Source organism: Solanum dulcamara, chromosome 5 (genome assembly GCF_947179165.1).
Source record: "Solanum dulcamara chromosome 5, daSolDulc1.2, whole genome shotgun sequence".
NCBI lineage: Eukaryota > Viridiplantae > Streptophyta > Magnoliopsida > Solanales > Solanaceae > Solanum > Solanum dulcamara.
In genome coordinates this window covers 53,493,179-53,637,357 of record NC_077241.1, presented here as the reverse complement: position 1 = coordinate 53,637,357, position 144,179 = coordinate 53,493,179, and the positions used below count along the sequence as shown (strand labels likewise).

General features: G+C 37.0%; 1 pseudogene; it reads left to right on the top strand.

The window, feature by feature from the left end:
• The first annotated feature begins 139,144 nt into the window (after nucleotides 1-139,144).
• Nucleotides 139,145-140,129, top strand: LOC129890603 (ATP-dependent Clp protease proteolytic subunit-related protein 2, chloroplastic-like; annotated as a pseudogene).
• The last annotated feature ends 4,050 nt before the right edge of the window (nucleotides 140,130-144,179 follow it).

Genomic DNA, 144,179 nt, shown 5'->3' with positions numbered 1-144,179 from the left:
GTGGGACCCATATTTTGTCAAGACGACCTTGGATGAAAATTTTGATTATGCCATTGAATTCGAAATGTCAAATTTGATGGCATAGCATAGTCCATTTGTGTGCATGGGATTCCAAATTATTCTTGAGCACCCTCTCGATAAATTAGGACTTTTCCAAAATATGTGTTGCAGCAAACATCTTGTGCATGACTTTGCAATCACGAGGCCCCTGACTGCGATTGCAAAGAGGTTCCTATGGGGGTGGACTAATTGGTCATCGCGATCACGAGTCTTGACCACCAAAATCGCGATGGTCATTAAGTTACAAGACAAACGTGAGCTATCCCAAACCGCATATTCATTTCTTCGATTTTGGGAGCTATAAAGTTATGAATTGAGTGATTCCAAGTGCATTGGGTTTGCTTTGATTGTGGGTACGTCTTGTAATGTTCTTATAAGCATGGAGATTTTTGGTTTAAGGTAATTTCCTTACCAAAGGGATGCCAAACCTTAGTTTGAGCTTTCGTGGTGATTTATTATATTGGGTTGTTTTCTCCCATTTTGAGCAATGATTGGAGCCCCATTTTGGGGTACAATCTCAGTAACATATATAGAACATTTTACATAGTCATTTTTGAGATTTCCATTATGGGTCCCATAATCCCATTTTAGACTCTAATTTAGGTTAGTCTTTGAAAAATATGATTTTAGTATCAATTGTTCGTATTGATGAGGTGATCAATATTTTGATAGCTTTGAGATATTTGGAGTCGTGTTTAGAGCAAAAAGCTATCAGAAAAGGGAATTGGAACACGCCTGTTCGGCTTCGATGTAGGCTATTGTGTACTTTCTTTTGATTGAGTTTCATAAGGTATTGTTTAGTATAAATAGCTTATAGTTTGGATTGTATGTGATGGGTTAAGCTCAATCCCCAGTTTCTTGCTTCTTTGTCCCAATATGAGCCTTAGGACATGTTGCCTTTATAACACCCCCAGTCTAATTGGTAAGATTAATGATTATGTCTTAGTTTGGACTTGGTTAGCCCATTTTAGGTGTCTTGTTCGACATTTATGATGATTGGCGGAGTTGCGCCTTAGGATTGATTTTGGGATGAAACTTAGTTGATGTAAGCTTTGTTAGACAAAAGTTATGAGAGTTAGTGTCCTTCACTATTATAGCACCTATCTTGAAGCCTTGGTATAGAGATTTCTACCTGCTTATGCTTGTAAATTGTTGTTGGATCCCATTTCTAGATTTAGAGCTAGAATCCCTTATGCTTTCTAATCGTTGTTTGGCGGGGCTATCTGTAGTTACGAATCTCGAGGTGATATTTCCCAGGTGGATCTAGAGGTATTGATTGTATAGATGAGCACCTGTGTCCTCATTTTCCTCCTCCTTGTTACCTAGTTAGGGTTGAGTTCCCTTTTGGGCTGTGTGATTGAGTTAGAGGAGTAGATTTGAGCTTTAGGCCTTGATTAAAGGTCGGTTGTATTTGTGAGCCCTGTTTGCATGCTCTATAGGGTAATATGCTTGTAGAGTCATTATTGTATGTGATTGTGCATATTGTTTGGGTGCTGGTGATGGCATGCATTACATTGAATCATTGTTTTCTCCCGGATGTAGTAGACCCCAGTGCATATATTGTTCTTGGCATTGATTTGAGAAAGCTAGATTGTAACCCAAACTATTTTATATTGATTTTTGAATGGAGGTTGTACTACCTTTATTACTACTATTTTCAGTGGACTGGAGGCATCGAGGATGCTCTCATTTTATGATACTAACCCGGTGGTAGATATTTTCGACCCTTTCTATACTAATTTGACCTTTTATCTCCATTCACCGCGTTGGAGCAGATCTTGAAGATCGGATATACATATTGATATAAGATGTGGATTAGGACCAGACAGGTATATATGGTTATTCTCGATCCCCTCATGGCGATCCTATAGAGGCACATAGGGCCTACATCCTGCCGGGACTGGAAGTAGGTGTATATATCTTGGTATGAGGCACTTGGTACAGATGGTACTACTGGTTTTACTGCATTACTCTCATTCATATATGCATTACCTATCACCTACATAGTTTATTGTACTTGTCGGTGGTATGGGATGTCGTGCAGGTTTTCCTAATTGTGAGTGAACTTCCTAGGCACATAGAGGCTCATGAGGTATTGTCTTACTATTTGTAAACTAGTGGCGGTAAAAATGGTGGTCTCTTGTTTGAAGGTAGTTACTGCCCTTTTTCTTATTTATCTATCCTTTGTACCAGGATCTAGTGATATGGTCCTTTCGTCCTTTATGTGATATTTATGTTTAGTTCAGGTAGTAGGTTGTCACTTAGTTTTCCTCCTTTATAATGGGTTGTCGTGTTTAGGTCTTCGGCTAGCGCCACCAGGTATTTCCTCGATTTCCTTATTTGTTTCATATCTTCTCTGTCTCTCTCTTATATCAATGTTTCTTATTGTAGGTTTCTGTATTATTTTTGTTAGTTACTTGTAATATATATTCCTTGCTTATATGCTATTTATACTTTCTTTATCTTTGGAGATCAATCAGCCGATGCCTACTGAATGCTACTTATTGGTACTCATACTACACTTTTGTACCCTGTAGATCATAGTACGGGTTTTCATTACTGATTTTGATATCGTGATGAGCAGCACTTGGATTTTGGAGACATGGGTGAGCTCTTGACGTTCAGAGTTGTCTATCTCCCTCTATTAATAATAATAATAATAACAATAATAACATGATCTAGTCATTATTATTATTATCCGGTTCTTTCCTTATGCTTGTGATGATCGGTTGCCTATGTCTTCGGACTGTAGTGTTAGGCTTATCTACTGGTGGGTTAATAGTAGATGTCATCATGAATTGAGAAATTGGGTCGTGACATTATGAGGTTCTTCTTTTAGTTCATACAATGACTTAACAAGTCGACACACCTTCTTTTCATTTTCAAGAATCATGAACCCTTTCAATTTTTTCATGTAGATTTCTTTTTCCATGTCTCTATTTAAGAAGGCTTGTTTGGCATTCATTTGATGGATCTCAAAGATCATACACGAAGGCTAACGTTATTAACACTCAAATCAATTTGATTCTTGTTACGAGTTAGTACGTATCAAAGTAATCAAGACCCTCACGTTGTCTAAATACTTGAATGACAAATCTCTCTTTATATTTATCAATAGCGCCATCATTTTTCATTTTTATTTGGAAAATCCATTTGAAACCTAATGGTTTATTTTTAGGAAGAAGATCAATCAGTTCTCATGTATAATTATTCATTACAGATTCAATCTCACTTTTGTCTGCCTCGTTTTAATATTGTGCTTATGAAACCATCACAACTTCTCTGTAAGCTTGAGGTTCACTTTCTAATAAAAATGTAGAGGTCCTTTGACATTTCCTTTGTTAGACTATTCAGATTTTCTTTTGTACGGATATATAGTTTTGAAGATTTTATCATTATCTGATTCAATTACCATATTAATATGAATGTCAGAATTTTCTGATTTATGAACCTCAAATCAATAAGCTTTACTATTCGTAGCATATCGTATGAACAAAAAATAAATCATTTTTATTCTATTTGTATCCTTTAGATTTAGTAACTTGCATCTTAGCCAAACACCCCCATACTTTCAAGAATTCAATGTTAGCTTTCTTCCTTTCCATTTTTCATATGGAATAGATTGTGTCTTACTATGAGAAACTCGATTGAGTATTTGGCTAGCCGTAAGGATAGCTTCTCCCCCACAAGTTCTAGGGTAAATCAAAACTTATCAACAAGGATTTTACATCTCCTTCAGTGTTCTAATTTTTCTCTCCGCAATTCCATTATAATGTGGCGAGTAAAGGTTGTTGTTTGATGAATAATTTGATATTTCGAATATATTTCTTCAAAATGTAATTACCTCAAGGTCATTTTCTTGCTTTTATTTATTTTTATCATTTTCCCCCTTTCTATAGCTCTTGTGCAGTGTTGGTGATGTGTTTGGATGGGTGGCACACTTCCTGAGGTAGTCAAGAGAGAATTGGGTGAGTTTTTCTTTTGGAAGCTTATAAGTTTAAAGAGTTAATTTTGGTCAACATCAACAAAATATGATTTTGTATGAGAATTCTGTCAGCACCATCAGCTGTGGAGGTCCATTTTAGGCTAGAGGCATGGTTGATTTTGGTCCCACGGCCTTCGGCGTGATTTTGAGTCATTCGATGAAATATTTGTGAAGTTTTAGAAAATATTTGACTTCAGTCGACATTCTTAGTAAATATTCTCGGATGAAAATTTTTTTTAGACCGTAGCTCTGAAATATCGAGCTTGGTCTAGAACAACCTTTGATTTAGATCCTGAGGTGATCATGATAATTCTGTGGAATTAGAAATTTTATTATTGTGTTTCCTTTGTAAGTACTGACTTGAGTCAACATTCTATCAAGACGATCATTTTTGTTGTTTCTTCAATTTTGTTGAGTCAGAAATATAAATTTTGGTGGGGTAAAATAATTTTTTATGTTCAAGGGGTTTTGAACGAATTTCGAGTCCTCATAGGGGCATTTATTTCAACTACAAAGTGAGTTGATACAGCCTTTACTGGTGCATCAAGGTTTGTCTCTGCGTTTACAGGCCTTTGACCGCGTTCGCGGAGGTCTGGGCATTTGACCATCGCGTTCATGGGCTGGTCTCTATGTCGCAGAGGGGCAGTTGACCTGACCTTTGCATTCGCAGACCAATGGACACATTCGTGGATGGTTAGTTGACTTGAATTCCGCATTAGCTGACCAGGTCCCACTTTCGCGGAGTTCATAATGATGGGTAACTATAAATTAAATCAAACCCATTTTCAACTTCTATTTTCTTGACACCAACTCTTCTCAAGGCGAATTTTATCTCGATTCTTAAAGGTGTTTAGTGTGGAATATCTGAGAATTGTTGGTTGAGTGTATGGGTGCATTTTGTGGGTCATTAATCTTCCATTAAACTTGTAACTTCCATCAATATTTCCTCTTAATCTCCTTTTTTGATCACTCTCAAGCACAAATTGGTGAGGGATGTTTTAGGCTCAATTACTGCTCGGATTGTGCCAATTTTGGGGCATAAGTTCCTAGACCTAGTTTGAACCTTGTGACAAAGTCAATTTTGTAATTTTGTGCATGGGTCCCACTGTCCTATTTTGAACCAATTTTGGGGCCCGAGTTCTTTTATTCCAATGTGGGTATCATTTCTCTTTTTTTGATGTTCTCATTGCTAATTTGATGGCATGACACCATTTGGAAGATTGTCAAGAAGGAAAAGCTTTGGAATAGGGGTTTAGGTGCATTTTTAGCCTTAGGTTTCACGAACCAAACTATGGCCAAGCTGAGACATCTCGATCGGGAGGCAAAGGACCCTAACCAAGCCATATTAGCATTCATAAAGTAAAGAACATGATAATATGATATAAGCGGAAGTGATAACTCAATGGGGATGGGACTAAGGGATAACAACTCAAAAGATGTCCAATCTGAACTATATCACATCGTTTCTAAACATGCCTCTAGTCTAGTCTTTGATGGGGGCTTAGGACAAGCTTCTAGATCGCCCTAAAAATAGAAAAATCAAGCAAAGAACAAGAATAAAATTTATTTCCTCGATAGAATGGGGACTCACCAACTCCTTGAGAATCTAGGGCAATTCTAGCCACGTATAAGATGGTCGTGAGTGTCGTTCATCCCTATATTATAAGAAAATGTAGGCAAAATATGTGTTAGTACGTTTGAATGTTCTAAGTATGTGAGGTATGCATGAACAAGTAAAGGAACATAATCAATATGCCATAAGATGCATGACCAATCATAATGAACATGAGTAAGGCTCAAAATATTTGAAAACATATAAAACTCATGGTCAATGCATATCATAAAACTTCACCATGAACTCATAACTTGACATTTTACTTGTGTGGGATAAGTCCTTAATAGACATCTAAAACCATGCGAACTATAACATGGAATTTGATGGAACCCTCATCGAGAAAAGGGAGACTACCTTGCGGGGGTATACTCCGTCATGGTACTCATCTTAACTCAACTCAACTGTGCTATATGTGGATCCATTAGCTAGGCCATGAAGGAAATCTATGCAGGCAATGTGTTTTAAGACTTTGGGTTGCTACTAGGAATCCCTTGGGTAACTAACTGCATTACAGGACCGAAATCCACCTAGAAGCCCTCTCGGTGCTCAGTCAATATCCCAGTGAAAAAATCATAAAAACATGATCATAACATAAAAGGGAAAGCTAGTAACTGCCTTTCAATCCATTTTATAGAACATTAGGAATAGCTCATTACTTTAGTGATTCATAAGAATTCATAACTTTGGTGAGAATTGTACTTATCACCATCTTTAACATGATTGTGTAAGAATTGTACTTATCCACCATAATAACTTTATTTTATCATAACTTTGATCATCATCATAACTTCATCATTAACATCATTATCTCAACTTTAAATCATAGAAACTTTTATTGAAAATCATTAAACTTTTGATCAACTCATAAAATTATGTTTAACTTTCATAATCATAACTTGAAAGTAGCTTTATGCATGGGCATTCATAATTCAACTTAAAATCATTCAATGCATATGAAAATATGCATATAATGATCATTGACAACATCTAAAAATTGAATCAAATCAACCTATGCTATTATTCAAAACTAGGGTTCATAATCAATTAAAATTGAATGAAAACTTGAGAAAACATTGGGACTCCGTGGGTGAAAGGGACCCATGGATCAATCTCTACATACCTTGATTGAATTTACTAAGAATTAAAGAAGAAACCTTGTATAAATCTTAAAACCCTAGGTTAAAGATTTGAGAAGAATCCTTGAGAGATTTTGAGTTCTTGCCTTAGGAAATTTAGAAGAATGAATTTAGAATGAGGGAATTTTAAAGAATTGGGTAGATATAGGGTTGAACTTGGCCATAATTGTGTCTAGGTTCATTGAACCAAACTTGGGAAATGAATAATTACTCTTCATCAAACTTTGGATTTTTGGACCTACAAGACCCCTTTTACGGTTTGTAGAAGAAATGATGAGTCGTCGAGATGACTCATTTTGCAGGTTTTCTGAATGGGCTTAAAAATTAAGCCACTGAAGTTTTAGAACGAATCATTATCACGACACGTCACCTTGCCTACGGGTCATAGACTTGGTCCGTGTTGCAGGTCCCAAAACCTACAACTTTGAGAGCCTCTGATCTTTGATTATGACTGGGTATTATGAGTCATAGACACTCCTACGGCTCGTCCTATTGAGTCGTAGGTGTCATATAAGGTTTGTTCTGGATGAAACCTTGGGTCTCATTCTACTACTCACTCTTATGAGTCGTAGAAGGCTCTATGAGTTATACAGTGACTCGTGAAGATAAGTCAATTCCAAATTTTGAGAATTTTTTCCTTGGTTCCAACTTTCTGACTTTTGGAGTCTTACAGTATCTCCCCCTTGGGAATATTCGTTCTTGAATAAGATTAAATTATCATAGAAAGGATACGAAAAGAGGACTAGCAACCCAACATGAACATAATGACACCTTAGAATGCATGGAACATGAAAACTTCTAATTAACATAAAATCATGACTTTAAAATCAAATTTCATCATCATGCATGCATATGAATGACATAGGAGGAGCCGAATACGTAAGAGTTCAATTAAATTTGAATAAGAATAACTTACTACATTAGGCTTGAGTAGAAGGAAAAAGGTACGTGTATCTTTTCATCATATCCACCTTTGCTTCCCAAGTAGCACTTTCTACTTATTGGTTCCTCCATAACACTTTGACGGACACAACTTCTTTGTTCCTTAACTTCTTAACTTCCCGGTCTAATATCTCTACCGAAACCTATTCATAAGTCAAATTCTCTCCAATACTTACATCTTCCAATGGCACAATGGAAATTGGATCAACCACAAACTTTCTCAACATAGATACATGAAACACCGGGTGAACCATAGCTAACTCAAGTGGCAAATCTAACTAATAATCCACCTTTCCAACACGTCTCAATATCTTTTAAGGTCGAACATATCTAGGACTTAGTTTCCCTTTCTTAGAAAAAATGCATTACACCCTTCATGGGTGAAACCTTCAAATAGACCCAGTCATCCACCTCAAATTCCAGGTCTCTTTTCCTAACATTGGAATAAGACTTTTGATGACTTTGAGCTGTCTTCAATCTCTTCCGTGTGACTCTTACCTTCTCTATAACATCTATCACCAAATCTAGATCAATCACAGCCATCTCACCTACTTCAAACCATCCCATCGAGGATCTACATCTTTTCCCATATAATGCTTTGAAATTAGCCATTTGGATGGTAGAGTGATAACTATTATTATAGGAAAATTTGATCAATGGCAAATGTTCATCCTAACCTCCCTGAAAGTCAATAATACATGCCCTCAACATATCCTCTAAGGTTTGGATCATTCTTTCGGCTTGACCATCAGTTTGAGGATGGAAATCGGTACTTAACCTTTGTACCAAGACCCTTTTGGAACAATTCCAAAAGAGTGAAGTGAATTTAGTATCTCAATCCGATATAATGGACAAGGGAACACCATGGTGTCTTACCAACACATGAACATGCAACTTAGCATAGTCTTTGGTACCATAAGAAGTCTTAACTGGTAGAAAATGAGCCGATTTAGTCATTCGATCCAAAACAACCCAAATGGAATCATATTGTTTCTTAGTATGAGGTAAACCGACTACAAAATCCATATTCACATCTTCCCACTTCCAAGTAGGAATTTTAATGTCTTGGGCTAGACCTCACGGTCTTTAATGCTCAATTTTAACTTGTTGGCAATTTGGACACTTAAGTATAAATTCCGCTATGTCCTACTTTATGCCACTTCACCAATACACTTCCCTAAAATTATGATACATCTTGGTGGAACCCGGATGAATCGAATATTGGGAACTATAGGCCTCATTCAATATCAACTCTCTCAACCCACCAACATCAGATATACACAATTGACCTTGATAACAAAGCACACCATCTTCTTTTTTGGAGAAAGGCTGAATGTATTTTTAGGCAACCAACTTCTTCAAAAGGCTTAATGGCTTTTTAGGCAAATACCTTCTTCAACTCAACTACCACCAGATCATGGTCTTGTTTGGCCTTAACATCTGTCACAAGAGACGATTCTAAACCATTATGTACAAGCATACCCCTATCATTGGAATCAATCAAATGCAACCTAAACATTCCAATCTATGAACATCTTTGATCAACTCTTTCTTACCTTCTTTAACATGTGCAACACTATCCATAGATATCTGACTAAGGGCATCGACAACTACATTGGCTTTGCTCGGATGGTATAACACACTCATATTATAGTCATTCAACAATTCAAGCCATCTCCTTTGTCGAAGGTTCCAGTCCTTTTGGTTAAACACATATTGTTAACTCATATGGTTGGTGAATACATCCATATGGATACTATACAAATAGTGTCTCCAAATTTTTAAATCAAACACAACCGCCGCTTGTTCTAGATTATGGGTTGGATAATTTTGCTCATGCACCTTAAGTTACCTAGAAGCATAGGCTATCACCGTACCATGTCGCATCAATACACAACCAAGGCCAACTCTTGAAGCATCACAATATACCACAAAACCATCAGACCCTTTCAGTAGAGTTAAAATAGGAGTGATAGTGAGATGATCTTTCAACTATTGAAAACTATTTTCACAAGCTTCTGACCATGGAAACTTTACCTTCTTTTGAGTCAACTTGGTCAAAGGTGATGAGATCAATAAAAATTCTTCCACAAATCTCCTATAGTACCCAGATAGGCCCAAAAAACTTCTAATATTCGAAGGAGATAATGGTCTAAGCCAATTCTTAACTGCCTCAATTTTCTTAGAATCAACCATAATTCCTTCACCAGACACATTGTGACCAAGAAAAGCCACCTCCCTCAACCAAAACTCACACTTGTTGAACTTGGAAAATAGTTACTTATCTCTTAGAGTTTGCAACACAATCCTCAAGTGATTATAATGCTCCTCCTTATTCCTATAGTAAAGCAAAATGTCATCAATGAATACAATCACAAACATGTCTAGATATTGCTTGAACACCCTATTTATTAAGTCCATGAAAGACACAGGGGTATTGTTCAAACCAAATGACATACTAGGAACTCATAATGGCAATACCTTATCCGGAATGTCATTTTGGGAATGTCACACTCCCTCACCCTCAATTGGTGATAATGGGAATGAAGATCAATCATACAGAAGTAGCTTTCCCCTTGCAATTGATCAAACAAATGATCTATCCTGAGAAATTAACACTTATTCTTAATGGTTACTTTGTTCAATTACTGGCAGTAAATGCACATACATAGTGAACCATTCTTTTTTCTAACAAACAAAACCCCATGGGGATATACTCGGTCTAATAAAACCTTTGTCTAACAAGTCTTTCAATTGGTCCTTCAACTCATTTACCTCCATCGGAGCCATCCGGTAAGGATAAATAGAAATAGGTTGGGTATCCAAAAAAAGGTCTATGCCAAAGTCAATTTCCCTTTTGGGAGGAATACCGAATAAATCATCGGGAAATACATCAAAAAACTCATTAATAATTGGGACTGACTTTAAGATAGGGGCTTCAGAATTATCATCCCTAACCCTCACAAGATGGTAAATACAACCCTTGGAAATCATTTTTTGTGCTTTAAGGCATGAAATGAATTGATAGTTAAACACATAATTACTACCCTTCTATTCTAGGATTGACTCATTTGAGAATTGGAATTTAACCACATGGTTTCTACCATCAATAGAAGCATAACATGCATATAGCCAATCCATACAAAGGATAGCATCAAAATTGGTCATCTCAAGCTCAACTAGATCACATAGGTTAACTTTATGGAAAACCAAAATTGGACAACTTCTATAGACTCTTTTAGCCACAACCGACTCACCTATGATAGTATAAATGGAGAAAGTCTCTAATGATGTTTCAGGGCTAACATTAAATCTCATGGCCATATAATGGGAAACAAAAGACAAATTTGCACACGGATCAAGTAAGGGATATACATCATAGTGAAAGACCCATAAAATATTAGTAACAACATCGTGAGTTTCCTCTACCTCTTGCCTACCATAGACAGCATAAAACCTATTGTTGCATTGACCACTCTTTTGTTGCGCCAGAACACCTTGAGAAACTTGGCCTCCATGAGCAACTTGGCCTTGAGGACGACCATCTTTAACCTTGGAATCCTTAGCATAGCACACATTCAACCCAGCTAAACACTCACCCTTGTGGTTCTTACCATACTTCTTGCATACAAGAGTAACTTGGCCAATAGGAGCACCACCTTGCGGCTTAATATTGGGCACCCTATCCTTGTCGAACCTTAGAGTGGTGGCATTAGAAGACCCTTGGTCAGAGTACTTTTGGCAAAAATGAGGACGTCCACCACCTCTAGACTTGTCATGAGAAAAATCACCACCATCAGTCTTTGGCCTCTTGGACTCCCTATTCTTTTGCCTTAGCTTTTCACCCTCTATTTTCTCTGAATAGGTCATGAGTCTAGATATGTCCATATTCCGAATCAAATAGCCATTTTGCACTCCTTTGAGACCATATTTGACATGTTTGACACAAACTTTCTTATATGAGCTCTTGATTCGGCAACCATGAATGAAGCATATTTTGACAATTGAGTAAACTTGAGGGCATACTCCCTTACACTCATACCACCTTGCTTAAGGTTGATGAACTCTTTCACTTTGGCCTTCCTCATCTCTAATGGGAAAAAACGATCAACAAACACCCCCTTGAACTCATCCCAAGTCATGGGATCCGCCTCTCTAGGCCTCTCACTTTTTCATTGATCATAAAAAATATGAGCATTACCCTATAATTAATACGTGGCTAACTCTGTCCTCTCAACCCAGCTAATCTCCATGATCTCCACAATCTTATGGGTTCCATCAACAAACTCTTGTGGATCCTTATAAACTTTAGAACCCCACAACTCTAGAGGATTCATCCACATAAAATCACGAACTCTAGTGGCCACTGTACCAATATTCGAGTTCACAGGAGCAACCACTTCATGGTTAACTTGAGCTGTAACGCCTTGAGCAAGTATTTGGAAAGCTGCTTGAAACTCAGCATTAGAAACTTGATTATTCAAAGGGTCATTCAGAGATTGTTGCTCCTCTTCAACCACATTCTTTCTAGTAGGGTATATTCATTAAGGCATATTTTGAAAAATTTCAAAGAACAAGTATTATAGGGAAAAACTTAAATAATCTACCATATGACAGAGATCATGAAAGAAGTGAAACTATCACGACCCGAACTAGGTTCAAGCCGCGATATAGCGATCGGGATACAAGGGACCCCAACCATAAGCCATCTTAGCATGGATCGTATACATAAGGTAAAAAACGTAAAAATGATAACCGGAAGTAATCAACTCAAAGGGGATGGGACTAAGGGATATAATCATCCAATCAACGTCCGCATGGACTACATCATAATACCATCTAAACATACCTCTATTCTAGTATTTTACGGGGGCTTAGGACAACTTCCTAGCACACCCTAACAATAGAAGAAAGTCAAAATAATGGTAACATGAATAAAAGTCTTGTTCTTAATTGAATGAGGACTTGCCAACTTCTTTAGGATCTATGGAAATCTCTAGCGACAAATAGGATGGTTGTGAGTGTCGTTCATACTTATATTATGAGAAAATTTAGGCAAAATATGCATTAGTTCATTTGAATATACTAAGTATGTGAGGTATGTATGAACAAGTAAAAGAACGTAATCAATATTCTATAAGAAGAATGACCAATCATAATAAGTATGAGTAAAGCTTTAAAAAGTATTTAATAATATGGGTAACTCATGGTCAATGCATATCATAAAACTTAATCATAAAACTCATAAGTTGACATTTAAATTGCATGGGATAAGACCTTTAACCGACATCTAAGACCATGTGAGCTATTACATAGAATTCGATGGCTGCTGCATCTAGATAGGCCAATAACTCCTGCATTGAGACAGGGGAGGCTACCTTGCCAGGGCATAATCCATAAGTAAGTCATCTCAAATTAACTCAACTCAACTCAACTATGCTATATGTGAATCCCCTAGCTAGGACATGAAGGCAACCTACATGGGCAACGTAGTTTGAGACTTTAGTTTACTACTAGAATTTACTTGGATAACTAACTGCATTATCAGACCGAACCCTACCTAGAAGCCCTCACGGTGCTTATTCAATATCTTAATAGAAATTCATTAAAAACATGATCATAACATAATAGGGTAATATAGTAACTGCCTATCAATCCATCTTTAAAAACATATTAGGAATAACTCATTAACTTAGTGATACATAAGAATCCATAACTTCGATGAGAATTGTCCTTATCACCATCTTATAACATCTTTGATATTAAATTTGATCATCATAATAAATTCATCTTTCAAAATCAGAGTCTCATCTTTAACTCATAAAACTTTCATTGAAAATTCATTTAACTCATGATCAACTCACAAATTCATTGTTAACTCATAATTATAGCTTGAGAATAGCTTTATGCATGGGCATTCATTATTCAACTTAAAATCATGCAATTTATATGAGAACATGCATATAATGAGCATTGATAACATCTAAACAAAATTAAATCAGGCCAACGTAATTCATCAAAACTAGGGTTCATAATCAATTGAAAATTAAAGGAAAATGTGAGAAATCTTTAGGACTTCATGGGTAAAAAGGCCCATGAATCAATCTCCACATACCTTGCTTGAATTCACTAATAATTGAAGAAGAAACCTTGAGAGATTTTGTTCTTGCCTTAGAATTTTTTGGGAGAATGTATTGAATTGGAGGGCAATTTGAAGAATTTAGTATTTATAGACTTTGGACTTAGCCATAAAAGTGTCTACGTTCCTTGAAAAGAATTTGGGAAAAGACACAAGTGCCCTTCATTAAACTTTGAATTTTGACCCTATGGATCACCTTCTATGGGTCATCTAAGGGATGATGAGTTGTCAAGACAACTCGTCTTGCAGTTTGAGAAAAGTACCCAAATATCCAGTCTCTGAAGTTTCGGAATAGGTGGTGTCTATGACCCGTCAACATGGAAATTAGAAGTTCTTTGAGCTCATCCCACAGGTCCTAAAAATCTGCAGTTGGAGGGTCTCTAAAGTTTTGTCATGAGTCATTGTTAGGACCTATAACAACATCTATGACCTGTCCTGATAAGCCATAGACTTGGCCTTGAGGGATCTTTGAACAAGGCCTCTGAAGTCTAGTTTATGAGAGATTCCTATGACCATCAACATTTCGATAAATCATCCTCTTGAGTCGTAGAACCCCTTCTGAGGGAAAAATCTCATTTTGCTCAAGGGGTCACTCTATGACTCAACTTTATGAGCCGTATACGGCTCAACTTTATGAGCCATAGAAAGCTCTTTGAGCCGTAGAATGACTCGTTCACATGGTTCATTTATACATTTTAAGAGTTTTCTCCTTGGTTTCAACTTTTCTACTTATGGGGTCTTACAATGTCTCCTCCTTGGAAACATTCCTCCTCAAATGAGATTAACTTATAATAGGAAGGACACAGAAAGAGGACTAGCAACCCAACATGAATAGGATGACATTTTAAAATGCATGGAACATAAAAACTTCAACTTAACATGAAATCATACCTTTAAATTCAACCTTTTCATGAACATGCATGCATATGAATGACATAGGAGGAACTGAATACGTTAGAGTTCAATTAACTTGAATAAGAACAACTTACTACTTTAGGCTGGAGTAAAGAGAAAGAGGTATGTGTATCATTTCATCATATCCGTCTCCGCCTCTTAAGTAGAACTTTCTACTCGTTGATTCCTCCATAATACTTTGATGGATACAACTTCTTTGTTCCTTAACTTCTTAACTTGACGGTCTAAGATTTCCACTGGAACCTCTTCATAAGTCAAATTCTCCTCAACACTTACATCCTTCAATGGCACAATGACGGTTAGATCACCTATGAACTTTCTCAACAAAGACACATGAAACACCGACCAAACCATAGCTTACTCAAGTGGAAAGTTTAACTCATAATCCACCTTGCAAATACGTCTCAATATCTTATAAGCTTCAACATATCTAGGACTCAATTTCCCTTTCTTTCCAAAATGCATTACACCTTTCATGGGTGATACCTTCACATAGACCCAATCATCCACCTCAACTTCAAGCTCTCTTTTCCTAACATCGGAATAGGACTTTTGATGACTTTGAGATATATTCAACCTCTCCCATATGAGTCTTATCTTTTCCATAGCATCCATTACCAAATCTGGACCAATCAAGGCCCTGACCTACTTCAAACTATCTCTCCGGGGATCTGCATCTCCTCCCATACAATGCTTCAAAAAGAGCCATTTGGATACTAGAGTGATAACTATTATTATAGAAAAACTCAATTAATGGCAAATTTTCATCCCAACTTCCCTTAAAGTCAATAGCAAAAACTTTTAACATATCCTATAAAGTTTGATCGTTCTTTCGGTTTGACCATCGATTTGAGAATAAAAAGTAGTACTTAACATAACCTTTGTACTGAGGACATTTTGAAATGACCTCTAAAAGTGTGAAGTGAATTATGTACCTTGATCCGATATAATGGACAAGGGAACACCATGAGGTCTTACCAATTCACAAACATACAACTTAGCATAATCTTCGGTACCATAGAAGTTCTTAACCGATAGAAAATGAACTGACTTAGTCATCCGATCTACAACAACCCAAATGGAATGATGTTGCTTCTTAGTATGAGGCAAACCCATTACAAAGTCCATATTTACATCCTCCCACTTCCAAGTAGGAATTTTAATGTCTTGGGCTAGACCTCACGATATTTGATGCTCAATTTTAACTTGTTGGCAATCTGAACATTTACCTACAAACTCCTCTATGTCCTTCTTCATGCCATTCCACCAATACACTTCCCTCAAATCACGATACATCTTGGTGGAACCCAGATGAATCTAATATTGGAAACTATTGGCCTCATTCAACATCAACAGTCTCAGCCCATCAATATTAGGTACACACAAATGACCTTGGTAACGCAACACACCATCACCCCCTAAGGAGAAAGCCTTAGTGGCCTTTTCAGCAACCGAATTCTTCAACTCATACAACATCGGATCATGGTCTTGTTTGGTATTAACATCTACTACAAGAGATGATTTTACATCATTATGAACAAGAATACCTCTATCATCGGAGTTAACCAACTGCACACCTAAACGTGCCAATCTATGAACGTCTTTGATCAAATCTTTCTTACCTTTGTCAACATGTGCAACACTACTCATGGTCAATCTACTTAGTGCATCGACACCAATATTAGCTTTTCTTGGATAGTATAACACACTCATGTCATACTCCTTCAATAATTCAAGCTATCTTTTTTGTCGAAGGTTCAAATCTTTTTGCTTAAACACATATTGTAAACTCTTATGGTCGGTGAACACATCCACATGTAGTGTCTCCAAATTTTCAATGTAAACACAACCACCGCTAGCTCAAGATCATGGGTTGGATAATTTTGTTCATCTACCTTAAGTGGCCTAGAAGCATAGGCTATTACCTTACCATGTTGCATCAATACACACCCAAGACCAACCCTTGAAGCTTCACAATATACCACAAAACCATCAAACTCTTTTGGCAAGGTCAAGATAGAAGCGGTAGTAAGGCGATCCTTCAACTCTTGGAAACTCTTTTAACATGCTTTCGACCATTGAAACTTCACCTTATTTTGAGTCAACTTGGTCCAAGGTGACGAGATTGATGAAAAACTTTCCATAAATATCCTATAGTATCCGGCTAGGCCCAAAAAACTCTTAATATCCGAGGGAGATAATGGTCTAGGAAATTCTTAACCGCTTTGGTTTTCTTAGGGTCAACCATAATCCCTTCATCGGACAAAATGTGACCAAGTAAATTCACCTTTCTTAATCAAAACTCATATTTGTTGAACTTTGCAAATAGTTATTTGTCTCTTAGAGTTTGCAACACAATCCTCAAGTAATTCTCATGCTCTTCCTTACTTCGAGAGTATAAAATATCGTCAATGAATACAATCACAAACATGTCTAAATATTGCTTGAACCTATCTATTAAGTCTATGAAAACCACAGGAGCATTGGTTAGACCAAATGACATGACTATAAACTCATAATGGTCATACCTAGTCTGATATGCCATTTTGGAAATATCACACTCTCTCACCCTCAATTGGTGATAATCGAAATGATGATCAATCTTAGAGAAGTAACTTTCCCCTTAAAATTGATCAAATAAATCATCTATCCTCGGAATTGGGTATTTATTCTTGATGGTTACTTTGTTTAATTATTGGTAATTAATATACAAACGTAGTAAACCATCCTTATTTCAAACAAACAATACAGGAGCACTCCATGGAGATATACTTGGCCTAATGAAACCCTTATCTAACAAGTCTTTTAACTGATACTTCAACTCCTTTACCTCCATCAGAGCCATCCGATATGGAGAAATAGAAATAGGTTGGGTATCCAAAAAAAGGTCTATGCCAAAGTCAATTTCCCTTTTGGGATGAATACCGAATAAATCATCGAGAAATACATCAAAAAACTCATTAATAATTGGGACTGACTTTAAGATAGGGGCTTCAAAATTATCATCCCTAACCCTCACAAGATGGTAAATACAACCCTTGGAAATCATTTTCCGGGCTTTAAGGCATGAAATGAATTCACCTTTAGACAAAGAATTATTACCCTTCCATTCTAGGCAGGCTCATTTGGGAATTTGAACTTACCAACTCAAGTTCTACAATCAATAGAAGAATAAAATGCATATAGACAATCCATACCAAGGATAAGATCAAAATCAATCATCTCAAGCTCAATTACATCACATAGAGTAACTTTATGGATGACCATAACCAGACAACTTCTATAAACCCTTTTAGCCACAAATGACTCACCTATGGGAGTATAAATGGAGAAAGGCTCTAATAATTCTTTGGGACTAACATCAAATATCATGGACACATAAGGGTAAATAAAAGATAAGTTTGCATCCAGATCAAGCAAAGCATAAACATCATAGTGAAAGACCTGTAACATACCGGTAACATCGGGAGTCTCTTCCACCTCTTGCCTACCATGGAGGGAATAAAACCTATTATTGCGTTGACCACCCTTTGGTTGCACTTGGCCACCTTGAGCAATTGGCCTTGAGGACGAACATCTTTGACCTTGAATTTCTTGGCATGATGACCTAGCTTAACATACCAGTAGCACACATATAAACCGGCTAGACATTCACCATTGTGGTTCCTACCACATTTATTGCATGCGGGAGTAACTTGACCAATAGGAGAATCTCCTTCAAGATTAGGGCTGGGCACTATCCTTGTCAAATCTTGGAGTAGTGGCATTAGAAGGCCCTTGGTCAGAGTACCTTTGGCAAAAATAAAGATGTCTACCACTTCCAGACTTAGCATGAGAGAATTAACTAGCATCGGTCCTTGGCCTCTTAGACTCCATATTCTTCATCTTTAATTTATCACCCTCTACTTGCTCCATATAGGGAAATAGTCTAGATATATCCATCTCCTAAATCAACATAGCCATCTTGCACTTTGTTGTGACCATATCCGACACACCCAATATGAACTTGCTCATAAGAGTTCTTGACTCGGCAATAATGAAAGGAGAAAATTTTGATAATTGAGTAAACTTGAGGGCATACTACCTCACACTCATACCACCTTCCTTAAGGTTTATGAACTCATGCACTTTGGCCTCCCTCAACTCCAATGGGAAAAAGCGATTAAGAAATACCTCCTTGAACTCATCCTAAGTCATCGACTCTACCTTTCTAGCCCTCTCCCTTTTCCATTGACCAAACCAAATTTGAGTATTACCCCTCAATTGGAATGTATCCAACTCCACCCTCTTATTCGGGCCAACCCCCATGATCTCAACAATTTCATGGATGCCATCAACAAACTCTTGTGGATCCTCATCAGCTTTAGAACCCTAAAACTCTGAAGGATTCATCCTCATGAAATAAATGAACTCTTTTCACCACCGTACCCACATTTGGGTTCATGAGAGCCACTACTTTATGGTTAACTTGAGCTATAATGGATTGGGCAATTACTAGAAAAGCCGCTTGGAACTCCGTATTGGAAACTTGATCATTCATAGAATTATTCGGAGCTTATTTCTCCTCTTCAACCATGCACTTCTAGTAGGGTATCTTTGTGGAGGCATATTCTAAAAATTGCAAAGAACAAGCATTAGATGGAAAGACTCAACCACTCTATCACACGACATAGATCATGAAAAGAGTGAAACCTTTCCTAAGATGTTTTGTAGCTCCTCATTCATAGATGTGGAGCATTTCACACCAATGAATAAGACTCTAATTAATATGGCATGTTAGACTCCCTAGGACTCTTTTAACCTTGTGATATAATACCAACTTTGTCATGATCCAAACTAGGTCCAAGCTGCAATACAGCGATCGAAATGCGAGGGACCCCAACTATAAACCATTTTATCATACATCGCATACATAAGGTAAAAAATGTAAAAATGATAAGCGAAAGTAATAAACTCAAAGGGGATGGTACTAAGGGATAGAGTTAACCAATCAAGGTCCACATGGACTACATCGCAATACCATCTAAACAAACCTCTAGTCTAGTCTTTGATGGGGGATTAGGACAAGATCCTATATCATCCTAATAATAGAAGAAAGTCAAGGTACTGGTAACATGAATAAAAGTCTTATCATTGATAAAATAAGGACTCACCAACTTCTTGAGGATCTAGGGCAATCTCTACCCATGAATAGGATGGTCGTGAGTGTCGTCCATCCCTACATTATGAGACAATGTAGGAAAAATATGCATTAGTACATTTGAATGTACTAAGTATGTGAGGTATGCATGAACAAGTAAAAAAAAGTAATCCATATGCCATAAGATGCATGACCAATCATAATGAGTATGAGTAAAGCTTTAAAAAATACATTTAATAACATATAAAACTCATGGTCAATCCATATCATAAGACTTTATCGTAAAATTCATAACTTGACATTTAAGTTGCGTGGGATAATACCTTTAACCAATATCTAAGACCATGCGAGCTGTTACATAAAATTCAATGACTCCTGCATTGAGATAGGCTGGTGGCTCCTGCATCGAGATAGGGGAGGCTACCTTGCCAGGGCTTACTCCATAAGTAGCTAATTTGAACTCAACTCAACTCAACTATGCTAGATGTGGATCTACTAGTTAGGCCATGAAGGAAACCTATGCGGGCAACATAGTTTGGGACTTTAGGTTGCTACGAGGATTTCTTTTGGTAACTAACTACATTGTCGGACCTAACCCTACCTAGAATCCCTGTCGGTGCTTAGTCAATATCCCAATGGAAACTCATTAAAAATGATAATAAAACAATAGGGAAAGATAGTAACTGCCTATCAATCCATCTTTAAAAACATATTAGGAATTGTTCATTAACTTAGTGATTCATAAGAATTCATAATTTCAGTGAGAATTGTCCTTATCACCATCTTATAACATCATTGATCTTAACTTTGATCATCATAGTAACAACATATTTCAAAATCATAATCTCATTTTAATTTTATAAAACTTTCATTGAAAATTCATTTAACTCATGATCAACTCGCAAAATCATCTTCAACTCATAATCATACCTTGAGAATAGATGTATGCATGGAAATTCACAATTCAACTTAAAATCATATAATTCATATGAGAACATGCATATAATAATCATTGATAATATCTAAAACTAGAATTAAATCAACCCAATGCAATTCATCAAAACTAGAGTTCGTAATCAATTAAAAATTGAAGGAAAACTTGAAAACTCTTTGGGACTACATGGGTAAAAGAGCCCATGAATAAATCCCCATATACATTGCTTGAATTCACTAAGAATTGAAGAAGAAACCTTGGATTAATATGGAAACCCTTGCTTGAGCTTGAGGAAGGAACCTTGAGAGACTTTGTTCTTGCCTTCAAAATTTTAGGAGAATGAATTGAATACGAGGTGAATTTAAAGAATTTAGTAATTATAGACTTTGAACTTAGCCATAAAAGTGTCTATTTTCATTAAACTGAACTTAGGAAAAGACACAATTTCCCTTCATTAAACTTTGAATTTTGATTCTAGATATCACCGCTGGAAAACCCATTTTTCTGTAGGCATTCATCGGGCCGTCTAAGGGATGATGAGTTGTCAAGATGACTCATCTTGCAGGTCTGAGAAAAGTATCCAAAAATCAAGTCTTTGAAGTTTGGGAATGGTTCGTGTCTACGACCAATCAACATAGAAATGAGCCATTATTTTGGCTCATCTTGCAGGTCCCAAAAACCTACAATTGGAGGGTTTTTGAAGATTTGTCACGAGTTGTTGTTACGACCTATAACAAATTCTATGACCCATCTTGACAAGCTAGCCTTGAGGGATCTTTGAACAAGACCTTTGAGGTCTGGTTTATGAAAGGTTGCTACGACTCGTCAACATGATGACGACTTGTACTCTTGAGTTGTAGAACCTCTTCTGAAGGCAAGGGATTAATCCACGACTCAAATTTATGACCCAAAGTAAGCTATACAAGCTGTAAGTGACTTGTTCATATGGGTTAGTTAAATATTTCGAGAGGTTTCTCCTTGGTTTCTCCTTTTCAACTTACGGGGTCTTACAAAAACTTTTCCTAAGATGTTTTGTAGCTCCTATTCATGGATGTGGCATTCTTCACACTAATAAATAGGACTCTACTTGACGCGGCATGTTAGACTCCCTAGAATATTCTAAACCTTATGTACTGATACTAAGTTTATCACAACCCGAACTAGGGCCAACCCGCGACACTGCAATTGGGATGCGAGGCATCCCAATAAGCCAACTTAGCATTCATTGCATTCAAAAGGTAAAGAACATGATAATAAGATATAAGCGGAAGTGAGAACTAAATTGTGATAGCACTAAGGGATAACAACTCAATAGATGTCTATTCCGTACTATGTCATATCGCAAACATACCTCTAGTATAGTCTTTTAAGGAGGCTTAGGACAAGCTCCTATCTCACCCTAATAATAGAAGAAAGTCAAGTAAATAAGAAGAATAAAAGTCATGTCCTTGATAGAATAAGGATTCACTAACTCCTTGAGGATCTAGGGTAACTCTATCCATGAATAAGATGGTTGTGAGTGTCATCCATCCCTACATTATGAGACAATGTAGGCAAAATATGCATTAGTACATTTGAATGTACTATGTATTCGAGGTATGTATGAACAAGTAAAAGAACGTAATCAATATTCCATAAGATGCATGACCAATCATAATGAATATGAGTAAGGCTCAAAACATTTGAAAGCATATAAAACTTATGGTCAATGCATATCATAAAACCTCATCATGAAATCATAACTTGACATTTAAGTTGTTTGGAATAAGACCCTTATCCGACTTTGAAGACCATGTGAGCTACAATATGGAATTTAATGGAACCCTCACTGAGAAATGGGAGGCTACCTTGTTAGCATATACTCCTTCATGGTACTTATATCAACTCAACTCAATTGTGCTATATGTGGATCTACTAGGTAGGCCATAAAGACAATTTATGCGGGCAATGTAGTTTGGGACTTTAGGTTGCTACTAGGATTCCCTTGGGTAACTAACTGCAGTACCGGACTGAACCCCACCTAGAATCCCTCTCGGTGCTTCGTCAATATCCAAACAAAAAACTCATAAAAATATGATCATATCATAATAGGGAAAGATAGTAACTGCCTATCAATCCATATTATAAAATATTAGGAATAGCTCATTAACTTAGTGATTCATAAGAATCCATAACTTCGGAGAGAATTGTACGTATCACCATCTTTAACATGATTATGTGAGAATTATATGTATCACACCATAATAAATTTCTTTGATCATAACTTTGATGATTATCATAACTTCATCATTAAAATCATTATCTCAACTTTAAATCATAGAAACTTTAATTGAAAATCATTAAATTTATGATCAACTCATAAAATCATCTTTAACTTTCATAATCATAACTTGAAAGTAGATTTATGCATTGGCATTCATAATTCAACTTACAATCATGCAATTCGTATGAAAACATGCATATAATGATCATCGATAACATCTAAACATGAAATTAAATTAGCCTGGTGCAATTTATCAAAAATAGTGTTCATAATCAATTGAAATTAAATGACAACTCGAGAAAACCTTGGGACTCCATTGGTGAAAGACACCCATGGATCAATCCCCACATACCTTGATTGAATTTATTAATAATTGAAGAAAAAATCTTGTAAAAATCTTAAAACCCTAGCTTGAAGCTTTGAGAAGAATCCTTGAGAGATTTTGAGTTCTTGCCTTAGAGAATTTAGAAGAATGAATTTAGAATGGGAGAATTTCAAAGAATTGGGTAGATATAGGGTTGAACTTGGCCATAATTGTGTATAGGTTCATTGAACTAAACTTGAGTAATGACATAAGTATCCCTTATTAAACTTTGGATTTTTGGACCTACGAGACCCCTTCTACGAGTCGTAGAAGAAACGACGAGTCATCAAGATGACTCGTCTTGGAGGTCTGAGGAATGGACTTAAAAATTGTGCCTCTGAAGTTTTGGAATAAGTTGTTATTATGCCACATCAACTAACCTATGGGTCATAGACTTGATCCATCCTGTAGGTCTCAAAACCTACAACTTTGAGAGGCTCTGATCTTTGGTTACGATTGGGTATTATATGTCGTAGACACTCCTATGGCTTGTCCTATTGAGTCATAGGATTTCATCTAAGGTTTGTTCTGGATGAACCCTTGGTACTCATTCTACGACTCACTCTTATGAGTCGTAGAAGGCTCTATGAGTCGTAGAGTGATTCGTGAGTCATTTCAAAATTTTGAGAATTTTCTCCTTGGTTCTAACTTTTCGACTTTTAGAGTCTTATATTAGGTAGGTTACAATTTTACCTTTTTAGACTTGGCTTGGTTAGCTTATATATACTGAGAAATATTGATCGTTAGGTAGGGTTTAGGATGATGTTTTAGGGTTGTATGATCTATGAACTATATTTTGGCATTTTTTGGGTAATTAGACTAGTACTTTAGCTATGAAGACTTATCTTAGGGTGATCCTTAGACTTGATTGACGTTATAGGATCCTTAGAATGCTCCTAGGTGGCTTAAAACTTAGAGTTATGCATGTTGGTTTTGTTTGGTATGAATGTGTGTATTTTTGGTTACATTCGAGCTTTTATTGCTTTATTCTCATATGTTTCTGGGACTGAGGCCTTGGAGTCAGACTAGTTGGAGTTCTAGGTTAGTACGGATATACTTTGACAGGTGTCTAGCCAATTATTTATATCGTGTGATTGATTTTTGAGAATGGGTTGGCAGTAATTGGGTTGCATTCATGCGCATGACATCTACACTTGGCATGTTTATATTTTGGAATGAGTGTAAAGATGTTTTGAGATACTTATAGGATTTTTATTATGATTAGCACTGATTTGAGCTCTAAAGGAGCGGGTTTTGATTTTTACTTGAGAGAAACTGGATCTTTAAGAGAAATATTCCATTTTGAGGTTTCTTATCTATTAAAAAGAATAAGTACTTGGAACTTGTTCCTTTCACATTCGAGGCTTGAATTTTAGAGGCACATAATTAAATTTATGAGATTTTTAGGATAAACAAAGGTTTTACTCTTGTTGATATGCTCAAGCAAAGTTTTCAAGAGGCTCAAAGAATTATTTCTAGTTTATTTTCTTTTTTCTAAGCTCGAGGAATATTTTAGCTAGCCCACAGATTGAATTTTTGAGCTAAATATCCTATATTTCACCTATTACTGATGTCGAGGAACATTCTGCCCGGCTTGAGGGACTCTTCCAGGCTTTTACTTTTATGCATAGGCCACACTTGCATTAGATCATCTTGTTTTATCTGTTTGTTGGTGATTGTCTTTTTTTTTGGATGTTTAATGCTTATTATTATTATTGTCGCTAACCATCTCTAGCGACACGTATATTGTCTTTTGGCTATAAAATTATTGTTTTAGGCCTATCATGCTCCTTTATATAGATATATAATATTTCTGAGCTCGGTTGGCCTATGATACCTACTGGGTACACCATGTGTTTGTACTTATACTGTACTTCTGCATCTTTTTTTGATGCAACTCCTAATATAAGCCACCCTTACTGAGCATCGGATCTTCGGAGGCTATCATAGACTTGAATCATGGTGATCACCTGGCGTCTAGAGACTTGCTACTTTCCCTCTTTTTGTATTGACTTCTATTTTGTATTTTGATTATTCGGTTCTATAATATTTAGTCTTTTCCGTACTTAGATTCTCTTCAATCAATGACACAAAGTTCGGGGTTGGATTCTCTTGTATAATTATTTCTTTGTCAATCACTTTTGGGCCTATTTTATATATTTTATATTGTATTGCATATCTATATTATGAGCCTTATTCTATATCTCTGATTCTGCTTTTGATTATCTATTTCTACTTATTTGTTATCTATCGCTTTGGGTTTAGGCTTGTCTACTAAGGGGTTTATAGTAAGAGTCATCATAATCTGATTTTAGGTTATGGTCGTATGAGAGCTTTATGTTCGCCGGTCTTATCAGTACGCGAACAAGTTCCTATTAGAGTCTCGCGGATTGGTTCAATAATGTATGTATCCTATATTTGAGAGGCTATATGACATTCTTAGGAATACTTCACTTGTATTGTCCTTTATCATGTGCTCTTGACTTTAGAAACTTCTGAGTTTCATTTGTTTCATTCCTTCTTAGATGTCTAAGATGAGATCTTCCATGGGTGGGTGAGAGCCTTATGCACCTGCAAATAGAGCCCTAACTAGGGATACACCAGGTGCAGGTACCATTACCGTAGCCCATTATCGAGGTTGAGTATGATCATCCTTAGCCGGATGGTGTTAGGGTCTACTCCGCATGTGCTAGGATTTGTCTCCATGCTAGTTCTATAGGACACTCTAGTTAGGATCCTCATTTTCATAGAGGGTATGTCCAAGGCAGAGACCTTGTCTCATACTTCATCTACCTCTTAAGTTAAAGATAAGGCGCAGACTTCAGCCTAGACAGGGGCATAAGGTATACATATAATAGATGCGCAACTTGCTATTATGACCCTTCTTTTAGTGATTCAGCTGGTTTCGACAATTGCTTTGCCTATGGAAGTTAGGTCGCTCATGTCTTCTGGGGAGAAAAAGATGTTGGGATAATTCATCAAGTTGGTCCTCCTAGGTTCTCAGGTGCAGTAGGATAGGATGCCCATTAGTTTCTTATTAGTTTCCAGGAGAGGTTGCATAACCTCAGGTTAGTTGAGTTGCATGGGGTCGATTACACTATTTTCCTGATGGATAGGATAGTAAAGCAATGGTGGAGGTCTTATTTTGAGTGTACATTAGAGAGGTTGCAAGATGAGATCACAGGTTTGTTGTAGGAATTGATGTCAGTTTCAGAGTATGAGACGCAGTTCCATGAGATAGATAGACATATAAAAATGATCATGCCGACAGAGCATGAGCGGGTGCATAGATTTGACAGGGGGTCAGAATCAAACTTAGATTAGCTATAGAGTAGATGGTAGCATGAGGGTGTTCATACCTTTAGATAGTAGACCATGCAGGCACTATGGAGGGGATACGTCGTGAGGCCTATAGAGGCAGCGACAAGAGACCCCATCGTCAGGGTGGTGTCACTCCCCTAGCCTTCACCTTAGACGTAGTTGGCACATAGAAACTATTGCTGGTCCTAAGAGAACTACTTGTCCTAACTAACTCACTCCGCGGAAGGCTTAACTCAATATAAAAGTAACATCAAGAGGGCATTTTTAAAAAAAGTCTCATCAATCTTTAAACAATAACTTAAAGTAATCATATAAAAATGTAAGTCTATATCATAACTCAATAATGAAAGTCATATTTTCAAGAACAGACTATGAAAGACTCAACATGACTCCACTCTACTCAGTCTATGAAGCCTCTACTAACTACTAAGAAGGTGTCGAGACAAGCCCACAGATACCTCAAAGAAATAATGAACCAATATAAAGCTGATCACGAAGGAGCTCCTCTGAATACAAAGATGTCTCACTAAACTGTACAAGATAGATCCTCAACGGTGTGCCTGTTGATGATCTCTAACACCTTTTTCTCCATCATAAAATAAAACAGGTCGAATGAAGTTAGTACATAGAATCTACAAGTATGTAAAATGGCAAAAGGAAACTTACATCAGGATACTCAACTCAAGAACTCAACTCAATAAAGAATGCAATAAAATAAGACAGTTATTTAAAATGATATGCAATAATAAATGTAAATCAAAATATTAAAATAAAATGCTTTACCACTTAGGGAGATTCTCTAACCGACAACCATCACTTATGCGTTAGTGATGATATAACGAAGCATTGTCATTTCCCCACTCGTCCAATACATTTCCAGGGTAAGGGACATCACATCATCTCTAGATCCATATAAAATTCCTCTTTTGGTATTATGAGGAGTGACTCGAATGAATGACACGATCCTATCCTATGCTAGCTACGTAGTTTATAGAGATTGAGTTATTTAAGCTCTTGCCTAAGTCGGTGCTTAGTACTACACCCAAAACATTATTATGCTCATATATTACAAGTGAGTGAAATACTCAAAGTAAATCTCATCTAGTCTCATTGGACTTTTATATCAATTTACATCAATTCTTCTTAACTCATATCTTCTCTTAAAGGAAGGTAACATTTCATCTCAATAAATGTATTTAAAAGTGTAAATTCACTTCTCAAAATATGAAATTCAAATGTATTAAAACTCATGCTTAAAAATAGACATCAAATTAAAAGTGTAAATTCACTTCTCAAAATATGAAATTCAAATGTATTAAAACTCATGCTTAAAAATAGACATCAAAGACTCCTTCAACTCAACATCATGCTCAACTAATCGTTTATTTAATATGAAAAAATAATCAATGTTTTTTTAACATCAACAATGCATAAAATACTTTAATGCAAAAACTCAACTACGGTTTATGTGAATGAAAAAAATGAACAAATATCTCAAGGATTCAACTTATTAAAATCATCAACATATAATTATATATATACAATAATTCAGTAGAATTTATATAGACAACTCAAGAATTAAATTTAATGAAGTTGGAACTTTAACTAATAACTAGATTTTGACTTTATGAACATACAGGACGCGAGGATGAACTTAGTCCAACGTTATGACAACCTCACATACATGGAATGATGATTATCTAATCAAAAATCAAAGACTTCGTTTGAAACTCTTGAACCTTAGCTACTCTTTTTCTCCCCAATCCTTGCACTGAAAAGATCTAAGTTCTTATGAGAGGGAAAACCCCTTTGGGTACTGATAAGAGACTGAATTTAGTCCTAAAATAGGTTAGGTTAAGTTTGGGAATGGTGGGGAAAGGATCAGAATACCCCTTATGTAAATATACTGGACCGTCTATGGGAACCTTAACTCCTACCGACCATAGGGTCCTGCTCGTAAGAACTGGGGTCCAATTTTAGTCTTACTAGAAATTGGCATATTGGGTCTACGACAAACTCCTACGAGTCATAGACCATATACGAGTCTTCCTACTAGTTCATAGGATGAGTACTAAAACTCCCCTGAAGGTGGTTCTATGAGCCGATTCCTATGGCTCGTGTATCCTCCTACGGGTGGTTAATGTGGGTCATAGGAGTAGTCCTTGACCACTGATTTTGGCTAAATGTCAAAGGGTCGTATTATCATCTTCTATGGACCGTACACTACTCCATAGGTCATCCTTGAAAAATCCTAAGGGCCCTTTAGAGGGTAGGTTTTACATACCATTTTCTAGTTTGTAGGCCTATCTACGTCTCATCAAAAGACTCATAGGAAGATTCTCTAGTCCATGAATTTTGATAAGTATTGGGGTAGGCTATGAATGACAACCTATGACCCGTAGGTACTCCTACAAACCATAGGTGCCACTCGTGGGCACTGGGCAGTCTATTTCACTTACCTTTTCTCAGGTTTCCTCTTGGTTCTTAGAGTTGGTCTAGGCTAGAACAGTCCGAGGTGCTATAATATCTCCCCCTTGGTATATTTTTTCCTCGAATGAAGACCATGCTAAGAATTTAATTCAAGGTATGAATACAATGCAATAAATGAAAACATCAACATCAAGAACAACTCACTCAAATACTCAAAATCAAGAAGGCACAACTCAGGAGAGGAATATGAGTATTACCTTCAATATCGACACTAGGTGGAATGAGTAGATGCGGGTAATTGGATTTCATATCCTCCTTAGCTTCCCATGTAGCCTCCCAATGAATTGATTTTGCCATAAAACATTAACTGAAGTGACTTCTTTGGTTCTCAATTTACGAACTTGACAATCAAGAATTTGGATCAAAACCTTCTCATAGGACAATATATCTTTCACTCCAATGTTTTATTTAGGAATAATGAGTGAACGATCTCCCAAGCATTTCTTAAGCATGGAGTTATGGAACACCAGATGAACGACATCTGACTCTAGTAGAAGCTCTAATTCATAGGCAACATTGCCAACTCTCTTCATAGTATGGTAAGGACCAATGTAATGCGGGCTCAACTTTCTTTTACACCCAAACCTCATAACACCTAGCGTGGGCGAAACTTTCAACTACACCCAATCGTTCACCTCAAACTCTAATTTTTTTCTACTAACATCAGTGTAGGATTGACAACTTTCCACAATCTTTAGCCTTTCTTGAATGATCTTGACCTTCTCCATATATTGATGAACTAAGTATTTCCCTATGAACTCATCTTCACCAACTTCAAACCAACCAATTGGTGATCTACATCTCCTCCAAAAAGAGCCTCCTACGGAGTCATCTAAATAATTAAATTGAAGCTATTATTGTAAGTAAACTCAATACGCAGTGATGATCATCCTAATTAACTTCAAAGCCAATGAAACAACCCCTCAACATATCCTCAAGAGTTTAAATTGTATGCTCTGCCTGACTATCAGTCTGTAGATGGAAAGCGGTGCTAAGATTCACCTTTGAACCCAAACCTCTCCCCCTTTTGCAGAAGCCATTACTTTTTTCTTATGAAAATCCTCTTTCAATTGAAGGAGAGTAGGATCTTGATCCTAATTTTACTTTACCTAAACAAATAATGAAGACTCCAACCCATTTTTGACCGATAACACCTCCTTCATCAGAATCCACAAGAAGGATTCTGAAACTTGCAAGCCTATGCAGTTCTCTGACAAATTCTTTCTTCTTTTCTTCAACATGAGTGGTGCTCAACATGGACAACATGCTAAGAGAATCAGTCACAACATTAGCTTTACTTGGATGGTAGAGAATACTTATGTCATAGTCTTTGAGTAACTCAAGCTATCTCCTCTACCTCAGGTTTACCTATTTTGACTAAATACATATTGCAGGTTCTTGTGATCAGTGAACACATCAATATTGACACTATGAAGATAATGATGTAAAATCATGAGAGCAAATACTACCATCAATAACTCTAGATCATGAGCCAGATAATTCCTATCATGGACCTTAAGAAGTCTAGAAGCATAAGTTATGACTTTGACTTTCTCCATTAGAGCACAACCCAATCCAACTCTGGACGCATCACAATATATGATGAAGCCATTTGTTCCCTTGGGTAGGGACAAAATTGGAGTTGTAGTCAATATTGTTTTCAACTCTTGAAAACTATTCTCACAAGTATAAGACCATGGAAACTTAGTATTCTTCCAATTCAACTTGGTCAATGGCAATGATATGGATGATAATACTTCAAAAAACCTCCTATAATAGACAACCAAACCTAGAAAACTTGTTATATTTGTCGGGGATGTGAATCTGGGCTAGTTCTTAACAGTTTCAATCTTCTGTGAATCAACTAAAATACCATCACTGAAAATAATATAGACTAGGAATATCACAGAGGCAAGCCAAAACTCACACTTAAAAACATAGCATACCACTCCTTTTCCTTAAGAGTTTGTAAAACAATTCTGAGATGGTTGGCATGCTCCTCTTTGTTCCTCAAATAGATTTGAATATGATCGATAAACACAATAAAAAACATGTCTAAGAGAACACTCTATTCATGAGGTCTATAAATGCTGCAGAAGCATTAGTCAAATTGAAGGACATAACTAGGAACTCAAAGTGACTATATCTGGTTCTGAAAGCTGTCTTTGGAATGTCACATTCTCTCACTTTTGGCCGATGATATCCTAATTTGAGGGATATCTTAGAGAAACATGTGGCACTTTAAAGTTGGTATAATAAGTCATCGATTCTTAGAAGAGGGTACTTGTTCTTTATGGTAACCTTGTTCAACTGACAGTAATCGATGCACATTCTCATGGAACCATCTTTCCTAAACACGAATAGGATAGTAGAACCCCAAGGTGAGATACTTGGCCTAATGAACCCCTTATTTAGAAGGTCCTTCAACCACTCTTTCAACTCTTTTAACTCTTTAGGAGGCCACAGAGGTAAGCCAGAACCCACACTTTGAAAATATGTCATACAATACCTTTTCCATAAGAGTTTAAGAACAATTTTGAGATGGTTGGCATGTTTCTCCTCATTCCTCAAATAGATTTGAATGTCATCGATAAATATAATAACAAACATGTGTAATTATTGCTTGACCACTCTATTCATTAGGTCCATAAATGCTGCAGGAGCATTAGTCAAATTGAAGGACACAACTAGGAAGTCATAGTGACCATATCTGGTTCTGAAGGCTATTTTTAGAATGTCATATTCTCTCACTTTCAACTAATGATAGCCTAATTTGAGGTCTATCTTAGAGAAATAGGTGGCACCCTGAAGTTGGTCAAATAATTCATCGATTCTCAAATGAGGGTACTTGTTCTTTATTATAACCTTATTCAAATGATGGTAATCGATGAAAATTCTAAAGGAACTATCTTTCTTATGCTCAAATAGGACATGATCATACCAAGGTGAGACAATCAGCCTAATTAACCGCTTATCTAGAAGGTCATTTAGCTGCTCCTTCAACTCTTTTAACTCTGTGGGAACCATTCTATATGGAAAAATAGAAATAGATTGATTATCAGGAAGAACATCTATTCTGAAGTCTATCTCTCTATCGGGAGAGACTCAAGGAAAATTCTCAAGAAAGACTTTTGGAAACTCATTAATGACTGAAACTGACTAAAGGGATGGTGTCACCATACTATTATCTCTAACTCGAATATTATGGTAGATACACCCCTTGGAAACTAACTTCTTGGCCTTAAGGTATGAAATGAATTGACCCTTTGGCAAAGCTAGACTACCCTTCTACTCTATAACTGTCTTATTGGGAAATTGAAACTTGACTACTCGGGTTCTACAATCAACTGAGGCATAACAAGCATAAAGCCAGTCCCTGCCAATAATGATATCGAAGTCAACCATATCCAACTCAACTGAGTTTGCACAAGTATCTTTATTATAGACAAAACCTATACAATCGTTATAGACTTTCTTTAGCTAGAATAGACTCATCGTTAGGAGTAAAAACATTGAAAGGTTCTAAGTTCATTTAGGAAGAATTCTGAACTTAACGGCTACATAAGAAGTCATAAAATACAAGGTAGAACCTGGATCAAGTAAAGCATAAACATCATTAGAAAAGACTCAAAGCATACCAGTAACAACATCTGGTGAGTTCTCCTGATCATGGAAATTAGGCATAGAATATAGATAGTTTGAACCTCTTCCTATCCCCATAATAGCACCTCTTTGATTACCTCTCTTTAGCGGTGCTGCCGAAGAAGATTGGGCTCTATTTCCCCATCACTCTGTCCATTGGACATTCTCTATGGAAGTGACCTATCTGGCCACACTTATAACAACCATTGGTGCCTATACGACACTCTCCTAGATGTAGATTTCAACACTTACCATAAGGCCGTGTTTGCATAGGACCTTAGGCCACACATCCTTGTGACTTAAAACCCTATTCTCTAAAATGCTAATTATTTTGTGACCTCTAATAATTCCTAGTGTTGGGAGAAGGTGCACCTGCTATAGATTGTGCATAACCAGAAGGCCTCTTCTGAAAGAAGGAAAGATTTTCATTACTACCTATCTGATTGGTACTTTCTATACCTGTAGAGTTAGCTTTCTTACTTTTGTACTTCTCTCTATCATTCTTCTTGTTGTCTTCAACTTATTGGGCATACACCATGAGTCTGGAGGTGTCGATATCTAAGATCAATAAATTTACCCTGACGCTTCTTCTTCACATGTCTGGCTAAACCTGAAACAAACTTCCTCATCTTGGCACTCACATCGGGGACCATTTTAGGAGCATACATAGATAGATAAATAAACTTGAGGCTATATTCTTTGGAAGTCATCCCCTACTTTTTAAAATTCACAAACTCTTATACCTTGGCCTCCCTCAGCTTTTTCGAAAAGAATAAGTCTAAGAATGCACTCTCGAACTTACCCTAGACTACACTAACTTCCTCTCATTGGTTATACCAGACATTAGAATCTTTAAGATAATAAGAGATAAGTTCAACTCCTTCTATTTTTGTGGAAAGCATATCTTCCAAGATCTTCCACATATTATGGATGAAGTTTTAAAGGTCTTGCTCAACTTTGGACCCAGTAAAGACTAATTAATTCATTCTCAGAAAATCCTAAATTCTTTTTGTCGCAGTTGACTTTTGAGAACTAGAGCTCGGGACTAGGGTATTCTATCAACTGGTCTGCGCAACCATCAATAAGGTGAGCATAGAAATAGCTCCCCAAATTTAGCCTCAAAAGTCATTATAGGCTAAGTAGTCTGTGGAACTTCTTGAGTCTTATTATCAACCTCATTATCATTCTCATCATCTTGAGCTTGGTTCTAGGTCTATATTCTAGAAAGTTGCAGAATATCTTTCTTAATAATATTCCACTGACTCAATGTTCTTTATGAAGACATGATCTAAAATTATGAAACACAAGAATCAGAAGAAGATTTCATGGAGTTAAGTTCTATAGTATGGAATGGCATGTGTACGAGCCCCTTCATAAGGTCTATAGGAACTCCTATGGATCTTAGGGTCCTCCTCGTAGGAAAAAGGGTGCAATTTTGGACTTATTTGAAATTGGCAAATTATGTCTATGACAAACTCCTACGGATTATAGACCATTGTACGAGTCATCCTACTAGTTTGTAGGATTAGTGCTGAAACTCCCCTAAAGGTGGGTTCTATGAGCTGATTCTTAGGGCTCGTTCATCCTTCTACGGGTCATCAATATGGGTTGTAAGAGTGGTCCTTGACCACTAGATTTTGGCTAAGTGTCAAGGGGTCCTATGATCATTTTGTATATATGATAGACCACTCGATAGGTCATCCTGCTAACTCATGAGAATAGTCCTAAGGGCCTTTTAAAGTATGAGGTTTATGGATAATTTCCTATGGTTCGTAGGACTATCTATGGATCATGAAAAGGCTTATAGAAAGGGTTTCTAGTTCATGAATTTTGATAAGTGTTGGTGTGTCCTATAAATGGCCACCTATGACCTCTAGGTACTCCTACAAACTGTAAGTGCTACTCTTGGACATTGAGCAATCTACTTCACTTACCTTTACTCAAGTTTTCTCTTTCTTATCAGACTTGGTCAAGGCTAGAACAAAATAGGGTATTACATATGGTTTTAATAGGTCTTAGTCCCATGGTAGAGGTTTCCCTATGGATATATCCATAATAGTTTCAGCCTTGTAGGCTAGTTCAGAAAGTTATTTAGCTTACAAATGGTAGTATGGCGGGTGCTAGTGGTCAGGGTAGCTATATTTCAGGTTAGACGTCACAAAGGTCCACCTTTTGGGTATTTAGGCTATGATGGCTAGTCAAATTTAGTCCAGCTGTCTCAGAGGGGTATTTTTGGTGGGCTGTGTTATGAGTGTGATCTGCTAGGCCACTTTTCTTAAGATTGTCCCATAAGCATTCACCACAAATGATAGGGTTAGCAGGTTTAGGCCCCTAATGGCTCTAGTATAGTCAACTAGAGGGGGTGCATAGGGTAACATGAGTGGTCCCTAGGGTACTTGAGATGGTCCTTAGTCAAGCAAGTCGAGAGGTCGAGGTAGATACAGTGATATATATGCTTTTTGGGTAGGGTAGAGATGGAGTCTTAAGATGCTATCATTAAATGTATGATCTCTATTTTACATCAGTCTACATATTATTTGTCTGATCTGGGGTATACTTACTCTTATGTGTCTGCTTATGATGCCACACAATTGGATGTGTTATGTTAGCCTTTGACTGTGCCTATGAGTGTAAATACCCCCATAGGCCATTCTTTAGTAGTGGATCGAGTGTATCAATTCTTTATGGTATCCATCTTGAGGTATAACACTATGACAAACTTGATTATATAAGATACGATATAGTTTGATTTGATACCAGGCATGAATTGGATATTTCCCCATCTAGCGGTCTTGGATTACCTTTTCAAGACTGTTACTTTGTGCATGCTTGGTATCCCTATGATTGTGTGGATGGGTACCGATAGCCATATGGTGAGGGGTGTAATTTTATTTCTAAGGGCATGATGGTTGGTAGGAAAGGGGTGTCTATCATAACTTGCTTATGTTTGTTATACTAATGCCGACACTCCTTCTATAGAGTCAGTTTTGATGGTTTAAGAGTTTGTTGATGTGGTTCCTACCAATCTACCTGGTCTTCCTCATGATCGTGATATTAGTTTAGCATTGTTGTTAAGCTGGGCACGCAACTAGTTTCTATCCCACCCTATTGGATAACTTTAATTGAGTTGGGACCTCTTGGGTAAAGGCTTCATTAGGCCCAGTGTCTCTTTGTAGGTTCCTCCTATCTTATTCATGTGTCTTTGTAGGGTGCTCCTGTCCTGGTCATAGAGAAGAAGGATGATACCTGTCATATGTGTATTGACTATAGAAAGCTGAACAATATGATCATCAAGAACATGTATCCTATGTCGCATATTGATGATTTGTTTCACCAATCTCAAGGTGCAGCGGTGTTCTCTAAGACGTGATATTGGGCTACCCTAGCTGAGAATTAGGGTGGAAGATATTCTAAAGACTATTTTTGGAGTCGATATGATCACTATAAGTTAATAGTCATGTCTTTGGGTTGAAAAATACCCCAACAACATTCATGGAGTTGATGAATAATGTGTTCATTGATACATCCTAATGTACTCTGGGAATAGGGAGCAGATTGTGGTGGCTCCAATAAATATTGCAAAACTTTGTGATTGGGCTAGGCCTACTTCTCCTATTGAGGTTTATAGTTTTGTCGGATTAAAAGGTGTCACGACTAAACCCCGTAGGCCATGACTATGGTCTGACTTGGGCCCCTATATACCTTACTATTAGTTATAAGAGCTATATATAAGAACCCCTAGTGGGTGATAACAGTTTCATATACGTGTAGCCTCTTTCATGTACATCATCTCATGGAAGGGCACGCAAGCCGATAAGGCTGCCATAATATAATAACGTTTACATCACGTCGTATGGGCATAACTAAAACAACTCATAAACAACCCACATACATATGTCTAAAGACCTCTAAAAATAGTAACAACAATATTTGGTGGGACAGGGCCCCCGCCGTACCCCTAGAATAATAAATATATACATAGGAGGACCAGTACCCAAAATCTAGTCTTTGGAACAGTGGATCACTTCCAACATAGCTGAGAGGAAATCCTAAGCTTGCGGATCTCCGAAATGAACATCTGTACTTGTGGGCATGAAACGCAGCCCCCCAGAGAATGGGGGGTGAGTAAGATATTGTACTTAGTATATAAAGCACAACATAACATAACTTAGATAACAACTGAAATAGGGATGCAGGAAATAAATATAACATTTAACAACTCACTGCACCTACATCTTAGGACATGTAGTCATATACATTCTCATACATTGTACCCGGCCCTCTAGTGAACTTGGTGTCATAATCATTTCATCTTCTTATCAAGTCATCATATCAATATATATATTACTTCATCATATCATCGTATACGGCATCATTTCATCATATACGGTATACTCTTATCGTATATGTCATCATATTACCTCCGACTCATTATGGGGCTCGTGGTCATAAATATATCACTATATTTTCATATGCATGCCTACATAAGGTATCCGACCCTGTAGTGAGGGACCCATTGAAGGGAGTGGTGTACGTTATAGCATAGCATCATCATATATACATACCATACCCGGCTCTCTAGGGAGGGACTCAGTATTCCTTCTTTATTTCTCCATACATACCATCACACACATACCATCATATTACAACATATACCATCATATTACAGCCAGCCCCAAACTCGATAAATAATCATATCATCATAACATATTACCGTGCCTCACGTACGGAATCGTCTCCTCATATATGGAACTATACGTACTCGACCCGGGACTCGATGAAAGAAGTAGTAAAGTAGTGCCAGATATAATATCTGGCCCATCGTGGGAGGCGGATAAACAAGTGTTACAGCATGCACGAGTAGAGTAGTGAGAAGCTATATGCAACTAAGTTACCCTCTGAGACTCAATGAAACAGTCAAGTGAACCATCACCTGAAGACTAGGGAAGTAATTATTCGAAGTGCCCTTTAGATGTCATTAAGGGCTACATTATTTGGGGCCTCAGGAATCACAGACATGCATCAAGACAATACCACATAGCTCATACAAACAAACACACAACTTATGGATTCAGAAACATTTATCACTGTAGAGCCTTTAAGAAGAGGAGCTGGTACCTCTACTTACTATTCACTATATAGAAGGCTCGAGAATAGTAGTTTAGCTACTTTCAGACTTTTAATGTTCAGAAGTGACTAAAAGTCACAATTTATACTCAGAGCTCATAATTGGAATTACCTCTAAACCCATACCATATATCATTTCACTTACAATTAATCTATTCCAAAGGAAAGAAAAGATAGGCTTTACATGTACTACTTTTCATCACATAGAAGACTTAAAGGCAACAACTCAGCTATTGCAGGAGTTCTAACATCATGAAATGGACAAGACTTATGAATCATACTTAGAGTTTTATGAGTGGAATTATCCACATATTTCATTTACATATCAATCGTAACTTACATCTAAGACATGCCAAAGAAAACAAGGGATAGCCTTACATACCTTTTATCAATTGCTTTTAACCCGACTTGTCTCGTCGTCCTCTAGACCTATTTAACATGAAGGTAATACTAATATGAATAACCTTTAAATTTATATCTTCTAAATCCACAACTAAGCACCCATAGAAATTAATTCCTTATTCGTCTTTCTTGACTAGTCTCGACTAGTCTATTAGTTAGTTAGAAGTTAACGGAATTCGGGCAGCATCTCCTCTATAACTTTCCCTATCCAAACTTCCCATTACTTTTTCAATTAGTAAATACAACCAACAACAACAAACAACAGCCAATACCTAATTATACCACCTCAACATCACACCAAACAAGTCCCAAACAGCCCGCTCAAAACTACGACTCCAAAATACGGTTTTAAATATTTATTTTATAAAATCTTAACCACACAAAATGGGGTATCATGTGGCTGCAACCAGAAGCACTTATACCCATATTTAGACATATTTCCAGCCCTGAAACACCACAAAACAATTCCCAATATGACACTACAATAACAACGACACTAGTTATATTTTAAGCCACTAGAATACGTCAAAATAGTCCCTACACGACCTGCAACGTCCTTCAGCTGTAACATCCATATTTTCACATCTCCAACTCATGTTTACACACCCATAACATGCTTAAACACTTGAAAAAAATGTGGGAGGAGATAATCAAACCTTACCGTGCTGAAAATTTCCCATGAAAGCTCCTTAATGCACTGAAAATTAATGGGCTGTTCGTCTCCCTATCTTGCTTCCCCAAAAATTCAATTTACGCGATTAAACACCATTATGTAAACATAGGATACCTTAAATAATTAAATCACAGAATGAAATTGGAGGGCTTACCTTGTTCTTGTGGCTACCGTGACTCTCTCTTCTCTCCCTCAAGTTTTCTCTCAACTTTTCCAAGTCTAAAGTGTTGAAAATGAAAGCTTAGTCATAAGATTAAGTATATATATCCTTTCTTTGGGTGTGAAATATGGCATCCCCCTAGGGTTGACATGTGGCAACCTCCTAGGGCACCACCTCAACCATGCAACCAGTCCAAAGCTGCCATGTGGTAGCATGGGGTCCACTCCAAGTAGGTGTGTCACCTACTTAGTCCAAGTGGGTGCATCACCTACTTGTTTCTGAGTAGGTGCTACACCTCCTTCCGCCTCTTCCGTGGGTTTATAATCTCATCTTACTTTAAGAACCTATATATTCTTTGTTACTTAAGCTCGACGTATACTCAAGTAGCTTAATTACGTAGGACATCCAAGTTGGTAGCTTACACAAGTAGATCGAGTCCTATGACCCATTACTCATTCTCCTTTCCTTAGAGTTATTTGATAGCGTTGTAGCTAATCCGAGTCACGTGGCAACTTTTAAGAAGTTTAATAAGGCTTTCCGGAGTACAAACGTACAGGGTATAACATCCTTTCCCCCTTTAGAAAATTCATCCTCGAATGTTAACTAAGCTCATTAGGTTGCACGAGGACCTTAGAAATTCTCCATAATGATTATCATCCATAGACCTTTTATTCATCAATTCAACTAACCCAGGAGTTTAGACTTCCTGTAGACATAGGGAGCACGTACAAATATTTCTTTTCCATCTCTTCTTAGGCCTCCCAGGTCAACCCTTCATTATTCTTATTTTGTCACAAGACTTTGACGGAAGCCACGTCCTTAGTTCGCAACCTTCTAATCTGTCGATCCATGATGGTGATATGTTGCTTCTTATAGGATAACTCCTTGTTACGTGGATCTCCTCTATAGGAACTATTCTAGAAGGGTCACTTATACCTTTGCGACACCTTTACACATGAGGGACTAGGTGTACCACTCCCAAATCCGATAGTAGGTTCAACTCATAGGCAACTCTGCCTATCCTACGAATGACCAGATAAGGGCCAATGCACCTCAGCCTAAGTTTCTCTTTTTTATCGAGTCTCATTACATCTTTCACTGGTGATGCTTTCAAGAATATCCAATCCTTAACTTCAAACCTTAAATATCGATGTCGATTATCTTCGTATGACTTCTATCGACTCCAAAATCTACTGAGGCATGTCTGGTCCTGTCCATTAGTCTGGGGTGAAATGCTGTATCAAAATTCACCTATATTCCCAATCCCTTTTGGAATAATCTCTAGAAGTTAGCCGTAAATTGAACTTCCCTATCTGAGATAATAAATGTGGGGATTTTGTGAAATCCTACTACTTCTCTGATATATATAGTCTCGTATCATCCCTAGTTGAATATATAGTCTTAACTGGAAGGAAATGGGTTGCTTTAGTCAGCCTATCCACCATAACACCTATAACTCATACTTCCGTAGAATATGAGGTAAGCTTGTACTACAATCCATATTAATTAATTTCCATATCCAAGTCGGGATTTTCATCTCCTATAATAGGCTACTAGGCTTCTGATACCCAATTTTGTTTAAGCTATCATACAATTTCTCTTATCCCAACATATAGTACTCTAGGCATATTCTACTATGCCTTTACTCAAATTTTCTTTCTAATTCTCTTACCCCACATCATATTGCAATTACTGACTTCTTATTATTTTATCAAGTAGTCACTTGATCTCATCTTTAGCATACTAATATTTGTAGGTTGCAGAACTATTCTTGTACAATTTGTACCAAGTGCATTCCATTCTAATCATAGTCTTTCTTCCTCTTATCTTATTCTGCTTTACACATTTCATTGTACCTCCACGCACTCGCAGTCTAGTTTGTCATACTTGCTTTCGCTTTTCTTACTTACCCTTAAGTTTTCTCCTATTCTACTATAGAAGAGATTTTTCATCCTTTCTTTTTTGTTACTTATACATCACAATATTAGTAGCCAGTAACTCTGTTAGCCACATCTTAACCTTTAGTCCAGTATATCCTGGTTATCCCTTACAATGTATTTAAGTTCTCATTATGATTCTTTTGTCGTATTCCTCATTTATATGTACCCATTCTATGATGTCATATTGTTCAAGGTCTTTTCTAATAGTTCTCCACATGATCTCAGATATCATGACTCCTATCCGCTCGTTGATGTCTTTTAGATCTTGCTAACTCATTCCAGCATGAGATCTTACTTGAAATTTAAGTGTTCACCTTAACACGTTGTAATATCGATTGGTTTTATCTCACGCTTGTATGTCTCATATCCACTTCTTCTTTTTATGGTGTATCCATGTCATTGTCTGTTTATTTTCAACTTTTCAAATGTATATGAGTTTTTTCTAACATATTTGGCATACTACACCATATCCATGTCTTTCTTTATATCCCCTGTACTTTAGGTTACTCATGTACGCAAGCTTAACACAATCGTGAGGTGCTCAGAATTCTAGATATATAGTACATAATCTAGTCTAATTATTGGTACTCGAGTCATGTAGAAATTTATTCAAACCCACATTCCACTCATCCCAATCAGTGATTAGCCAGTGCTTCTAATTGTTTCAAATTTTCCATTCGGGAGCACTTATACTCTGAGGAAATGTGTCTCAAGCTTTGGTATAATATTATCTTAATCCCAAGGGATACCACTTATTCTTCTAATAACTTCGCAATGCAGTGGTAGGTTTGCAAATTTACCTTCCCTATCCTTGAAGGATCTCATTATTCTCCAAGGTGAAGTCACATATATACAATACTTCTTTATGCCTCATGAGCTTTCACCCTTGTCATGTACCCGATGCTTACTTTCTTAACATTGTGTCAAATTCACTTTAATAGCGGTCTTGTCTTCTTACCTTTTTTTCATACTATACCTTCAGTTTGTAGCTGTCTGTTTCCCTCTGTTTCCAATACTCATACTTAAGTAATTATGTCTATCTTGAGTGCTTCCTTCAGTAGTCCCTTCATTTCTCATTTTTTTAAAACATCTTCTGTTTACCTCTACTTGTTCTTAGCATACCAGTCATTTCTGGCATTCATCCTGTCTTGTTGCTCACATTTACTTTCGTTACCACTTGACCTTTGATTCTGAACCTTCCCTATAACTCTATGTAAGTCTTCTTATTCATTCTCTATTTGCTTTTCTGTTTTCCACAAACCACGTCATATTATTTAGTTATTTCCTTACTAGGATTTACTTATTCTCATAACGATCTTCATTACATTCACATGATATCCTGTTCACATTCAATCTTATAGTATAACACTACTTAACCATCTTCACAGTTCTTACTATAGGTTAATTATACTCGGCGAGGTAAACACACTTAACCTTTGTCTAAATCCTCCCTTAGTCTCACCGGTCTTTTCCAAAAAAAATTCCACGCTAATATTGACCTCCTCGTTACTATTACCATCACTTCACTAATTAACTTATTTCTCGAGGTCATCTATACTATAGTTTAGTCAAATCTCATTGTTATTATGGACAAGGCATACTACAACCATGTATCTTATTCTCATTTTATTTCTATGAAAATTTGGGCATAGTTTCCTCTATATTTCTTACTATCTCAACACTTGTCTCAACACCTGCACGCAGAAAATATCGACAATGCCTCACAGGGCCAACACATATATTCATATCATATCATATCGCAGTCACACAGGGCTTTTAATATCAGCAATATGAAAATGGACTTACCTCGTATGTCCCCTTGAACTACACCTGCTGCACTGCCCTATCTACTTTTTCTTTCAATCTTCAACTTTTAATGTCTATCATATTTCAATACCTTACCTGCATGCTTTGTAACTTCCAATATCATCAATCACTTTCTTCAGTCGGTGTTGTCCCTCTACTGAAATCATAGGTTAGCATGAGAAATTCCATTCCCTATAACTCGGCTCTATCGCACGATCTTAGATATGAAAGAAAGGTAACATCCTAAATATCCTGTAGCCTCCTATTTATTGATGTGATACACAACACACAGATAAACAAGACTCTACTAGACATGGTCTGTAGACATTCTAAGGACGAACTTTTCTGATACCACTTCTGTCATGACCCAACTCTGTAGGCCACAACTGGGGTCCGACCTGGGCCCCCATATACCTCACTATCAGTTATAAGAGCTATATATAAAAACCTCTAGTGGGTGATAACAGTTTCATATATGTGTAGCCTCTTTCATGTACATCATCTCATAGAAGGGCACGCAAGACGATAAGACTACCACAACATAATAATGTTTACATCATGTCGCAAGGGCATAACTAAAACAACTTATAAACAACCCACATACATATGTCTATAGACCTTTAAGAATAGTAACAACAACATATAGCAGGATAGGGCCCCTGCCGTACCCCTGGACAACCAAATTTATACATAGGAGGACCAGTACCCAAAAGCTAGGCTCCAGAATAGTGGAGCACTTTCAACATAGCTGAGAGGAAATCCTAAGCTGGCAGATCTCCAAAATAAACATCTGTACCCGCGGACATAAAATATAGCCCCCTGGAGAATGGAGGGTCAGTATGATATATGTACTGAGTATATAAAGCACAACATAACATAACTGAGATAACAACTGAAATAGGGATGCATGAAATAAATATAATATTCAACAACTCACTGCACCAACATCTTAGGATATGTAGTTATATATATTCTCATACACTGTACCCGACCTTCTAGTGAACTCGGTGTTATAATCATTTCATCATCTTAACATGTCATCACATCATCATACATAGTACTTCATCATATCATTATTTACAGTATCATTTCATCGTATACGGTATAATCTTATCGTATATGTTATCATATTACCTCTGGTTCATTAAGGCCTTGCTGATTTAGCTCTAATTCTGAATCTTTCTATTGAGGGCTATGGGCTTATAGTCTACTGTGATGATTTTGATATTGGCGTTTTTGTGTGTTGATACAATAAGGCATAGTTTTTGCATATACTTCTAGGGAGTTAAAGATTCATGAGAAGAACTACCCCACACATGACATGGAGTTGGTGGTGTAGATATTAAGTTGAAAATTTAGAGGCACTACTCATATGGAGTTCATTGTTAGGTGTTCACCAATCACCGTAGTCTTCAGTACATTTTTAGTCAAAAGGACCTTAATATAAGATATCATATATAGGTGGATGGAGTTACTGAAGGACTATGATGTGATGATCCTTATCACCCTAGCAAGGTAAGTCTGGTAGAATATGCTTTGAGATGAAATGTGATGAGTATGGGGAGTTTTGCTTTCTTTGCCATGGAGGAGCGACCTTTGGCTTTGTATATTCAGTTCTTGGCTAACCGAATGGTCTGACTTGATATTTTTTCCTGATAGGGTTCTTGCTTATGTGGAGGATAGGTCTTTTTTTGATGGAGTAGATTCGGTCATAACAATTTAACGACTTGAGGTTGAGGATGATTTGAGATAAAATTCTTAGAAGTGAGGCTAAGAGGGCGACATGAGATCCAAAGGATATTTTAAGTATTGAGGGTGATATCTGTGTTCCTAGAGTTAGCGATTTGGTTTGGTTGATTCTGGAGGAGTTCCATTTTTCTAGATACTCTACTCATCCCGATACAGTAAATATATATCATTATCTAAGGTACAACTACTAATAGTGGGGGTTAGAGGGACATTACAACTTTTGTGGCTAGCTGCTTAAACTGTTGGTAAGTGAGTACAATCACCAGAGGCTAGGTGGTTTGACTGAACGACTACACATTCTATAGTGGAAGTGTTAGCAGATAACTATGGACTTTGTGATAGACTTCCCAAATACCTTTTAGTGGTTTGATGATAATTCGGTCATCGTGTATTAATTGACCAAGTCTGCTCACTTTTTGCCAATTCAGTCTTCCTATAGTTCAGAGAGGTTAGCTCCAATCTAAATTCAATAGATTGCCTATTTGCATTGGGTGACAAGTTCTATCATCTCAAATCATGGTACTCAGTTTACTTCATATTTCTAGAGGTCTATTCAGCGAGATGTGCGCATTAGAGTTTAGCTCAACATAACTTTCCATCCATAGAGTGATGATTAGTTTGAAAGGACTATTCAGGTCTTGGATGATATTCTTTAGGCTTGTGTTACTAATTTTGAATGTTAGTGGGACCATTTCTTGGCCTTGATTGAGTTTTTATATAATATGATATACCATTTAGGTATTTAGATAATTCTATTCAAGGCATTATATGGTAGGAGGTGTCGATCTCCAGTAGGATATTTTAATACTTTTAAGATTAGGTCATAGGGAACTGATATGTTGCATGATTCTATGATTATTGCTCATCTAATCTTGGAGTAAATCCACACTGCCCAGAGTAGGCAAAAGAGCTATGCTTATCAGAGGGTGCGATCTTAAGAGTTCATGGTTGACGACCGTGTATTCTTGTGAGTGTTACCCATGAAGGGCGTGATAAGGTTCTAGAGGAAGGGAAAGCTCAAACCTAGGTTCATTGCCTCTTTAGTGATTTTGAGGCATATTATAGAGGTAGATATGAGTTAGCCTTACCTCTGCTCTTTTAGGACTTCACCCTATTTTGTATGTCTCTATGTTGAGAAGGTATTATCCAGAAAAGTCACATGCTTCAATGGGATTCAGTTTAGCTTGATGAGTCATTTGAGGAGGGGCCTATGACTATCCTAGAGAGGAAGGTTAGGAAATGGAAGTCTAAGGAGATCTTATTAGTGAAGGTTCAGTGGAGTCATGTCTACTTGAAGAGGCTACTTAAAAGAACAAGCTTGAAATCGGGACCCGATATCCTCACCTTTTTGAGCCTTCAAGTACTTTCTTTTCCTTGACTTTTGAGGACAAAAGTCTTTTTAGTTGTTGATGTTGTAATGAGCCTCGTGGTCATTTTCTTTTTTTTATGTGATTTTTACCATTTCCCCTTCCCATAGATCTTGTGCAGTGTTTGTGTTGTGTTGGGATGGGTGCCATGCTTCTTAAGTATCTCTTTTGGAAGCTTTTAAGTTGAAAGAGTTGCCTTTTGTCGACATCTTGAGAATATGAAGTTGTATGAGATTTCTGTCAGTTCTATCAGCTCTGGAAGGTCCATTTTGGGGTAGTGACATGGTTGGTTAAGGTCCCAAGTCCTTCGTTGTGAGTTTGAGCCATTGGGCAAGATATTTGTGAAGTTTTGGCAAATGTTTGACTTTGGTGAACATTTTTTGGAAATATGTTGGGATAAGAATTCCATCAGTATAATGAGCTCTAGAATTCCTAGTTTGGTTTAGAGTTCCTTTGGTTTGAATCTCGAGGTGATCAGGATGATTTTTTGGCGTTTGGTATTTTTTTATTGTATTGCCTTCATGTAAGACCCCAGAAGTTGGAAGGTTGAAAAACAGAGTGAAAATGGGATATTTAAGAAAAATGGCACTAGATTGACCTTCACGAGGCCCTTCACAGGCCATACAACTCTCCACAACCTGTGGAAAGGGGTTGTGGAAGTCACCTGGAAAGAGTGTCTTAAGGGTAGCAGGTTAACGGACCCTTCTACGGATCACGGCTTGTGAAGGTGTCTCAAGGAAGAGACTAGAAAAATAGAAAAATTGGATCGAAGACCATGAAGGGGTCTATGACCCGTACACCAGTTCATGGATTATAGGATAGCTCATGGAACCTCAACCCTCAAGAGTCTTGAATGAGTCGACTTCTCAAAACCTTCTACGACCTATAAAGGTGACCCCGACCCATAGACACTACCGTATAAAGGATTAATTTAGTGAATTGGGTGGAGAACTTTTCATGAGGGTCTTTATGGCATATCATACTTTATACAGACCTTGACCCTAAACTTCCCTTTTGCCCAAAACTCGACCCCAGTTTCTATGGACGACTCCATGTTCCATGGAGCTTTTTACGGACCGTGAAGTGTGGCCGTCCAAGGTACTTTACCCAATTTTATTAAGGGAACTTTGGTCTTTCTCTATTATTGTAGTAATGTATTTTGACATTTTTAGGGATGAATTCCTATCCTATAACTAATTCCTAACACTCCTAAACCCTCAATCATCAAAATTACAAGATCAAACCTCTTAAGTTTCTCCCAATTCTCTCTTAGGCAAGAACTAGGGCTAGACCTCCAAGCTTCCATTGAAATTGATCAATTCAAGCTTTCTAAAGTCCAGGTATTAGGGAATTCATCCATGGATCGTCCTTTCATCTATGGAGTCCCTAATATTTGTCAATTGTCTTTTTTCAGAATTCCATCTAAATCTTAGTTTTGACTCAATTGCTTATGTGTCAACTCAATTATGATTTATTTCAATTACGATGGTTCATTCCTTCATTCTTTCAATTCAGTTTCACATTTTCAATGTATTTTTCAATGACCCATGCATTATGATATCAATTTCAAGCATGAACTATGGATTTATGATCATGAAGTTTATGAATATTCAAGTATGGGTTATGAGAGTTTTGTATTATGATTCAAATACGTTTTCAAGTATAAAATCATGAATTGTGAAAGGATTTCTCCGATTATGCAAGCTATGATGATTTGGATTCTTAGAAAGGTAAATATCCATAAATTCAAGTTATGATTATGATTTTCGTGGAGCTAATCTTATGTTAAATTTTCATGATATTGGATAGGTTGATTTACCTTTCCAAATGTCTATGTTTTATATATTTTATTGGGATTAACTTAGCACCAAAAAAACTTTATGGTGGGGATTCACGAGGGAACCTTAGTAGCAACTATTAGTTCCAAAACTACAACCATTAGTGCCACCATAGGTTTGCCTTTATGGCTTAGCTAGTGGATACACATATAGCTCATGTTTATGTTTATGATATAGAGTCTACCTTGGCAAGTTGCCTTTCTCTTCTCGGTGTGGAGTTACAGAGAATTCTATGTTATAGCTCACATGGTCTTACTTGTCACTTAAGGTTAATATCCCACATATGGATATTGTATGTTCTATAAGCTGTAAGACCTCAAAAGTTGAAAAGATGAAATGAGGGAAAATGCAAGGAAAATTTGGACCGTCTTCAATACCATGACTCAACCTACGAGTCATAGGTACTCCTAACAGTCGTAGAAGAGACTCTTCGATGTTATATTGAAGAAGGAAGAGGGGTTAAGTCTGGGGGGGGGGAAGTCTACAAATCAAGTTGACAAATTGTAGACTAGTTGACAACTCGTAATATTGAGTCATAGAGGAATTTTAGAGACTCAGGAAATCTTAGGTTTCGTAGGGTTCAGAGGTTGCAGGAAAAATGGGATTTACGATTCATAGATCTAATGAAGATTAGTAATCATAACTCGTAGGTGAAGATTTGAGACTCAAAATTCCAGGATTTTCATAGACCCTGCAAGACGAATTGGGTCTACAATTTGTAAGACTTTTGATGAATCATAAGAACGAGTCGTAGGGTTGATTCAGAGGCTCAATTTTTAGGATGTTTTTAAAATCAACAGGATGAGTCAAGTCTATGATTCATAGACCTTATTATGACTCGTAGAAGTCAGATCGTGGAGTCTTCCAATTGAATTAAGAGGTGTATTATCGAATTTTGCCAATATCGGATCAATGTATCTTGACACTTTATAGCAGCGTTTAGAACCTATAACTAGCCTACCCTTTAAAATCCCCTTCTATTCTAAATAATTTAATAAAATTCTCCTAAGGCAATCAAGGTTTCCTCTCAATTAGCAGACCAAACACTAGGCTTCACAACCTTAGATCCCATCAATGATTAACACAATTGTTTGGAATGCTAGAGGTATCAATACCAAAGGAGTCATAGACAGACTAAAGTCACTCAAACATATCCATCAAACGTCCATCATTTCCATCCTAGAACCTTTTTCCAACAATGCTCATCTCCTAACCTTTAGAATTAACCTTCGTATGGATAAGTCCGTTTGCAATCCTAATGGCAAGATTTGGATCTTCTGGACTCAAGATGTTGATTGTAAAGTTATTAATGTTGACGACCAACAGATCACTTGCGAGATAAAACACGTAGAGCATCAAAATGCATTTCTCACAACTTTTGTTTATGGAAAATGCAAAGATACTCTTAGAAGACCGCTTTGGGATAGGCTCCTGCACCACGCTTCCACTAACCTTCCTTGGTGCATAGTTGGGGACTTCAATGTCATCACCTCCATTACTGAGAAACTAGGTGGAATCCCTTACAACATGCAAAAAAGCTTCGATTTTATAAGCGTTATTGAAGCATGTGGCCTAACGGATTTGGGGTATCATGGCTCAGACTACACTTGGTGTAATCAACGAGATATGCATAAAAGAATATGGAAGAGACTCGATAGAGCTATGGTGTCCGATAATTGGTTAGCCGTTATGCCTCACACTTCAATCACCTATCTTCCCTCTACTGGTTCTGACTATAACCCTTTACTAATAGAGATGAATGCTAGGCAGGATTCCGCTATTAAATATTTTAAATTCTTGAATTATTGGGTGGATAACCCTACTTTTCTCGAAATTGTAGAGTCCTGTTGGGACAGACCCCTGACTGGGAATCCAATGTGGTCCTTCCACCAAAAAATGAAAAGGCTTTTCTCCACCCTTAGCAAATGGTCGCGAGTGGAATTTGGCGATATTTTTGCCAAGGTTAAGGAATATGAAGAATTGGTGAAAAGTGCCGAAGAAAATATGATAGTGTCCAATAATGAAGAGAACAGGATGCAATTGCATGCTCTCAACGCCGAATACATCAGATTTCTTAAAATTGATGAGAACATTCTCAAACAAAAAACTCAACTACATTGGTTCGAGGATGGAGATGCTAACACCAGGTATTTCCATGCTTTAATCCATGGTAGGAGAAGGAGATTGTTCATTCACAAGGTTACCAACGAAGAAGGGGATTGGATTCAAGGCGACGAACACATTGCTAGAGCAGCATGCGATCATTTTCAGAAAATATTCACAAGTGATGAATCTCGGATTCCGGAGAATATCTTGAATTACATTTCTAGAATGATCACAGATGCTCAGAATGAAAGCCTTCAAGCCACGCCTACCATTGAAGAGTTGAAATAGGTAGTCTTCTCCATGAATCCTAACTCTGCACCTGGTACGGAAGGTATGAATGGAAAATTCTTCCAAGCTTGCTGGGAGATTATTTCGGAGGACCTACTAGTAGTGGTTACTTCTTTCTTCGGAGGGTATGTTATGCCTAAGTTCTTTTCTCATGCTTGTTTGGTCTTGCTCCCAAAGGTAGATCACCCCAACACACTCTCTGACTATAGACCCATTAGTCTCAGTAACTTCACCAATAAGATCATATCAAAACTCATTTGCCTCAGGCTTGCTCCGATTCTCCCCGGTCTTATTTCTCTCAATCATTCCGGGTTTGTAAAAGGAAGAAGCATCTTCGAAAATATCATGCTAGCACAGGAGATTATCCACGATATCCGAAAGCCTGTTATTGGCGAAAACATGGTTATCAAGTTAGACATGGCCAAAGCATATGATAGAGTTTCTTGGTCCTATACTTGTCTAGTACTGAGAAGGATGGGCTTCGGTGAGACCTTTATTGATATGATTTGGTGAATCATGTCTAACAATTGGTACTCCATTATCGTTAATAGGTCTAGACATGGTTTTTTCCACTCCACCAGAGGGCTCAAACAGGGTGATCCTCTTTCTCCCGCCTTATTCATTTTGGGAGTGGAGGTGCTGTCCAGAATGTTGAATAGTCTTCATAATTACCACTTCTACCGTGGTTTTCATATGGAGAAAAGAGGCCCACAGATTAATCATTTGAGTTTTGCGGATGATGTTATCATCTTTTCCTCCGGAAGGAAGGAAATTCTCCAGATTATCATGAAGACCTTGACTCTGTATGAAAAGACATCAGGGCAGCTTATAAACAAGAATAAGAGCCACTTCATGATCCATCCCAATGCACTCCAAGACAATGTGGAAACGGTGAAACAGGTTACGGGTTTCACTCAGAAGCATAGTCCCATCACCTACTTAGGATGCCCTCTGTACATTGGCAGGCAGAGAATCATGTACTACACGGATATGGTCTCTAAGGTTGTCAACAGAATTAGAGGGTGGCACTCCAAAATCCTCAGCTACGGCGGTAGAGCTACACTCGTGAAATACGTACTTCAGTCGCTCCCCATTCACCTTCTTTCGGCCATTACTCCTCCCCATACTACTCTCAAACAGATTGAGAGAGTCACCGCTGATTTTTTCTAGGGGTGGAAGGATAACAAGAAAAAATACCATTGGGCTTCATGGAAGAAACTTTGTTACCCTTATGACGAAGGAGGTATTGGGTTGAGGAGAACTACAGATATGTGCAAATCTCTCCAGTTAAAGTAATGGTGGATATTTAGGGCTAAACCAACATTGTGGGGTGATTTCCTTAGAGCCAAATACTGTCAAAGAGCGAATCCCATCATCAAAAAATTCCATACTAGCCAGTCGCTTGTGTGGAAACACATGATGGACAACAAACACATTGCCGAACCTCACATTCAATGGAGGCTTCACTCGGGTTTGTGCTGTTTTTGGTGGGACGATTGGCTAGGTATCGGACCCTTAGCCAACTATAGGCAGGAGTTGGGAAGAGTAAACAATGCGAGGGTGGCTTATTTTCATATAGATGGCCAATGGAACATCAATATGCTAAATCAGTTGGCACCAGCGCAGCTCATTCCTCTCATTACTTCTTCCACACTTCAGCTATAAGGAAACACACCAGATCAGGCCATTTGGAAGCTGAATACCAATGGGAACTTCACATGTTCCTCGGCATGGTAGCTTGTGAGGGAACACCAGACCAAGACACTTTCCGACCATTACACTTGGCACAAAAATATCCCTTTTAAATGCTCCTTTTTGTTGTGGAGGGCTTTTAGAGGCAAGCTGCCAATAAAGGAAAAGATCACTGCATTTGGCTATGTTTCCACACCAAGCTATTGCTGCCACAGTCCAGGTCCGGACACCATAGAGCACATTTTCAGCACTGGCCATTTCGCTAAGAATATTTGGCACTACTTCTCAAATTCCCTAGGCATAAGCCATGAAGCCACACCCCTCAAACCTCTTGTTATGAGCTGGTGGCTTCGCAAGTACCGCACAGAAGCTCACAAACTTATCCTCCATTCCACCCCAATATTTATATGTTGGAATTTGTGGAAAAATAGGTGCGCGAGCAAATACAAGGGGAAGAGTTCTAGCTTGGCGAGAGTGAAATTTGCAGTTTTCAAGGACATCTCAAATCTTCTTAGAGTCGCATACCCCTATATCCATTGGCCCTCGAACTGGATCCACACCATCTCTTGCATAGATAAGTGTACTCATAAGATGAAGATCACCCAAGTCTCGTGGATTAAGCCATAACTTAGTTTCGTCAAGCTGAACACTGACGGTAGCGCATTGGGTAATCTGGGGGCAATTGGGGGGGTGGCATCTTAAGAGATCACATGGGTAAATTCATTTTCGCCTATGCCATACCATTAGGGGAGGGAACCAATAATCAAGCTGAACTACAGGCGGCAATTTATGGGCTTAAATGGTGCATTCAACAGGGTTTTCAGCACGTTATCCTAGAAGTTGACTCAGAGTTGCTCACTAAATGGATCAATCATCAGACTAAACCTCCGTGGAGCCTTCACCAGGTAACTCAGGACCTTGTTGGTATTTCCAAATTATTTGTTCGCTTTTCTTGCAGGCATGTATATAGGGAGGCAAACTTCACTGCGGATGCTCTCTCCAAGAACAGTCACACTCTTACCACTCCAGGCCACTACACCACCCTTCAGCAGCTACCTCGTGGTACTCGAGATTACTACATGCTAGATAGAATTGGCCTGCCCAGCTTCAGACGGAGGAAGACCAAACAGATTAAAAAGCCTCCATGATCTACTATTTTGTGTTGCATCCTTAGATTGAGCACCCAATTGCAGTGTTTGTGACTTTCCATGTTATATCTTAGCCATGTTATTTGATGTTCATCGTCTACGCTAATTTTGTTGTATATATAACATTTATGAGGATTCATCCCCAGTTTTATTTAGATTTTTCCTTTATTTTATGTAAAGGAAGAGTCTCCCTTATTTATGCTTTCCTAGTTTCTTTGTATCGAGAGGAGTCATTTCCTTTAGGTGCATAGTTTCTAGGTTTTCTTTTCATGTGCTTGTATCGGGGATGAGCTGGCTGCCCTTAGTAGGATGGTCGGCTTATGAACCACCATAGGATTGGAGGTTAGGTTTATGTCCCCCTCCGTGTATTTTTCTGTTTTTATGTATAATACAGCTTGGGGGTGAGCGACTCAACCCCTGGCCGCGCACGAGAGGTGGGAGCCTCGTGTAAGGTCTATTCCCTTAAAAAAAAAGGTGCTCTCCTACAATTCAAGTTAGGGTTTCAAGAACACACGTCTCTTCTTTCAAATTCAAAGCTAGATTCATCCAAGGTATGTGCAATTTTATCTATAGGTTCCTTTCACCCACAGAGTCCCAAGGTTTTTCTCGAAAAATCTCTTTAATTTCAATTACATTCTAACCCTAGATTGATATTAGTATATTGGGTTATTTCAATTATGTTTTTACTTATCTTTAATGATTATTATAAGCATGATTCTATTTTCATTGCATAATTTCAAGTTGTTTTACAAGTGCCTATGCATAATGCTAGTTTCAATGATGATTTCTATGAATCATGACCATGAATTTCTATGATTTTTAGAGAAAGCTTTTTAGGAAAGAAGTTGAGGCTTATGAATAATTAATGAAAGTTAGAATGATAATTCATAAAGGTATTATGGTGTGTAAGGAAAATTCTCACACAATCATGTTAAGAGATATTAAAGTCAATTCTCACCAAAGTTTATAAATTCTTATGAATCACAAGATAATTCTCACCAAAGTTTATGGAATCTGATGAATCACAAAGTTAATTAGCTACTATTATTACTATTTTCTTGATGATGCTTGATAATGTATTAATGAATTCCATTAGGATATTGACTGAGCACCGAGAGGACTTTTAAATGGGACTCAATTCAGTAAACAAAGGTTTTATATTCAAGGGAATCCTAGTAGCAACCTAAATTCCCAAACTATGTTTCCCCCGTAGGTTGCGTTTATGGCTTAGCTAGTGAATCCACATATAACTCATGATGTTAAGATGTTCTCATTAAGTCTACCTTGGAAAGTAGTCACTCTCTTCTTGATGTGGCAGTTACATCAGATTCCATGTTATAGCTTGCATGGTCCTAGATGTCGATTAAAGGTCTTATCCCACATAAGTTATATGGAAAGATGTAAGTTTTACTATGAAGTTTTATGATGCATTTAACACAAGTTTTTATGTGATTTCAAATGCTTTTTAAGTCTTACCTATGTTCATCTCATTGGTCATACATCTTATGCCATATTGATTATGCTCTATTTTTTGTTCATACATATCTCACATACTTAGTACCTTCTATGTACTAATGTATCCTACATTATCTCATAATGTTGGGATGAACGATCCTCACGCTCCTCATATTCTTGGCCAGAGTTTTATAGTATGCTAGAGTGTTGGTGAGTCCTCATTCATTAAGGACATGCCTTTCCTTTTATGTTGCTACTTTGATTACTCTCATGTTAGGTTGAGCTAGGAGCTTGTCCAATGCTCCTTTCTAGTTATAGAGGTATGTTAAGACATTGAAGTTGATGTTGTCCGCTTTGGAAATATGTTGTGAGTTCCTTCTATTCTTTGACTTTCATGGTTATGAGTTGATATTCTGCTCGATTCATTAGGTTTATTTGACCTTATAAATGCAATGTATGCTAAGAGGCTTTGTTGGAGATCCTTCAGGTTTTTGACTGTCGTGTCACTCGTAGGGGCTAGCTTGGGGTGGACAAACTTGGTATTAGAGCACAAAGCTTAGGAGTCTCCTATGGAGTCTAACATGCAGTGTTAGTTAAAGTCTTTTTCATCTGTGTGAAGCATGCCACATTTATGAATAGGAGGATATGAGACTTCTTAGGAAATCTCACTTGTTTCATGATCTATGTCATGCGATAGAGTGGTACTCTAAGTATTTCCCTTCTTACGAATGTTCTTTGAGATTTTCAGAAAAACCTTCACGAAGAGATCCCATACGAAGGAATGTTGAAGAGGAGCAACAAGCTCAAAATAATCCCTTGAATGAAAAAGTCTCACATGCCGAGTTCTGAGCATCTTTCCAATTACTTGATCAAGTCGTGATGGCAGAAGTCAATCGTGAGGTGGTTTCTCGTGAACCCCCTAAATATGGTAACGACGGCAATGAGGGTTTGTGACTTTATAGGGATGAATCCTTCAGACTTTTAGGATTCCAAGGTGGAAGAGGATCCACAAGAATATTTTGAGAGTATTTATAAGATTGTGGAGATAATGGGGTTTATACCGGTTGAGAAGGTGAAGATGGCTACTTACCAATTAAAGGTCATTGCTAGAATATGGTTTGATCAATAGAAGAGTGAGAGGATGAGAGAGGTGGATCCCGTGACTTGGGAAGAAATCAAAAGAGTGTTTCTTGATCGCCTTTTATCATTGGAGTTGAGGGAGGTCAAGATACAAGAGCTCATCGACCTTAAGTAAGGAAATATGTGTGTGAGGGAGTATTCCATCAAGTTCACTCAATTGTCAAAGTATGCACCATTTATTATTTCTGACCCGAAAGCTTGTATGAGCAAGTTTGTTTCGGGTGTGTCAGATTTGGTGTCTAGGAGTGCAAGATGGTTATGTTTATTATGGAAATGGATATCTCTATAATCGTGACCTATGTGGAGAAAATATAGGATGGGAAGCTAAGGAAAAGTCTAGAGAGTTCAAGAAAGCATGGACCAATAGTGGTGATTCCTCTCATGCTAGATCCAAAAATGATGGGCATTCTTAATTTCACCAAAGGTACCCAGTCAAGATTTTGAAAATGCTCCTACTCAGAGGTTTAACAAATATAGGGTTCTAAACTCTAAGCCCCAAGGAGGAGTCACAAATGGCCAAGTTATACCCACATGCAAGAAGTGTGTAGAGACTTACAAAGAGAGTGTTTAACAAGATTCAATGTGTTCTATAGGTGTGGCAAGTTAGGTGTAACACCTCAAATGTTGAAAAGTTTAATAAGAGAAATTTTTTAAGAGAAATGGACTTTCCCAATACCTATGAGTTGACCTACGATACATAGGAACTCCTACAAGTCATAGGAGTGACTCGTAGGGTTGACCCTGAGGGTTTGAAAATTTGTTAATTATGGAAGTGGGTTTATGAGTCAAGGTTATGACACGTAGGGCAGATGATGACTCATAAATTGAGCCTTGGATGGGACTTCTGATTTTGTAAAACTGACAATCCTCAGTACTTTTGTTGCGACTCAATAGGAGCAGTCGTAGGAATATTGACGAATCATAGAATGGACACGTATGATTGGGTCATGAGTTATGATTTTTGACTAAGTGAAGGGGGAAGTTGACGAGTTGTTTGTAAGACTCGTACGAGCATTAATGACTCATAAAGATTAGTAGTAAAAGACAAAGGTGATATCTAGTAGTTGTTGTTTCATGTGCTTGGGTTTAACAAATTGGGTCTACGACCCATAGAGGAAATGATGACTTGTATAGGACATTAGTAGGGCCATAATGGGTTATTATTAATTATGAATAGGTGTTAAGGTCAATTGTTTAGTGTGGAAAAAGATTTAGAGATGTTTTAAGGTCATAAAAATCCTCTAGTACAAAGCAGAGTTAAAAGCTTCCTTACAGATTGAGTTTCGATAAAAGATTTTACTTGGGTCAATTTCAAACTATCGTATCTCCGAGTTTATAAAGAATTAGGTAGCCCATCAGCATCAAGTTAAAAGTCTTGGAGTCCTCTTTCCAAAACCACCAAGTTTTATTCATTTTGAGTTAGGAATAAAAGGTTATGATTGTTTTACTAGAGGCTACCAGATCATAAAAATATTACAACTCAACACTACGACTAGTAGAGTTTTCTACGAGTCATAGAAGTTAAATTCTAAGAAAAATCCTACACGTCTTTTAGGTTTAGTTTAGTCCTTTACCAATCCTTTTAAACCTATTTTAAGTTCATTTTGAGTGTTTGAATGAATATATCATTCCTCTATTTTTCTCTTATAAGACTCAATTGAACGATCAACTAGGGTTTCCAATTCTCCCATCAATTTTCAAGCTTCAATCAATGAATCCACCCAAGGTATGTGAGAATCGATCCATGGGTTCCTTTCACCCATTGACTCCCAAGGTTTTCCTCAAAATATCTCTTCAATTTCAATTGTTCTCCAGTCCTAGATTGATGATATTGCGTTGGGCTATTTCAATTAAGTTTTGACTTGACTGCATTGATTATTATAAGCAGAATACTACCTTAATTGCATAATTTCAAGTTGTTATATAAGTACCCATGCATAATGCTATTTTAAATGGTAATTTTCATAAACTATGCTTAGTTTTAAATGGATTTTTCAATCAAAGATTTTATAAATGATGTTGAGACTTATGAAAGATTGGTAAAGCTTATAAATAATGATTTCAATGATTTTCTATGAATTTTCTAAATTGATCTTTAAGGTTATGATATGGATTATCGGTACACTCAATATTGCTTCAAATTGATGTCATCTTCATGAAATATGTGTGGGTTGATATAAAGTATATGGTCATGCATGCTTTACCCAAATTTATAATTATATGCTATGATCTCGAATTTGATGTTATATCCAACGAAAGCTTTATGAATATTTGATAAGGCTTATGAGTGAGTTTAAAGATGCTTTATGCAAAGGAGGTTATGAATGATTTTTTATGATGTTTCAAGCAATTTAATGATAGGTAAGTTAAGTCCCTAAAGATATCTTTAGAATAAAAATATTTAATGATGAAAGGTCCATACTCACATTAAAAGAGATAAGATTAAGGAGCTATTCTGTGATTATGCTTTATTAATAGTGGACGGGTACTAGATATGGACCCTCCCTCATGATGATTGGCTTTACGATTTATAATTTATCTATTCTGTGAAGAGATTACCTAGCACCAAGTGGACCTTGGGATAGGTAGTCTCTCCCATATTACATAAAAAATACCCCTAGTAAGATCCCATTGTCCCATAACTACATGCCACTGTAGGATAAAGTATCATCTATAGAAGAGGCTTGATTCCTTTAAGGGTCACCCGTATTTGAGGCTCGATCCTTCTTGTAGCTTAGTGGATCCACTTAGTCTTGACAGAGTCTACCTTGGCAAGTAGTCTCCTCCCTTTCTTCCAATATAGGGGTAACATCAGGACTCTATGTTATAGATGACACGGTTTATGTCGGTTAAAGGTCACTCTCGCAAAGGTACAAGGTTCCTCTCTCAATGTTAAAGGTATTTCTTACTATAGCTAATATGTCTCTCATAAAGTAAAGTATGTTCTCTCACCCATAGTTTTATGACTCTCAATATGATTTAAGATCCTTACTACTACTTATGAATCTGCAAGCTCTTTTATGATTCCTCATTATAACTCATGACTATCCATGCATTGTACAAGTTCTCTTCATAAGGTTGCCTTATGATTTAAAATGACATTAGCCTTACTCATGATTCTCTATTATGGTAAATGGTCTACTAATTATATGTTCTAGCCTTGATCATACATTAATATCTTTATATTATTTATTGCATTGCTCACATACTTAGTACATTTAATGTACAAATACATACTTTTGTTTGCCTGCACTATGTTATAATATAGGAGTTGGGATCACCCTACACACTCTCGTGGCTAGATAGAAGACATCTTCACTTGATTTTGTAAGTACTTATGCTTTGGGGTCTACCTATCGAGCTTGTATTTTCTTGCTACTTCTAGACTATGTTGTCATTTTGAGATGTTCTCTTATTGTTTAGGGAGCTAGTGACTTGTTCTATTCCCTCGCCTATGTTAGTATGATAGAGGCATGTTTAGACATAGAGTTGATGTAGCCTATTTGGACATATGACTTGAGTTTTTGTTTCATATCTAGACTTCCATATTTGAGGTTATTCTTCTGCTTGTTTTTATTATGTTTAATCTTACCTTGTGAATACAATGTATGCTAAGAGGCTGGGTTAGGATCCTTTGGGTTTCCAATTGTCATATCACGGCTAGACCCTAGTCTGGGTGCTGACAAATATGGGATCAGAGCACAAGGTTCAAGTGTCCTATAGTGTCCAATATGCCGTGATGAGTAGAGTCTTTTTCATCGGTGTGAAATGCGCCACATCTATGAATAGTAGGCTGTGAGGCATTTAGGGAAATGTTTCACTTCTCTCATGATGTATCTCATATGAAAGATTTGTTTCCTAAGGTTCTTTTCTTAACGATTGGTCTTTGTGATTTTCATAAAATGCCTCCAAAAAGAAAAGTCCCTCAAGATAATGGTCCCTTTCACTCCCAAGTGAGCAATGTGAAGTTCTAGACCACTATTACGATGCTATCCCAAGTTGTGGCCAACCAAAGGTTTGTTGCTCCTCCTAATTCTCCTACCCATCCTAGAGTAAGGGATTTTGCTTGGATGAAGCACCCAAGTTCCATGATTAAAAGTTGATAAAGATCCCTAAGAATTTATTGATAAGGTATATAAGATTTTGGATATCATGGGAGTTTTATCAGAGAAGAAGGCGGTGTTGGCGGCCTACCAACTCAAAGGTATCGCCCATGTGTGGTACAATCAATGGAAGGCCAAAAGGGTTGGATAAGGTCCAATAAGTTGGGAGAATTTCAAAGTTGCATTTCTTGATCTCTTTTTCCCATTGGAATTGAGAGAGTCCAAAATACAAGAGTTGATTAACCTCAAGCAAGAAAACACGAGTGTGAGGGAGTATGCCTCAAGTTCATCTAATTGTCAAAGTATGCCCTATTCATGGTTGCTGACCCTAGAGCTCAAATGAGCAATTTTTTTTAGGAGTTTAGGACTTGGTATCCAAAGAGTGTAAGATGGTGATTTTAATAATAGAGATGGATATCTTTAGGCTCATCACTCGTGTAGAGCAAATAGAATGTGAAAATCTAAGGGAGAGAGCTACAGACTCCAAGAGGGCACGAACTAATAGTTGTCCAACTTTTGCTAATGCCCCGATACCTAGGCCTAACAAGGAAAGACGTCCTTTTCCCCCAAGTGAAATGTGTAGTATGAATCACCAAGGAAAATTCATGGCCGATAATGAGGTTGTTCGATGTCTACTAGAAAAGGAAGGGAGATGGCTCGGGCTGCTTCATTTGGTATGTTACAAAAATAGATTGGTTTCGTATTCATTTTGATATGATTGATTTGATAACGCGAGTGTTTTAGTTTTTGTGCTAGTTGAAGTGGTAATTTCTCATGTCTATCCTTATGAATTCTCGAGTTCTAGTTACTCTTATGTTTTTCATATGCATGCACATTCATTAAGTTGATTTAAAATTCATATTTTATGCTAAGTTTGAAAATCTCATGTTCTATGCATTTTGATGTGTTATTGCACTTATGTTGGGCTCCTAGTCTTCTTTCTGTGTCCATTCTATGCTAGTTGGATCTCATTCGAGAATGAATGTTCCCAAGAGGGGATACTTTAAAACACCAAAAGTTGAAAAATTGCAACAAAGGAAAATTTCAAGAGAAATGGACTATCCCAGGTCCTATGAGTTGACCTATGAGTCATACGAACTACTACAGATCATAGGAGTGACTCATCGGGTTAACCTTGAGGGTTGGAAAATTTGTTAAGTATGGAAGTGGGTTCACAAGTCAAGGTTATGACTCATTCGATAGACAATAACTCATAGATTGAGTCGTGGATGAGACCTCTAATTTTTTAAAATTAACAAGCCTTAGGACTTTTGTTGTGACTCAACATGACGAGTCATAGAAATATTGATGAATTGTAGAATGGACTCGTAAGATTGGGTCTTGAGTTCTGATTTTTGACTAAGTAAAAGGGGAAGTTGATAAGTCATTTGTAAGACTCGTACGAGAGTCAACGACTCATAAGGATGAGTCTAGAAGCCAAAGGTGATTTTCAGTAGCTATTGTTTCATGTGCTTGGGTTGAAGAATTGGCTCTACGACCTGTAGAGGAAATGACAACCCATAGAAGGCCATCTGTCGGGACTTAATAGGTGATTCCTAATTATGCATAGGTGTTAAGGTCAATTGTTTAGTGTGAGAATAGATTTGGAGAAGTTTTAAGGTCACAAGAATCCTCTAGCACAAAGTAGAGTTGAAAGCTTCCTTACCGATTGAGTTTCGATAAAAGACTTTACTTGGATCAACTTTAAATGATTATATTTCCTCGATTATAAAGAATTAGGTGGGCCATCACCTATCAAATTAAAGACCTTTGACTCTTATTTTTAACGCCACTAAGTTTTCCTTATTTCGAGTTTAGAGAAAAAAAAGTTAAGATCGTTTTACTAGAGGCTGACAGATAATAAAAAGATTATGACTCAACTCTACGACCAGTACAGTTTTCTATGAGTTGTAGAAGTCAAATTCTTAGAAAAATCCTGCACCTCTTCTAGGGATATTTTGGTCCTTTCCAAGCCTTTTAACCCTATTCTAAGACATTTTTGGATATTTTGAAGGAATATATCATTCCACTAAATAGTTTTCCCCTCATAATATCCTCTCAATACTCTCTTCTTCTCCTACAGGACTCCATTGAAGGATCCACCAAAGTTTCCAATTCTTCAATCAATTTTAAAGTTTCAATCAAGGAATCCATCCAAGGAATGGGGGAATTGATCCTTCGGTTCCTTTCACCCATAGAGCTCCAAGGTTTTCCTAAAAAGATCTCTTCAATTTCAATTGTTCTCCAACCCTAGATTGATGATATGGAATTGGGCTATTTCAATTACGTTTTTACTTGACTCCGTGGATTATTTTATGCATGATTCTACCTTAATTGCATAATTTCATATTTTTCTATAAGTACCCATGCATAAAGCTATTTTAAATGGTGATTTTCATGAATTTTATTTATTTCAAAGTATTTTTTAATGAAGGCTTTTATAAATGATTCTTTAGACGTATGGAATATTGGTGAAGATTATAAATGATGATTTCAATTATTTTCTATAAATTTCCTACATTGATCTTTAAAGTTATGGTATGGATTATGGGTACACTCAATATTACTACAAATTGATTTCATCCTCATAAAATATGTGTGGGTTGATATAAAGTATATGTTTATGCATGTTTTCACTTAAATTCTGTGATTTCTAAGTCAATCGATCATGTATGAATGTTTTACCCAAATTTACAAGTATAAGATATGATCTCTAATTTCAAGTTATATCCAACAAAAGATTTATGAATGTTTGACAAGGCCAATGAATGAGTTTAAATATGCTTTATGCAAAGGAGGTTATTAATGGTGTTTTAATGATGTTTCAAGCAAGTTAATGATAGTGTGAGTTAAGGCCTTAACGATATCTTCCGAATAAAGATATGTAATGATGAAAGGTCTATGCTCACATTAAATGAGCTAAGATTAAGGAGTTATTCTATGATTATGCTTTACGAATGGTGAACGAATAGTTGATATGGCCCCTCCCACATGATGATTGAATTTATGGCTTATAATTTGTCTATTCTGTGAAGAGCTTACCTAGAACCGAGTGGACCTTAGGATACGCACTCTCTCCCGTAGTTGAGGCAAGAGACTTGTAGTAAGATCCTTTTATCCCATAACTACATGCCACCATAGGATAAAGAATCACCCTTAGAAGATACTTGATTCCTTTGAGGTTCACCCATAGTTGAGGCTTGATCCTTCTTGGTTCTTAGTGGATCCACTTAGTCTTGATGGAGTATACCTTGGCAAGTAGTCTCCCTCCTTTCTTCCAGTGTAGAGGTAACATCGAGACTCTATGTTATAGCTCACATGGTTTATATTGGTTAACGATCACTCTCACAAAGGTATAAGGTCCCTCTCTCAATGTTTAAGGTATTTTTTACTATAGCTAATATGTCTCTCACAAAGTAAAGTATGTTCTCTCACCCATGGTTTTATGACTCTCAATATGATTTAAGATCCTTACTACTACTTATGTTTCCTCATAATGTTGCATTATGGTTTAAAAGGACATTAGCCTTACTCATGACTTGTTTTACGTGTAAATGGTCTTCTTATTATATGTTCTAGTCTTGATCATACATCATTGCTTTTATGTTATGCATTGCATTGCTCACATACTTAGTACATTCAAAGTACTAACACATACGTATGTTTGCCTATATTGTGTTATAATGTAGGGCTCAGTGATCACCCTACACAATCTCGTGGCTAGATAGAAGACTTTTTTACTTGATTTGGTAAGTCATCATGCTTTGGGGACTACCTATAGAGCTTGTATTTCTTGCTTATTCTAGACTATGTTGTCATTTTCAGACGTTCTGTTATTGTTTGGGGAGCTTGTGGCTTTTTCTATTCCCCCACCTATGTTAGCATGATAGAGGCATGTTTAGACATAAAGTTGATATAGTCCATTTGGACATATGACTTGAGTTTTTGTTTCATCTCTAGACTTCCATGTTTAACATTATTCTTCTGCTTATTTTTATTATGTTTTATATTACCTTATTAATGCGATGTATGCTAAGAAGCTTAGTTGGGATCTTTTAGGTTTTTGATCACTATTTCATGGCTAGGCCCTAGTCCGGGTCGTGACACCGGGTCCTTATTCCAAGGAGTGCAGAGTTAAAGATGGTCATCCCCAAGGACAAGTCATTCATGGAAGGTAAGTTTAACAAGGTACCCAAGTTCAAAAAAAGGGTGGTAAACGCAACCATCGGTTTTATGCTCTTGATTCTAGGCAAGAGGTGGAGGAGACTCCCGATGTGGTAACTAGTATGTTGCATGTCTTTCACTATGATGTTTATGCCTTACTTGATTCGAGTGAAAATATATCCTTTGTTACTCCTTATGTGTCTATGTGATTTGATAATAGTCCTAAGATATTGTTAGATCCTTTTTCTTTTTATACTTTCGTAGGTGAGTTTGTTGTGGTTAAAATAGTCTATAAAAATTTCCTGGTTTCGATTTTCCATAAAGTTAATTCATGTGATCTAGTAGAGCTTGATATGATCGATTTCAATGTTATCCTTGGTATGGATTGGATATATGCATATTATGCTTCTATTGATTGTAGAACCCGAGTGGTTAAGTTCAAATTTCAAAATGAGCCAATCCTAGAGTGGAAGGGTAATAATTCTATATTTAAGGGTCCATTCTTCTCGTGCCTTAAAGCTCGAAAAATGATTTCCAAGGGTTGTATTTACCATCTTATGTGGGTTAGGGATACAAATTTCAAAACACGTACGCTAGAGTCGGTCCCTATTGTTAATGAGTATCCGGATGTGTTTCTAGATGATCTACCCGGTGTTTCTCCCGAAAGGAAAATTAACTTTGGTATAAACCTTCTTCCTGATACCCAACCTATTTTTGCTCCTCTTTACCGAATGGCTCCAGCGAAACTAAAAGAGTTAAATGATCAATTGAAGGATTTGTTGGACAAGGGTTTTATTAGACCAAGTATATCCCCATAATATGCTCCCATTTTGTTTGTTAGGAAGAAGATGGTTCGCTTTGTAGGTGTATTGAATACCGACAATTGAACAAGGTGACCATAAAGAACAATTATCTAATTCCAAGGATAGATAATTTGTTTAGCAAATTGCAAGGGGAAAGCTACTTCTCTAAGATTGATTTTCGTTCCAGTTATCACCAACTAAGGGTGAGGGAGTGTGATATTCCCAAGACAGCATTTCAAAATAGGTATGGGGAATATGAATTCTTAGTCATGTTATTTGGACTAACAAATATCCAATGGCCTTTATAAACTTGATGAATAGGGTGTTCAAGCAATACTTGGACATGTTTGTGATTGTGTTTATTGATGATATTTTAGTATATTCTCTGAGTGAGAAGGAGCATGCTTATCATTTGAGGATAGTGTTGCAATTACTTAAAGATCGTCAATTATTTTCCAAGTTTAGCAATGTGTGAATTTTGGTTGAGATCGGTTATTTTTCTTGGTCATATTATGTTCAGTGAAGTGATTATGGTTGATCCTAAGAAAACCAAGGCAGTTAAGAATTGTCCTAGACCTTTGTCTCATTTGGATATTAGGACCTTCTTGGGTTTAACTGGTTACTATAGAAAGTATGCGGAAGGGTTTTCATTGATTTTGTCTCCTTTGACCAAGTTGACCCAAAAAAAGTGAAGTTCCAATAGTTGGAAGCTTGTGAGAAGAGTTTTCAAGAATTAAAAGATCGTCTTACTACTACTCCTATTTTAACTCTAACAAAAGGGTCCGATGGTTTTGTTGTGTGTTGTGATACCTCAAGGGTAGGACTTGGTTGTATGTTGATGCAACATGGTGAGGTGATAGCCTATTCTTCTAGAGAACTTATGGTGCATGAAAGAAATTATCTGACTCATGATTTGGAATTAGCGGCGATTGTGTTTGCCTTGAAAATTTGGAGACTATCTATATGGTGTCCATATGGATGTGTTCACCGATCACTAGATCTTACAATATGTGTTCAATCAAAAGAACTTGAACCTTTGACAAAGAAGATGGCTTGCATTATTGAAGGACTACTATATGAGTATATTATACACTCCGGGTAAACCTAATATGGTTGCCAATGCACTTAGTAGGTTTTTTATGGATAGTGTTGCCCATGTTGAAGAGGTTAAAAAGGAATTGGCTAAAGATGTGCATAGATTAGCATGTTTGGGTGTTCGTTTGGTTTATTCAAATGGTGTTGGTGTTCTTGTTCAAAACGGTTCAAAATCGTCTCTTGTGGCGGATGTTAAGGCTTAGTAAGAAAATTATCCGATGTGGTTGAATTGAGGAAGTCGATTGCTGAAAAAGTCATTGAGGTTTTCTCCCAAGGGGGAAATGGAGTACTTCGTTATCAAGCTTCATTATCACCGATCACTAGATATTACAATATATGCTTAAGACACTGAGATTCCTACTTGGAAGTAGGAAGAGGTAAATGTGGACTTTGTGATGGGTTTGCCTCGTACTAAGAGATAGCATGATTTTATGTGGGTTGTTGCTGATTGAATGACTAAATCAACACATTTTCTACCTGTTAAGACTTCTTATGGTGCCGAAGATTATGCTAAGTTGTATATTCCTGAGTTGGTAAGACTTCATAGTGTCCTTTTGTATATTATATCGGATCAAGCTACTCGATTCACCTTACAATATTGGAAGTTATTTCAAAAGAGTATTAGTATATAACTTAAGTACCGCTTTCTACCCTCAAGTCGATGGCCAAGCCGAAAGAACAATTCAAACTTTGGAAGATATGTTGAGGGATTGCGTTATTAATTTCAAAGTAAGTTGGGATGATCATCTACCGTTGATTGAGTTTGCCTACAACATTAGTTATCACTTTAGCATCTAAATGGTTCCTTTTGATGCCTTGTCTGGAAGAAGATGTAGGTCCTTGATGGGATGGTTTGAAGTAGATGAGATGGTATTTTTTGGTCCTAATTTGGTATTAGATGCTATGGAAAAGGTGAGACACATAAGAGAGAGGTTGAAGATGGCTCAAAGTCGTCAAATGTCCTTTTTGGACATTAGGAAAAGACAGCATGAGTTTGATATGGATGATTGGGTCTATATCAAGGTTACGCCCATGAAGGGGGTTATGCATTTTGGTAAGAAGGGGAAGTTGAGTACTAGGTATATATGAAGCTATAAGATATTGAAGTGTATTGGCAAGGAGGCATATGACTTAGACTTGCCATTTCAATTAGCTATGGTTCATCCGGTGTTTCATGTATCAATGTTGACAAAGTTTGTGAGGTGATCCGAATTCTATTGTGCCATTGGAAATTGTGAGTGTTGAAGAGAACTTGATTTATGAGGAGGTTCTAGTGGAAATTCTAGATCGGCAAGCGAAGAGGTTAAGAAACAAAGAGGTTTCATCCATCAAGGTATTGTGGAGAAATCAACAAGTAGAGAGTGCTACATGGAAAGAAGAAGCAGACATGATAAAGGGATATATGTACCATTTTCCTTCCATGGTCACAATATGAAAGATCTTTTAGATGCACATATTCCTCCGGGGAGACGATTTGGGCATGGACATAAGGGTCTTACCGTAGTTGAGAATTTCTTATATCATATGACTCAACAGTCAATTCTTTTGGCTTAGGATTGCCCATTTTATAATTCCAAGGTTTCTCTGAATTTGAAAGTGATCACTTAGTAAGTTTCCATACCAAGGCTCAATCCAATCAAGTCTGTAGCACTCAAGATTAAGGTATTAGGTTGTTCCTACTAAAGTTATCTCAATTTCTATGTTTCAGTTTTCCTATGTCTTTCATATACATGCATGTTCATGAAGATTGATTTTAAAGTCATATTTTATATTAAGTTTGAAAATATCATGTTCTATGCAATTTGATGTGTCATTACATTCATGTTGGGTTCCTAGTCCTCTTTCTGTTTCATTTATATTCTAGTTGAATCTCATTAAATGATGAATGTTCCTAAGGAGGAGATATTGTAAGACCCCAAAAATTGAAAAGATAAAACAAGGGAAAATTCAAGGAAAATTTGGATAGTCCTCAAGTCCACAACTTGACCTATAAGTTGTAGGTACTCTAAGGAGCCGTAGGAGTGAATCGTAGGGTTAGTATTCAATAAGGAAAAGGGGTTACGTCTGAGGGGAAGTCTACGAGTTAATTTTATGACTCGTCGACCAATTGATGACTCATAATATTTAGTCGTAGAGGAATTTCACAGACTCAGGAAATCTCAGGTTTTGCAGGGTTCGGAGATTGTAGGACGAATGGGGTTTATTATTCGTAGAACCAATGATAAGTCATAAACATAACTCGTCGGTGAAGATCTGAGACTCAGAATTTCAGGGTTTTCTTAGACCCCACAGGACAAATTGGGTCTACAATCTGTAAGATTTTTGATGACTTGTAAGAACTAGTCGTACGGTAGATTCAGAGGCTTAGTTTTCAGGGTATTTTCAAACTCAACAGAATAAGTCAAGTCTATGACTCATAGAACTTATTACGACATATAGAAATCAAATTGTGGAGACTTCCAATATAATTAAGAGAGGTATTATCGACTTTTCCCAATATTAGATCAATGTATCTAGACACTTTATGGCAACGTTCAGAACCGATAACTACCCAACCCTTCAAAATCCCCTCCTATTCCAAATCATTCTCTAAAATTCTCCTAAGGCAATCAAGGTTTCCTCTGAAGGTGCTCTCCTACAATTAAAGTTAGGGTTTCAAGAATACAAGTCTCTTCTTCCAAATTCAAAGCTAGATTTATCCAAGGTATGTGGGATTTGATCTATGATTTCCTTTCACCCATGGAGTCCCAAGGTTTTCCTCAAAAGAGCTCTTCACTTTTAATTACATTCTAACCCTAGATTGATATTAGAGCATTGAGTTGTTTCAATTATGTTTTTACTTATTTTTAATGATTATTACAAGTATGATTCTATATTAATTGCATGATTTCAAATTGTTTTACAAGTTCCCATGCATAAGCTAGTTTCAATGATTTCTATGAGTCATGATCATGAATTTCTATGATTTTCAAAGAAAACTTTTTATGTAAGAAGTTGAGATTCATGAATGATTGATGAAAGTTAGAATGGTGTGTCAATGATGATTCAAAAGTTATTATGGTGTGATAAGAACAATTCTCACACAATCATATTTAAGAGGTGATAAAGACAATTCTCACCAAAGTTTATGGATTCTTTTGAATCATTAAGTTAATGAGCTACTCTTATTACTATTTTCAATGATGATGCTATTGGTAATGAATTTATGTTTTAATGGATTTTATTAGGCTATTGACTAAGAACCGAGAGGTCCTTTAGGTGGGGTTTGGTCCATTAACCGAAGGTTTGTTACCTAAGGGAATCCTACTAGCAACCTAAATTCCCAAACTACATTGCCCCCATAGGTTGACTTTATGACTTTGCTATTAGATCCATATATAGCTCATGATGTTAAGATGTTCTCATGGAGTCTATCTTGGCAAGTATATTCTCTCTTCTCAATGAGGGAGTTACATCAAATACCATACGAGCTTTTAAAGGTCTTATCCCACACAAGTTACATTCAAAGATGTAAGTTTTACTATGAAGTTTTATGATGCATTGACCATAAGTTTTCATGTGATTTCAAATGTATTTTAATTCTTACCTATGTTTATCTGATTGGTCATGCATCCTTTGCCATATTGATTACGCTCTATTTCTTATTGATGCATATCTCACATACTTAGTACTTTCTATGTACTAACGCATCCTACATTGTCTCATAATGTAGGGACGGACGATCCTCACGCTCCTCACATTCCTGGCTAGAGTTTATATAGTATGCTAGAGTGTTGGTGAGTCCTCATTCATTGAGGACATGCCTTTTCCTTTATGTTGCTACTTTGATTACTCTCATGTTAGGCTGAGCTAGAAGCTTGTCCAACGCTCTTGTCTAGTTATAGAGGCATGTTTAGAAATAGAAGTTGATGTTGTCCGCTTTGGAAATATGTTGTGAGTTGATTCTATTCTTACACTTTCATGGTTGTGAGTTGATATTTTGCTCGATTCACTAGGTTTATTTAACCTTATGAATGCAATGTATGCTAAGAGGCTTCATTGGGGATCCTTCAGGTTTTTGATAGCATGTCACTCCTAGGGCCTATCTTAGGGTGTGACAAACTTGGTATTAGAGAACAAGGTTTAAGAGTCTCCTAGGGAGTCTAACATGGCGTGTTAGGTAAAGTCTTTTTCATCGGCGTGAAGCATGCCATATTTATGGATAGGCGAATATGCGACTTCGTAGGAAATCTCACTTGTTTCATGATCTATGTCATCCAATAGAGTGGTACTCTAAGTGTTTCCCTTCTTACGAATATTCTTTGAGATTTTCAAAAAACCTCTACGAAGAGCTCCCATACGAAGGAATGTTGAGAGGAGCAACAAGCTCAAAATAATCCCTTGAATAAAAAAGTCTCACATGCCGACTTCCGAGCGTCTTTCCAAGTACTTGGTCAAGTCTTAATGGCATAAGTAAATTGTGAGGTGGTTTCTCGTGAACCCCCCAAATACTGGAACGATGACAATGAGGGTTTGTGACTTTATAGGGATAAATCCTTCAGACTTTTAGGGTTCTAAGGTGGAAAAGGATCCATAAGAATTTTTTGAGAGTATTCATAAGATTGTGGAGATAATGGGGGTTATTCCGGTTAAGAGGGTGAAGATGGCTACTTACCAATTAAAGGGCATTGCTAGAATATGGTTTGATCAATAGAAGAGTGAGAGGACGAGAGAGGTGGATCCCATGACTTGGGAAGAAATCAAAAGAGTGTTTCTTGATCGCTTTTTATCATTGGAGTTGAGCGAGGTCAAGATACAAGAGTTCATCGACTTTAAGTAAGTGAATATGTGTGTGAGGGAGTATTCTGTCAAGTTCACTCAATTATCAAAGTATGCCCCATTTATCATTTCCGACCCAAAAGCTCGTATGAGCAAGTTTGTTTTGGGTGTATCGGATTTGGTATCTAAGGAGCGCAAGACAGCTATGTTTATTATGGAAATGGATATCTCTAGAATCATGACCCACGCAGAGAAAATACAGGATGAGAAGCTAAGGAAAAGGCTAGAGAGTTCAAGAGAGCAAAGACCGATGGTGGTGATTCCTTTCATGCTAGATCCGAAAATGGTGGGCGTTCTTAATTTCACCAAAGGTACCCCAGTCAAGATTTTGAAAATGCTCCTACTCAAAGGTTTAACAAAGATAGGGTTCCTAACTCTAATCCCCAAGGAGGAGTCACAAATGGCCAAGTTATACCCACATGTAAGAAACATGGGAAGACTCACAAAGAGAGTGTTTAGCAGGATTTAATGTGTTCTATAGGTGTGGCAAGTCGGGTGTAACACCACAAAAGTTGAAAAGTTAAAACAGAGGAAATTTTTAAAAGAAATAGATTGTCCCAAGACCTACGAGTTGACCTACAATTCGTAGGAAGTCCTACAAGTCATAGGAGTGACTCGTAGGGTTGACCCTGAGGGTTGGAAAATTTGTTAATTATGAAAGTGGGTTCATGAGTCAAGGTTATGACACGTAAGGAAGATAATGACTCATAAATTGAGCCTTGGATGGGACTTTTGATTTTCTAAAACTAACAATCCTTAGTACTTTTGTTGCGACTCAACAGGACCAGTCATAGGAATGTTGATGAATCGTAGAATGGACTCGTAGGATTGGGTCCTGAGTTATGATTTTTAACTAAGTGAAGGGGGAAGTTGACGAGTTGTTTGTACGACTCGTATGAGCATCAATTACTCATAAGGATTAGTAGTAGAAGACAAAGGTGATTTCCAGTAGTTTTTGTTTCATGTGCTTGGGTTTGACGAATTGGGTCTACGACTCATAGAGGAAATGACGACCTGTAGTGGACATCTATAGGGCCGTAATAGGTTATTATTAATTATGAATAGATGTTAAGGTCAATTATTTAGTATGGTAAAAGATTTGGAGATGTTTTAAAGTCGTAAAAATCCTCTAGTACAAACCAGAGTTGAAAGCTTCCTTACAAATTAAGTTTTGATAAAAGATTTTACTTGGGTCAATTTCAAATTATCGTATCTCCTAGTTAATAAAGAATTAGGTAGCCCATCAGCATCAAATTAAAAGTCTTGGAGTCCTCTTTCTAAAACCACCAAGTTTTCCTTATTTCGAGTTTGGAATAAAAGGTTATGATCATTTTACTAGAGGCTGCCAGATCAGAAAAACATTACGACTCAACTCTATGACTAATAGAGTTTTCTATGAGTCATAGAAGTTAAATTCTAAGAAAGATTCTACACGTCTTTTAGGGTTAGTTTGGTCCTTTACCAATCCTTTTAACCCTATTTTAAGTTGTTTTTGGGTGTTTGAATGAATATATCATTCCACTAAATTGTTTTCCCCTTATAATATCCTTTTGATACTCTCTTTTTCTCCTATAAGACTCAATTGAAGGATCAACTAGGATTTCCAATTCTTCCATCAATTTTCAAGCTTCAATCAATGAATCCACCCATGGTATATGGGAATCAATCCATGGGTTCCTTTCACCCATTAACTCCCAAGGTTTTCCTCAAAAGATCTCTTTAATTTCAATTGTTCTCCAACCCTAGATTGATGATATTGCATTGGGTTGTTTCAATTAAGTTTTTACTTGAGTGCAATGATTATTGTAAGCACAATTCTACCTTAATTGCATAATTTCAAGTTGTTATGGAAGTACCCATGCATAGTGCTATTTTAAAGTGTGATTTTCATTAACTATGATTAGTTTTAAATGGATTTTTTAATCAAGGATTTTATAAATGATGTTGAGACTTATGAAAGAATGGTAAAGATTATAAATGATGATTTCAATGATTTTCTATGAATTTCCTACATTAATCTTTAAGGTTATGATATGGATTATCGGTACACTCAATATTGCTTCAAATTGATGTCATCTTCATGAAATATGTGTGGGTTTATATAAAGTATGTGGTCATGCATGTTTTACCCAAATTTACAAGTATAAGTTATGATATCAAATTTGATGTTATATCCAACGAAAGATTTATGAATATTTGATAAGGCCTATGAATGAGTTTAAAGATACTTTATGCAAAGGAAGTTATGAATGACGTTTTTATGATGTTTCAAGTAATTTAATGATAGGGTGAGTTAAGGCCCTAAATATGTCTTAATAATAAAAATATTTAATGATGAAAGGTCCATACTCACATTACAAGAGATAAGATTAAGGAGCTATTCTGTGATTATGCTTTATGAATAGTGGACGGGTACAATATATGGACCCTGCCACATGATGATTGTCTTTATGACTTATAATTTATCTATTTTGTGAAGAGATTACCTAGCACCAAGTGGACCTTGGGATAGGTAGTCTCTCCCATATTATACAAAAGATACCCCTAGTAAGATCTCATTGTCCCATAACTACATGCTACCATAGGATAAAGTGTTACACACCTCACTCTTAAGCTCGGAATGCCTCTTAAGCTTCTTAAAAGTTATAATGTGAGCCGCATAAGCTACGACACTATCAAACAACTCTAAGGAAGGGAGAATGTGATACCCCATAGTACAAAATGTTGGAAATAGGGTCCTGAGAAGTCGGAAGGATTTCGAGGCCAAGTAATGAGTCGTAGGACTTGACTTACGTGTGTAATCCATCACTTTGGAGGTCCTTTTTACTTAAGTTACTTGAGTACATGTCGAGCTTACATAGCAAGGATTACATAGGTCCTTAAATTAAGTCAAGATTATGAACCCACGAAGAAGAAGTAAGAAAGTGATGCACCTACTTGGACTAAGTAGGTGATGCATCTACTTGACATATGGCAGCACGTGATAGGTACACATGGCAGCATGTGGGAGTGACACATGGCAGCGAGAGGGGGTGACATATGAAAGCAAGAGAAGGTGGCATGTGGCAGCCTAGGAAGGTGACACGTGTCAGTAGGTGACCCACCTTCTTGGGGTTCAAGTAGGTGTCCTACCTACTTGGGGGTGGGCCCCACTAAGGACACGTGGCAGCCCCTAAGTGGTTACATGGTTACGCTGGTCCAATAAGGGTTGGACATGTGTCACCCTATGAGGATGACACGTGTTACCTCCTAATACAACCTATTTATGTATGTATTATGACTAAGTACTTCAGTTCTCATCCAAAACCTCAGCCAAAGAGCAAGAAGAGAAAGAAACGTAGAGAGGAAAAAGAAGGCAGCCACGGTTTGGAGATTTCAAGGTAAGTTCCAATTTTCCTTCTCAAATTAATTATCTATGATGTTCGTTAACAACGTGGATGTGTATATATGTATTTTATGATGCCTACGGAACCATGTATTCAGCCCTACACTTGGAAAGGATAGAAGAAAGTTGAAGAGAAAAATGCTAGGGGCAAGAAAGGAGGGCTACGGGTTTGGCCACTTTGAGGTGAGCCTCCGACTTTCATTCCGTGAATTAATTATTTAAGGTGTACCATGGTTATATAATGGTGTTTTATAATATAAAATTCCAATTCGTGACAGCGAAGAAGTGATACAAACAGTCCGCTAAAGTTTCAGTACGACAAGGAACTTCCGAGACTAGTTTGGCGGATTTTGGCCAATTTTGGGTAAGGTGAGACCTTTCACTTCAATTTGGAGTTTATTTTGTTGTTATAAAGTGTGTTACACATTGTGTAAGTGGATGTAAATATGAAAATTCCATAAATATGCTCGACGATTCGAAACAAACTAAATTGGAGTCGTTATAGTTAAATTATAGTCGAAGCAAGGTATTGTGCTTGTGGTGTGCTGCTGCAGGTGTGTGGTGGTGTGTTGCAGGGACTAAAGGTATTATAAAATATGTGGTAGCTTCTGTTTTAAGCCACACAATCTCCCACTTCGTATGGTTAAAGGTTTTACAAAATAAAGACTAGAAATCCTATTTTGGTATCGTAATGTTAAGCAAGTTGTTTGGAGCTTATGTTGTGTAATGTTGCCATGTTTTATTTGTATATGAGCTGCAGGATGTTGTTGTTGTTGGATTTAATATTGGAAATTCGGATAGGGCATGTTATAGGGAAGGTGCTGCCCGATTTTCATAAACTCCTTAACTAGCTAAAGAACTAGTCGAGAAGACGAACGAGGAAATGAGTTCTATGAATACTTGTGTGTAATAAAAGATGCTAAAAAGTCAAGTATGGTCGATATTGATATTGTTTCTGGGTTGAATAGGTTCAAAGGACGATGAGGCAAACATGATAAAGAGTAACTCGTAAGAGGTATGTGAAGCTTTCTCTTGTCATGTTTTTGGCATAGGTATGTAAACCTATCTTTCTTTCCTTTTGGCATGCCTTAGCCGTAAGTGAATTGTATGTGAAATGTGGAGGTAATTCCATTCCCAGGATTCCAAGTACGCCTCATAATCCCTGTCCACTACTTGGTATTAGAACCCCTACAAAATTTGAGTATCGCATGTCAAGGCTTCTACGTGTTAAAAAGTAGTGTATGGAAAGCTATATCTCCTTTCTCGTGATATGTACTTGGTATGAAAATGAGATTATGATGCCATATTTATTCACTGAGCCCCAGGATGGGTTGGGTATGAAATATATACATGATGACCACAGGAAGGAAAGTACAGACTATATAGAGCTTATTCTCTTTCTTTTTTTGGCATGTCTTAGTTGTAAGTTAAATATGATATGAGTTCTGGGGTAATTGCATTTTTAAGCATCTCTTATTTAATTCTGAGTATTGAACTCCTGTAGTAGTTGAACTATTTCCCTAGAAACTTCTATATGTTAAGGAGGATACTCGAGATGACCACACTACTACTCGGGTCCTCAGACAAAAGCTTAACTCTCTTATTCCGTTAGCTTAGGATTCCGTTCAGCTCAGCTAGAAGAGATTCCATTTTATCGGAGCCTAGTGTTTGGCACTGGCCACTGATATATATAATTATTTTTATTTATCCAGGGGTACGATGGGGGCCCTATCCCGCCATATGTTGTCATTAATATTTTTAGAGGTCTGCAGACATGTATATGTGGGTTGTGTATGTCAGTTTGGTTCAGCTGGGTCTACATGATGTATGGTATATATTATTATGTTATGGTAGCCTTGTCTTCTTGTGTGCTCTTTCATGTTATGGTACAAATGAAAGAGGCTACAGATATATGAAATGCTATGATCCATAGGGGTTCTCATGTATGTATCATGTTGTTTGTAGTCCGGTTTGACTACACTTGATTTATATGCATTATGTGTCTATAATTCGACTTGACCACAACTGATAAATATGTATACGGGGTTGGGTCGTGACAAAAAGTATCACCTATAGAAGAGGCTTGATTCCTTTGAGGGTCACCCGTATTTGAGGCTCGATCCTTCTTATAGCTTAGTGGATCCACTTAGGCTTGATAGATTATGTAAGGACGGATGCTCCTCACGCTCCTCACATTTATGGTTAGAGTTGATATAGTATTCTAGAATGTTGGTGAGTCCTCATTCATCGAGGATATGGATTTTCCTTAATATTGCTACTATAATTCCTCTCATGTTAGGGTAAGCTACGAGTTTGTCCTAAGCCCCCATCTATTTATAGAGACGTGTTTAGACATAGAAGTAGATGTAGTTTTCTTTGGACATATGTTGTGAGTTCCTTATATTCTTAGACTTTCATGGTTATGAGTTGATATTCTGCTTGATTCATTCTTTTTATTTGACCTTATGAATGCAATGTATGCTAAAAGGCATGGGTGGGCATCCTTTGGGTTTCCTATCGTCTGTTACTCCTAGGGTCTATCTTGGGGTGTGACATACGCTCTTATGATGTTTTATGATGCAATAACCACATAATTATGATTTACAATTGCTTTCTAGTTTTACTCATGTTTTAAAGATATTGGTCATGCATAACAAGTTCATATTTCCTATGTATGATTATTATTGTTCATGCATGCTTCTCACGTACATAGTGCAATACATGTACTAACAAATACTTTTTACCTACATTTCTAATAATGTAGGGTTGTATGATCATCACACATACTTTACTCAATACTAGAGCTTGAGATACCATTCACATTTGTTGGTGAGTCCTCATATTTTGAGGACATGACCTTTATGATTTCTATCATTCCTTATGACTTATTTCTTACTATGGGTGAGCTAGGAGCTTGTCTTATTCCTCTATATAGACTAGTAGAGTCTTGATAGATGTGTACGGAGTCTATGTTGTCTCTTTTTCATTAGAGTTTGAGTTTTATTTCTCATTCATTGAGACACTAAGTTGAGACTATTATTTTTCTTTTATGATGTTTCTTGTTATGTCTTAATTATATTATGTATGCTTATGAATGATATTCTAAGAGGCTTGGTTAGAGTCCCTCAAGATTCTAATTGCTATGTCCTGCCTAGAGATTAGCTTGGGTCATGATAAACTTGATATTAGAGCACAAGGTTTAAGGTTTCCTATGGAGTCTAAAATGCCACATCGAGTATAGTCTTTTTCATCGGTGTGAAATATGCCACCTCAACGAATACGATATTATGGTGGATCTTAAGAAAACCAAAGTGGTTAAGAATTGGCCTACACCTTTGTCTCCTTTCGATATTTGACGTTTCTTGGTCTTAGCTGATTATTATAGATGGTTTGTGTAAGAATTATCTTCCATTTCATCACCCTTGACTTATTTGACCCAAAAGAAGGTGAAATTTCAATGGTCCAAGGCATTTGAGAAAAGCTTCCGAGAGTTAAAAGATGGATTTACTTCCACTCTAGTGTTGACTTTACCTGAAGGTTTCAATGGGTTTTTGGTGTATTATGATGCTTTAAGGGTTGGTATGAGATATATTTTGATGCAAAAAGGAAAAGTGATAGCTTATCCTTCTAGGCAACTCAAGATACATGAAAAGAATTACCCGACTCATGACTTAGAGTTAGAAGCGGTTGTGTTTTCTTTGACGACTTGGAGACACTATCTTTATGATGTCCATGTTGATGTATTTACTGACCATAAGAGTTTGCAATATGTGTTCAATGAAAATGACTTGAAACTTTGACAAATGAGTTGACTTGAGTTGTTTAAGGACTATGATATGAGCGTGTTGTACCATCCAGGTAAAGAGAATGTGGTTGTTGATGCTCGTAGAATATTGTCCTTGAATATTGTTTCCTATGCTAAAGATGAAAATAAGGAGTTAGTTCGAGATGTTCATGGACTAGCTCATTTTATTTTTCACTTGGTTGATTTAGAGAATGATGGTATAGTTGTGCAAAATAGTTCTGAATCATCTCTTGTGGAAGATGTTAAGGCAAAATAAGATAGTGATCCTACTTCGATTGAGTTGAAGAAAGCGATTGCCAAAAAATCAAATGATGCTTTCTCCCAAGGGGTAGATTATCACGACCCGACCTAGGGCCTAGTTATAACACGATGATTGAAATCCCAAAAGGACCCAATCAAGCCTCTTGTCTATATCATAAGCGTACATAAGGTAAAGCAAGTGCAGAACATATCATAGGAAAGAGTCTAATATAAATATAAGGGAAATATGATCCAACAACAGAAGACTCTACATAGTTGTCCAACAATACATCTAGTCATGAACATGGGCAGGGGCTAAGACATGACCATAACTCACCCTCAAGTAAAGAAGTAGATGTCTTTAAAAGAAAAAACAACTCATAAACTGCCCTCGATGGATGAGGACTCACCAAGACTTAGCCGTAGGAACTGAATTAGCCATGTGGATAGATATGATCCTCAACCTCAACCCTTATATTATGAGACAATGTAGCCAAAAGTATGCGTTAGTATGTTTGTATGTTCTAAGTATGAGGGCATGACATACAACATAAATAATGAGATACAATGATCAATTAAAATACATGATAAGAGGAGAAAAGTAAGGACATGAGAGAATCATAGTTATCAAAGCATTTGAAAAGCATAATGAATATCATAAAAGTACATAAGAGATCATACATATGTGGGATAGGAACCATAACCGACATTAAGACTATGCGAGCTATTACATGGAATCCTGATGTTGCCCCTACACCGGAAAAAAGGGAATCTATTTGCCAAGGTAGACTTTACCCCACTAGGTGGGTGATACGTACGCTATATATGGATACAGTATCTAAGACATGAAGGCAACCTACAGTGGCATGTAGTTTAAGAGACATGAGGTTGCTACTAAAGCTTTTGGAAGGGCCCCCTCCTCAAGTCCACTCGGTGCTAAAGTCAAATCTTACAGAATACATGCATAGCATATAAATCATAATGAACATATATCATAGGCTTGAAATCATAGAATAGCTCATTTTCATAACATAAGTGCAATGCGGGTATTGTCCTTCCATATTATATAACGTACCTACATAGCCATATTTCATACATAATTCATATCATACCTTAAGGCTCTACAATGGGCCCTAAGTAATCTTTTTCATAATTTTTATGAAAATCATGCTTTGAAACATACTTGTAATTCATGATCATATTTGAAATACATAATCATAATTCATACTCAAAAATTAGGATAAAACATGAATGCATGATCAATTGACTTAAAAATCATGTTAATACTTTAAAATCATTGAATTGCTAATCATACTTCATAATTCATCATAGAAAATAGGCTTCATGCATGGAAATTGATAATTGGACTTAGAACTCATGTAATTCATATGTAAACATTGTTATAAAAATCGAAAATAATGATTAACAACATAATTTAGATAGCCCAATGAAATTCATAAGATTAGGGTTACAAACATAGTTAAAATTTCTGAGATTTTAGAATAAATCCTTGGGACTCCATGGGTGAAAGGGACCCATGGATCAATCCCTACATACCTTGATTGAATTTGACCTTAGAATTGGAAAATAAGACTTGTTCTTGAAGAAATCCTGGCCAAAAGCTTGATGAAGAAGATGAACTTTGGAGGAACCTTGAGACAGAAGTCTTTTAGTTGATTAGGAGTTAATGAGGGACAGGAATAAATTATAAAGTATTTAGGATATTTTCATAGTGAATCTAGTCCCAAAATTGTCCACATACATTAATAAATAGATTGGAAAAAGACCAAAGTGTCCCAACATAAGTTTCTGCCAAAACTCCTTGTATTGGACCCTATACGGTACCTATAAAGCACCACAGACCGTACAAGGGTTCGTGAAATGGAGCTAGAAAAGTGTCTCTGTATGGATGGTCACCATGGGCCATGAAACGCACCACGGCCTGTGGTGAGGGTCGTAAACAAGCGACTGCGTGACAGGGCTTTACTAAAACACACATAACATTTTACTCCAAACTCAAAATGAGGCAAACTCAATGGCATTGGAAAGAAGATTCAGAGTCCTTTGATTTGATAGTTGATGGGACACCTGATTCTATATATTTAAGGAGATATGATTTCTCAAAGTTGACCTATGTAAAATCTTACATCGAAACTCAATCGGTAAGGAAGCTTTCAACTTAACTTTGTGCTAAAGGATTCTTGTGAACTTAAAACATCTCAAAATTTATTCCTACACTAAAGAATTATCGTTAAAATCCCTAAGATAAAATGAATTGACCCTGAATAAACCATCCGCATGGTCCGTGAAAAGATCCATGAAGACCCTTCACAGTATGTGAATATCATCACAGCCTGTGAAACATGTCTGTCTTATGGGTATTGTAGGAGGCCTACAGAAGTGGCCACACGTCTTACACTATGGTCCATGAAAGGTTCCACGGCCTGTGGTGGTCATCCGTAGTCTTTGCCTTATAATGATTTCTGAGGGTTTTAGGGAGGGGTCACCACAGTCAGTGGTCCTTTGTCATGTCCCCTTCCCTATAGGTGTGAGCCTTTGAATCTCTACCATAGTTTCCCACCACAGTTCATGGTTCCTACCACAGCCCATGATGGCTTTTGTGGTCAACTCTTGGTGCCAGTTTTTGTAACTTTCTGATATTTTCTCCCTTAATACTTGATTTGAGACTTTTCGAATTTTTGGGATCTTAAATAGATGGTGTAATTAGATATCAAGGTCGATTATGTGTTCTCGATGTTGATGTTCTGCGAGAAATGATATTATTTAAGGCTTATAATTTGTAGTATTCTATTTATCTGGGTTCCACGAAGATGTATAGATATTTGAGGGAAGTGTATTGGTGGAATGACATGAAAAAAGATATTGCGGAGTTTGTGTCTAAGTATCTGAATTGTCAACAAGTGAAGGTTGAGTATCAAAAACTGGGAGGTTTAGCTTAAGATATTGAGATTCCTACTTGGAAATGGGAAGACTTGAATATGGACTTTGTTATGAGTTTGCCTCATATAATAGGCATCACAATTCAATTTGGGTGGTTGTTGACCAAATGACTAAGTCAGTGCATTTTCTTTCTTTCAAGACTTCCTATTCAGCTAAGGACTATGTTAGACTGTACATATTCGTGTATTGGTTAAACTTCATGGTGTTCTATTATCCATAATTTTGTATCGAGGTAATCCATTCACATCTCTGTTTTAGAGGTCTTTCCAAAATAATCTTGGTACTCAAGTTAAGCTTAGCACATCTTTTTACCATCAAACTGCTGATTAGGTCAACCATACTATTCAGACCTTGGAAGACATGTTGAGATCTTATTTCATCAACTTTAAGGGTAATTAGAATCACATTTTCCATTAATTGATTTTCTTATAACAATAGTAACCATTCTAACATTCAAATGGCCACGTTTGAGGCCTTAGATAGTAGGGGTGTAGGTATCGTATTAGTTTATTTCAAGTTGGTGAAGTATCTTTTATTGGTCCTTGGTTAGTATATGAGGCCATGAAAAAGGTTAAACTCATTACAGAAACATTGAAGACTATCGAGAGTCAACAAAAGTCCTATTTTGATGTGAGGAAAAGGGATCTTGACTTTGAGGTAGATGACTGGGTTTACTTGAAAATCTAACCCATGAAGGATGTGATATATTTTGGTAAAAAGAGGAAGCTTAGTCCCCGCTATGTAGGCTCATACCAGATTTTTAGATGGATTAACAAGTTGGCATATGAGCTGGATTTGCCCTCCGAGTGAGCATCGGTGCATCCTATATTTCATGTATTATTATTGAGGAAGTATGTCGGTGATCCTAATTCTATTATGCATTTGGAAAATATTGGGGGTGAAAGAGAGTTCATCCTATGAGGAGGTTCGTACTGAGATTCTAGACCTGTAAGTGAGAAAGTTTAGGAACATGGAAGTAGCTTCCATTAAGGTGTTGTAGAGGAAATAAGAGGTTGAAGGTGCTACATAGGAAGTTGAAGCTAATATGATGTTACAATATTCTTATCTCTTTCCTACCGTTACTAGTTGAGTTATTGAGTCCCTTCATGAACTCCTTTTAATCCATGTGTTTCAGCCATTTTCAATTTTTCATATACATGCAGGTTCATGAATATTTTATGTTTTAATGCATTTTTGATATGTTTTACATTCATGTTTCGCTGCTATGTCTCTTTTTGGATCCATTCCTACTAGTTTGATTTTCATTCGAGGATAAATGTTCTCAAGGGGGAGATATTGTAAAACCTTGGAAATTTGAAAGTCAAAAAATTGAGTGAAAAAGGGAAATCTCAGAAAAATGGCACCAGGTGAACCTCCATGAGGCCCTTCACATTTTGTTCAAAAACATTGTGAAAATCACCAGGAAAGAGTTTCTTAAGGGGAGCAGGTTCACAGACCCTTCTATGGACTGTGGAAGGGACCATGACCTATGAAGGTGTCATATGGAAGTGACCAGGCAAATGGGGAAATTGGATCGAAGACCACGAAGGGTTCTAAGACCTGTACACTTGTTCACAGACCATACGATGGCCCATGGAAACTTAACCCTCAAAGGTCTTGAATGAGTTAACTTTACGAAACCTCATACAACCCATAGGAGTGACTACGACCGGTAGACCCTACTGTATGAAGGAATACTTTAGTGGATTGTGTTGGGTACTTTCCACGAGGTCCTTCATGGCCTGTCATGCCCTATACAGACCGTGACCCCATTCCGTTAAACTTCCCTTTTGCCTAGAACTCAACCCCAGATTCTACAGAACACTCCATAGCCCATGAAGCTTTTCATGGACTGTAAAGTGTGGCCATTTAGTGCACTTCGCCCAATTTTATTAAGGAAACTTTGGTCTTTCTCTATTATTTTATTAATGTATTTTGATGTTTTTAGGGATCAATTACAACCCTATAACTAATTCCTAACACTCCTAAACCCTCATTCATCCAAATTACAAGATCAAACCTCTGAAGTTTCTCTCAATTTCTCTCCAAGGCAAGAACTAGGGTAAGACCTCCAAGCTTCCATTGAAAGGGATTAATTCAAGCTTTCTAAAGTCCAGGTATGTGGGAGTTCATCCATGGAGTCCCAAAAATTCCTCAATTCCCTTTCCATAATTCCGTTTAAATTCTAGTTTTGATCAAGTTCCTTATGTTTCAACTCAATTATGATTTATTTCAATTACAAAGGTTTATTCATGCATGCTTTCAATTTAATTGCATGTTTTTAATATAGTTTTTAATGATCCATGCATTATGATATCAATTTCAAGCATGAATTATGGATTTATGATCATGAAGTTTATGAATTCTCAAGTATGAGTTATGAAAGTTATGTATTATGATTCAAGTATGTTTTCAAGTATAAAATCATGAATTGTGAAAGGATTTCTCACACTGTGTAAGTTATGATGATTTGGATGCTTAGAAAGGCAAGTATCCAGAAGTTCAAGTTATGATCATGGTTTTCATGTAGATATTCTTATGTTATATTTTCATGATATTGGATTGATTGATTTATATTTCCTAATGACTATGTTTTATGTATTCCATTGGGATTAACTTAGAACCTAATAAAGTTTATGTTGGGGATACACAAGGAAACCCTAGTAGCAACTACTAGTTCCAAAACTACGTTCCACCGTATGTTTGCCTTTATGTCTTGGCAAGTAGTCTCTATCTTCTAGATGTGGAAGTTACATAAGATTCCATATTATAGCTCACATAGTCTTACGTGTCGCTTAAGTTTAATATCCAACCTATGTATATGATTTTTTCTATAAGCTCTTATGATGTTTTATGATGCAATGACCACATGATTATGGTTTACAATTGCTTTCAAGTTTTTGCTTATGTTTTAAAGATATTGGTCATGCATCACATGTTCATATTGCCTATGTCCGATTATTATTGTTCATGCCTGATTCTCACATACTTAGTGCATTTTATGTACTAACGCATACTTTTTATCTACATTGTCTGATAATATAGGGTTAGGCGATCACCACGCAGACTCTACTAACAACTAGAGCTTGAAATTTATGATTTCTATCATTTCTTATGACTTATTTATTACTATGGGTGAGCTAGGAGCTTATCTTATGACCCCATCTAGACTAGTAGAGGCATGTTAGATGTGTACAAAGTCTATGTTGTCTTTTTTTTATTGGAGTTTGAGTCTGATTTCTCATTTATAGAGACATCTATGTTGAGACTATTGTTCCACTTTTATGATATTTCTTTTTATGTCTTAATTACCTTATGTATGTTCATGAATGATATGCTAAGATGCTTGGTTGGAGTCCCTCAATATTTTAATCGCCGTGTCATGTCTAGAACATAGTTTGGGTTGTGACACTCTGTAAGTATTGACTTGAGCCAATGTTTTATCAAGATGACCTTCATTGGTTATTTCGTCAATTATTTTGAGTTTGAAATGTCAATGTTGGTAGGGTATCATAGTTCATTTGTTTTCATAAGGTTCTAAACAAATACCGAGCCTCCATCTAGGCATTTTCTCCACTCCAAAGTGAGACGATGCAACCTTTACTGGTGCATCAAGGTTTGTTATCTACATTAGCAAGCCCTTGCCTATGTTTGCGTAGCTTTGGGCTCTCATTGGTAGGTTGGTTTCCATTTGTGAAGGGTCAATTGATATGGACTTCGCGTTTGCTGACTAGAATCCATGTTCATGGAGGATTAGTTAACTTGACTTTTTGTCAAGACCCAAGCCTAGGACCTAGATGTGACACGATGAGTGAGACACCCATAGGTACCTCCCCAAATCATCTTAGCATTCATTTATCTTTTCATAGGTAATGACATTCAATAATAAGCAGAAGAAAAAGGGAATAATGGGACTAAGGGAAATAACATAGCACAAGAATCATAAACAACATCAAAAGAATCATCTATTTGTCCAACAATACCTCAATAAATTTAGACTTAGCGGGGGATAAGACATGTCCCTAGATCACCCTCATAATAAATGGAACAAGTATTCAAAGATAATCCAAACATCTATAAAAATCATAAGCTAGAAAGGAAAAATGAGTATTGTTCCAGAAACATGGGAATTCACCAAGGTAGTACCCTTCAACGATCAAACTAGACAAGGGGAGGTGAATGTGGAGCAATGTCGATCCCTACATTGTGATATCATGTAGGCAAAACAGTATGTGTTGGTACTTGGAATGTACTAAGTATGTGGGCATACATGGACTTTTAAGAAACATTATAACATTTTTGTAATATGAAACATAGTGCAATGTATGCATAATTATTCATGTGAATAACCTTTAAACATTCATTTTTATGAGAAGATAATTGTAACCGACATTTAAGACTATACGACCTATTACATGTAATCCAACATAACCCCCTATATTACGTTAGCACAACGAGACTACTTGCTGGATAGAACTCTATCAAATTTAATTATTTGTTTAACTTTAACTTTAAGGGATATTTGGGGATCCACTATTCTAAGCCTACAAGTGCTTCTATGTTGGTTCATAGTTATTGCAACATGAGACTTCACTTAAGGACCCCTTAGGTCGAGTACCCATCTACATGCTACATTTGGTGCTAGGTCAAATCCCACCAAATAGCATTTAAATATCATAATAATATAAGCTTTCATATAACTTTAGACATCAAATCCTTATTCAGTAGAATAGCTCATTTAAATCTTTCATTTGATTCAAATATGCAAGAATTGCCTTTTCACATAGAATCCATATTTTGGCTAAGAATCCCTTTCATCATCATTCAATCATTCTTTCATATTATAAGACTCCCTTTAATAATAAACATGACTTTTATAAACTTTCCTTTTGTAGTCAGAGCTTTCAATTCAACTTTAGTTCAATATAAGAAAACTAGGTGGGTTCATTTCATGCAACCATCAAATATATTTAAAAACAATGCTAGCATGCATGAGAGTAATGAAATACATCAATTAAGACATCTTAAAAAACCCGCCAGAACACCTTGAAATCCTTTCATGCCTTCATATAAGGACCTTAAATAAAATTATCAATTTCATGGAATTAAGAGTCAATATAGAATAAGACAGATAAATAAACTTTAGATAAAAAATAATCCATGCATTTGTAATCATAATAATGAAACCCATGAGATTTCACCTTTTGAAATTAAACTATTAAGTTGAGAAATAATTTGGGTTGTATGGATTGAAGAACCCATGGATAAGACCCACATACTTTGGAGAAATATATCCTTAGTGAAAGCTTGAAAGGGGAGACTTGAAGGTGTATGGAAACCCTAGCTTTTCTTGGTGAAGGAAAAGACCTTGAGAGCACTTGATAGGTTAGGGTTTGGATCTTAGAACTTTGAGTGAGAGTGAATGAGTATATAAAGGCTTTGGGTCTTTTAGATAGGTGAATTCTGACCTCAAAATGACCTCACTTTGTGTTAAAACAGAGGAAAAAACCAAAATATCCCTTCGAAAAATTTGGCCAAATTGGCTTCACGGGGACCCTTCAAGGTCAGTGGCGCTCACCATGGCTCGTGATGTTTTCCCATGATGAATAGCTTAGGGAACTATTTTTAGAAGTCTACAGGGTAGGTCTATGAAATTCCTCCACATAGACCTTCACGGTCCTTGAAGGGCATCATGTTCCATGAATCGTGGCCGTGGTGCAAGCCCTACAGGAGGCCTACAGAGTAACCACAACGAAAATACATCACAGTCTATAAAGGGCTCTGAAGTCCGTGGTGGTCTTCTATGGCCCTTGCCTTGGGGTGTTTCCTAGGTCCTTAGGGGAGAGGTCACCCCAGAGGGATTAACGACCTGTGGTGCTCACTACAGTCCGTGGTCCCTCGTCGTTGTCCCTTCCCTGCAGGTCTTAGTCTCTGAATCACCAGCACGGTTTCTCACCATGAGGCGTGGTATGTACCACAACCAGTGATGGCCTTCATTGGTCGACACCTAGTTCTAATTGTCTGCATTTATCTATGCTTTCATTCTTTGTTCCTCGTTTTAGGAATCTCCAAATTTTTGAGGTTTTAAAATATCTCCTCCTTGGGAATATTCATCCTCGAATGAGAATCATTAGCATAGAAAAAGACATGGCACGAGGAATAGCAACCTAACATGAATACAATGACAATTGAAATACAAAAAAGATGTCTTTAAAATTCAACTTCATGAACAGGCATACATATGAGAACTTAAAAAACTGAAACATAGGAGTCTTAAACATTTGAGCATGAATAACTTAGTACCTTAGGCTTGACTAAAATGATCGAGATGAGGGTAACGTTTCATCATATCCGCTTGTGCTTCCTATTTAGCACTTTCAACTTATTGATTCCTCCAAAGGACTTTGACGGATGCAACTTTATTTTTCCTCAATCTCTTAGCTTGCCATTTAAAAATTTCAATTGGAATGTCTTAATAGGTCAAGTTTTCCTTAACATTCACTACTTCCAGTGGGACAATAGAACTAGGATCACCCACACATTTTGTCAATATTGACACATGAAACAACGGATGAAAGATAGTCATTACCAAAGGCAACTCCAACTCATAAGCAACCTTGCCAACATGTTTCAAGATTCTATAAGGCCCTACATACCTAGGGCTTAATATACCTTTCTTACCAAACCAAAATACACCCTTCATGGGAGAAACCTTCAAATATACCCAATCGTCTACATTAAACTCAAGATCCCTTCTCCTAGTATCAAAATAAGACTTTTGATGACTTTGAGCTATCTTCAACCTTTCTTTAATGACTCTCACCTTCTCTAAAGCATCAAGCGCCAAATCAGGAACAAAGAAGGTCATCTCACCAACTTCGAACCAACTAACTGGAGATCTACATCATCTCTCATACAAGGCCTCAAACAGAGTCATCTTAATGCTTGAGTGGTAGCTATTATTATAGGAAAACTCGATGAGCGGAAGATATCATCCCAACTTTCCTTAAATTCCAAAACACAAGACCATAAAATATCCTCTAATGTTTGAATTTTCCATTTGACTTGCCCGTAGTTTTGAGGATGGTATGCAGTGCTTAGCTTCATCTTTGTACCAAGACCCCTTTGAAGTGATCTCCAAAAGTGAGAAGTGAATTGGGTACCACGATCCAAAATAACTGACAAAGGAACACCGTTAAACCTCAACAACTCTCCAATATATAATTTAGCATAGTCCTTGACACTATAAGATGTCTTGACCGGTAGGAAGTGAGACGAATTAATCATTCTATCAACAATCACCCAAATCGAGTCATGACATTTCTGAGTATGAGGCAAACCCCCTACAAAATACATACTCTCATCTTCCGACTTCCAAGGAGGAATTTTGATGTCTTGGGCTAGTCCACCCAACCTTTGATGTTCGGCCTTAACTTATTGGCAATTTGGATACTAGGCCATAAACCCTGCTATGTTCTTTTTCATGTCACTCCACTAATAGAGCTCCTTTAAGTATCGGTAAATTTTCATCGAACTAGGATGAATGGAGGATGAAGAATTATGAGCCTCCTTCAAAATCAAACTCATTAGGCCATCAACATTCAAAACACATAATCGGCCTTAGTAGTGAAGTACCCTATCTTCTCCTTCTAAAAATACATCTACTTTATTTTCTTTCACCAACTTCTTTAACTCTGCAAAAGTCAGGTCAAGGTTGTGTTTTGACTTAACATCTACTATCAAAGATGATTCAGAATCATTCTGAATGAACATATCACCATTGTCAGAACCACTCAACTTTATCCCTATTCTAGCAAATCGGTGAACATCATTTAGCAATTCTCTCTTTCCTTTATCAACATGATCCACACTCCCTATAGACACTCTACTAAGTGTGTCAGCAATCACATTGGCTTTACCCAGATGATATTGCATACTCATGTCATAGCCCTTGACGAGTTCAAGATACTTCATTTTCCTTGGGTTGAGGTCTTTTTAGGTGAACACATATTGAAGACTCTTATGGTCAATGAGCATATCCACATGTACCCCATAGAGGTAATATCGTCAATCTTTAGAGCAAATACAATGGCCGCTAATTGAATATCATGCGTAGTGTAGTTACGTTTTTGCACTTTTAGCTGCCTGGAAGCATATGCTATAACCTTGCCATTTTGCATTAACACAGCCCAAACCAATCTTTGAAGCATCACAACAAACCACAGACCCTTCTAATCATTTTGGTAAAGTCAAAATAGGAGCGGAGGTAAGTCGATCTTTCAAAGTTTGAAAACTCTTTTCACACTCATCTGTCCATATGAATTTTGCCTTCTTTTGGGTCAATTTTTTCATAGGAGATAAGATGGAAGAGAAACCTTCAACAAATCTTCTATAGTACCCAGCTAGACCTAAAAAGCTCCTAATGTCCAAAGGAGACAATGGTCTAGGATAATTCCTGACTGCCTCTATTTTCTTATGATCGACCTTGATCCCATCACCTGATACTATGTGAATAAGAAACGCCACCTCTTTCAAAAAAAATCGCATTTACTAAAATTTGCAAACAACTGCCTATCTCTTAAGGTTTGAAGCACAACCCTTAAATGATTCTTATGTTCTTCCTCACCGCGAGAGTAAATCAAGATGTCATTAATGAACACCACTACAAATGTATCAAGGAAGGATTTGAAAATCCCTATTCATTAAGTCCATGAACACCGCCAGTGAATTCATCAACCCAAATGACATCACTATAAACTCAAAGTGACCATACCTTATTCAAAACATCGTATTGGTCATGTCACACTCCCTTACCTTTAGTTAATGATAGCGAGATAGAATATCAATCTTGAAGAAGTGACTTGCTCCTGTAATTGATCAAATAAATCATCTATCCTATGGATTGGTTACTTGTTCTTTATGGTCACTTTGTTCAATTGCCGGTAGTATATGCACATTTGAAGTGACCTATCCTTCTTTCTCACAAACAACATGGGAGCACCCCATAATGAAATACTTGGCCATATGATCTCTTTTTCTAATAAGTCTTTCAATTATTTCTTCAACTCCTTTAATTCCACTAGAGATATTCAGTAGGGAGGAATAGATATATTGGGTATCGGGGAGAAGATCGATACCAAAATCAACATCCCTTTCGGGAGGGATATTAGGAAGGTCATCGGGAAAGACATAGGGAAACTCATTAACTATGCGGACCAACTCAAGTGAAGGACTTTCAGAGTAGACATGCCTAACCCTCACAATATGGTAGATGAAACCTTTAGCAATCAACTTTTGGGACTTAAGACAAGAAATGAACCAAACCCTTCACTACCGAATCATGACCCTTCCATTCAAGAATAGACTCATTTGAGAATTAAAACTTGACTCGACGAGTCCTACAATCTATGGAGGCATATGATGCATGCAACCAATCCATTCCAAGTATAACATCAAAATATACCATGTCAAGGTCTATGAGATCACAAGGAACAACTTTATGCAAGATAGATATGGGACAATCATTATAGACCTTTCTAGCAACAATCGACTCACCAACGGGGGCAGACATCAAATAAGGCTATACTAACATTTTGGGTCAAATCTATTAGCTAGGAATGTAGTAAAAAATGACAAATTTACACCAGATTTAATAAGGCATACATATCAAAAGAGAAGACCCTTAACATACCTGTAACAACATTGGGTTCTTCCTCAACCTCTTATCTGCCATGCAAAGCATAAAATCAGTTGGTGTGTTAGAACTTTTCTCCCCATTTCCAACATTCCAAAATATGATTTTTGGAGCAAATCTTGACTATTCTCGATCATTTTTGTTCTAGTGCGTTTGGGTTTCTTTTGAGAATATTCCGAGGCCTTTCTCTGTCCTAAAAACCTTGTAAGTTTTGCATAAATTTCATTATTTCTTGCATTTTAACACTATTATAGGGCTTGAAATTGGTTGGGTTGTTTGACCTCTTTCTAGGCACGGAATGTTCCTATTTTTGGGTACAAGTTCCTTGAGTTATTTGAGACATTGTAATGGAGTTGGTTTTTCCATTTTGTGTGTGGGTCCCAATATCAAATTTTAACCCAATTTTTAGTTCCATTGTAATTATAGAAATATGGGTGTCGCTGGCCTTGATTTGATATGTTCTTCAATAATTTGATGGAGTATCATCATTTGGGGGTAGCCCAAAAAGGAAAGACTCAAATTTAGCAGTTCAGGTGTGGTTTCGACTTTGAAATAGACTATGTCCTACTGTTTTTAGACTTGGCTTTGCTAGAATTGGTGTATTGTTTTAGTGGTAATGCATGATTAGGTTGGTGATTTAGGTATTGAAAGTCATAGAGGAATTGGGAGTCTATGATCATCGTTAGTGGATGGTTTGGGGTTTTAGCCATGGAATCCTTAGCCTAGGTGATATCTTGGCTTGCTTATATCGATTAAAATCCATAGAGCTTGCTCCTAGTTGAATTGAACATAGACTGTCGTTTGTTTGACTAGTTTGATTTTGGTTGCCGGTTGGTGTGATCTCGGTGCATGCCTATATCTTATTTGTTTTTAATATTGAAGTGTTGGGCCCAAGGCCGTGTTTTTGGTACACCGGAGTCTTAGGTTAGTTATTTGGCACCTCTAATGGGATTATTACTCAACTCGAGGGGTATATGATTTTTGACTTACTACTTTTATTGATTTCCCTCGGCATGTTAAAGATCCTTTTTAAAGAATAAAAATGGTGATTTTGAGATTTTTGGTTTATAAATAAGTGGGATGATTTAAAGGAAATAACAATGATATTTTAATTATGGTAATCCTATTGGGAAACTCGAGGAGTGAATTCTGGGTGGCCCGTTGACATATATATCTTGGGTTATTATTATTACTTCTATTATTGAGGAGCTCGAGGTGTGAATTTTGGGTGTCCAATGATACATATTCTGGTTACTATTATTATACCATTATAGGGAAGGTCGAGGCATGAATTTCGAGATCTTCATGATATTTTTTAGGGTATTGAGCCTTATCTACGAGTTTACATTGAGTATTCTTTCAGTATGTTTATCTAATAAGATTATTAATGTATTTACCTGATTGGCCAGACTTGCTTGACTGTCATATAAATATTCTCGTGTCTTTTCCCCACAGTTGTAGTTTATATTCTTTTTTTATTGTTATTAGTATCAACGTGCTGCTTAATATATATTTTATTCTTTCTAAGCTCGGTCGGCCTATAATACCTACTGAGTATCCCATATTTTGGTACTCATACAGCACTTCTGGATCCCTGATGTAGCTTCCAGTTCGAGCCACCCTCAGTGTGCGCCTGATCATTAGTAATGGTGCTAGTTTTGGATTGTGATAAGCTCCCGACGTTCAGAGACTTGCTACATTCCTTTTTTTGCTTTGACTTGTATTTTGGTATTTTGGAAAGTCAGATTTGTATTGTATATTTATATATTTTGTCAGCTTTTGTACTTAGTAGCTCCTGTATAGGCGACACCAGGTCTGGGATTTGGTCTTGTGTCAGTTCATTATTTCTTTTGGTAACTATTGGGCCTTTTGTATATTTTATATCATATTTACATATCTATACCTTGGCCTGAACTTTCTTGGGTTATACTCTCTTGCTTTGGCCTTCTTTGTTATTAATTATTTAATTAAATTGAGATTTAACTTTCACTTGAATTAGGTTTAGCTTGTCTACTCGGGGATTATAGTAGATGCTATCATGGCCCAAATTCAGGTCATGATAGTGTTGTATCAGAGCATAGGTTCACCGGTCTCATCCTTATGGGAGCAAATGTCTAGTAGAGTTATCGGTACGATGATGTCCATATCCAATCTTCGGGAGGCTATAGGACATTCTTAGGAATTAAGTCACTATTTTTGTTCTGATTGTGCATTGACGATGATGAACACCTCTAAGTTCTAATTGTTTCACTCTTTCTCAGATGGCAAGGATGAGATCTTCTTAGGAAGGACAAGGACCCCCTGCGGCTACAGATAGAGCCCCAATTTAGGGTAGAGGTTGAGACCGACATAAAGGCTGAGCTAGATCTCAGGACACAGAACCAGTGCTGAAGCTAGACATAAAGGTTGAGCAGTATGAGCCTCAACTAGAAAAGGAGCATCCAGCCCAACCCAACCTCCACCCGAATTCGTGACCACCCTAGTGCTACAAGATACTCTGGCTTGGATCCTCAGCTTCATGGATGGTATGTATTGAGTAGGGAAATTACCTAGCACTTCAACCGAACCTCACATTCGAGAGGAGGCTCAGACTTCAAGGTAGGTTGTATGATTTGTCCCTAGCTCTATAGCCTACTACTAAAGATCCCCTCCCGGTGATCCATCCTATTCATAGGTTGTTCAGTACATGGTGGCTAGGCCAGTTATGACTGCAAATGAGCAAAAGATGTTGGGTAGGTTTATTAGATTGAGCTCTCCTAGATTATTCAATTTCACGGGCGAGGATCCCCATGAGTTTTTGATCCATTTACAGGAGAGGTTGCATAACCTTGGGTTGGTAGAGTCTCATAGGGTTGATTAAATAGAATTTTAGCTGGATGGACCAGCGAAGAAGTGGTGGACATCTTCTCTCAATTGCAGACCCATATGATTATGTCCAATGTCATGGACTCAATTCTCAGAGGCTTTTTTGAAGAAGTATGTACCTGCAATTTGAGGTAGCAGTTGAGAGATGAGCTCACATCACTGGTACAAGAATTGATAATGGTCATAGAGTATGAGTCTCAATTCCATAAGCTCTCCAAGTAAGCCACCATGAATATGTCGATAGAGGAGGAGCAAATATGTTGGTTTTTTATCAAAGGTTTATTAATTTCTCTTAGGTTGTCTATAGAGAATATTATTGCATCGGGAATGTTCATTCCTATAGATAATAGATCATGATAGTACTATTGAGGCTATTCGGTGTGAGGCCTATGGAGGCAATGACAAGAGACCTCATTGCTATGGCAGTTTCAGTGGGCACCAGTGAAATGGTAGGGTTCTTTTAGCAGAGGCCATCCTCAATAGTATCCACCCAGTAGACTTGTATAGGAAGCCTTGCAGCTTATTGATGGTGGATCAGCAGGTGTTGATGATCAGAGCAGTTAGACTTTAGGTTAGTCTTCTCAGGGTCAGATTTCTAGGTCTTCAGGTTATGGTGCCTATTCAAGTTTAGTCGGTATATTTATTCAGAGGGTTGTGTTATGATTTTTGTATGGTAGGACACTTTGCAAGGTAGTGTCCTACTATTATACATCGCAGATACCAGATATGCTAGAGTCAATAGGTTCAGGCCCTTAGGTCCTAATTTAGTTGCCTAGAGAGATGTGCAAGGTGGTAGAGGTGAGTCTCAGGGTACTAAGAGTGGTCCCAAGGTAGGCCGGATAGGTGGTAAAGGTAGACGCAACCATATATATGCTTTTCCAGGTAGGACGGAGGCAGAGACATCAGATGCTATCATCAAAGGTACGATCTCTATCTCTCAGCAGCCTGCGTATGATTTATTTGATCCAGGGTCTACTTACTCATATGTGTCTGATCTTTATGCTACTCAATGGGATATTTTATATGAAACATTGCATGAGCCTATATGTGTAGCTACCCCTATAGGTGATTCTTTAGTAGTGGATCGAGTGTATCGATCCTTCATGGTGACCATTGAGGTATTAATACTAGAGCAGACCTGATTATGCTAGATATGGTAGACTTTAATTTTATTCTAGGCATGGACTGGTTGTCTAATCCTCATGCGATTTTGGATTGCTTCTCCTAGACCGTTACTTTGTGTATGCAGGTATTCCTATGGTCATATGGGTAGGTGCAGTTAATCATGTGCAGTGTGGTATGATTTCCTTTCTCAAGGCTCATCGGTTAGTGGGGAAAGTGTGTCTAGCCTATCTTGCTTATATCTGTGATACTAGTACTAACACTCCTCTTATTAATTCTGTTACAGTGGTCCGAGAGTTCCGTGATGTGTTTCCCATTGATTTTTCTGGACTACCTCCTGAGCGTGATATTGATTTTGGCATTGATATTGAGCCTGTTACATAGCCAGTCTCTATTCCACCATATCAGATGGCTCGAATTGAGTTGAGGGAGCTTAAGGTGCATCTCCAAGTCCTCTTTAGTAAGGGGTTTACTAGGCCCAGTGTATCTTCTTAGAGCGGTCCAATTCTGTTCGTGAAGAAGAAGGATGGTATCATGCATATGTGTATTGGCTAAATGCAGTTGAATAAGGTGACCATCAAGAATAGGTGCTCGATGTTGTGAATTGTTGAACTATTTGACTAGTTCTAGGGTGTAGCGGTGTTCTCTAAGATAGACTTGAATCCAGGGTATCACCAGTTGATAATTATGGAGTATGATATTCGTAAGACTGCTTTCAAGACTTGATACAGGCACTATGAGTTCTTAGTCATGTCTTTCGGGTTAACTAATGCTCCCACAGCATTCATGGATTTGATGAACCGTGTGTTCAGTCCCTACTTGGACTCTTTAATCATAGTATTCATTGAGGACATTCTAGTCTATTCTGAAAGCAAAGAGCAACATAAGCAGCACCTAAGGATAGTACTTCAGACCTTGCGGGATCAACAGTAGTATGCCAAATTCACTAAGTGTGAATTTTGGCTTGAGTTTGTAGCATTTCTAGGGAACATATGGTCCAAAGATGGGATTATGGTAGATCCGGCGAAGATAGTGGTAGTTTGTGATTAGGCTAGGCCCACTTCTCCTACCGAGGTTCATAGTTTCATCGATTTGGCAAGATATTATAGAGGGTTTGTGGTGGGGCTCTCTTCTATTATAGCACCTTTGACCAAATATACTCAGAAGAATGTTCCCTACCTTTGTATGATGAGTGTGAGGCGAGCTTCCTGAAGATCAAAGCCTTGTTGACTTCATCTCTGATTCTTACTCTTCATGTTAAGGTTTAGGGATTTATAGTGTATTTTGATGCTTCAGTTGTTGGCTTGGGTTGCGTTCTGATGTAGTAGGGTAGAGTTATTGCATATGCTTTCAAGCAATTGAAGGAGAATGAGCAAAACTACCCCACACATGATTTAGAGTAGGCAGTTGTAGTCTTTGCATTGAAGATTTGGAGACAATACTTGTATGGATCCCATTGTGAGATCTACACTAGCCACTGTAGTGTTCAATACATATTCATCCAAAAGGACCTTAATTTGAGGAAGCATAAAAGGTTGGAGTTGTTGAAGGACTATGATGTCACCATTCTCTATCACCCCGGCAAGGCAAATGTGGTGGTAGATGCTTTAAGTTAGAAGGTTGTGAGTAGGGGGAGTTTGGCCTCTAGCTTTAGACATTCAGTCCTTAGCTAATTAGATGGTTCGCCTTGATATTTCTGAGCTGGGCAGGGTACTTGCTTGTGTGTAGGCTAGGTCTTCCTTGATGGAGCAGATTCGGGCACACTAGTTTGAGGACCCACAACTGAGAGTGATTCGTGATAAGGTACTCGGTAGGGAGGCTAAAAAGGACCCCATAGATATGGAGGGCATTTTGAGGATTGAGGGTCATATTTGTATTTTTAGAGTTGGAGATCTAGTCAAGCTCATCCTTGAGGAGGCCCATTATTCTAGATAGTCAATTCATCCTGGTGCAGTAAAGATGTATCGCGACCTACGGCAGCATTACAAGTGGTATGGGATGAAGCGAGATATTGTAGTTTATTTGGCTAGATGCTTGATCTATTAGCAGGTTTGGTTCGAGCATCAGAGGCCGGTAGTTTGACCTAACGACTACCCATTCCAGAGTAGAAGTAGGAGCGGATAGCTATGGACTTTGTAGTGGGTTTACCATGCACCTCCCGAGGTTTTGATTCTATTTGGGTCATCATAGATTGATTGACCAAGTCTTCTCACTTCCTACTAGTCCAGACTACCTACACTTCATAAGAGTTGGCTTAGATTTACATTCAAGAGGTCGTCTGATTGCATGGGGTTCCAGTATCGATCATTTCAGACTATGGTACTCAGTTCACTTCACATTTCTAGGGTTCTATACAGAAGGAATTAGGTACCCGAGTTGAGCTCAGTAGAGCTTTCCACCCGCAGACCAATAGCCAGTCAGAGAGGAATATTTAAGTCCTGAAAGACATAGTACGGGCCTGTATTATTGATTTTGGAGGTCAATAGGATCAGTTCTTGGGTTTTGAAGATTTTGCATATAATAATAGCTATCATTCGAGAATTGAGATGGTACCTTTAGAGGCACTATATGGTAGAAGATATTGTTCCCCAGTGGGCTGGTATGATACTTTTGAGGTTAGGCCTTGAGGCACCAATTTGCTGTGTGAATCCATGGACATAATTTGTATGATTTAGGATAGACTCCGTACTTCCTAGAGTATGTAGAAGAGTTATATTGATCGAAGGTTGAGGCTTTTGTAGTTCATGGTTGGAGACAAAGTATTCCTGCTAGTGTCGCCCATGAAGGGCATGATGAGATTCGGGAGGAGGGGTAAGCTTAGTCCCAGGTTAATTGGCCCTTTTGAGATCTTCAGATGGGTAGGGGATGTAGCTTATGAGTTGTCTTTGCCCCCAAAACTTTTGGGTGTTCAACCAATATTCCATGTTTCTATGCTACGGCGGTACATACTGAATAGGTATCACGTACTTTAGTAGGATTCAGTTCAGTTTATGAGTCTTTGACCTTTGAGGAGAAGCCTGTAGCTATTTTGGACAGGCAGATTAGGAAGTTAAGATCTAAGGATATCCCATCAGTGAAAGTCCAGTAGCGTTATCATCTGATCGATGAGGCTACCTTGGAGACCGAGAAAGACATGCAGACCCGATATCCTCACTTTTTTGAGGCATCATGTACTTTTCTTCCTTGACTTTCGAGGACGAAAGTCCTTTTAGTAGTGGATGTTGTAATGACTTCTAAGGTCATTTTTGTGCTTTTGCGTGTTTTTACCATTTTACCTCTTCCCATAACTTCTTTATAGCTTATATGTGATGTCGGAATGGGTGGCTCACCTCCGAAGGTGTCTACTTGAGTTTTGAGGTGGTTTGGCCATTTTGGAGGTTGAAGGTTTGAAAGAGTTCACTTTAGTCAACATTCAAAGATTTGGGCATTGTATGAAAATTTTGACGGTCCCATCAGCTCCGAAAGGTCCATTTTGGTCTAGAAGGAAGGTTGGTTTGGGTTTTGGAATCTTCGTTTTGAATTTATGCAATTAGGCTTTTTAAAATTAAAGTTTTGGCCAAGTTTGACTTCGGTCAACTTTTTGAGTTAATATACTCGGATGAAAATTTCTCCAGCCGGTTAGCTCCAAAATGCCAAGTTTGGTCTAGAACAACCTTTGGTTGGGTTCCTAAGGTGATCGGAATGAATTTTTGGCCATTTTTGCATTTTAAGTATTTTTCTTTAAAATCCTTTGACTTAGGTCAACATTTTGTAAAAACGACCTCCGTTGGAAAATCCGTCGATTCCATTGAGTACGGAATATTGTTTTCAGTTGGGTAGCATAGTTCATTTGTGTCGACGGGATTCTCAATGAGTTTCAACCTCCGTTGCGGGACTTGTTTCCCTTGGTGAAATGCACCAGCACAGCTACTAGTGCACCTCAAATTTACTCTCCGCGTTCGCGGGCCCGTGGCCACATTCGCGGGCCTCTGGCCGCATTCGCAAAGGTAGAGTATTTTTCTCTCCATATTGCGTTAGTGGAGGTATAGGTGGTTGTACTCCGCATTCGCAGAGAACATTGAGGTGCCTGGCAGTGAGGTCTTTTAAGACCCGATGCCGACCCTTTTCTCTCTATTTCCAATATTTCAAAATATGATTTTAGGAGTAAATCTTGATCGTTTTCGATTATTTTTGTTCCGATGAGTTGGGGTTTCTTGTGGTAACATTCCGAGACCTTTCTCCATCCTAAGAACCTTGTAAATTTTGCATAAACTTCATTATTTCCTGCATTTTTACACTATTCTAAGGATTGAAATTGGTTGGGTTGTTTGAGATCTTTCGGTCCTCGAAATGTGCCCATTTTTGTGGCATAATTTCCTTGAGTTATTTGGAACCTTGTGACGAAGTTGGTTTTTCAATTTCGTGCGCGGGTCCCAATATCAAATTTTGACCCAATTTTTTGTTCCATTGTAATTATAGCAATATGGGTGTCGTTGGCCTTGATTTGATATGTTATTCAATAATTTGATAGAGTGTCATCATTTGGAAGCAGCCCAAAAAGGAAAGACTCAAATTTAGCAGTTCGGGTGCGGTTTTGGCTTTGAGGTAGACTATGGCTTATTGCTTTCAGAGTTGGCTTGGCTAGAATTGGTATATATTTTTAGTGGTAATGCATGATTAGGTTGGTGATTTAGGTGTTTATAGTCATATAGGAGTTGGGAGATGATGCTCATCGTTAGTGAATGGTTTGGGGTTTTAGCCATGGAATCCTTAGCCTAGGTGATATCTTGGCTTGCTTATATCGACTAAAATCCTTAGAGCTTGCTCCTATTTGAATTGAACATAGAATGTCGTTTGTTTGAGTAGTTTGATTTTGGTTGCCGATTGGTGTGATATCGGTGTATGTCTATATCTTGTTTGTTTTTAATATAGAAGTGTTGGGCCCGAGGCCATATTTTTGGTACACCGGAGTCTCATATTAGTGATTTGTCACCTTTAACTGAATTTTTACTCAACTCGAGGGGTATATGATTTTTGACTTACTACTTTTATTGATTTGCCTCGTCGTGTTAAAGATCCTTTTTAAAGAATAAAATGGTAATTTCGAGATTTTTGGTTTATAAATAAGTGGGATGATTTAACGGAAATATCAGTGATATTTTAATTATTGCAATCCTATTGGAAAACTCGAGGTGTGAATTTTGGGTGGCCCATTGATATATACATCTCGAGTTATTATTATTATTACTACTTTTATTGAGAAGCTCGAGTTGTGAATTGCGGGCACTTCATGATGCCCATGATACATATTTGGGTTACTATTATTATTACCATTATTGGAAAGCTCGAGGCATGAATTCCGGGCACTTCATGATATTATTGAGGATATTGAGCCTTAGCTACAAGGTTACATTGAGTATTCTTTTGGTATCTTTATCTGATGAGATTATTGATGTGTTTACCTGATCGGCCGGACTTCCTTGACTGTCGTATGATTATTTCAGTGCTCTTTCCCCGTATTTGTAGTTTGTATTCTTCTCTTATTGTTATTAGTATCCTCGTGCTGCTTAATATATATTTTATTCTTTCTTAGCTCGTTCGGACTATGATGCCTACTAGGTACCCCACGCTTTGGTACTCATAGTATACTTTTGCATCTTTGATGCATCTCCTAGTTCGAGCCACCCTCAAAGCATGCCTGATCATCCATAGCGGTGCCAGTTCTAGATTGTGGTGAGCTCCCGATATTCAGAGACTTGCTACATTCCCTCATTTTCTCTGACTCCTAGTATACTTCTGCATCTTTGATGCATCACCAAAAAGATATCGTCCTACATTTCAAGGTAAGGACAATAAACATGAGCTATTGTAGATTCACTAGCTAGAGTTAATTAAGACTAAGTTCTATGAGAGCACGTAGTTATGGGATAAGATATTGCTACTAGAGACCCAACTTCTACTAATGAGAGCATCATCATCCCAATATTCGCTTGGTGCTAGGTAAACTCTAAAAAAGAATAGGTATAGTCATAATATACTCATAAAAAATGGAAATAGACTTGTAATACCAAATTCATCATAAATATGTGAAAATCATAAGAATAGCTCCTTTAACAAATCATGATATCATCACATTCTCATAATGATACTTATCTAAGCATCAAAAATCATGATAAGCTCGTTCATAGAAAAATCATGAAAAACCTTCATGATAGGAATTCTTTACTTGAAGTATCCTTTGTCTTCATAAAAAATCATATTGATACTTTATATAAATTCATCCTTGAAATCATAGTTCATAAATTCATGTTGCATGCATAATTCATATAAATAATTCATAATCAAAAAACATGCATGACGCATGAGTTTACGTAAAATTAATCAAAAACATGTTATTAAGATCCATTGATGCATAATAAGATCATTGAGATTGTATAAAATCTTAATTGATTGAACCCAATATGAAAATCATAAAAACCTAGGGTTTAGAAAGAAATCCTAAAAGTGGAATTGAGTGTACTTTGGGACTCCATGAATGGAAGAAGATCCATGGATGAAATTCCCACATACTTCAATGAAATCTAGCCTTAAACCTTGAATAGGAGACTTGATTTCTTTGGAACCCTAGATTTTTGTAGAAGATGACTTAAGAGAGAACCCTTTGAGTTCCTCAGAGAATTTTAGGAGAATGGGTGTGAATAAGGAAATTTGAAGGGTTTGCATAGATATAGATCATGCAATGTAATATAAAATAACGTAGCTTAGGTGTTAAATGAATGGGAAATATCCAAATAACCCTAGGAATTAAATTGATGGGCCAAAATATAGGGGCTTCTACGGACCATAGAAACCTATACGGCCAGTAGAGACCGTCCATAAAAATCACCTTAGGTTTGTGAGTATCTAAACCCAAGTTCTATGGGACCTTTCGACGGCCCATAGATACTTATATGACCCATACAAACACTCTGTAGACCCATTATTATGAAGATCCAACTTTTTGATTTTCTATAAGACCCTAAAAGTCAAAAAGTCGAATCAAAAGGAAAACTCAAGAAAATGTTGACTGAACTCAATTTTACAAATCCCTCTACGACTCATAGCTATTCCTAAAACTCATAGGTATGAGTCATAGAGTGAACCCTTGTGCTGTTCAGGACGATACTATAAGACCCTGGAAGTCAAAAAGTTCGAACCAAGGAGAAATTACTCAAAATATGGACTGGACTCAAGATTATGACTACTCTATGATTTTTAGAGGTTCCTACAACTAGTACAACGAGTCATACAAGGAGTCCTTTAACTTGTTCGGGATAATCCTCTAAAGAAGTTCTTATGACTCAACTAGACGAGTCGTAATAATGATTCATTTCAAAATATCACAGACCCTTACACTTGCAAGTTTTCAGATATGTAGGACGAGTGAACTTTATGACTCTTAGTCCTTTTGACAAGTCATAGACATGACTCGTAGGTAAAGATCAGAGACCCCAAAATCAGGGTCTTTCCAAACCTGGAAGACAAGTCTAGTTGACAACTCATAATCATGACGAAGAGTCATAACCATGACTCGTATTCTCAACTTCATAGGATTTGATATCAGACCTTCATCGAGCCTACAATGATGTCTCAAGTCTATAAGTCATAGACTTGAGAAGGACTCATAAAACCTCAGTCGTAGATCCAAATCAGAGTTTTAATGAAGGGTATTTTGATCTTTTTCCAAAGTTCAGTTCAAGAAACCTAGACTCTATTATTGCCAAGTTCAAGCCTATAAATACCCAACCCTTCAAAATCCCCCCTATTCTAAATCACTCTACAAATTTCTCTAAGGCAAGATCGCAAATCCTTCTAAGCTCTCCTTCAAATTCCAAGGTAGGGTTTCAAAAGCTTTTAGATTTTTCTTCAATTTCTGAGTAAATTCACTAAGGTATGTGGGGATTGATCCATGGTTTCCTTTAAACCATGGAGTACAATGGTTTTCTCAAAGTTTTCTTCAATTTTCAATTGTCTATTAACCCTAGTTTTGATAAATTATATTGGGTTGTTTTAATTTTGTTTTTAGATGTTATTAATGATCATTATAAGTATGTTTTTACATAAATTGCATGATTTCAAGTTGAATTATAAATGTCCATGCATTAGCGTATTTCAATCATGATTTTGAAGTTCAAAGATTAGTTTATATGAATTATGATTATGAAGTTCTATGATTTTCCAAAGAAAATCTTTAATGAATGAAGTTGAGATTCATGATAAATGTTGAAAGTAATGATGATGATCAATTATGATCAAAGAAAGCTATGATGGTGTGATAAGTACAATTCTCACACAAAGCATGTTTAGATGGTTATAGGTATGTATACGGGGGTCTAGGTAGGACCCCAGTCGCGGCCTACGGGGTTGGGTCATGACAAAAGTAGTATCAGAGCAGTTTATCCTTGGAATATCTACAGACCTTATCTAGTAGAGTCTTGTTTATCAGTGTGTTGTGCACCACATCTATAGACAGAAGGCTACAGGAAATTTAAGATGTTACCTTTCTTTCATATCTAAGATCGTGCGATAGAGCCGAGTTATAGGGAATGAAATTCCTCATACTAACTTGTGATTTTAGCATAAGAATAATATCGATAGAAGGAAGTAACTGACGATATTGGAAGTTACAAAGCACGCAGGTAAGCAAAGGCATGAAGGACCTATGTCAGGTAAGGTGTTGCAATACAATTGATATATAAAATTAGAAAATGAAAGGAAAAGTATACAGGAAAGTGCAACAGGTGTAGTTTGAGGGGACATACGAGGTAAGTCCATTTTTACACTGCTAATATGGGTGACCTGTGTGGCTACGATATGATACGATACGAATATATATATGTGTACCCTAGAGTCATTTTTGGTATTTTCTGCGTGCAGGTGTTGAGATAGTAAAAAATACAGAGGAAACTCTTCCTAAATTTTCCTAGAAATAAGAAGAGAATGAGATATAGGGTTGTAGTATTTCTTGAAAGGTTGTGCTCACAACAATGATGAGATTTACTAAATGAGTATGGCTGACCACGAGAAATAAGTTAATTGCTGAATTAATGGCAATAGAAACTAGGAGGTCGATACTAGTATAGTAGAACAAAGTTGGAAAGGACCTATAAGCCAAAGAAGATGACTCAGAGAGGACTGATAGATTGGGATAAAACGATATAGTAAGGCATCTCCTGAATTGATACATAGGGATAAACTATGACAAGTTATAGTTGAAAGAAGTAACAGTATGATTACGACAAGAGTGCAAGGGAAAAAGGATTATGACGGAAGTGAAGTGTTAATAAGATAGCTTGTGAAACATTAAGGATAAGACTAACTAAGAAGGGTAAGTAGCCCATAGTAAGAATTGTGAAGAAATCCAAACGGTATTATACTATGGGACTAAATGCGAACAGGGTACCAGGTGAATATAACAAAAAATGTTATGAGAATAAGTAAAGCTTGGTAAGGAAATAACTAGAAGGTATGACGTGGTCCATGCGAATGGAATGTAAGGATAGGTGTGAAATAGAAAAGCAAGCTATGGAACAAATAAGGAATATTTATCAAGTTCTGTAAGGAAAGTTTCGAATAAAGGTTATGTTATAATGAAAAGGATAGCTAGTGCAAAGAAATAAAGAGTAATATGGAATTCCTTGCGCACAACAAAAAATAGATATGAGCTGGAGGAATAATAGAGAAGTTCTAATAGAGGCACTTAAGATTGATATGATTAATTAAGTATGAGTATCGAATAAAAAGGGAAATAGACAGTTACGAACTGAAGATATAGTACGATGAAAAAGTAATAAGACAAGGCCACTACTATAACGAAGTTGATATGGTTTTAAGGAGGATTAGAAGTGAGCCTTAAGCATATGACAAAGATGAAAGTTCAGGAGGCATAAAGAAGTATTGTGTATATGTGACTCCACCTTGATGATTAGTGAGATCCTACAAGGAGAAGGAATGTCGATTTGCAGAACAACTGCTGCATTACGAGGTTATTAGAAGAGTAAGTGGTATCTACTGGAATAAGGTTAGTATAATGACGGAGCTTGAAACACAAATCATCAAAGTATAAGCACTCTCGAGTGGAGAATTTGAACCAATTAAGAGCCCGCACTAATTACTGATTGGGATGAATGGAATGTGGCTTTGAATGCACTGCTACATTATGGATATTACTCGAGTATCAACCATTAGATGAGATTTTATACGATACATTGCGAATACTAAAGCACCTTATGGTTGTGTTAGGATTTCCTATAAAGGCAACCTAATGTATGGATTATTTAACAGAAAATGTAGATATGGTGTGGCACGTTAAATATGTTGGAGTAGAATCATTCGCGTATGACATGGGTACACCCTAAAAAGGGGGAAGTGGACAAGAGAAGTACAAGCATAAGAGAAAATAAACTGACGCTATCGTATATAAATGGGAACGCTTAAATTCCAAACGAGACCCCATAAGGGATGGAAGCGATCATATCCACACTAATGCACCAGATTCCATCAAAACTCTAAAGTTAAGTGTGATTGGGTGAGAGTAGCATTGGGATGGGTGACCCCCCGAGAAGTAAAAAAGGGAACGAAACAAGTATGACAAAAAGAGATTGTAAGTGCGTGTTAGTACAATGACACATATAGAACAGAGTAAGCCAAGAGCAGAAAAGACTATGACTAAATTGGAACGCACCTCGTGGAAATGGAACAAGAATAATTATGTAGCCTACGAGCATTGGCATACTAAGAGTAAGATCAAGTGATTACTCAATAAAAAGAAATCAGTAATAGCAATGTGACTGCCATACTTAGAATCTATTCAAGGAAAGTGAAACATGGTTCGAAGCAGAACTATTAAGCTATAATTGGTATTAAGGACAAAAGCCATGGCCGAGCCCTGACCTCGAATGAAGGAGGTGAGCCACTAGTATAGCGATGCTAAGGCATTTTCTGAATTGCTCTAAGTACCTACACACATTTGTGTAAGAACTACTACATAATGTATGGTAATAAAACCGGAAAAAAGAGGAGTTGGATAGCATACCTAAAGTGTTACAAGTTGGATTAAGAGAAGTTGTATTATAGCTTAAACGAAGTGGAGCATCAGAGGCTTGATATCCTGTTATGGGGGATAGGAATCCCAACTCGGAAATGGAAGGCAATTAAGGTAGGTTATAGTGCAAGCTGACCTCGCACTCTACGGAAGTATAAGTTTATATAGGTTATGATAGATAAAGCTGCCTATGAGTGGGACCTACTGTCCGGTTTGAAATAATATATTTAGTTTTCATAGATCAATGCTCCGCAAGTATATAGACGACCCTCCCAGAATATTTCCCATGGATGAGGTCTACGTAATAGGGAGTTATCCTTCGAGGGGCAACCTATTGCCATCCTGGATCGGCAGATTAAAAGGGTTGCGAAGTAAGGACGTAGCTTTTGTCAAGGTGCCGTGGAGGAATAAGAATCATGAAGAAATAACCTGAGAAACTGAAACGGACATGAAACACACGTATCCGTACCTATTTCCAATGTCTACAGGTAAACCCCCACTCTTGGAACTCGTATATTAATTACTTGGATGAAAATGTATGTTATTGCAATAGAAAGGAATCTCCCTACAGTTTGTATAAAGTCTTAAGGGAAGGTTTATTCAACATTCGGGGATGAATGTTCTAAAGAGGGGAAGGATGTTACACCCCACGCTCTCGAGCTCGGAATATCTCTTAAGTTCTTTGGACATTATCATATGAGCCGGATAAGCTACGACACTATCAAATGACTCTAAGGAAAGGAGAATGTGTTACCCCATAGTAGAGAAGGTTGGAAATAGAGTCATAAGAATCCGGAAGGAATTGGAGGCCAAATAATGAGTCGTAGGACTCGATTTAACTACGTAAGCTACCAACTTAGATTTCTTACATACTTGACCTACTTGAGGACATACTAAGATTACATAGCATGGATTACATAGGCTCCTAAAATAAGACGAGATTATGAACCCATGAGGAAGGAGAAAAGATGAGACGTGGCAGACAATGGAGGAGTGACATGTGTCAGCACCTCAAGAAAGTAGGTGACCCACCTACTTAGGGTCAAGTAGGTGACCCACCTACTTGGGAGGTGGGGCCCACAAGGACATGTGGCAACCTAGGGGTAAGGCATGGATCCGTCGCCCAATAGGGGATGGACACATGTCACCCTATGGGGATGACATGTGTCTCCTCCTAAGACCACATATATATGTATATAGGGACTTATACTTCAGTTCTATCCAAAAATCTGCAGCAAAAGCAAAGGAAAAGAAACCCTAAAAGCTAAAGGAAAAGGGTAATGGCTTAAGGAGAAAAAAAGAGGTATATCCCGATTTTGCTCCATAAATTATTTAGATAAGGTATTATTCTATCAAGTGGAGGTGGTTAATAATGTAACTTACCTATTTGGGGCAGCAAAAATGAGTAACAAGCAGCCACAACATTTCAGCCGCGTCAAGGAGGTTCCGAAGTTAATCTTCAGCAAGTTTGGGAAGCCATATGATAAGCTATGGCTTGATTCTCTTCTCCCACGTTTTGTTAAGGATTTGTAAATTTAATTAGGGTGTTAATAATGTGAATTTAGGGTTTGTAGAATCCCCAAACGGACAACAAATAGTCTACACAGTTTCAGTGCGACTAGAGAGGTTCCGAGGCGAGTTTTGGCTAATTTCGGGCAAGGTAAGACTTCTTCTTTAAATTTTGACTTTATGGGGTTTTTATTTACGTTATTATATACCTTTTATACTGATTTAAGTATAAAAAAGGTCGTGGAAATGCTCGACAATAGAAACAATTGAAAGTGAAGTCGCCGTAGTTAAATTGTAGTCAAAATGGGGTGTTGTGCATGTGGGGTGCTGCTGCAGGTGTGTGGTGATGTGTTGCAGGACATAAATGTATTTTAAAAGGGGTTTGGGTGCTTCTTTTTGCATCCACACGACCTCTCATTTCATATAATTAAAGGTTTTGTGAAACAAAGACTAGAAACCCTATTTTGGTAATACAATTTTCAGCAAGTTGGGTGGAGTTTATATTGTGTAATGTTTCCATGTTTTACTTGTATATGAGCTGCAGGTTGTTTTTGTTGGTTGGATGTAGTAATTAGGTATGTAATTGGGAATTGGATAGGGTATATTATAGGAGAGATGCTGCCAAATATCCGGTAACTCTTTAAATGAGTTAAGGAACTAGTCGAAGAGGCGAGAGAGGAAATGACATATGTGAATACTAAGGTGCAACCGAAGGCGCTGAAAAGTTTAAGGTTATTGATAATCGCCTTACTTCCATGTTGAATAGGTTTGGAGGACGACGTCGTGGATGTGATTAAGAAAAGTCCATATGAGGTATGTGAACTTTCTTTTGGCATGTTTTTGGAATAAGTATGTAGAGCTATCTTTCTTTTCTTTTGGCATGTCTTAGATGTAAGTTATGAATGATATGAATATGATATTTTGGATTTAATCCATTCATAAATCCCTGAATATAAGTCGAAACTCTCATTTACTTTTTGATGTTAGAACTTCTGCAATAGCTGGGTTGTTGCCTTTAAGTCTTCTATGTGATGAAAAGTAGCACATGTAAAGCCTATCTCTTCTTTCCTTTAGAATGGCTTAATTTAAGTAAAATGATATATGATATGGGTTTAGAGGTAATTCCATTTATGAGCTCTGAGTGTAACTCGTGACTTGTAGTCACTTATGAACATTAAGAGTCTGAAAGTAGTCAAACTACTATTCTCGAGCCTGCTATATAATGGATAGTAAGTGGAGGTACCAGCTCCTCCTTTTAAAGCCTCTGAAATGATAAATGCGTCTGATTGCATAAGTTGAGTCTTTGACTAGATAAATTATGTTTCTGATTACATAGACTATATTTTTGATTGGATAAATTGTGTGGCATTATCTTGATGCATGTTTGTGATCCCTGAAGCCCCAACTGATGTAAGCCCTAATGACATCTAAAGGGGTACCTCGGATAATTACTCCCCTGGTCTTCAGGTGACAGTTTACTTGAGTGTTTCATCGAGTCTCAAATAATAACTTAGTTGCATATAGTTTCTTACTACTCTACTCATGCATACTGTAACCCATCCTTCCTCGATTCCCATGATGGGCCGAGAACGTTATCGTGCACAGTTTTACTACTTCTTTCACCGCGTCTCAGGCCGGATATATACATCTCCACGCACGAGAAGATGATTTTGTACGTGAGGTGTGATATATGTTATATGTTATGACGATACGATTATTCACCGAGTCCCAAGCCGGCTATAATATGATGGTATATGTGGTAAAATAAGGAAGGAACACCGAGTCCCTCCCTAGAGGGCTGGATACAATATGTATATTATGATGGTACGCTATAGACGTACACCACTCCATTCACTAAGTCCCTTACTAAAGGGACGGATACTTTATGTAGGCATGCATATGAGATTAGAGTGATACATTTGTGACCTCGAGCCTTGTAGTGAACTGGATGTAATATGACAACATACATGATAAGATTATATCGTATACGATGATATGATGAAATGAAATACATGATGATACGATGACATGTGAATATGATATTACCCATAGTTCAGTTTGGTTATATTTGAAAGTTACGTATACGGGGGTCCAAGTCAGACCCCAGTCGCGGCCCATGGGGTTGGGTCATGATAGAAGTTGTATCAGAGCAGTTCGTCCTTGGGTTGTCTGCAGACCATGTCTAGTAGAGTCTTGTTTATTGGTGTGTTGCATGCCACATCTATAAACAGGAGGCTACAGGACATTTAGGATATTACTCTTCTTTCATATCTAAAGATCGTGCATTAGAGCCGAGTCATAGGAAGTGAAATTCCTTATACTAACCTCTGATTTCAGCAGAAGGACAGCATTGATAGAAGAAAGTGACTGATGATATTAGAAGTTACCAAGCACGCAGGTAAGACAAGGCACGAAAGATATATGCCAAGTAAGGTATTGAAGTATGATTGAAATATAATGTTGAAAACTGAAAGGAAAGTAGACAGGAAAGTGTAAGAGATGCAGCTCGAAGTTGGACATACGAGGTAAGTCCATTATTTTTATATTATTATTGATATTGAAAGCCCTGTGTGGCTGCGATATGAGGTGATATTGAAAGACTTGTGTGGTTGTGATGTGAGATGAATATATATGTTGGCCTTGTGAGGCAGTGTTGGTATTTCCTTCATGCAGGTTTTGGGGATAGTTACAAAATATAGAGGAAACTCTGTCGAAATTCTCTTAGAACAGGAAAAGGAAATAATAAGATTCGGCAAGAAAAGGAAACTTAGCCCAAACTACATTAGAACTTATCAAGTTTCTCGTAAGATAGATAAAGTTACTTGTAAATTGAACTTACCACCTGATTTGGAAACCATACGCCCAGTCTATCAGATATGGATGCTTCGCAAATATACTGGTGATCCACCAGAGTATGTCCCATAAATGAAGTACATGAAATGGGAGAGTTACCCTACAAGGAGAAACTTATTGCCATCTTAGATTGGCAAATTTAAAGGTTATGAACTTAGTACGTGACTTCCGTCAAAGAAGTGTGGCAAAACAAAAATAAAGGGAGGGGATGACCTGAGAAGTCAAAAAAGAGATTGAGGACAGATACTTATACTTGTTCCCTATATCCAAGGGTAATTTGAACTCCTAAATGGAGTGGATGGAGACTGTTATAGAGAACGCCCAAATCTCCCTGAAACCCTATAAGACAAGTTAACATTCGAGGACGAATGTTCTCAAGAGGGTAAAGATTTATATCCCGTACTTCTGTACCTTGAGACGTGTTCGTAAGCTTCTTGAAAATTGCCATGTGATCCCTATTATCTATCACGTTACCAAATAACTCTAAGGAAGGGAGGATGTGATGCCCCGTGATAGTGAAGATAAGAAATAGAGTTATAATTATTTGAAAAGAGTTGGAGGCCAACTAACAAATCATGGAACTCGACTTGCTTGCATAAGCTACTAACTTAGAAGTCCTACACACTTAAGCTACTTGAGTATACGTCGAGCTTAAGTAGCAAGGAGTGCATAGACTCTTAAAATGAGACGAGATGACGAACCTATGAAAGGGAGCAAAAACTAGTTTCCAAACTTACGAAAGTAAAGCAAGTAGTTGACAAGCAAGCAGGTGACAAGAAAGCTGGTGACAAGCAAGAAAGTGACTCACCTACTTGGGATGGACCCCATGCTTCCATGTGGCAGCTTTGGATTGGAAGCATGGACGAGGTGGCACCCTAGGAGGCTGCCACGTGTCACCCCTAGGGGGATGCCATGTGTCACCTCCTAAGGAGGTGTATATATACATTTTTTCTGACTCTTAATTCATTTTCCATCCAAAAACATTAGTCAAAGAAGAGGAAAAATGTGAACAACCCAAAAAGAACAAGGCAACCACGGTTTTGAAGAATTAAAGGTGAGTTCTTCGATTCTTCTCCGTGAATTAATTATCTACGGTATTCCTAAAGTACGTCAAGGTGTATATATATATTTTATGATGCCTACGTAACCATACCTTCAGCTTTACACTTGGAACAAACAAGAAAAAGTGTGAAAGAAGAAGAGGAAAACGTTAGAGGACAAGAAGAGGAGCTACGGGTTTGGGGCTGCCAAGGTAAGACTCAGAGTTTCGTTCCGTGAATTAATTATTTAAGGTATCTATCAGTTATGTAATGGTGTTTTAGAACATAAAATTCCAATTTGGGGGGAAAAGGGGCACAAACAGTCCGCCCCAATTCAGCATACCAAGAAGTTTCCGAGATGCAGTTTTGGCAAGCTTTGGCCAATTTCGGGTAAGGTGAGACCTTTCCCTTAAAATTGGGGTTTATGGTTTTTTTATGAAGTGTATTATATGTTTTTTAAGTGTATAGAAACGTGAAAACATCATAGAAACGCTTGACGTTCGAAACAAACTAAATTGGAGTCGCTATAGTTGAATTATTGTCGAAGTAAAGTGTTGTGCTTGTGGTGTACTGCTGCAGGTGTGTGGGGGTTTTTTGTAGGGCCTAAATGTGTTCTAAAATGTGTGTGTATGATTCTGGTTTCAGCCACACAACCCCTCATTTTGTATAATTAAAGTCTTTGCGAAGAAAAGACTAGAAACCCTATTTTGATGTCGTAATTTTCAGCAAGTGGTGTGGAGCTTCTATTGCGTGATGTCGCCATGTTTTGTGTGTATATATTCTGCATGATGTTGTTGTTGGTTGGCTTTAGTGATTAGGAATGTAATTGGAAATTTGGATAGGGCATGTTATAGGGGAGGTGCTGCCCAATTTTCGTTAACGCCTTAACTAATTAAAGAACTAGTCGAGAAGATGAACAAGGAAATAGATTCCATGAATACTAAGGTGCAACTTAAGATGCTGGAAAGTCAAGAGTGGTTTATATTCTTATTACTTCCGTTTTGAATAGGTTCAAGGGACGACGAGGCGAACGTGACAAGGAGTAACTCATAAGAGGTATGTGAAGCTTTCTTTTGGCATGTTTTTGGCATAAGTATGTAAAGCTATTCTTCTCTTATTTTGGCATGGCTTAGACGTAAGTAATGAATGATATGTATATGAGCTTGGGGTAATTTCATTCATAAATTCCAAGCATGAGCCATGAGTTTCATTGACTTCGTGATATTAGAACTCCTGTGGTAGTTGAGTTGTTGCCTTTTAGGGCTTCTATATGATGGAAGGTAGTATGTGTAAAACCTATCTCTTCTTCCCTTTGGAATGTCTTAAATGTAAGTGAATTGAGATATTATATGAGTGTAGAGGCAGTTCCAGTTGTAAGTTCTAAGTATAACTTGTGACTCGAGTTCACTCCTAAATGCTAAGGGTCTTGAAGTAGTTAAACTACGACCCTCGAGCCTTCTATAGGCTAAATAGTGATTAGGTGTGTAAGTTCCTAAATCTGGAGTCTCTTAGGCATATTTATGATAATGGTTGGGGGATGTCTGATATGTTACCAAGTCTTACGTGCACGTATATACATTGTTATGTGATATGTGGATCGGGGCATCGTTCCTCGGCACTAATATATGATATGCATACATACGGATCAGGCCATCGTACCTCGGCACTAATATATGAGATACGGATTGGGCCGTCATACCTCGGCATTATCATACGATATATATGGATCGGGCTGTCGTACCTTGGTATTATTATACAATATATATGGATCGGGCCATCGTACTTTGGCATTATCATATGATATATATATATATGGATCGGGCAGTCATACCTCGGCATTATCATATAATATACGGATCGGGCCATCATTCCAAGGTATTATTACATGATATATAGATCGGGCCATCATTCCTCGGTATGTGCTTTATATATATATGGATCGGGCTGTACGTTCCACAGTGCTAATAATATGCATATGCCTATCATGATAGATGATGTATTTGTAATATCGAGTTCCCGAGCGGGCCAGATATGGTACGTGATGATGGTATATAGGACTTTATTTTGTGAGGTGCAGGTACAGTACCCTATTAAATGCTATACTTGGTTTCCTACATCCCTCTTTCAGTTGTTATCTCAGTTATATTATGCTTATATACTCAGTACATGTATCGTACTGACCCTTCTTTCTTCGGGGGCTGCATTTCATATCCGCAGGTACAGATATTCATTTTAGAGATCCGCTAGCTTAGGATTTCCGCTCACCTATGATTGGAGGTGCTCCACTATTCTGGAGCCTAGTTTGTTTTGTACTGATCCTCCGGTGTATATATGTATTTATTTATTCAGGAGTACGGCGGGGGCCCTGTCCCTCCATATGTTACCGTACTAGTCTTAGAGGTCTATAGACATGTATATATGGGTTGTTCATGAGTTTATTTCGGATGTGCCTATATGGCACGTTGTAAATGTTTTTCCGTTATGGAAGCCTTGTCGGCTTGCATTCTCTTTCATGATATGATATGAATGAAGGAGGTTACATGAACATGAAAAAATTTTAACCCATTGAGGTTTTTGTGAGCAGTATCACATTATACATAGTCTAATTTGACTAAAGTTGATAGGTAGGTACACGGGGGTCCAGGTCGGACCCCAGTCGTGGCCTACGGGGTTGGGTCGTGAAAGAAATTCTCGCCAAAGTTATGGATTCATACGAATCACTAAAGTTAATGAGCTACTCTAATGATTATTTTTATGATGATGTTTCTATATTTTAAATAAATTCTAATGGGATATTGATTAAACACCGAGAGGACTTCTAGGTGGGGTTCGATTCAGTAACGTAGTTAGTTACCCAAGGAAATCCTAGTAGTAACCTAAAGTACCAAACTACGTTGCCCACGTAGGTTTCCTTATGGCCTAGCTAGTGGATCCACATATAGATATTGAGGTTAAAGTTGTCTCAATGAGTCTACCTTGACAAGTAGCCTCTTTCTTCTTGATGTGGGAGTTACATCGGAGTCTATGTTATAGATCACATGGTATTAAGATGTCGGTTAAAGTTCTTATCCCACATTCAAGTTATATGCGAAGATGAAAGGTTTATTATGAAGTTTATGATGCTTGACCATAGTTTAGATGATATTTCAAATGCTTTAAGTTAATTCATGCTCATTATGTTGGTCATGCATATTATGTCATATTTCTTACATTCGTTTACTTTTTCATACATATATCACATATTAGTACCTTCTATGTGCTAATATAAATTTTGCCTACATTGTCTCATAATATAGAAGCGGACGAAGACCATCCTATTCGTGGCTAGAGTTGTTTAAGTTCTCTAAAGTTTGTGAGTCCTTATTCATCAGGGACATAGCTTTTCCTTCATATGGCTACTTTGACTATCTCTTATATTTCGAGTGAACTAGGAACTTCTCCTAAGCCCACATGAAAGTCTAGTATAGAGGCTTGTTTAGACATTTGAATTGATGTAAGTCCATTTTGGACATTGAATTGTGTATTTCTATTCCTTAGACTTGAAATTTTGAGTTGATTCTTCTGTTTATATTGTTATGTTCTTTACCTTATGAATAAGATGTATACTAAGATGGCTTGATTGGGATCCTTACGGTTTCTGAGTACTATGTCTCGTCTAGTCCTTAGGTTTAGGTTATGACACATCCTCCATAGGACGAGTCATAGTCCTATTGATGGGTCATAAGTTTGACTCGTAACAAATCTTTACAGACTCATATTTGTGCAGGTTCTCATACATGCAGGATGAGTTAGATGTACGACCCCTAAACCCTTTGACGATTTATAAGGATGACTCATAGATAAAACTTCAAAGATTTAAGATTTCACGGAGTCTCAGACCTACAGGACCACTCAAGATGATGAGGTGTAGAAGTTATTATGACTTGTAGAATTTAATTTATGGTTCCAAAATTCAAGTTTAATTAAGGGTAATGTTTTCTTTTTCCCAAGTTCAGTTCAATGAATCTAGACACTTTTATGGCCAAGTGTTAAGCCTATAAACACCCAATCTTTCAAATTCCCCTTCTATTCTAAATCATTCTCCGAAATTCTCTAAGGCAAAACTAAGCAATTCTCTCAAGGTTCTTCTCCAAATTCCAAGGTAGGGTTTCAAGTGAAATCAGTTTCTTCTGCAAATTTCTAAGTCAATTCACTAATATATGTGGGGATTAATCCATGGGATCCTTTCACCCATGTAGTCTTAAGGTTTTCCTCAAAATTCTCTTTAATTTCATTGGTTTTCTAACCCTAGTTTTGATTAATTGCATTGGGTTGTTTCAATTATGTTTTAAATTGTTATCAATGATCATTATAAGTGTGATTGTACATTAATTACATGAGTTCAAGTTGAATTATGAATGTCCATGCATAAAGCTATTTTCAATGATGATTTACATGAATTATGATTATGAAGTTCAATAATCTTCAAAGAAAGTTCTATGAATGAAGTTGAGATTTATGATTTGATGATGAAAGTTATAATGATGATCAATGACGATCTAAGAAAAGTTATTATGGTGTGATAAGGAAAATTCTCACATAAATCATGATTTAAGATTGTGATAAGGACAATTCTCATCAAAGTTTATGGATTCTTATGAATCACTAAAGTTAATGAGCTACTCTAATGATTACTTTCATGAGGATGTTTTAATGTTTTAATGAATTCCATTAGGATATTGACTAAGCACCGAGAGGAATTTTAGGTGGGGTTCGGTCCGATAATATAGTTAGTTACCCAAGGGAATGCTAGTAGCAACCTAAAGTCCCAAACTATGTTACCCTCATAGGTTGCCTCCATAGCTCAGCTAGTGAATCCACATATAGCTCTTGATGTTAAAGTTGTTTTCTCAAGAAGTCTACCTTGGCAAGTAGCCTATCTCTTCTCGATGTGAGAGTTACATCCGATTTCATGTTATAGCTCACATGGTATTAGATGTTGGTTAAATTTCTTATCTCATATGAGTTATATGCAAAGATGTAAGTTTTACTATGAAGTTTTATGTATTATTGACCATAAGTTTTCATGTGATCTCAAATGCTTTTAAGATTTATTCATGTTCATTTATGATTGGTCATGTATCCTATGGAATATCGCTCACTTGCTATTACATGTTCATGTATACCTCACATACTTAGTACCTTCTATGTACTAATACATATTTTGCCTACATTGTCTCATAATGTAGGGCTGGAAGATACTCACTCTCCTCAAATTTGTGGCTAGAATTGACTTAGCATTCTTGATTTGTGATTGGTGAATCCTCATTCAACAAGAACGAGATTTCCTTTATTATGTTGCTTTGACTTTCTTCTATGATTCGGATAAGCTATGAGCTTGTTCTAAGCCCCCATCAAAGTCTACTATAGAGGCATGTTTAGCATTGAAAAAAACTTGATGCAGTCCATTTTGGACATTGGGATTGAGTTTACTTTCCTTTGACTTGTATGTTGAGTTGATTCTTCCGCTTATTTCATTGTGTTCATTTACCTTATGTATGTGATGTATGCTAAGATGGCTTGGTTAGGATCTATTATGTTCTCGATCATCATGCCACTTCTAGTTACTAGGTTTGGGTCGTGAAATTTTTCCTTTTATGACCCACTCTTATAATTCGTAGAAAGCTATATGGTTCATATACCCTCTCGTCCTGCCAACTTTTTAAAACTCCAAGTCTCTGAATATCCATCTATGGCCCCTTCTATGAACTGTAGGACCTTATACAGTATGTATATGGGCCTCGTACAACAACTCTTGATCTTAAAGATATTTCCCGAGTATGGATCCATCTACCACTAACTTCTACAGAGCATGGGTACTTGAATGGTCCATAGATCCATTCATGAAAACTAACACCAAAAACTCTTGTACAATATTTTCCCTCTTTTTGACTTTCCAACTTCCAGGGACTTACAATATCTCTCTCCTTGGGTACATTCATCCCCAAATAGGACTCAAACTAGCATGAATAGAGTAGAAAAAGAGATCTAATAGCCCAACATTAATCCAAACATATCAAAATGCCAAAAACTGAGTAATAATCAACCCCAAGCTAAAAACATGACCTTTAAAAATTGATTTCATGAAAATACATGTATATGGAAACATGATAATAACTGAAACACATGAATTCAAAAGATTAATCAAGCGACACTAATACCTCGGACTAAAATAAAGCGGAGGGAAAGAGATGAGGATAACTGGACATCATATCGGCTTTGGGCTCCGATGTAGCACCTTCAACTAATTGGTTTCTCCAAAGAACTTTAACAGAAAAAACTTCTTTATTTCTAAACTTTTGGACTTGACAATTAAGAATCTCACCTAGAACCTCTTTGTAAGATAGGCTTTCTTTCACACTGACACTCTCCAATGGCACAATAGAAGTAGGATTACCAATAAAAATTTTCTAAAAAGAGACATGGAACATCGGATGCACCAATTCAAATTACGAAGTCAAATCCAACTCATAAGTCACCTTACCAAAATGCCTCACATTCTGATATGGGCCTATATGATAGGGACTTAGCTTACCCTTCTTACCAAAATGCATCACACCCTTCATAGGAGAGATTTTCAAGTAAATTCAAGTTCTCTTCTTCTCACATTTGAATAGGATTTCTATCGGCTTTGGACAGTCTTCAACCTCTCTCTAATGAGTCAAACTTTTTTCATAGCTTCACAAACAAACTAAGACCCTACCAAATCAACCTCGCCAACCTCAAACCTCCTAATAGGAGATCTACATCTCCTACCATCGAAAGCCTCGAACGGAGCCATTTGAATACTCGAATGATAGCTATTATTACAGGTGAACGCAATCAAAGGAAAATGGTCAACCCAATTTCCATTGAAGTAGATCACACAAGCTCTCTACATATTCTTCAAAGTCTAAATAGTCAACTCGGCTTGACCATTGATCTAAGGGTGAAAGTTGTACTAAGTTTCACTTAAGTACGAAGACCATTTTGAATTGATCTCCAAAACTGAAAGCTAAATTCAGTACCTTGGTATAAAATGATAGACAATTGGACACCATGCAACTTAACCAACTCTCAAATATAAATCTTAGCATAACCCTTAGTAAAATAAGTGGTCTTAATGAGAAGAAAATGCACTAACTTAGTCATTTGGTCTACAACAACCCAAATTGAATTAGGTTGCCTACGAGTACAAGGCAAACCGTAATGAAGTCCTTATTAAAATCCTCCCACTTCAAGTAGGAATCTCACCGTCTTTGGCTAAACATTATAGTCTTTGATACTCAACCTTCACTTGTTGACAATATGGACACTTAGCCACAAACTTTGCAATATTCTTCTTCATTTCATTCAACCAATAAATTTTCCTCAAATCATGACATCTTAGTGGATCCCGGGTGTATAAAATACCGAGAACTATGAGTTTTGGACAATATCATTTCCCTCAAACCATCAATATCAGGAACACATAATCGTCCTTGGTAATGTAGCATACTTTCTCTCCTTGGGAGAATACCTCAATGGCATTTTTCTAAACCACATTCTTCAACTTATCACTATCTTGCTTTACCTTCACATCACACACAAGAGACGATTCTGAACTATTTTGTACAATAACACCACCATCCGAGGAATCAACCAAGAGAAAACCTAAATGATCTAGTTTATGCACATCACAAACAAACTCTTTTTTTCTCATCCTTAACATGGGCAATATATCCATGAACAATCTACAAAGAGCATCGGCAACCATAATTGCCTTTCTCGGATGATAAAGAACACTCATGTCATAATCTTTCAACAACTCAATCCATCTCCTTTGTTGTTGGTTGAAATACTTTTGGTTAAACACATACTGCGAACTCTCATGATCATTGAATACATCGGCAGGAACACTATAGAGATAGTGTCTCCACATCTTTAAAGCAAACACAACCGCTGCCTACTCCAATTCATTAGCCGGTTAATTCTTTTCATGAACCTTAAGTTACCTATAATCATAGACTATCACCTTCCTATTTTGCATCAACACACAACTAAGACTAATCCTCAAGGAATCACAATATAAAACAAAACCATCGGATTCTTTCAGTAAAGTCAAAATTGGGGCTTAATTAATTCAATCTTTTAACTCTTGGAAACTCTTCTCACAAGCAATGGACAATTGGATTTTAACCTTCTTTTGAGTCAACATAGTCAAAAGAGAAGCAATAGAAGAAAACCATTCCACAAACCATCTGTAGTATCCAGCTAAACCTAAGAAACTCCATATATCTAAAGGAGAAAGAGGTTTAGGACAATTCTTAAGCACCTCAATCTTCTTAGGATCAACTCTAATACCACCACCTGAAACAACATGTCTAATGAACATAACTAACCCCAACCAAAATCATATTTTATAAACATAGAAAATAATTGACGATCCTTGAGAACTTACAAGACAATCTTAAATGATCGGCATGCTCATACTCACTTCTAGAATAGATAAAGATATCATCAATGAACACAATGACGAACATATCCAAATATTGCTGGAACACTCAATTCATCAAATCCATAAAAAGTACAAGAGCATTCATTAGTCCAAAAGACATAACCAAAAGTTCATGGTGTATATATGGAAATAAATTGTGTCCAATAGGATTTGAACCTATACCAAAGTTCACATTCTCTAACTCTAAGATGATGATAACCCGATCATAGATAAATTTAAAAAGTAGTTAGCACCTTGAAGTTGATCAAACAAGTCATCAATCCTTGGGATGAGATACTTATTCTTGAGTGTGACCTTGTTCAACTATCAATAATCAATGTACATACAGAGAGAACCATCCTTCTTTTACAAAAAGAGAATTAAAGCATCCCATGGAGAGATTTTCGGTCTAATGAAACCCTTATCCAAGAGATTCTTTAATTGATCCTTCCACTCCTTGAGTTCTGTCAGATCCATTCTATAAGGAGGAATAGAGATAGGTTGGGTATCTATAAGAAGTTTAATACCAAAGTCGATTTCCCTTTTGGGAAGAATTTTAGGAAGATCATTAGGAAATACTTGTGAAAACTCATTCACAACAGAAACTAGCTCAACAGTAGGGGTTTCGGAATTTGTATCTCTAACGTATTCTAGATGATAGATGAAACCATTAGAAATCATCTTCTGAGTTTTAAGGCATGAGGTAAAATTACCCTTAAAAATAAAAACAAAACTACCCTTCCAGTCTATGACTGGTTCATTAGAGAATTGGAACTTAACCACTCGAGTTCTATCATCAACAAAGGCATAACAAGTATGAAGCCAATCTATAATAAGAATAACATCAAAGTCAATCATATGAATCTCCACAAGATCAACTGGGGTGATTTTATGAAAAACTAAGACCATAAAATTTTTATAGACCCATTTAGCTAGAACTAAATCACCAACAAAAGTATAGACAAGGAAAGACTCTAACAAGATTTCAGGACTAAAATCAAACTTCATAGCAAGATAAGGAGTCACGAAAGAAAGATTTTCTCTAGGATCTAACAAATCATAAATGCTAAATTGGAAGACTCATAATATACAAGTGACCACATTTACAGAATTCTTTAAATCCTTCTTAGTCTAAAGTACATAAAACATATTCTAGCATTGATCACCAAAATCAGATTAAGTACCCTATTGATTTAGGCGACCAGAAAAAGTAGTATGTCCCATATTTCTTACATGTGGGAATAGTTTGACCACTTGGAGCACTCCCTTGATACTTAGGCTTAGACACTCTATCCTTATTTAATTTCTGAGTCAAAGCACTAAATGAATTCTGATCGAAGAAATTTTTTCAAAACTGTGAGCAGACACTATTACCGTACCTTGAATGAGTAAAATCACCACTATCCATATGAGAGGTCTTACACTCTATATCCTTTCCTTAAGCTTTTCTTCCTTAATTTTTTTGGCATGAGTCATCAACCTTGAGATATCCATCTTCCTTGATTAACATGGTGGTTCTACATTCTTTGACAACCATGTCTGAAACATCAAAAATAAACTTGCTCATACGAGCTCTAGAATTAGGAACCAAAGTCAGAGCATACATTGACAATTGTGTGAACTTCAATATATACTCATTCACACTCATGTTGACTTGTCTCAAATTAATGAACTCTTGCACTTTCAGCTCCCTCGACTCAAGGGGAAAGAGGTGGTCTAGAAAAGCATCTTTAAACTTTTCCCAATCTAAGGGACCCTCACCCATATCTCTCTCCTCGTTTTGTTGGTTGAACTAAACTTTAGCCACTTCTTTCAGTTGATAAGTGGCCAAATTCGCCTTCTCCAGCGGAGTCACACTCATGATATCAATAATATTTTGAATGTCTTTAATGAACTCTTATGGATCCTCACCCATCTTTAAACTATGAAATTCAGGAGGATTCATTCTTGTAAATTCATGAACTCTTGTAGCCGTCATACCCATATATGGTTTCACAGGAGCTACCACCTCTTGGTTGGCTTGTACCACCATAGCTTGGGTAAGCACTTTAAAAGCATCCCTAAATTCAACATGAGTAACTTGCTTGAGGTACTTAGCGCTCTTCATCTTCATTCACATTCAAATTCCTTCTCACTAATCTTTTTATGGAGGTATGGTTCTTTAACGCAAAGAACTACAGTTAGAAAGAAAACCCCTATAGACTTTAACTCTATTGCACCACTTAAGAGTGACAAAATAAGAAGTTTCTTAAACACCTCATATCCTCTCATTCATAAATGTGGCACATTTCATACTCATGAACAAGACTCTATTCAATGCGACATTTGTGAGAAACCCTGGGATACTTGAACCTTAAGCTCTAACATGACAAATAGGATCCTGAGAGACCCTAAACAAGACTCATATCATAACATACCATGACTTAAGATAACATAAAATCAACATAAGAAAATTATGGAAGATAAATCTCAAAGTAGATATCCTAGTATAACAAGAATCTAAGCATAACATTTGAAAACTTGAAGAAAACATGCTAAGTCTGATATAGCCTCTAACTACCATAGATGGGGCATAGGACAAGCACTATCTCACCCAAAAAATTTGAGACAAAGGTCATTAAAAGAAAGACACCACGAGTGATTGTGCCCTCGAAGCATGAGGACTCACCAAAGCAATGATGGCAAATAGAAACATGTACTAGCCACGAGAATAAGTACGAGCATCGTGACCGATATTATGAAATAATATAGGCAAAAGAAGTATGTGTCAGTACTATAGGATGTACTAAATATAGAGAATGTTCAATGCAAGACATAAAGCGTGATAATGTAATGAAATATCTAAAATATGTAAAAAAAAATTATAATGTCTTTAGAAGCATAAAACATGGTCAGTGAAAAACATTGAAGGAACTCATAATTAAATCATATCAGAAGAAAGAGAAACTATTAACCAACATAAATCATATGAGTTATAATATGGAGTCTGGTGTCATACCTCCCACATCAAAATGAGATTGTCCTACTTGTCAAGGTAAGGACCATAAACATGAGCTATTATTCTTTAAAAAAAACATGAGCTATTGTAGATCTACTAGCTAGATTCAATTAAGACTAATTTCTATGGGGGCACATAGTTATGGGATAAGACCCGACTTTAACTAACTTTTCATGAACCGACCTAGGGCCTAGCCATAACATGACAATTAGAATCTCAAAAGACCTCAATTAAGCCTCTTAGCATAACATTTAAGAGCATACATAAGGTAAAGGAAGTAAATAAGCAAGATCATGATATGAAAGCAACATCTCAATAAAAGCATAAGTCTTGAAATGAGAAAACAACAACATAGACTCTTTACTATCTAACATGTCTCTACTACTAGATGGGGGCATGAGACAATATTCCAGCTGACTTAGTATGAAAGATGAAAGAAAGCCATAGACTCATCAGCAAGTAAATGTCTCATCCTTAGAACATGAGGACTCATCAACAACGCAACAGTAATGAACTCTAGCTACAAGCGGGAGTTGGATGAACACAATCATCAAATCCTACATTATGATATAATGTAGGCAATAGTATGCACTAGTACATGGAGTACAGTAAGTATGTGAGAATATGCATGAATCTTAAACATAAGGCATGAGAAATATGAATTATGGATGTCAAACTAATATCGTTAAAACATGATTAAAGTTGTGAGAACAATAAAGCAATTATCTCATTGGTCAATGCATCAAAATATCTTAATCATCATAAGAACTTACACATGTGGGAGATAATCGTAACCAATATAAAGACCATGCAAGCTATTATATGAAATCTGATAATACCCATATCGGGAAGGGGAGACGCTGCTTGCCAAAGTAGGCTCCGGCCAACATTACCAAAGCTAGGCCATATTGACAAACCTACAGTGGCAACGTAGTTTAAGAGACTAGAGGTTGCTCCTAGGTCTTAGGTCGAGCCCCCACCTCAAAGTCCAATCAATTCTAAGTTAACATCACACGGAATACATAACATATCAAAATCATAAATCATACTTAGAATAATTATAAGCTTTTCATAATTATACTTCATAAACTTGTTCATAGAAATAGCTCATTATAATGTGATTCATATAATGTTGGTGTAGGTCTTCCATCATTACAAATCATTTTCATAAAAATATCGTTAGAGTCTTAAGTCACCTTATTCATCAAGGATCTAAATATACTCTTTCATTAGAAGCTTGTTGGACACAAATGTAGAAGTCTATGTTGTCTTGATTCTTCTAAGTTTATGTTATGTCTTTTGGACTTTTATAAGTTTCCACTTATTTTTTACCTTATGTATGCTTATGATATGCTAAGAGGCTTGGTTGGGGTTTCTTTAGAAATCCTAATTGTTGTGTCATAGCTAGGCCCTAGTTAGGGTCGTGACAAAATCATTCAAGAGAGGTTGAGAACTGTGCAAAGTCATTAAAATTCTTACACTGATGTTACGAGAAGAGACTTAGATCTTGTGGTGAATGACTGGGTATATTTGAAGGTTTACCACATGAAAGGTGTTATGATATTTTGTAGGAAAGGAAATTTTAGTCCCCATTATATTAATCTTTACCAAATTACCAAGAGAGTAAGTAATGTAGCCTATGAGTTGGAGCTATCACCAGAGTTAGCGACTATTCATACAGTGTTTCACATTTCAATGCTTAAGAAGTGTTTGGGAGATCCTTCACTCATTATTACTTCAAAGAGAATTGGTGTGAATGATATCTTGTCTTATGAGGAGATTTCATTTTAGATTCTTGATCTTCAGGTTCGCAAGTTGAGAACCAAAGAGGTTGCTTTAGTCAAAGTTTTATGGAGAAATCAATTTGTTGAAGAGGATAAATGGAAAGCCAAAGATGATATAAAATCTAGATACCCTTATCTATTTATTCCTCTTAGTGTTGATGTTGAAGTTAATACTTCTTTCCCCATCTTTGATTTAGTGCCTTTTTGAGTGTTTGAGTATTTCTAGTCTTGTATTTCATTCGTGTCATGTGTAAACTTTAAGCTTCATCATCATTCGAGGATGAATGATCCCAAGAGGAAGATATTGTAACACCCTAAATAATCCAAGTTTAAATCCCTTAGAATAGCCCAGAAGAAACTGAGTTAGACTCTTCATACCTATGACACACGACCAAGAACCTAAGGACCGTAGATGGAGCTACATGTTGTAGGTGAGGTTCATAGGTCATTCCCAATCTTAGAGAAATTTAAGTCCCATTTTTAATCCTCCAACAAGTGTCTTTTATGGCTCATAGGAGTTCCTACGGACCATAGGAGAAGCTCGTAAAGAGAGTTCAAAGACTGAAAACTTTAGCATGCATGATGACTAGGGTTTACGATCTGTAGAAACATCTATGATTCATCTAAGGGTCTACGACCTGTAAAAGGGACTCATAGACTGACCCCGCAATTCCAGTAGCTCCTCTAAGTGTTCTAACATTCTATGACCATAGAAAGGTCTATGACCCATAGAAGGGGTCCATAGAACCAACTTTAAAGAAACAACCCTCAGTACTTTCCCTTACAAGTTAGCAAGATGATTTGTAATTTGGACTACAACCCATAGATAGGGTTCGTAGGTTCAAATATTAGAGACCCATAATTTAGCCTAACCTTCTACGACCAGTCTTCTACAGCCTATAGAAGGTTCATAGGTCAACCCATAGAAGACCCAAATTTTGTTTCAATGAAGGTTAGTTGGTCTTTTCCCACCCTTTTGATGAGTCTAGAATTTCAACTTATTTAGGGCTTAAAATCTAATGGAATAGTGTCATATTTTCCTAGATTGTGTCCATAACTGACATTAAAGTGTTGATTTTAACATATAAAGGATCAAATACAAGGCATTAACACTACATTGAAAAAAGAGCCAAAAAGTTGGCAAAACTATGAAAAAGAGGGATGAATCTCACAAAGAGGTCATTGGCAACTCGCCAAGTTGACCTCTTGATTGCCAATGAGCCCTGAAAGATAAGGCCAACAGTCAAGCAAGATCGGCGAGCCAAGAGTCTAAAATGTGACTCACCAAAGTGAAAGACCGAGAGAGATCAAGCTTGCAAACATATGCTAAAAATCTTTCTCAGGTGAAGAGATAAAACAACGAGTGACATTTTAGGCAAACATATGCTAAAAATCTTGCTCAGGTGAAGAGATAAAATGGTGAGTGGAATGAGAAGACAGTGACACACCAACTTAAAAGGCAAGCTCAACTGAGCTCGCCAATGTCACGACCTAAATCCGGGTGATGATGGAGCCTACCATAACCCCCGCATAGGCAAGCCAAATCCAAGATAAGCGAAAGACAAATCTCAATCTAATTAAATTATTAACAACATAAGAAGGCGGAGGAAAAGTAATATAACCCAAGAAAAGTCAGGCCAAGATAAAGATTTGTAAATACGATACAAAATATACAAAAGGCCCGATAGTGACCAAAATAAATGACGAACTGACACTAGACCAAACTCTGGACCTAGTGTCACCTATACAGGAGCTACTAAGTACAAAAGATGACAAAATGGATAAATATACAATACAGATCTGACTATCCAAAATACAAAATACAAGTTAGAGAAAAAGGGGGAATGTATTAAGTCATTGAATGTCGGGAGCTCACTACAATCCAGAATTGTCATCGCTACGAATGATCAGGCGTGCTGAGGGAGGCTCAAACTAGAAGCTGCATCAAAAGATGTAGAAGTGCAGTATGAGTACTAAAACATGGGGTACCCCGTAGGCATCATAGGCTGACCGAGCTAAGAAAGAATAGAATATATAATAAGTAGAACAATGATACTAATAATAATAAGAGAAGAATACAAACTAAAAACTACAAATTGGGGAAAGGGGCACGGGAATAATCATACGGCAGTCAAGCAAGTCCAATCAATCAAGTAAGCACATCAATAATCTCATCTGATAAAAATACTGAAAGAATACTCAATGTAAACTTGTAGCTAAGGCTCAATAACCTCAAAAATATCATGAAGTGCCCGGAATTCATGCCTCGAGCTTCCCAATAATAGGAATAGTAATAGCAACCCGAATATGTATCATGGGCAACCTGAAATTTATATCTCAAGCTTCTTAATAATAGAAGTAATAATAATAACCCGAGATATATATCAACGGGCCACCCAAAATTCATACCTCAAGTTTCTCAATAATAATAATAATAATACCCGAGATATGTATCAACGGATCATCCAAAATTCACACCTCGAGTTTCTCAATAATAATAATAATAATACCTGAGATATATATAAATGGGCCACCCGAAACTCACACCTCGAGTTTCTCAATAATAATAATAATAATTATTATAATAACCCAAATTATGTATCAATGGGTCGCCCGAAATTCAGGTCTCGAGCTTTGCAATAGGATTGCCATAATTAAAATATCACCAGTATTTCCTTTAAATCATTACACTTATTTATAAACCAAAAATCTTGAAATCACCATTTTTATTCTTTAAAAAATATTTTTAACACCAACGAGGCAAATCAATAAAAGTAGTAAGTCAAAATTATATATCACTCGAGTTGAGTAAAAATCCTATCAGAGGTGCCAAATCACTAATCTGAGAGTCCAGTGTACCAAAAACACGGCCTTGGGCCCAGCACTTCAATATTAAAACCAAGCAAGAGATAGGCATACATCAAAATCACACCAACCGGCAACCAAAACCCGACATTCTATGTTCAAATCACCTAGGAGCAAGCTCTAAAGATTCTAATCAATATAAACAAGACAATATATCACCTAAATCACCAACCTAATCATGTTATACTACTCAAATTATACCAATTCTAGAAAAGTCAAGTCTTAAAAGAGTAAGTCATAGCCTATCTCAAAGCCAAAACCGCACCCGAACCACTAGATTTGAGTCTTTTCTTTCCGGTCAACTGAAAACAATGACACTCTATCAAATTAACGAAGAGCACATCAAAACAAGGCCAACGATACCCATATTACTATAATTAAATATGGGACTACAATCGAGTCAAAATTCAATTTTGAGACTCGCACACGAAATCAAAAACCCAACTCCATCAAAAGGTCCCAAATAATCAAACGAATTTGTGCCCCAAAAATGGGTACATTCCGAGCACCGAAAGAGCTCAAATAACCCAACTAATTTCAAGCCCTAGAATCATGTTAAAATGCAAGAAAAATGGCAATGTACCTCAAAAGAAGCCTTTGCTCCTAATTATGAACGCACCACTGGATTCCCTTTGAAAATCCACACAATTTAGCCTTTTGAATCACCCAAATAGCCCAAACATTGAGAGAAATATTGAGCAATTTAGCCATATGAATAACCCAAATTATGTATCAATGGGTCGCCCGAAATTCAGGTCTCGAGCTTTGTAATAGGATTGCCATAATTAAAATATCACCAGTATTTCCTTTAAATCATTACACTTATTTATAAACCAAAAATCTTGAAATCACCATTTTTATTCTTTAAAAAATATTTTTAACACCGACGAGGCAAATCAATAAAAGTAGTAAGTCAAAATTATATATCACTCGAGTTGAGTAAAAATCCTATCAGAGGTGCCAAATCACTAATCTGAGAGTCCAGTGTACCAAAAACACGGCCTTGGTCCCAGCACTTCAATATTAAAACCAAGCAAGAGATAGGCATACATCAAAATCACACCAACCGGCAACCAAAACCCGACATTCTATGTTCAAATCACCTAGGAGCAAGCTCTAAAGATTCTAATCAATATAAACAAGACAAGATATCACCTAAATCACCAACCTAATCATGCTATACTACTCAAATTATACCAATTCTAGAAAAGTCAAGTCTTAAAAGAGTAAGCCATAGCCTATCTCAAAGCCAAAACCGCACCCGAACCACTAGATTTGAGTCTTTTCTTTCCGGTCAACTGAAAACAATGACACTCTATCAAATTAACGAAGAGCACATCAAAACAAGGCCAACGATACCCATATTGCTATAATTAAATATGGGACTACAATCGAGTCAAAATTCAATTTTGAGACTCGCACACGAAATCAAAAACCCAACTCCATCAAAAGGTCCCAAATAATCCAACGAATTTGTTCCCCAAAAATGGGTACATTCCGAGCACCGAAAGAGCTCAAATAACCCAACTAATTTCAAGTCCTAGAATCATGTTAAAATGCAAGAAAAATGGAAATGTACCTCAAAAAAAGCCTTTGCTCCTAATTATGAACGCACCACTGGATTCCCTTTGAAAATCCACACAATTTAGCCTTTTGAATCACCCAAATAGCCCAAACATTGAGAGAAATATTGAGCAATTTAGCCATATGAATCACCCAATTGATGTCTCTTTAGCGAGCCCCCGGTGTTCGCTTCAGCGACCACCTCAGAGAGGCAGGGGTCACCTTAGCGACACCAGGCCCTGTAGCCTGATTGCTTTAGCGACCTCTTGGTCACTATAGCAATACTCGTTTTAGTGACCAAGTGTCGCATTAGCGACTGCACCAGATGTTGTTGGTGCAAATTTGAGCTTGCAATGCCAAATTTTCTAAGGATTTGTTCCAAATTCGTTTAGAACCCCGTGCGTGCAAACAAAATATGCTACCCAATTGGAAATGACATTCTAAACTCAATGAAATTAATGGATTTTCCAACAGATGTCATTTCGACGGAAAGTTGACCAAAGTCAAGGGATTTTAAAGAAAATACTTAAAAAGCACAACCGGCCAAACACTAGTTTCAATCGCCTTGGGAACAAAACCAAAGATTGTTCTAGACCAAAATCGGTGTTCTGGAGCTAACCGCACTAACAGAATTTTCATCAGAGGGTGTTAACTCAAAATGTTGACCAAAGTCAAACTTGGCAAAAACTTTCAAGTGAAAATGCCTAATCGCATAAACTCAAAACGAAGAATCCAAAGCCCAAACCAGCCTTCCTTCTAGACTAAAATGAACCTTATGAAGCTGATAGATTTGTTGAAATTCTCATAAGATTCCCAAATCTTCGGATGTTGACTAAAGACAACTCTTTCAAACTTTAAGCCTCCAAAATAGCCAAACAGCCTCAAAACTCAACCAAACACCTTGGGAAGCATGTCATCCACCCCAACATCACATATAAGCTATAAAGGATCTACGAAAAGGGGTAAAATGGTAAAAATATAAAAAAGCTCAAAAATGACCTTAGAGGTCATTATAGCCAAAAACTTCTTCAATGTCTGAGAAGTCTGAGAGAAAAATGCGAGGAGAACTCAAAGTGATGACTCGCCAACATGGAAATACAGGGACTTTCGAGCTCTCCAAAAGGACAACCTGAGTACTGAAGAGTTGAGTGACTGAAAAGCGAGAAGCCTTCCCTCTTAGCTACGCACCAACCCCTTCAGTGAGCGTGACTAACTTCAAGGTATCAATAGTCTGGAAAAAAAAGAAGAGAAATGGGTGAATTTTGTCTGCTTTGAATATAGATTATATTTGAACATATTGGGCAGCTTGGAACCTTGAAGAACACTCCATAGCTTGTGCATTGGTTTTCATAGCAAGTTTCCCAACAATTCACCATCGGATTGAAGATTGAACTCTAAATTGTAGCTATTTTATCCTTTCTTTATTTTTTTGCTTTGTATTGCAAGAATTATACGTATAATTTATTATAGTAGGATTGGGATTTTGTGCTAGAAATAGACAATTGATTTGTTTGTTGATTTTATTCTTTTGCTTTTGCAATTAATCGAAATTCTTTTTTCTTTTGCAATAAATTAAATGTCTTCTTATTTATGAAATGGGTGGGTCTTTGATTAGCCAATTAACTTCAAGCTTTAATTGCTTTCCTATTAGAATTGATCACTCCTTGGACTTTTCCATTTACTTTGATTGAATTTGACAAAGTCAAAAAGTTGGTTGGTGCATAAATTGAGGTGTAACAACTCATATATCAGATTTTGGCTAGCAATAGTGAATCCATGCAATGCCTATAATTGGAATATTTATGTTTTCACTTAATTAGATTCAAGAGAACTAGTTGAGAAGTAGTTTCCTATATTTGAGAGAAGTAGGTGGATAATTTAGGTTCCAAGGCCCCATGATTGATTAAGACTATGTGAAATTAAGGTGCAATGGATCATGTGAATGTTAACTGACTACCCATTCCCCAAATCCCTTTGATTCTTTGCTTGAAAAGACCTTTTACCTCATTCATGTGTTCCCTTTCTCTTATCATTGATTGTTACTGATACCTTCATATTGTATCAAAATTGTATCTGTTTTTTTGGATTCAAACGAGTACCTTGTAATTCTTAATTTCATCAATTGTATACACATTGTTCCTTGTGGGATTCAACCCCAACTCCTAGTTGGGTTTACATTGACAACAACCTCCTACACCTCAATTCGTAAGAGTGTAGTTGAGCGTTATCAAAAATAGTGTCATTGTCGGGGAATAATTTGATATATTCAATTGATTTAGAATTTATAGTTTACTAGTTTCTATCCAAATTGTGAATAATTTTTTGTTTTTTTTTGTTTCTACGGATTCTTGTGAAGGAACTATGTTAGGTGGTTGTAATACCTATGTTGATGACCCATGGAATTTTTGTGGAGGACTTCATGTTGGGGATAGTTATGTGAAGGCTTCTCCAGATGAACAAATATGCAAAAAATTAGGTGTGGTGGGTCAATCTTCTCTCATAAGCTTTGATGAAAATCTTGGACATGGTGAGAAACAAAAATATCTAATGCTCAAAATGAGGGCTGATTTCAATAATTTGCACCTAATTCAATGCCATGAAATGATCCACCTTGACTTTGAAAATGCAACCACAAAGATCAATGTAAGAATAAGAATTGGAGCATGTTCTTCTCCTCATCAAGTGGTCAAAAATAGTGAATTGGAGTTGGAATCTCAAGAAAAAGGGGTTGTGATTAACATGGATGAAATCTTGGGTGTGTGCAACCGAGTGAAGCCAATAAAATTTCAAAATACCCAAATCAAAGAAATGATACTAGAGTTGTAATAAAAAGCCAAAAAGATCATATATGATGACTCTAGTTCCTTTGAAAATGATGGTTTCATTCACTCGACGGCCAAGAATTAAAAAGTTCGATGTTCGAATGGCCTAATGACCCTTTCACAATTGCCCAATACTCCTCTATGAAAAAATGATGTGAAATTAGGTAAGAAATTGAATTTTTTGGAATGGAGAGATTGAGTGAGACTATTGGTTATCTCATGTTGTTACCATGTATTTCAATGAAGCCTTGATTTGAAATTGGAAAGAAGGTTCATCGCATCAAAGTGGAAACATAAAGAGTGATGCATCCAGCATCGTGCTACGATATTAAATTGTACGCTTGATCGGAGGCGACCTATCGGTGTCCAAAAAATTTAATTTTGAGTTTTTGATTTTGTTAAATAAATTAGAATTTTATTTTTGACTAATCCTCATAATTTCAAATGTTTGGAGCTAACTTGAACAGGTTTGGAGGCAAGAACATTGAGGGAAATAAAGTTCGGGGTGAAATACCTTCAAAATAAGGATTTAGAGCTTCTCGAGACATACAAAGAGGAGTTAGGTGAGCCGGAGCACCATGGTGAGGACACATATGAGGGACTCACTAATTTGGACTATGTTCAACTTCATCTTGTCCTAGCACACTCTCTCTAGGATGCCTCTACTGTTGTCCCAAGTACTGGCCAACCATCAACTTCTCCTCCGAGAAAGACACTGAGCACTGATGCCCCAGTTGAGGATGCATATATGGCCCAGCGATCTCCTCAGGCTTAGCCTGATAGTGAGATCCTTATCTCTATCTCTCTTTTATCTATATGTTTTTATTTTGCATGAAGGACAGTATTTTTTTCTTTTTGGTAGGGTGAGGCAACGTGAGGGCTTAGGTAACTAGCCATTTGGTTGTAGTTACTTTATTTTTGGGTTGTAGTGACTCTCATTTTGATGATGTTTTGACATTTTGGGTTGTAATTAAAACTTCGTTATTTTGATTAGTTGTATAAATTTGGTTTGGGAACTTGGTCTCCCTCTTAATTGTTATGGATGTTGTTTAGTGTTTACTAGTACATTCGAGAGTCGGTTGTGATCAATATTGATGACTTGAATACTGCTCTTGATGAAAAACATGTTTATGTGAGTCCAATGAGGTATTATGAGTTGCATAAGTCTTATGTGAACTCTTAGAATCTAGTAGTGACTAGCTAAAATATCAATTTTATGCCTTACAATGATTGTCTCATGTGAGCTTAATTTGTAGAATTGTGTTTGATGATCGTGTTAGAGTGGCATGTGTATTGATGTTTAATTGAATAATATGCATGAGGATACCTAGAACCTTTCCCATTTATGTAATTAATTTACATTGGTGAATGAAAGAAATGATCATAGGCACAAATTTTCGAGAGTGAACCTAATTGGTATACCTTTTTTTGACCTCCTTGTGAGTATGTGAATCTAGTTTAGCACCATATGATCCTATCCTTTTCTTTGGATGAACATGAATACAAATGTTTAAACCGGTTGTTGAAATTACCATTGTTTTTCCCACCTGTAACCTTGTTTGAGCATTGGTTTGTTTGAATAGCCAACTTAGGCCAAAAGCCTAAGTTTGGGGTGTGGTAAGAATGAGGAAAGAAATCTGATAAAAAGTTCAAGAAAGTCATTCTTGGAAACATGTGGTGAAGAAGATGCAATCCCTCCATATAAAAAAAAGAGAAAAGAAAAGAAAAGAGAGAAAACAAATGAATGAAATGAACTTGTTGTGTTTAATTTTGGAAATAAAAGTGGTGCCCAATATACTATATCAAAGATTTTGTGTGCTATGAATAGGCCAAGGATTTGTAAATATGAGAAGAATGATAGAAAAGGAAAAGAAGTTAATTTGAACCAAACTTCAAGAAGGTAGAGTCACTAAACCAAAATGATCATACCCTTGCCATCAATCCTATTACAAGCCTTGAAAGACCTTTTTGATCTTGCATGAGCCAATTGATGTATAGGTTGGAAAATAAGGGCAAGCCTATGGGTAAATTTGTGTATTTTTTTCTATTTGGGAGTGTGAGAGTTGTTGTTGATTCCTTAATCATAGTCCATTTGCTTTGAGAGCATAGAATCATTCTTAATGTGAGGGCATTCTAATACTTTTGTTGAGCATGATTTTGCATTTGAAGTAAGTATTTGTGAGCATGAACTCTAATTGATAATAACTAGACATCGTTTGAAGCTTTAAGTGCAGAATAGAATATTGCATGTTTAGATCGAACCTTGTTTGCACTTTCATGTTGATTCTCAAGGACCACTACTAGTAGACATCATTTTTGAACTGATTAATTTCTTGATTTACTTAAGGACAAGCAAAAATTTAAGTTAAGAGTGTTGCTGAGTCTAGAATTATTACTCATTTAGGGCATAAAATATAATGGAATAGTGTCCTCTTTGCCTAGATTGTGTCCATAACTGACATTAAAGTGTTGATTTGTAGATATAAAGGATAAAGGACAATTCATTGGCACTACATTGAAGAAAAGAGCGAAAAAGTTCACAACACTGTGGAAGAGAGGATTGAATCTCGCAAAGAGGTCCTTGGCAACTCGCCAAGTTGACCACTAGATTGCCAATGAGCCCTGATAGATGAGGCCAACAGTAAAGCAAGATCGGCGAGTGAAAAGCCTGAAATGCGACTCGGCGAAGTGAAAGGGCAAGAGAGATCGAGAAAGCAAACATAAATTGAAAAATCTTGCTCAGGGGAATAGATAAAATGGCGACTGGAATGAGAAAATATTGACATACCAACTTGGAAGGCGAGCTCGCCCAAAAGTCCTGCAATGTCTAAGTAGTCTGAGAGACAAAAGGTGAGGAGAACTCAAAGTGGCAACTCACCAACAAGGATACATGGGGACTTTCAAGCTCTCGAAGAGAACAATGTGAGTACTAAAGAGTTAAGTAACTAAAACGCAAGAAGCTTTCCCCTTAGCGAATCGTCGACCCCTCCAGAGAGCAAGACTAATGTCTCCGAAGTAGTCCAAGCATGGGTTTTTAGCCATATTTTAGGTAAGGTTGTCACGGCCCAAGATAGGCCCTAGGTGTGACACGATGATTAGGATTACCAAAGAAACTCCAACCAAGACTCTTATCATATCATGAGCATACATAAGTCAACAAATAAGCGGAAACTCATAAGAAATCTAAGAATATAGCATAGCGAGAATGAAGTAAGACAACATAGACTCCATGCATATATCTAACATGCCTCTTACATGAACTAACATAGGGGGGACTAGGACATGTTCCTAGCTCACCCTCAAAGAAAAGTAATGACATAATGTGGAACAGTGTCAATATACCAACATAGTCTAAGATTGATAAGAGAAGGAAAGATAAACTCGGCTTGCCTCGAAGCAAGAGGACTCATTACAGATCTTCAATGGATCACCAACTAGCCGCGAGAATAGGATGGAGCATTCTTCCCTACATTTTGATATAATGTAGGTAATGAAGTATGTGTTAGTAAATTTGAATGTAAAAAGAATATAGGTAATGTAACGTATAATAAAACTATGTTGTGAAATGACCATTTCCAATAGCATGATAATAGAGGTAGTAAAATCATAAGTATACATGAAAAGGAACAATGCACAATAAATCATACGCATATAATGCAAAAGTAAAGGTTGTGATTAGTCAAGTAAATCATCATAAGGCACCATATATATGTGGGACAACCGTATCCAATATTTAAGACCATGCAAGCTATAACAAGAAATCTAATATAACTTCCACATAAAGAAGAGAGAGGCTACTTCCCAAGGTAGACTCGGTATCTTAAACATAAACATGAGCTATATATTAATCCACTAGTTAAGCCACAAAGGCAAACCTACGGTGGCAACATAGTTAAGGGACTAGATATTTATACTAAGAACACCTTGGGTCAAGTCCCCACCTCAAATTATTCTCGATGCTAAGTCAACATCCCTTGAAATACAGATCATCATCATAAATCATACTTTTCATAAATCATAAACTTATCATAAATCATAGTTCATAGGAATAGCTCATTATCATCTGATTCATGTAATGTAGGTGTAGACCTTCCATCATTATGAATCTTATTTCATAAGGAGTATCATTAGGGTCTTAAGTCACCGTTAAGGATCTTAAGTCACACTTCTTCATATAACTTTCTTGATCACTTGAAATTCCATGATCATGACTTATACTTGAAATGAAGGTGAAAATATATGGATTTATAATCAATTGACTTGGAAATCATGAAATTGAATTGAAAATATACATGATCAGATAATTTATATCAAACCATACATAATTCATGAAAATAATATCAATTTGAAGTATAATTGAAAATACTCATCATCCATGTCATGAACCCTAAAGAGTAATGTAGGAAGTTCATAGAAAACTTTTCAATTCTGTACAATAAATATTAATTTATGTTGAAATGAGTTCATAATCATAATTTAAATCATAATTCATATAATTAAAATTGAGATTACAAAACCCACAAAATACATACTTGAATTGATTAAAGAAATTAAAAATTGGTTGGGATCCATAGGTGAAAGGGACCCATTGATTAATACCCACATACCTTGGACATAAATTTAGTAGAAACTTGAAGAAATATTGAATTTTGGTGAAGAAATTGAGCGAAATGCTTGCTTGTCTTCAATGGAGGTTTTAGAGCCTTTGTAGAGAGAGAATTTTGTAATTGATGAATTATGAAAGAATGAGGGAGAATTGGGGATTTCGGGTAGTTAATAGGATCATATTTAGTCCTAAAAATCTTTAGGTTCATTAACTAATAGATAGGGAAAAGTCTAAAGTGTCCTTACTAAAAACCTGAATTCGGACAAAAATAAGGCCTCAAGTCCGCGATGCAAAGATGTTTCATGATAGGGGCAATTTTGAGTGAAATTAATCACAAACGAAATTGAACTACCCTATACCAAGTCCATGACGTGGACTGGTCGCGGAATCCACTAGAAATGCAATTTCTTGGAAAATTTTATTTTTCGAAATACTTGACCTAAAAATCCACCGAGGCCATTTTTGCAATGTTTAACCTTATTATATTATATTCCAATCTTCAAATGCCCTGGATATTACATTATATCCCCCTAAGGGACATTCATCCTCGAATGAGGTAGAGCTAGCTTGAGTAGAGTAGTGTGAATAGCTAACAATCCCAGAATGAATGCAATAATACAATTTAAACATCATTTAAAATCAGGTTCATGAGTATGCATGCATGAAATAAGACATAGAGAGGTTGGAACGTAGGAATTTGGAGGATTCGATCATGAGTAGCTAAATAACTTAGGCCGGAATGGAAGGAAAGAGATAAGGATATCATTTCATCATGTCTGCTTCTGCTTCCCACATAGCACTTTCAACTTCTTGGTTCCTACACAAGACCTTAACGGACACAATTTCCTTCTTTCTCAACATTTTAACTTGACGGTCCAAAATTTCAACCGAAACCTCCTAATAAGTCAATTTTTTCTTAACAGTCACACTACCTAAATGTACAATGGTATTGCGATTAACAACACATTTCCTCAACATTCATACATGGAATATCGGATAAACCAAGGCTAACTCTATTGGCAAATCAAATTCATAGGTCACCTTACCAATACATCTTAAGATCCTATATGGGCCTACATACTGAGGACTAAAGTTCCCCTTCTTTCCAAAATGCATTACCTCTTTCATGGGAAAATTTTTTAAGTAAACCCAATCTTATCGAATTCAAGTTCACTCCTTCTAATATTCGAATAGGATTTTTATGACTTTGGGCAGCCTTTAACCTCTCTCAAATAAGTTTAACCTTTTTCAAGGCCTCAAACACTAACTCGGAACCAAACAAGGCACCCTCTCCCACTTCAAACCATCTGATAGGTGATCGGTACCTTCTTCCATACAAGGCTTAGAATGGTGTCATCCCAATACTTGAATGGTGACTATCATTCTAAGCAAATCCAACTAGCGGTAGGTGATCATCCCAATTTCCTTTGAAATTAAGCACAAAACCCCTCAATATATCTTCTAGAGTTTGAATCATTCTCTCGGCTTGTCCATCGGTTTGAGGATGAAATATAGTACTTAGCGTAACTTTGGTGCCAAGACCCTATTGAGGATTTCCAAAAGTAAGAAGGGAACTGAATGCCAAAAAATCTAAAATGATGGACATAGAACACCATGTAAATTTACCAATTACCGAATATACATCTTGTCATAATCTTTGGCACTTCAAGAAGTCTTAACCGGTAGAAAATGGGATGACTTGGTTATTCTGTCCACTACCATACAAATTGAATCATGTTGCTTTCCGGCACGAGGCAAGCCTATTATGAATTCCATGTTCACATCCTCCCACTTCCAAGTAGGAATTTCAATAGCTTGTGCTAGACCTCTTGGCCTTTGATGTTTAACTTTCACTTGTTGGCAATTTGGACATTCCGCTACAAAGTTTTCTATATCCTTATTTATACAATTCCACCAATACATTTCCCTCAAGTCTATATACATTTTGGTGGATCCTTGATGTATGAAATATCCAGAGCTATGAGCTTCAATCAATATCATTTCTCTTAAGCCATCAACATTTTGAAAACATAATCGACCTTGGCAATGAAGTACTCCATCTCCCCCTTGTGAGAAAACATCAGTCTTCTTATCAACCATTAATTTCTTCAACTCAACCAAGGTTGGATCCATGTCTTGCCTTTACATCTGATACTAATGATGATTCTGAACCATTTTGAACAAGAATACCACCCTAATTAGAGTCACTCAACCTTACTCCTAAGAGGGCCAATTGGTGCACATCTTTCACCAATTCTTTCTTATCATCTACAACATGAGCAATACTATTCATGAATAACTAACTAAGAGCATCAGCAACAACATTTGCTTTACCCGATGGTACAACACACTCATATCATAATCTATTAATAGTTTAAGCCACCTCCTTTGCCTAAGCTTCAAGTACCTTTGGCTAAACACATATTGCAAGCTTTTGTGGTCGATAAATATGTCAATATGCACCCCATTAAAGTAGTGATGCCAAATTTTCAAAGCAAAAACAATTATCGCCAATTCAAGATCATGAGTTGGATAGTTTTGTTTATGCACTTTTAGTTGTCTTGAGGCATATGCTATGAACTTTCCATGTTGCAACAAAACACAACCCAATGCAACCCGTTTATGCACTCTCATTTGTTCCTTCACCAAAGTATCAATGACAGCAACTCTTTCAACAACTTCTTCCTCGTATCTATACTCAACTACTAAAATACCTAAGACTTCTTTAAGATGCGCAAGCAAAGTTTATGTTGGATTGAGATTTCAATCTCTAAATTCTTATGGGGTGGCTACATCTAATTTAAATGTTAAATTTTTCAACAGAGTTCACATATGTATTGAATCCAGAACTAGAGATGATAAAGCAACGCATTCACAAGTTACCATGATGCCTATTGGAACACCAAAGGTGCCTTATAGAAATCTAACTGATGCATCATGGAAATGGGTTGATTTGAGGAATGCTCTTTACCGCAAATGAGTTATTTTCATTGGAGAAGAGATAAATGAAGAATTTTAGCAACCAGATATTAGCAATTATGTTTTACCTTGACAGTATTGATGATTTAAAAAAGCTCTTCATGTTAATCAATGGCCCTGGTGGTGATCTAACTCCAACCATGGCCATCTACGACACAATGCAAAGTCTGAAAAGTGTTTTTTTCACCCACTGTGTGGGCTTTGCCTATAATCTTGCCACTTATCTTCTTGCTTCTGGAGAAAATGGCAATCGATATACAATGCCTCTTTCAAGGATTGCACTAGAATCTCCAGCTGGAGCAGCACACGGATAGGCTAACGATATCCGTAATGAAGCAGATGAACTACTCAGAATTAGAGATTACCTTTCCAAGAGTTGGCAGAGAAGATAGGACATCCTATTGAAAAGGTTCACAAGGATTTAAGTTAATAGAAGAGATTTACTGCTCGAAAAGCTTTTGAATATGGTCTTATTGACAATATAGTTAGGAATTCCTGTATTAACACAGATGCTCTGCCGAGGGATATCACAACAGGTCTTGGTTAAGTCTTTATGCCTCGTAAATGAAATGACTGATAGTAGTAGTACGAGTTGCAGTGTTCTTCTACAAAAAAATTATTTAATATGCATATTGAACTCTTTTGATCTCTACTTATTCAAAATTTTGCAAAGTTGTTGAAGTAAAAAAAATCTAACCCGTGAGGCATCACAATATACCACAAACCCATCCGGACCTTTCAGCAATGTCAAAATAAGAGCCGACTTCAATGTTTGGAAACTTCTTTCACACTCATCCGACCATTAGAACTTTACCTTCTTTTGGGTTAACGGTCAAAGGCGATGCAATAGATGAAAAGCCTTCTACAAACTTTCTATAATACCTGGCCAAGCCTAAGAAGCTATGAATATCTGAAGAAGAAATGATCTAGGTCAATTCTTTACTGCCTCTATTTTCTTTGGATAAACCATGATACCATCACCGGAACCAATGTGACCAAGAAATTCCATGGACCTCCACTAAAATTCAAATTTACTAAACTTAGCAAATAGTTGCTTGTCTCTGAAAATTTGCAACACAATTCTTGATTGACCAATATACTTTTCTTCATTTCAAGAATAAATCAATATATCATCATTAAAGACCACCACAAACAAGTCTAGGTACATTTTGAAGACCTGATTCATCAAGTTCATGAAAATAGCGGGAACATTAGTCAACCAGAATGATATAACCAAAATTCAAAATGTCCATACCTTGTTCGAAATGCCATTTTGGGAATGTCACACTCCCTCACCCTCAATTGGTGATAACCGAACTAGAAATCAATTTTAGAAAAGTAAGTTGCAACTTGGAGTTGATCAAACAAGTCATCTATTCTCGGAATAGGATACTTGTTGTGACCTTATTCAATTATCGGTAGTCTATACACATGCGAAGTGACCCATCCTTGTTTATAACAAATAATATAGGAGCACCCCATAGCGAAATACTTGGCCTTATGAAATCCTTATCTAAAAGACCTTCAATTATTCCTTCAACTCCCTAAGTTCCGTCGGAGCCATACGGTAAGAAGGAATAAATATAGGTTGATTGTCTAGAATAAGATCTATACTGAAATCAGTTTTCTTTTTAGGAGGAATACCAAGAAAATCATCGGAAAACACATTAGGAAATTGATCTACAGTGGGATCCAACTCAACAGTAGAGGCTTCCGAATTTGTACCCCTAACCCAAACTAAATAATAAATACATCCCTTACAAATTATTTTTGGGGCTTTTAGGCACGATATGCACTGACCCTTAAATACTGAATCACTACTCTTCCACTGAAGAACCAGCTCATTAGGAAATAGGAATTTGGCAATATGCATTCTACAATCAATAGATGCATAAGAAGCATGTGTCCAATCCATGACAAGAATGACATCAAAATTAGTCATTTGAATTTCAACAAGATCACATGGGATTATTTTATGTAAGACCAACACGGGGCAATTTTTATAGACTCTCTTGCCTAGAACCGAATCATCAATGGGGTATAAACCAAAAAAAGGCTCTAGCAAAATTTTGGGACATATATAATATATTATAGCAAGATAAGGAATAAAAAAAGACAATGTGGCAACCAAATCAAGTAAAGCATAAACATCCCCCTCCTTGTATTTTTTACTTTATTTATTTATGTTAAGGCTTGGGGGTGATGCTCAACCCCTGACTGTGCACGAGAGGTGGGAGCCTCGTGTAGGGTCTGTTCCCATAAAAAAAAAAGACACTCAACATACCCATAACCACATTGGGAGACTCTTCGACATCTTGTCTAGCTTGAAGTGCATAGAACCTATTGTGGCGTGGACCACCACCTTGTTGAAATTTTATGATTTGAGTATATTGGCCTTAAGGATGCCCTTATCTTCCCTTTTCTGCAACATTAAGGCATCCAGAGACCTTGTTCCCCATTTTACCACATCCAAAATAAACACCCGTTCCAAACAAACATTTGACTCTATGGTTTTATCCCACACTTGGAACACTTAGGGTGAGTAGATCCACTAACACCGTCACTTTAGGCCCTAAGGTTGGGCACCCTATTTTTTTCAAATCACCACCACTTTAGGCCTTAAGGTTTTGTCAAATCTTTGGCCTGGAGCTTTTGAAGAACCTTGGTCTTGAAACCTTTGGCCTTGTTGAAAATGGCTATTACAACCACCGAATTGGATTGAGAAAATCTTCCTTCAATCCAAGCCCTCTTGCACTTCCTCACCTTTTTCTCCTTAAGCTTGTCCCCTTCTACTTGATCGACATATGTCATGAGCCTAGAAATGTCCAATTCTTGAATGAGCATTACGGTTTAGCATTCTTTCACCACTAAGTCTGAAACTTTCAAAATAAACTTACTCATTCAAGCACTAGAGTCGGCTACCAAAGAAGGAGCATACTTGGACAACTTTGTGAGCTTTAGGTCATACTCCGTAACACTTATATTACCTTTTTTGAGATTGATGAACTCCAACACCTGTTCCTCCCTAAGTTCAAGTAGGAGAAAGCGGTTAAGAAATGCAACCTTGAAATTCTCCCAACCTATGGGACCCTCTTTAACCCTTTTATCCTTTTATTAAATGTACCACCCTTGAACAAGGCTCTTGAGTTGCTAGGGCACAACCTCCGCCTTTTGCTTCGAAGACACCCCTATGATAGTAACAATCTTATACACCTCATCAACAAAATCTTGGGGATCAATCTTGTGCCCATGAAACTCGGAGGGGTTTATCTTTGTAAAGTCCCTAACCCTTGAAGTCGTTGTAGCCACATTTGGAGGAAGACCACCCCTTGGTTCACTTGAGTAGTCATGGCTTGGGCTAGCATAGAGATAGAAATCTAGTATTTGGCATGAGTAACTTGATCAGCTAGAGGATCGTTAGGAGATTTTGGGGCTTGTCCCTAATTAGCATCAACCCCTCTTTGGATCAGAGGTCTTCTTGGAGGCATTTTCTGAAAAATCGCAAAGAACAAACGTTAGAGGGAAATGACTTAAGGTACACTCTATTACTCAACATATATTATGAAAGAAGTAAAGATTTGCTAAAATGCCTCAGAGCCTCCTACTCATAGATATGGCATTCTTCACACCCATGAATAATACTCTTCTTGATGTAGCATGTTGGATTCCCTAGGACACTTCAAAACCTTGTGCTCTAATACCAAGTTTGTCATGATCCAAGCTAGGACCTAGGTGTGACACGGGGATTAGGATTTTTGAAGAAAACCCAACCAAGCCTCTTGGAATATCATAAGGATACATAAGGCAACAAATAAGAGGAAACTCATAAGAAATCCAAGAACATATCATATTGAGAATGAAGTAAGACAACATAGACTCCATACACATATCCAACATGCCTCTCTCATTAACTAACATTGGCGGGGACTAGGACATGTTCCTACCTCACCCTCAAAGAAAATTAATGACATAACGTGGAATAGTATCAATATACCAACATAGTCTAAGAATGACAAGATAAGGAAAGATAGACTCGGCTTGCCCTTGAAGCATGAAGACTCACCTTACGATCTTCAATGGATTATCAACAAGCCACGAGAATAGGATAGAGCATCTGACCCTACATTGTGATATAATGTAGGCAGTGAAGTATGCATAAATATATTTGAATGTACTAAGTTGTAGGCAATGTAATGCATAATAAAACCATGTTGTGTAAAGGACCATTTTCAATAGCATGATAAAAGAGATAGTACAACCATAAGTTGACATGAAAAGGGAAAATGTGTAATAAACCATAAGAGCATCATGTAAAAGTAAAGGCTAGGATTAGTCAAGTAAATCTCCATAAGGGACCACACATATGTGGGACATAACTGTATCAAACATTTAAGACTATGCGAGCTATATCATGGAATCTGATGTAACTCCTACATCGAGAAGAGACAGGCTACTTGCCAAGGTAGAATCTGTATCACAAACATAATCATGAGCTATATGTAGATCTACTAGCTAAGTCATAAAGTAAAACCTATGGCGGTGACATAGTTAAGGACTAGAGAATGCTGCTAAGGACCCCATGGGTCGAGTCCCCACCTCAAAGCCCTCTTGGTGCAAAGTCAAATCCCACGGAATATATATCATCATCATAAATCATAAAATTATCATAAATCATATTTCATAGGAATAGCTCATTATCATGTGATTCATAT